Raw genomic sequence first — 144,179 nt, 5'->3', positions numbered from 1 at the left:
CGTGGACCTGCATAGGCAACTTTTGTCATAAGCCATCACAATATTCAAATACGAAACTTGAAAAAAATCCGACGAATAATGTAACTAAATATCATTAAAAATACGGAATATAGGGAGGTACCGTTATATCAGGGCTATACGAAAACCTGGACCTGCATAGACGATTTTCCGTCACATGCTGTAGTACCTATTAGGAACTTCAAATACGAAATTGCAAACAATTTCGGTGAATGTTGTACCTAAAATCGTCAAAATACCCAATATAAAGAGGTAGTGATATATGAGGCCTATAGGAAGACCTGGACCTGCATAGACAATTTTCTGTAATAGACTGTAGTTCATATTACGAACTCTTAATACAAAATTTAAAGCAATACCGTTGAATAATGTCGCTAAAATCATCAAGATATCGAATATTGGGATGTACCGTTATATGGGGGCTATACGATATCGTGGAGCATCAGTGAATGATAAATTATCCACCATACATCCCCAGACCATAACACCACCTCCTCCGTGTTTTACCGTTGACAACATAATTTCCTCCTCCAACCCGATATTTGGTTCCAAAAAGATCTTATTTGTTCTCGTCAGCAAAAATTACATTCATCCAGAACTCTACTGGCTTATTGGGACACATTTTGGCGAATCTTAGTCGCGTATTTCGATTCTTTTTTGAGATCTACGGCTTTTTACCTGACTGATACATGCATATTCCTAGATAGTTTTAGCTAAGTTTGATGCAATAACTCGTAGATTTTTCTGAACTTCGCGAACAATTTGGCGCTGATGTGCATCTGTAAATTTCCGTGGACGTCCACTTATGTGCCCTCTTCTTTAATTGTTTTATCTGCTTTGTTTTTATACCCTACACCACAAGGTGGTCAGGGTATTATGTCTTTGTGCATTTGTTTGTAACAGGCAAAAGGAAACGAGATAGACCCATAGTTCCTTTTTGATGATCAGCATAGAATCACATTCTTTATCGATTTATGAATGTCCGTCCGTCCGTCTGTCCATGTATTTTTGTAAACAAAGTACAGTTCGCATTTATTGCGCTATCCAGATGAAATCTTGCACAAATCATTTGTTTGGCCCAAGGATGAACCCTATTGAAATTTTGAGATAATCCGTCAAAATTTAGATATAGCTCCCATATATATCTTCGTCCGATTTGCCTTTTATTGTGCACCAAACGTGTAATATCAGTCCGAATAATTAGATCAGATTGGACCTGAAAATAAGTATGCCAAATTTGATCGAAATCGGTTCAGATATAGCTATAGCTCCCATATATATTGTTCATCCGATTTGTTATTTTTGTCCTTCGCAGCCGTAATATGCACTCTGTTACAACAATATTTGGGGAAATATATCAAATACAGCCCAGAAATACATGTGCCAAATTTTATCGAGATCGGTTCAGATTTGGATACGTCGCATATATAACTTCGTCCGATTTACCTTATATTGTGCACCAAATATCTAATATTTATCCAAATGGCACTTAAGACCGAATTTATTCTAGAAGCTAGTATGTCAAATTTGGTAAAGATCAGTTCAGATATAGCTATAGCTCCCATATATACTGTTCATCCGATTTGTTATATTTATTACCCACAGCCGTAATATGCTCTCCGTAACAAAGATATTCAGGGAAATATATCAAATGCAGCTCAGAAATATCTTTGCCAAATTTTATCGATATCGGTTCCGATTTGGATATAGCTCCTACATATATTTTTATCCGATTTCAAACTAATTGTGCACCAAATGGGCAATACAAGTCCGAATTTAAAAGATACAAATGCTTCGGCATATTTAGTTCTTTGAACTTTAAATTTAATTATAATCATAGCGTGTATGATTGAATTTTCCCAAAAAAAACTTTTAATTTTTATGCGGAGCTCTACTAAATTAGCAAAGTGGTGTAGGGTATCATAAAGGCGGCCCCGCCCGACTTTAAGACTTTCTTTACTGGTTTTTGTTAAGTTTAATTTTAAGTTACATTCTGCATAAAACACAATCATTGGTTTTTAAAAATTGGACATATTGTCGAATACTTTTTTTGGCCACGGTATGCTCTGTTCCAGATCTGCAAGAATGTACAACATTTTACTACGACAACCGACTTTTCCGTTATGATATCGAATAAAATTGCAAAACTAATTGATCCTTACTATTGAAATAATCAAATCAATTTAAAATTCAAGAATTTTCATCTTGGTCTACCTTTTATATGAGCGGAAAAGAAGTCGAATGTGAGAGAAAACTCTCTTCCACAAATGCTTACATTTTATTCTACTTATCTTTGTCTCTTTTATTGTTTTACCTTTACAAACATACAGTGAACCCAGGGTTGTATTCATTGGCCGCGTAACGTCGTCACTAACCTACATCAACAACTAATATTGGCATCACCTTTTATAAATCATAGGGGGTACTAGCGTCTCTATCCTTCAAAACAATAATAGCGGAATAAAATAGTTTCCACAATGAAAGTCGTTGAAAAAATATTCTTTAAAAAAATCCACGCTTCGACAAGCTCTGAAAAAATGTTCTTTAAAAAAATCCATGCTTCGACAAGCTCTGAAAAAATGCTCTTTAAAAAATTCACGCTTCGACAAGTTCTGAAGAAATGTTTTAAAAAAAATCAAGCTACGACAAGCTCTGAAAAAAATATTCTTTAAAAAATACACGTTTTTAATGTCTTTAAAAATCCACACTTTCATAAGTTCTGAAGAATCTTATTTAAAAAAATCCACGCTTTGATAAGCTCTGAAAAAATGTTCTTTCAAAAATCTACGCTTTGATAAGCTCTGAAAAAAATATTTTTTAAAAAATCGAAGCTTTGATAATCCTTACAACAATATTGTTGGATATTATAAATGAATTGAGCAACACATAAAAATATTATTTTAAAAAATTCATACTTTCTAAGCCTTGCAAAAATATTCTTTAAAAAAATACAGTTCAGCCTAAAACAACAATTCCCAACCTCAATTTGTTTTATTCCCAGAAAAAAATTACCCCCTTTTCCGAAATTAGCATTTCCCATATTTTGCAAAACCCAAAACCAATATCAACCACACCTGACAATGTCCAAATACGAAATCTTAATAACAACAATAATTACTAATACAATCTACACATTAATGAATGTGGAACAGTTGTTACAGCAAATAATCAAATCGTTTTGTCAGTGAATGGGCGAGAGGACGAATGGATGGATATCCGAATAAATAACAACAGATTCAGATTGCTTTCCCATATTCATAACCACATAATTTCAACTGAATGTCGAGATTTCGACTACCACAAAATTACAATGCCACACAACACAGCAGATGGAAGGCTGGTCGGGCAAACAGACAGCAAATAATACAAATATTCGTTGTGATTTCTGTCAGCCAGCCAGCCAGTCATACGGTTGTTGGGGCATTCATTCTTATATTTCACATTGATGATAATGAACAGGGACAATGCTTCCAGGAACTATTCAGAATATTCTCATTTACTGAGTGAGCCATGGAGTTGCCATTTTTTGGGGAGCTTTTGACCAAAATAGAATTCGATACGAAGTTGATGAAGGTTGTATGGGTCCATGCAATAAAACACTAACAGCCTGTTCCACGATATCGAAAGAACACGTTCGCACAACTTTTACACGACAAACAGCTGATTTCCGTTCCACTAAAATCCATCAGAACGAAAATTTGCACGAAAATCAAAGCGAACGAAAACGTAAGCGTTTCAGTGTAATTTTGCGTTCCACTATTTTTTTTCTTTCGTACGCATGCGAACACAAATGTCAAAATCAGTCACTTGTGTGTTTGCTGTCGAATGATAACAATAAGGGAAAATTGTTTTAACATAAACATTGCTTGATTGAAAATGGAAACAAAAATGTAAGTAAAAATAATAAATGCAAGTTAATATGTGAACAACAAATATATTTTTTTTATTTTCTCGATTCCAGCACGAAAAACATTAACTACACATCTGCGGGCACTAGTTGAGTATATGGAGGAGACTCCTGAGTTCGCCATAAAAAATAGGGCTACAGAAATATTAATTTTTTTTATTTTTTAAGAACACAAATAGTTTGAACACAATCACTAGAAATTTTATTTTTGTTTATTTACAATTTGTTTGTTTACAACTGAACTCTCAGTTGAGACAGAGCCACTGCTGCTTTTTCGCGTTTAAATTAGACATTTGGCGCTTTTTTTTCCTTATTTCGCGAGTAATTTTTCCAAAAAATATTTAGCAACACTGAATCACGTAAGGCTATGCGAAAGAAAGAACGAAAGTTAGTGGAACGCATTCTTATACGAAAGTGAGTGAGTAGCCTTCGTTCGCACAAATTTTCTTTCGGGATCGTGGAACAGGCTGTAACTTTGTTTCATTTAAAAATAGACCTATTCTTCATTCGTTGCTATTTCCTACTTATTGTAAATTCCATCAACTTGGTATTCGAAGACCTCTAGAAAATGTTTTTCCATTTTCGATTTGCCATTTATTTATATTATATTGTCAGGTTATACATTATATACTTAAGGGCTACTGTATATAATTCTTTGTACCTACTTCTTTCGAGTGCAGCTGAAGCCCTAGGGAAATCTAACAATTAAAAATAAATGCTTCAAAATTATGCATTTTTTAGCTGGTAAAAAGTACGGCATGTGTACAATTCTCTGATCTTGTGCGCTGTCGCATACTATAATGTGTCAGATAGTAAAGGTCATAATCCACACACAAAGATATAGGTGCGCCAGTAGGAAGCCCAGACCACTTGCATGGAGGGACAAGCAGCCATGTAATGTTCCTTTTAAAAATAATAATAGATAAGAACAATTGTGTACCTGTGATATGTTAAACCAGAAAGGTCGTGTTCCTTTCTCGCCTTTGTGAATTTTGTCCTTCGAGCCGGATAGAGAATTTTGTTGACAACCGAAGATCGTGGTTGGATTCTCTTCTCAACTTGTACAATTGGTCCTTCTAGCTCTTTTCTCACTTTCTAAATTGAACCATCGAGCCGGATAGAGAAATAAATTGACAACCGTAGGGTGAGGTTGGATTTCCTTCTCATTCTACTGTTGATCCTAAGAAGGTTACAATGAAAGATTACGATAGTTAAGATTATATTAGTGCCGGATTTTAATGCTAAACAATCATTAAATAATTTATGGTAGTACATCAAGCGATCATCGTAGAGCTCTCTTTCGTCGCGTAGTTTTAGTTGAGCTGCAGGTGGCAGATGCTTTCTTCTCTATATGTTGGACCTTTCCTCTTGGTATTCCAGGAATTATTCTGCTATCCCATTTTTCCACGTCTTGGCTTCTTTCAAGGAAGCTAAGAGCATTCCTCATCATAAATACGTCTAACAGGCTGAATTTTATGGAGTTATAGATATTCCTGTATGGCAGTCGTCTGTATATTCCATTCTCGTCAATTGTTGGCCTCATTCCTAAACATGATGTCAAGATCCTACTGTCCATTTGAGCCGAAGATATCTCAGCCCAAGCAACAAGGGATTAGGTTATAATGGACCGGATAACTTGCTTGATGCTTTTACGTCTGTCGACAGTCCTCCTCGCATCCGGAATAACCTCTGGTAGGCGAAATTCATCTTTTTGGCCTTTGGAGGCCTATGTGCTGTCAACGGCAGAAGTCGAATTTGTTGTGCAGGATGATTGTCAGTTGGTCAACGACCTTGATCGCAGGGATCTATCTCCGGAAACTCTTTGATATAGACTGTGGCTTGCCTTTGTAAACAACAGATACGCACATTGCATTTGTTGAAGTAGTTTTGGAGCGTATTCATGTACAGATTCAATCTTCTTTTCACCGTTCTCCCGAAGCGCCCTCGTAGCGGCAATAAAATATCATCGGCGTATATTAGCAATGATCCTCTCAAGGCGGTCCAGGGATATCAATAACAAACATGTTATACTAGACCAGACCCAGCAGTGATCCCTGAGAAGCCCCCGCTTTTGGCAGTCGTCTTTCAAACAGTTTTTCACCAAATCTAACCCGAAAAACTCGCTCCTGGAGAAAGCTTGCTACCATGCGACAGGTTCCTTCATGGAATCAAAACGATTGCATTTTGTATTAGATGCTATGTTGTCATACCGTATCAAAAGCTTTGAAGCCATCCGTGACGTATTTTGTGAAAGCTGCTAGGTTGTGGGTTGTAGAGTGTATTGCTCTATATCCGAATTGGCAGTCCATTAGTAAATTCGATGTTCCGTTTTTAATGGCGCAGTAAGAACTGTTCAAGCAGCTTCCCAAAGGTGGATAACAGGTATATCGGTCTATAGCTTCCCTCATGGTTGCATCTGCTCCGGGCTTAGGAATTTGTACCGCTAGTGCCTCTTTCAAGACTATGTGATAATAGCCGATGTTTAGGTAGTGGTTAAACAATATTGTAAGGAAAAGGATGATAGCTTTACCGGCCTTCTTCACAGCAACATCAGGTATCTTATCGATGCCACAAGACTTCTTCGTGTCCTCCTTGCTTTAGTTGATCCGACCATGTCGGAATCAAAAAATCGACGACTTCTTGCAAAATCATCCTCCTTTTAAACCCATTTTTGTGCTTAAATCAACAGTAGCATAAAATGGTAGTATGAATCACAGATGTGAAGCCCTTTGGTACTATTTAAATGGTGACATATTTTAATCTCGTTGAATTCATATATTCAAACAGATTAATGAAAACGTAGACGCAATGTGATTGAAAAATATAAAATGTGTACATACTGGAAGAGTAACCTAAAAATAATTCAATTTGTTCTAGTTGAATCGCTTCATGTTTTAAAATATTATTTTTCAAATATTTTGAAATCTTGGATTCTTTAAAGAATATTATTTTTAGAACTTATCAAAGCGTGGATTTGTTTAAGAATATTTTTTCATAACTTTTTGAAGTGTGGCTTTTTTAAAGAATATTTTTCAGGGCTTATCAAGTGTGGATTTTTAAAGAATATTTTTTTATTTTATTATTATCGATGCATGGATTTCTTAAAGAATTTTTTTTCAGAGCTTCTCGAAACGTGGATTTTTTGAAAAAAATTTTTAGAGCTGGTCAAAGCGTCAATTTTTTTAAAGAAATTTTATTGGGGCTTAGGAATGCGTGGATTTGTTTTTGTTGGATTTATTAAAGATTTTTTTAAGGCTTATCAAATCCCGGATTTTTAAGTAATTTTGTAGGGTTTATCAAAACTGGTATTTTTTCGGATTTGTAAAAAATACTTTCAGAGTTTTTTTGTTAAATTTACAAGAATATTTTTGGTATGAAAGCCAATTCAAAATGGCAACCCTTAACACGATACCAAAACTGTATCACTCAGCATTACAATATTAAGGTCATGTTCCTGTTACAATACGTTGCTGAGGAGAATACTAGTTATTCACACACACCCATAGATACAATCCAATTTATTGAATGATAACACACAATGGTGTTTACGAAAATGAGATAAATTTCGAATGAAGGCCAAACTAATGTCCTCAAAAAAAGCGACCAGGACCTGATGCTATAATGGGAGGTATTTTATGGATAGTTAGTTCACAAGAAATATGTGAGACAAGGCCATAAGAATAGGAGATTTGTTAACAACTTCATTAAATTCGATATCATTTGGACAATACATGGGCAAACGCACGCACATACACAACCTCATATACAACTATACATAATCATATCGAATGACTAGGGATATTGTATAAATCACCAACAGAAGACCATGAATGAATTACGTACAGAGGTACATATTCTGATAAATTCGAGCATGAAAATATTTGTGTTTTTCTGTGGGTCAGTGGAAAGTTGAATTTTCATAACATAATTTTATGATTGCAGCAGAGAGTAGGTCAAATTGGGGTTTATTCAGGATACTAGTCTCAATGCACATATTTGTAATTGATTCGTACTTAAACCTATCATACCAACACCAGTCACTCCAATTGCTACCCAATTTTGACCTAAATTTTAAGATTTCTTTTCAGACATCATCACAATTATAAACCCACTCTCCCACTGTATCTTCATTGCTCGACATTTATATGTCCATCCATCCATTGACCAGATTTAGTTGTATTGAATTGACAAACCAAACCGAAATGAAACATTGCCAAGAATATCTGCCAGAAAAAAAAAACTTGAATGGCCAACCACACACTAGGGCCAGATAGACAGACAGATAACACAATGCCTTCAACAGCTACAAAGAATAACATCAAAATAACAAGTTTCTGTATTGGAAATTTGTCTGAGGATAATCCGAACATTGTCGATTCTTTTCATTGATTCCATTTAACAAGATATTATATGACACATTCATCCGCACACACACACACTTCAATACTTATATTGGACAATTATTGGGAGATAAAAAAAACACACACGATTAGTTTGCAGCCGGAGAGAAAAGAGGTCGGATGTATTTTTAAAGAAGTTTGCAAATAATTGTCGACGATGTGTATAAAGTATATTAAATGTAGAAAAGAATTCTAAGAAAGCCAGGGATAGAGAAAAAGGACATCACAAGTCTAAGAGTTCTTCAAGTCCGACCATCTATCAGTAGATATCATTAATGTCATGAAGTGTTCCGAAGGGCAGTGTCAACTTCAATATAACAAGAATTCGAAGCTATAGATGACAATTACAGGATAGAGCAATCGCTCTGTGGACAGAAATATTACCATTGCCGAGGTGGACGCATGTGAGAATTGGCCTATGCTCCGTATTAAGATCGGCAATAGAAAACCTGCCAACCCAGGAATTCAGTAGTAGATTCCTTAGATAACTTCCACCCAACATCTTACAATTCATCGCCACACTGAAAATGCTATCGGGTGCATATAGGCGCACAGCAGATACTGATCGCCATCCAATCCTCAAGGATGTCATAAGGAACTTAAGCATAATAAGCAAGCAATTAATTATTATTCATGAAAAAGATCGCTTCAAGAGCTACTCGAAAACAGCGAGGTGAACTCGAAGACACGTGGGAAGGTCAAAATCCAATAAAAACAATCATAATCAATGATAGAGTTAATACCTCGGATAACACATAAAAATCTGAGATCTTTGCAGACCATATACAGGATAATCATCTGTCCGAGGAAATAATAGATAATTCCTTCCACAACCTGCTCAACACAGCAGTGCAAGGAATAGGAAATCACGAGCCATCTTTGAATTCGCCAGTTTGTCTACTATCTCTACACATTGCTGGGAGGAAAATGGATTTATTGATCCAAATATGGTCGTATCGACTATAACAAGAAAGCCACCGAAAAAGTCTTGTGGCATCGATAAGGTCACTGATATTGCTGTGAAGAAGACTGGTGAAGCCATCATCATTTTTTACAATATTGTTTAACCACTACCTCAACATGGGTTATTTCCCAATAGCCTGGAGATAGGCACTATTGGTACCAATTCCCAAGCCCGAAGAAGATGCAACGCTGATGGGGAGCTATATACCGATATGGCTGTTATCGCCCTTTGGGAAGCAACATGAACACTTCTTACTGTGCCGAATCAACCGGATCATCAAAGATAGGAGAATGCTAAAGGACTGTCAATTCGGGTATGGAGAAAAACACTCTACAACCCATGCCCTAGCAGTCTTTATAACATACGTCACTGATGGTTTCAAATTGAAATAAGGGGACAATTGCAATTGATCTGAACTTTACCAAAGCCCTTGATACGGTATGGCTGGCAACATGGCATTTTGTACAAAGTGCAATTGTTTGTATTCAATGAAGAATTGTTGGCGCTACGAGATCGCTTCGGAAGCACAGTGGAAAGATTGAATGCATACATTAATACCCTTCCCAACTACTTCAACAAATGGGGACCTAACCTCACCGATGGAAAATGTGTATTTGTGTGTTACTAAGGCAAACCACAGTCTACAGCAGAGAGCTTCCGGATATACATTAATACGATCAAGGTGGTCACCAACCTAATTGGAACTTCCGATAGAATGCAATAAGTGGGACTCATCCTGCACAACCGAATTCATTGGATATACGTCTTCATGATAGAGAAATCGCCATGAAAGAGGACAAGACATGGAAAATATAAAAGAGGGACAATTCCTGGACTACCAAGATGAAACCCCAACATAAAAGCATCTGCCACCTGAAGCTCTACTAAAATTATTTGACGAAGGAGTGTTCTACGATGATGATCGCTTAATGTTTTCAACGTTCCCTTTACTTCTAGGATTATTTTGTGGAAGCATTAGAGTTGAGTGGGGTATATAATGTTCCCTTAACTATGAGTGTGTGTCTCAGGAATGTAAAAAGTTTTACAACGTTTCCTTTACTTCTGAGAGTATTGTGTGACGTTGTTAGAATAGAGTGGGATTTCTAACATTCCCTTGGCACTAACATTACAAAGTGTTCGATTTTTTTGAAAGTAAAGATGGGGTTTCACCTTCCCCTTCACTACAACGTATTAGTGTGTATTTTGGAAGTGTGTATAGGTGGCGACCTTATACCATAAAGGCTGTTTAACAGTTCATATGAGTGTTGAATCATTGCCCTAACCTAATGAATACGCCAGCACCAGTGACTTCATACACTTGGAGCCGTCTGTATAAATTGCCAGACCGTCAAGAGGAGGTTCACCGCCAACACAGGTGTCCCTATCAAGGCATGTAGACCTTTTCAAGTCCATTATTATCAGTGCTCACACAAAAATGTTATGGTTATTCGGAATTTCCCATACTTTAAAATACGTTAACCACTTATCGTATCTTACTTAATCGCTTATCATTAAACACAGACATTTCTCATAAACATACAAGCATGCAGAACATCCTAAATCAATAGCACTCATTACAGAAAGATTGTACATATTTGTATGAACATCGACCGGACCGAACTTTTTATTTACTTATTGTTTGTTCCAGAACTGCAAGAATGTAAAAGTTTTTACTATGATAACCGAATTTCCCTTTATGATATCGAAAAAAATTGCAAAACTAGTAGATTTTTGCAGGTTCTGGAACAACCCTTTAAATTAGTGAAAATTCAGTCGCCTTATAATCAGAGTTGTCAAATATGCTTGAGTGACATAGAAGACAAGAGCTTACTCATTTTAATTTTTCTACTAGCAGGAGTACTGCCGTTCGAATTTGAGTAACGAGTGAAACTCCAAAGAAAACAAGAGCACTCCACATTGAAGAATTTATTGCATAATGTTTCCTGACACTTTTATTGAACACCGCGAGATGGTCTTATTTTATGAAATTTGTATGATTTATGAAGCATTTTTGCGTAGAATATTTCTTACCTATTCAAAGCGTAAAATAACAAATATTTGCCCATCGCCTGAATACATCTCAAACCTCCACATCTTTTTCTTTCTTCCTTTCAAAAATTGTTATTTAGTTTCCGGCAAGGCCAAATAAACTTTGAATTTTCATGCATCCAATCAAACGCCATGTTATTTCGTTATGGGTAGCCAAACATGTGTACAGTCAGTCAGTTACCTCCATTTTCATTGCAGCAAATATTCAGGTGTAACAGAAAAAAAACCCAAATTCAAACTTCGTATGACCAACTTCTTGTGGGTGTTACTATCTGTGGCTTGAATGCGATGCATGTATGAATGTGTATTTGGCCCAAAAAAACTATGTTACAAAAACTGGAACAAGTTTGTCTTGATATATTGTGTTTACCAAATATTTCAACACTTGGGTAAATAATGTACTAGCAATAGTCCGTTCTTTTTTTTTTGTAGGAGGTGTACTCCGAAAATCCAAATGAATGTTAGTTTACAGTTTTTCTTAAAGCCATTCGTTACAGAGTTGTTGATGCCTGTAAATGTAAAAAAAAAATTGAAATTGTTCAGGAGAGAATTTACATTTTTCTGAGGAATTAGAGAAAAAGGAATTAGTTTTTCTAGGAGGAGTTTTAAAGGAGCTGTAACGCAAAAATACGGCTGAGCGTATTTCTTCTGTTATAGTTTAAGCTCCGGCTGACCAAAAAAATGAATGTTTATCAATTTAGGTGGAGGAGAAAGTGTTGCCATTGCTCACCACTCAAGTGTAGGGATCTAAGAACCAAATTCAACCATGGATCAGTGATACTCGATACTTTGTTGAACACTTTGACATTGTAGGTTTTTCACTCAATTAAATATTAATTTTAAATAGTAGCATGTGCTGTAAATTATTTTGTAATATTGTCAATGTAATGAAAATTTATATTCATTCGAAATAAAACTTTCAATTCATAACCATCAAATTAAAATAATAAAATCAAGAGGTTATGGGCCCTGTCTACAATGCCAAAGCCTTCCCTCATCGTTAGAACACAAATATGAACAGTTAATACATTTAAAAAATTTAAGTTCAAAAACATTACCTCTTGGTTCAGCTATGGCTAATTCTTTACCTTTGTTTAAAATTGTTGCAGTATTTTTCTTGAAAACTACCTCTAACCCTGCTTTTGACATCTTGCTAACAGATATCAAATTTTCTCTCAAATTTGGTACATAAAGAAATTACCTATGCAAGGAATTCTGCATGTCAGATATTGGAAATCTGAAATATTTTTTGGGAATTAAAAGAGACTACAATAAAAAGGATGGAGTTATGAAATTATCACAGGAAAGCAATATATCCAGAATCTTAGAAATGTTTCAAATGATTGACTGTAATCCGGTTGCAACACCAATGGAAAAATTAGCAGAGTTATCAAATTCAGAGCCAACAAAACAACCATACAGACAACTTTTGGGAAGCCTTATGTATATTATGTTATGTACAAGACCTGATATTTGCTTCCACATTGGATATATGGCGCGTTTTCAAGAAACTCCAACAGAAACGCATTGGAAAATGTTAAAGAGTTATAAAACGAAATGAAAGTTGTGAATCATTAATCGGATATGCAGATGCTGATTGGGCTTCCGATCTTATTGACAGAAAATCAGTAAGTGGGTTCGTCTTCCAAATTTATGAAAGTACAATTTCATGGTCAAGCAAAAAGCAAGCTACAGTGGCTACTTCTTCTTCCGAAGCAGAGTATATAGCGTTAAGTGCAGCCACATCAGAGGCAATATGGATAAAAGGAGTCCTAGAGGATATGCATATTGTTGAAAATACATATTCTGTACCTCTGTATGAGGACAACCAAGGGTGCATATTTATGGCAAAGAACTCAGAATGTAAAAGATCGAAACATATCGACATCAGGAAACTATTGATGTTAGATATATAAAAACAACTGATCAAATTGCTAACATTTGTACCAAAATATTAGGAAGTATAAATTTTCAAATGTTTGATTTTCAAAATTTGATAGAGTGAGAGAGGGTGTTGAACACTTTGACTTTGTAGGTTTTTTGTAATATTGTCAATGTAATGAAAATTTATATTCATTCCAAATAAAACTTTCAATTCATAACCATCAAATTAAAATAATAAAATCAAAATACTTAAAAGGTTGAACTTTTGGGGGGGGGGGGGGTATGATGTGTAATTTGAAGAGAACCAGATACTTATTTCCGATTTCATGATCTTTTTGGTTATTCAAAACTTTGACCCTTTGTGAAGAAGGAATGGCCCGATCTCTACCATCTTTATAAGAGATCTTGTGTTGGTGGAAATAGTGAGATGTACCAAGACCGAATGGAATCGGATGTTAATTTTATGTTTTATGAGCTTCATGAATATTCAAAATTTTGACACTTTGAGGGGGAAGTATCAGAAGAAATGGATGGAGATTCCATCTTCATGCCAGACCTTGGGTTAATAAAAATATTGTGATGTGTGAAATATGAAGACAATGGGATTGTTATTTCACAATTTACAAGAGGTATAATTATTCAATTTTTTTATTTTTATTCATTTATTTAATTATTTATTTATTTATTATTATTTTTTTTTTTTTTTTTTGAAAATCTCGACCTTTTTGGAGGATGTACAAGAAAGAGCGGACCGTTATTATCATCTGGGAACTCGATCTAAGTTTGATAATAATATTACAATGTACCAAGTTTGGCTCAAATCGTTATCGTGCGTATTAGCCAGACAGACAGACGGAGGACATCGCTAGATCGTCTTCAAACGTCCTGAAACGGATTTGTTAATTAGTGAGAGATATAGGATTTAAATTTGGTAGTTAAGTGTGTATGGAAGGTTGTGCGCCTAAAATTGAAAATATTGGGCTTAAAGTGTCAAGGTTGGGTGGACCAAGTGTGGGTGTGACTTCCACCAAACATCCTTGTCGGCGGTGTATGTAGTGTTTTTTTAACGTTTTTGTATCCTGTTACGTTTTTTAATTGTTATGACTATTGGACCGATGGTGTCAGGGTTGGGACCGTCCCTGAGTTAGCTGGATCCCCACCACAGTCCCACAAAAGACGGTATCATAACAATATGAAGTAATGTTCGATTAAAGAATAATATACAGGGTTAGATGAAAAAACTGCAAACAACTTCAGACTGCTGTCATTTCTAAGCCACTCGTCCGACAGCTGTTAAAATTATTCCAGTGACAGCTCATTATATTGTTTACAAGCGTACAAAAGCATTTCGGTGAGAATTTTCCAGAAAAAAAGTTATTCTTTATGGAATTCAAGCGTGATAGTGTGATTTCTTTACATTTGGCTGGAAAACCACGAGTGTCTATCGTTAGAGCACTCCAGCATTTAAATGTGAATAAATATATTGTGTGTGTACCATCGCTCGATGGCCGTGATATTGGTAGCGTAGCCCGACGTCAAGGAAGTGGACGGAGGAAAACAGCAACATCAGCAGATTTGGTTCGAAAATTAAAGAAGCGACTTGATCGAAACCCGCGTCGCAGCGGCCGAAAAATGGCTCGTGATCTGAACATATCGCAATATTTCATTCGGCAAATATTGAAAAATGAGCTCGGGGCAAAGCCATTGAAATTCCAAAAAGTTTAAGAACTTACACCGCCACAGAAAGAAAATAGACTCAAAAGAGCTAAAGAGTTGCTTCGCTTGGCCGAAAGTGGTGAACTGCCGAATTTGGTTTTCTCTCTTTCCGATGAGAAAACATTCGTTGTCCAGCAGTTGGTAAACAAACAAAATGATCGTGTTTACCTGCCAAAGAGGTCAGCTGAAAATGTGCACCTTCGGTTGGCCAACAGAACTCAAGCGCCGGCCATGGTGATGATGTGGGCCGCCATAACAGCCAATGGTCGATCTCCGCTCGTATTAATCGACCGTGGCATCAGAAAAATGCCGAATATTATCGCGAAAATATTCTTGAGGGTGTATTAAAGCCTTGGGCACGCAAACATTTTGGCCGCAGACCTTGGACATTCCCATAGGACTCAGCACGTGCCACCCAAGGATGGTTATAAAATGAGGTTCCTCGCTTCATTTCCAGCGCACAATGGCCATCAAAATCTCCGGATACCAATCCGTTGGACTATTGTGTCTGGAGTATTTTGGAAGGCAAGGTTGGCACTAAAAAATACCAAAGTGTCGATCGGCTCAAGCAATCACTTCGCCGGGAATGAGCCAAAATACCGCCGAGCAACATTCGGGGAGCGTGTGGCGGTTGCATTGTCCGTTTAAAGGTCATAATTCGTGCCAAAAATGACCAATTCGTGCAAATCTAAACTTATTCTAACATTTGATGCTATTTCCGACATTTTTTGCTTTTATTCAATATAATTTAAAAAAAATGTAAAAATTATGACGTTTGACTTTGTTGCAGTTTTATTATCTCACCCCGTACAATACAAATATAATATATACGGTCTTAAACCAGGTGAAACTAAGCCTTTTATTAATACCTTCCAAAAAGCCACTTTAAATTCCCACAATTCCTGACATTAAAAATATGTATGCATATGGCTAATTGTTAAATTTTCCAAATGCTTATCGTTCCTTCGAACCTCCCAAACAATTCTACGAATTCCCTTCGCACAGCAATTAATATTCTCTAAATTTTATTCAGTTTGGCAAATTATTAAAAATATTTGACCTAGTTTCAATTTTCAACACAAAAACTACAGCAAACCTGCCTATCGAATTTCCAACCTCCTGCTACTACTCCTCCAAAAAAAAACAACAAAATTCCTTTGCATTCAAATGATATGGCAGATATTCGTGGTATGCCACCGCCAAACATCGGCAGTAGCGCTTGGCAAATAGATTGTTAAACGAGTACAAGCAGTAGCGATTAAGGATATCTATCTGCAATGCCAGTTAGTGGCCAACTATGCTGTTGCCGTACTTTGGGGAATATTGACGGAACAATTGCCTAAACTCCCACCACCAACCACCCACCCACCATGGCAGCGCTCAAAAGTATGCAACAAACTAAGTGCCAAAATGTGGTATCAACTTGAAATGGTATTTTAAATATGGATTCTCCGCGCTATTCATGTTCTTGTTTCTTTCTAGTTTTTTTTCCTGCTCGGATCTAAGCCGATTGAGAGCTGCTGTAGCTTGTCAAAGCATAAGAAGGACGTTATGAAGTAGACAAAAAAATGGAAGATAACAGCAATAAAATATACAAAAAAAGAAAGAATTTGGCTGCGTTTGAAAACGAAATGAGCTGCTAACTGTATTTGCTGGATATTTCCCCACGAAGCGGCAAACAATTTGCATGACAACAGGGTTGCCATATTGGCTTAAATGACAAGAGAATGGAAAGAAAGATAAACGGGAAGGAAATGTAAACAAAACGACCAATGAACTTCAAGTGCCTGCTTGCAACTTCTGTATATTACTCTCCCGCCTGAACTGCAGGCCGTCTATGTAGACTACAGGCCTCCTAATAATCTGTCAGTTGCCTCTAGTTTTGATCATGATCATTATTAACTTGTTTCCTGTTCCCAGTGCTTTTTCTGTTACAATTTCAATGTGACGTTTAAAAGTTAATCTGTTATCCAGTACTACTCCTAAATTTTTGAGGCTTTTCTTCCAGAATATATCGTGGCCATCCACTATGAGCTTCGGATTGGTGTCGCTATAAGCTTTCTAGTTACTAAGAACGCTTCGGTTTTGGATGCGGCTAGAGACAAATATTTCCATCTGAGTCACCTGCAGATCGTTGACAGGGCAGTTGGTAGGTCCACAACGATCGGGACAACATCTACATATCCATCTAGCTTCGGACTGCTGTCGCTATAAGCTTTCTGGTTACTAAGAACGTTTCGGTTTTGGATGCGGCTAGAGACAAATATTTCCATCTGAGTCACCTGCAGATCGTTGACAGAGCAGTTGGTAGGTCCACAACGAGCGGGACAACATCTACATATCCTTTGTGCCTTCGGGTACCTACCCAAAGTTGAGAAAATCGTCGTATATCAAATTTCAAAAGAAGTGACCAAGTATCGATCCTTGAGGAACACATGATGTTATTTCATATGTTTCGGTTTACGTATCGGTATCAAACAGCAATGTTCAATCACTCACTAGATAGTTAGGAGTAATTATGTCTGCCTCAGAAAATTCCAATTTGCTGGGATAAATGCATTTATAATATCAGAGTACTAATAGCTTGAAGACGTTTTGATGCAAAGACAAGCTTGCTACAGGGTGAGATAAAAAAACTGCAACAATGTCAAACGCCATCATTTTTTCATATTTTTTTAAATTTTATTGAATGAAAGCAAACAAGTTAAAGAGCAGTAAGTTCGGCTGGACCAAACTTTGAATACTTTCCACCATGTGGAACGAATTTGGAAATAAAATCCTTAAAAATTCGGTTAAAATAGCTGTTATATTGGAGTCTAAACGACGTGGACCTACATAAGTCATTACCATATTCAGATTCGAAACTTGAAATAAATAATCAAAATGTCGTATATAGGGAGGTAGCGTTATATTAGAGCTGTGCGAAGACCTGAACCAGCATAGACAATTTTCTGCCATAGGCTGTAGCATCCATTATGAATTGCAAATACGCGTCTCAAACATTTTGGGTGGGTATTGTACCTAAACTCGTCAAAATACCGAATATAGGAAGGTACTAGTATGTGGGGCCTATACGAAGACCTGGACCTGCATAGACAAATTTCTGTCACAGACTGTAGTTCCCATTACGAACTTCAAATACCAAATTTTGAACAATTCCGATTAATAATGTCGCTAAAATCATCAAAATACCGAATATAGGGAGGTACTGTTATATTGGGGCTATACGAAGTCCTGGACCTGCATAGACAAATTTCTGTCACCGACTGTAGTTCCCATTACGAACTTAAAATTCCAAATTTTAAACAATTCCGGTTAATAATGTCGCTAAAATCATCAAAATACCGAATATAGGGAGGTACTGTTATATTGGGGCTATACGAAGACGTGGACCTGCACAGACAAGTTTCTATCTTAGGCTGTACTATCCATTTCGAACTTCAAATACCAAATTTTAAACAATTCCGGTGAATAATGTCGCTAAAATCATCAAAGTACTGAATATCGGGAGGTACCGTTATATGGGTGCTATATGAAAACGTGGACCTACATGGCCCATTTACGAACTTAACCTACCTACTGGAAAAATAAACATGTGTGCAAAATTTTAGCCTTCTATCTCAATTCGTTCGAAAGATAGCGTGATTACAACAGACACACGGACTTGGCTACATCGACTTAGAATTAGGCACGAATTATGGCCTTCAAACGGTCAAACGGTATTTTGGCCCATTCCCGGTGAAGCGCTTGCTTGAGATGAACGACACTTTGGTATTTTTTATTGCCAACCTTGCTTCCCAAAATACTCCAGACACAATAGTCCAACGGATGGATATTCGGAGATTTTGGTGGCCATTGTGCGCTGGAAATGAAGCGAGGAACCTTATTTTGTAACCATTCTTGGGTGGAGCGTGCTAAGTCCGATGGTGCTGAGTCCCGTTGGAATGTCCAAGGTCTGCGGCCAAAATACACCCTCCAGGATATTTTTGCTATAATATTCGGCATTTTTTGTGATGCCACGGTCGATTAATGGCGGCCCACACCATCACCATCGCCATGACCGGCGCTTAAATTCTGGTGGCCAACCGAAGGTGCACATTTTCAGCTGACCTCCTTGGCAAGTAAACACGATCATTTTGTTTGTTTACAAACTGCTGGACATCGAATGTTTTCTCATTGAAGAAATCCAAATTCGGCAGTTCATCACTTTCGGCAAAGCGAAGCAACACTTTAGGTCTTTTAAGTCTATTTTCTTTTTGTTGCGGTGCTCATTTTTCAATAATTGCCGAATAAAATATTGTGATATGTTCAGCTCACGAGCCATTTTTCGGCCACTGCGACGCGGGTTTCGATCAAGTCGCTTCCTTACTTTTCGAACTACTTCTGCTGATGTTGCTGTTTTCTTCCGTCCATTTCGTTGACGTCGGGCTACGCTACCAATATCACGCAAAAGAATTATTCACATTTAAATGCTGGAGAGCTCTAACGATAGCCACTTGTGGTTCTAAAACCAAACATAAAGAAATCACACTATCACGCTTGAATTCCATCACGAATAATTTTTTTTCTGGAAAATTTTCACCAAAATGCTTTTGTGCGCTTGTAAACAACATAATGAGCTATCACTGAAATAATTTAAAGAGCTGTCGAACGAGTGGCTTAGAAATGACAGCGGTCTGAAGTTGGCTGCAGTTTTTTCATCTCACACTGTAAATCCGGTCAAACAAAAAAAAAATGTCAAAAATTATTGAAGCTATGGGTTGTGGAAAACATTGTAGTGCCGAGGAAAGAGGGTCATTAAAAAAATGATTTTAGAAGGAAAAGCCTATGCCGAAATAAGAAGTGTTTTGGACGGCTCCAACAAAATGATATGCAAAGCCTTTACATTCGTAGAAAATATTAAAAAACATGGACAAAAGGCCCGTAATAACAGTTGTTTGTGAAGAAATTGGTTAGCCAGGGTAGAAAGGAGCCGTTCAAGTCAGCTGCGGTTTTAAAAAAGAACTGCAAATATCGCCATGAGTTGATACAGTTCGAGCTCACTAACGTGAACGTAACATAAATGCCTGTAGTCCAAAAAGGGTTGCGTTTTTATACCCTTCACCATACTATGGAGGGTATATTTATGTTGTCGGTACCTCCCGATATTCGTTATTTTGATGATTTTAGCGACATTATTCATCGGAATTGTTTCAAATTTGGTATTTGAAGTTCGAAATGGATACTACAGGCTAAGACAGAAAATTGTCTGTGCAGGTCCACGTCTTCGTATAGGCCCCATACATCAGTACCTCCCAATATTGGGTATTTTGATGATTTTAGCGACATTATTCACCGATGTAGTTTCAAATTTCGTATTTAGATTTCGTAAAGGGAACTACGGTCTATGACAGAAAATTGTTTATGCAGGTCCAGGTCTTCGTATAGGCCCCATACATCAGTACCTCCCATTAATAGGTTTTTTTATGATTTTAGCGTCTTTATTCACTGGAGAAGTTTCAAATTACGTATTTAGAGTTCGTAATGGGATCTACAGTCTGTGACAGAAAATTGTCTATGCAGGTCCAGGTCTTCGTATAGGCCCCATCAGTATCAGTACCTCCCTATATTCGGTATTTTGACGAGTTTAGGTACAATACCCACCGAAATTGTTTGAGATGTCGTATTTGACGTTCCTAATAGATGCTATAGCCTGTGACAGAAAATTGTCTATGCTGGTCCAGGTCCTCGCACAGCTTCGATATAACGGTACCTCCCTTTATACACGATATTTTTATGATTTTAGCTACATTATTCGCCATTTATTTCAAGTCTCGAATTTGAATATGGTAATGGCTTATGACAAACAACGCCTATGTAAGTCCACGTCGTATAGACCCCAAAATAATGGCAATATTCGGTATTTTTAAAATTTTAACAGAATTTTTAAGGATCTTATTTTTTGAAAATTTCCAAATTCATTGCAAATGGTGGAGGGTATTCAAAGTTAAGGTGGAAATACATAAAGCGCTTATCTGGCTGGCTTAAGTCATCGACTGGCTTCTTCGGAAATGAACAAAGGAGCCTAGGGCCAAAATCGAACTATGTCAAGCCAGCCGATGACTTAAGCCAGCCAAATATGCTCTTTATGTATTTCCAGCCTTAGGCCCAGCCCAACTTACTGCTTTTTAACTTGTTAATTGTAAAGCATGTTACCAAATGAGTACTGCTTGCTAAAGAGCACTTGAAGTGGCCTGTGGAAAAATGGAGGAACATTTTATGGACCGATGAAAAAAAAGACCCACGCAGGATATAACTACCGCTCCATCTGCAAACCCTTTGAACATGTCTCGAGTATAAATGATATTGTTGTAGACCTCCAACAACGATCCAAAACATACGAGCAAGAAAGCCCGGAAGTGGTCTGACGCAAAGCCAAAGAAAAATGAAGAAGTTTGAACTGTAGTTCTTAAAAAAAGGGTGTGATGATTTTTTGAATTCAATGCCGAGACGATGTGCTGACGTTATAAAAAATATAGGTCCTGCAACTAAGTACTAAATAACCTGCTGAATAAAAAATAAATTATTACTAATTTAACCCATAGTGCTATTTTTATTACCGCAACTGTATGTATAAATAGACACCTATGCCGCCCATCTGCAGCTCGTCTATGCACTCATGGTAGGCCGACTTTAGCTCACTATGTTGATGCTACCGCCTGCGGAATAAGAAATGACGTTCTTGTAGGTCTTTCAACAACGATCCAAAACATACGACAAAGAAAGCCCTGAAGTGGGTTGAAGACAATTCTATTAACGTCATGGGGTGGCCCGCGCAGTCTCCAGACCTTCACTCCATTGATAATCTTTAGACTGACGTCAAAAAAGGATGTGTCTGAGGGCAAGCCAAAGAACTCCCTGGAAGCCTTAGGTTGACGTTAACAAAAAAAAAAAAAAAAACAATTTTAAAAACAGTAAGTTCGGCCGGGCCGATAGCACAGTCACAGACTATAGCATCCATTACGAACGTCAAATACGACATCTCAAAAAATTTCGGTGGGTATTTTACCTATCGAATATAGGGAGGTACTGATATATGGGGCCTATACGAAGACCTGTACCTGCATAGACAATTTTCTGTCACAGACTGTAGATTCCATTACGAACTCTAAATACGTAATTTGAAACTTCTCCGGTGAATAAAGACGCTAAAATCATCAAAATACCGAATTTTTGGAGGTACCGTTATATGGGGGCTATACGAAGACGTGGACCTGCACAGACAATTTTCTGTCATAGGCTGTAGTATCCATTACGAACTTCAAGTACCAAATTTGAAACGATTCCGGTAAACAATGTCGCTAAAATCATCAAAATACCAAATATCAGGGGGTACCGTTATATGGGGGCTACACGAAGACGTGGACCTGCACAGAAAATTTTCTGTCTTAGGCTGTAGTATCCATTACAAACTTCAAATACCAAATTTGAAAGAATTCCGGTGAATAATGTCGCTAAAATCATCAAAATACCGAATATCGGGAGGTACCGTTATATGGGGGCTATATGATAACTTAGACCTACATGGCCCATTTACGAACTTAACCTGCCTACTGGCAAAATATACATGTGTGCAAAATTTTAGCCTTCTATCTCAATTCTTTTGAAAGATAGCGTGATTACAACAGACATACGGACAGACAGACGGACAGACGGACATGGTCTTAGAATTTTACGCTGATCAAGAATATATAGACTTTGTTGGGTCTGACATGAGTATTTCGAGGAGTTACAAACGGAATGACAAAATTAATATACCCTCCATAGTATGGTGGAGGGTATAATAAAAGTTCTGCATCTAAGTACTAAATAACCTGCTGAATAAAAAGTAAATTATTACTAATTTAACCCATAGTGCTATTTTTATTACCGCAACTGTATGTATAAATAGACACCGCCTGCGGAATATGATATGACGTTGTTGTGGGTCTTTCAACAACGATCCAAAAAATACGACAAAGAAAGCCCGGAAATGGGTTAAAGACAATTCTATTAACGTCATGGCGTGGCCCGCGCAGTCTCCAGGCCTTAACCCCATTGAGAATCTTTAGGCTGACGTCAAAAAAGGATGTGTCTGAGGCGAAGCCAAATAACTCCCTGGAAGCCTTAGGTTGCCGTTAGAAAAAAAAACTATCTGGCCTCCCGGTTTCTCAAATTTCCTCCAATTCCTTTTGCGTTTGTCTCCCAAACTTTTTTGAAACTCTTGCCGTTATATTATTCTACTTTATTTCGCCTCCGCAACTGACTAACAGATTTCTTTGGCTGATTGCCATTTTTTAATACAACTTTTTCTTTGTTAGCTCATAACAGCCAGCAGCAGCCACCATAGCGAATATGGCATCGAGCGAAGGACTATTCAAATTATAGCTCTTCCGAAATTGTGACAGTGGCTTTGCTTTGGTTAAAAATGCAATCAAAATACTAGTGTCACTTCCGGTTTATGGCCATTTGCATTTCGTTGACACACTCTTGTGTTTGTGGACCTTGTCATGTGGCGACATTGTGTGCTTTGCCTTCTTCTTCTTTAAGATTCTGGTCAAATGGTCATCCGGCCGGTGCTAAGGAACTATCAAATTATTTGTAGTCATTGGAAATTTTTAGACAAAAAAAAAAACGGAACAGCTGAGAGGAAAATCTTTTGATATGTTTTTGATGTATCACAGGGTTATTCATCTATTTACCCGTTCCTCTTCTTTTGTGTTCTCGCCCCAGCTGTCTGTGCTTGGTTACAGTTACGCTGGTGAGCAGATAAAAACAACCTCATTTATAATTCATGGATTTTTTTAAAGTCGTCTCAGCTCCTCTCCTTCATTCTTTTGTGTGCGTTTGGGCGTGCAGACATTTTTTGTTGCCCGGCAATCCTTCGATGAATGTTTGAATAGCTGCTGCTAAAAAAGAAATGAAACGAAGCAGCAGCAGCAGAAAAAACGCAATTTTCCCTAAAGAGGTTGACTTGAAATGGCTTCTAAAGAGGATATAAATTTAAATTTCGAAATATTCGTAACAGTTGAATTTCTAATGAATGATGAATTCCTTTTCATCTCAGCCCCGGCGTTTAGGAATTCCTTCGTATTTTTTTTTTCGTATTTTTTGCACCATTACCAGCTCTTATTCGGGCATTTTGTTTTGCCCCACGGCCTTCTCGTTAAGTTGGAGGAGTTGGCTATGTTGATATTCTATGGGCTTTTTATGCTTTTAATTTGAAGCACTTGAATGCATTTTGTGAATACCGGCAAAATGTCCTCCTGACTGCCTGCCAGCCCTGCCCTGCCCTGCCTTTTGTTGGTGCGGTTGTAATTATAAGGATACTTGAGAAGAGAATTTATTCAGGACATTTTTACGTAAATTTGTGAATTGCTTTTCACTTCTGTTTTGTTACAGCGGCAGCAGCAGCAACAACAACGAAAAACTGTTGGCAATAAAACGTTTTTGGGTTCTGCTTCTATGGTTTGGCTTGTTAAGCCGCAATCTTATTGCCAATCAAATTTGTTTGAAAGCCCAGCAAAAACAACTTGATTTGCATGACAAAAAAAAAGCGAAATCTTATTAAAACTAAACAGGATTTGTTTTACTTGAGCAGAACAGTTGGGTGGTCAGACGGGTGATATATAAAGGTAGGTCTCAAGGCCACAAGTGTTTTGTGAAAAGAATTTGGGGTATGACCATGCCAGCCTATTACCATAGACAAGCTGGATCTTGGCGCCCAAAGAAAATATACGTTGGCAGCGTATAGACTACCTACGCGGACGAATGTCTGCTCTGAATTTTTTTGATCCCTGCCGAGATTGAAAAAAACTCCGGATTATGGTTCTATTCCGTTTGTCAAAACATCATCTATCGCAGATCCGTTTCGGTTGCGAGACTACTACGAGAGGGATTACGTTATATCATTCTGCAAAAACGAAGTTCCCAGCGAGCCGGCGTCTTCGTCTTCAACGAAGTATGGAATGTCAGTGTCCTAACCGCAACACTTGCATGCGCCACATGTTGCTGTTCCAGTCCATAATTTTTGCAATTCGATTCCGAACTTACACCGCAACTGAAAGAAAATAGACTCAAAAGATGTAAAGCGTTGCTTAGCATGACCGAAAGTGGTGAACTGCCGAATTTTGTTTTCTTCGATGAGAAAGCATTCGTTGTCCAGCAATTTGTAAACAAACAAAATGAGGTCAGCTTAAAATGTGCACCTTCAGTTGGCCACCAGAACTCAAGCGCCGGCCATGGTGATGGTGTGGGCCGCCATAACAGCCGATGTTCCCTCTCCGCTCGTATTAATAGACCGTGGCATAAAAATAAATGCTGAATATTATCGCGAAAATATTCTTGAGGGTGTATTAAAGACCTGGGCACGCAAACATTTTGGCCGCAGACCTTGGACATTCCAACAGGACTCAGCACCATCGCACTCAGCACGCGCCACCGAAGAATGGTTACAAAATGGATTTCTTCGCTTCATTTCCAGCGCACAATGGTCACCAAAATCTCCGGATACCAAACCGTTCGACTTAGAAAGCAAGGTTGGCACTAAAAAATACCAAAGTGTCGATCACCTCAAGCAATCGCTTCGCCGGGAATGCACCAAAATACAGCAGAGCAACATTCGGGCAGCGTGTTACGGTTTCATTGGCCGTTTGAAGGCCATAATTCCTAACAAAGCTGACCAATTCGAATCTAAAATCTAAACTTATTCTAAAATTTGATGCTATTTTCGGCAACTTTTGTCAAAAGCCATTACAAAATTCAAATGCGAAACTTGAAAAAAAAACAAGTTAAAAAGTATCAGTCGGTATTGCCGACAGATATATACCCTCAGCCTATGTTCGATTAAATAATCGAAATATATTTGACTAGTGTTACAATTATTCAAACGTTTGACCCTCTATGGAGCCGGTTCCAAAGGAATGGGCCAATCTTTTCCATTTTGTATCAGACATAAAAATATGATATAAATATTCCAACGTTCCTGGTATGGATTATATTGACTCACTCCTTCACTTTTTATGAGATATGTAATAATAATAATAGATAATAGAATCTACCGAAATATTCCATTTTTATACTTCATCTGACACAAATAAAAAATATTGAGCGAAAAATGGTCTAAATTACAAAGGATATTTATGTCCAATTTTATACGATATCATAAATTCCGATAAATGTCATATTCATATCAAGCTTCTTATTGAATTTGAGCATATTTGAGCATAGCAAAAAGTAAATATTGCTAAATTGTTTCGAAAGTTATGACAGATAAAATGATTGAAAATTGTGACCCTTTGTGGGTGAGGTACCAGAAGGGGTTCGCATATATATATCAACTTCATAACAGATCTTGTGTTAGCAAAAATTTTTTTTTTGTGAAATTTGAAGAGATTTGGATGCTTATTTCGCTTTATTTGGGCGTTTTGTTTTTCAAAATCTTGAACCTTTATAACAGATCTCTTGTTGATAGAAATATTGAGATGTGCCAAGTATAAATGGAATTAGATCTTAATGTGGCGTTTTATGAGCTTCATGGGTATTCAAAATTTCGATACTTTGTGGGGGAGGTACCAGAAGGAGTGGACCGATACATTCCATGTTAACAGAAGATCTTGGTTTTTAAAAAATATTGGAATGTGTGAAATTTGAAGACGTTCGGATCCTTACATCACATTTTATAAGAGTTATGATTATTCAAAATGTTGACCCTTTGTGGAGGAGGTACTTGATGGATTGGACCGATATTGTCCATTTTCGCACTTAACCTAGAACTGATGCAAATATAAGGATTTGCAAAGTTTGAGCAAAATCGGATTATTGCTTCTCTTTATGTGCAGAAAAAGAAAATATATATATTTTATTGTTTTTGAAAATTTCGACCTTTTGTGGGGGAGTTACCCGAAGAAGTGGACCGATACATTCCATTTTCACACCAGACCTAGGTCTAATAAATTTATTGGGATGTGTGAAATTTGAAGACAATCGGACTTTTACATCACATTTTATAATAGTTGTAATTATTCAAAATGTTGACCCTTTATGGGGGAGGTACTTGATGGTGTGGACCGATATTGTCCATTTTCGCACCCGACCTGCCACTGATGAAAATATTAGGATTCGCAAAGTTCAAGCAAAATCGGATTATGCTTTCTCTTTCTGTGCAATAAATTATTTTCTTTGAAAATTTTGACATTTTGTGTGGGAGGTACCAGAAGGAGTGGACCGATATTGCCCATCTCCGAACTCGATCTAAGTTTGACAAAAATATTACGATGTACCAAGTTTCTATCAAATCGGATACTCCCTTCGAGCGTTATCGTGCGCACCAGCCAGACAGACAGACAGACAGACAGACGGACGGACGGACATCGGTAGATCGACTCCAAATGTTCTGAAACGGATTTGGTCCAAAGAGACCTAGGGTCTAAAACCATTATTTCGACTAGGCACGTTTTGACCGTATCAAATGATATATACCCTCTGTAGCCATATGGCTGAGGGTATAAAAAGGTGAATAATGTAGCTAAAAACATCAATACAGGGAGGTATGTCAAAATGTGGACCTGCACAGACAATTTTCTGTCTTTGGCTGTAGTATCCATTACGAACTTCAAATACCAAATTTGAAACAATTCCGGTGAATAGTGCCGCTAAAATCATCAAAATACCGAATATCGAGAGGTACCGTCATATGGGGGCTATAAGAATACTTGGACCTGCACAGACAATTTTCTGTAATAGGCTGTAGTATCCATTTCGAACTTCAAATACCAAATTTGAAACAATTCCGGTGAATAGTGCCGCTAAAATCATCAAAATACCGAATATCGGGAGGTACCGTCATATGAGGGGTATACGAAGACGTGGACCTGCACACACATTTTTTTATCTTAGGCTGTAGTATCCATTTCGAACTTTAAATACCAAATTTGAAACAATTCCGGTAAATAATGCCGCTAAAATCATCAAAATACCGAATATCGACAGGTACTGTTATACGGGGGCTATACCAAAACGTGGACCTACATGACCCATTTTCAAAACCAAAAGTATATTATATCTACAGGCATAATATACATTTGAGTAACATTTTATCAATCTAAATTTCACATTATCTAAAATGTATATTTCGAGGTGTTACAAACGGAATGACAAACTTAATATACCCTCCATACTATGGTGGAGGGTATAAAAACCACAAACGAATGACAAATAAAAGTTTGAAAAATCCAAAAATTTGGTTTCAAATTTCTATTCCAGAGACTTTTCCAAACAGTTGCATTTTGCCAAGGCCCATTAAATAGGTTGTCCGATTAGCCCAGATCAAGGTAGATGTACTAGGTAATCGCATCAGCCCAGCTGACGGCACCATTAAATGTCAAAACAAATTATTGTGATGAAGAATTCGCCCTAAATGAATGCAACAACAAAGTTGTTTATGTTGTCTTCCCTAAAATTACCTTTTTATAATATTTCAAATAATTTAAGAGCAAGTTAAGAGTGAAACCAGTAAAAAAAATTAAAAGAAAATGAAGGAAGGAGGTTAGAATGGAGTGCAGCTTTAAGAATTAAGTTAGCCTCAACAACTAAGATTCCCAAAGCACATCACGGGAAGTAGTGAAAGAATTCGACTCTTGTCATTTGCAGTTCCGGAAAACTTTCGGTTTAAATCAGTTAAATATAGTCATTATAAGTTTCTTGGTTTAAAAAATATCGCAAAACTACAATTAATACTTATTTTACTCTTATTTGTTTTACAATAAAAACTTTTATTGCGACGTTCGTTTACGACGAGAGGCACACAAAATAAAATGTAAACAAACACCTCGTTTCTGATTGGTTGAAACAAATTTGCCGCAACTTTTAAATGTCATGGCCAAGGTAGATGTACTAGGTAATCGCATCAGCCCAGCTGACGGCACCATTAAATGTCAAAACAAATTGTTGTAATGAAGAATTCGCCCTAAATGAATGCAACAACAAATTTGTTTATGTTGTCTTCCCTAAAAATATTTTTATAATATTTCAAATAATATAAGAGCAAGTTAAGAGTGAAACCAGTAAAACTAATTAAAAGAAAATGAAGGAAGGAGTATAGAATGGAGTGCAGCTTTAAGAATTAAGTTAGCCTCAACATCTAAGATTCCCAAAGCACATCACGGGAAGTGGTGCAAGAATTCGACTCTTGTCATTTGCAGTTCCGGAAAACTTTCGGCTTAAACCAGTAAAATATAGTCATTATAAGTTTCTTGGTTTAAAAAATATCGCAATACTACAATTAATACTTATTTTACTCTTATTTGTTTTACAATACAAACTTTTACTGCGAAGTTCGTTTACGACGAGAGGCACACAAAATAAAATGTAAACAAACACCTCGTTTCTGATTGGTTGAAACAAATTTGCCGCAACCTTTAAATGTCATGGCGAATCTATGTTTTTCGCCTTAGATGTCAATTGAGGGGACCACAAAAGTTGCTTTGTTGTAGCAATTCGCCGATGCGGTTACCTGTTAGATCTACCTTGGCCCAGATGATTTCAACCATTCTGTCAAAATCGATTTGTTTATATTTGGAATTCGCCGGAAAAAAATGACAAGCTGTCATTATACAATAGTCCTGTCTGGTTATTTTCCTGAAGTAATTGTCTAGTAGTTTCTTTCTGAGTGTTTTATTCTTTTCTATTCTCAGCTGATTTATGAAAAACGAAGGAATAAAAATAAATGAAGTACAAACAAATTATAAATAAGCCGTAAGACTATACAATTCGGCTTTTGATTACTAAAATAAATATGTTTTAAATGTGCTTCGGAAGGAGAAGAATAGCAAATGATTGCAAGAAGAAATTTGTCCAGGAAGAATTTGCAAACACTCAGTGAAAGAATTCCTCTCTCGAGTAACTCTCTTTTACAGAATTTTTGTGTTAAAGTAACAGTTGTTAACAATTTTAGGGTAACCAGACACACCTAATTCTATTCTGGCTGCTTGACTGCAAATGCGATTTTTTCTCCATTCCAAAGTAGGAAGACGCAAGGTCAAAAAGAAGCATAAATTGCCAAAATATGTCCATTAAAACGTCTTGCCATCTGTTTAATTTTAATACTACGCTCGTGTGCTTTGTTTCGTATGCTTTACTTTGTTTTTCTTTTCTCGTAGATGTTTACAAATTCGCCACAAAAAAAGATAAATAAAGGCGAATTATTCGCTTCAGAAGAAATTTTGACAGTTCGAAGAAGTAAAACAGCTGTTTTTACGGCAATTCGCCCTTTACACGACCTAATAAATGGGCCTTGCATTTTGCCTTAGCGCTTTAAATCAGTTATCATTGGTAACTATAGTTGTGTTCCAGAACATACAAATTAGTACTAATTCTGCTACAACGCGTTCCCGTACTCCAAAAACTAGCAAAACTTGCAGCTCTCTCGAGAAGAAAATGGCGCTAAGTGGTGCACATTTCTGCTTGTTTTAGCTACATGAATTTGGCCGAACAGAAATGTGAAAATGGTAAATTCACAACAAATGTAAAGAAAAGAGATAAACTTAAAAACTAAAGAAAAACTAATATTTGTCGTGCAAAAAACAAAAGGAGAAAATATGGAGCAACTGATGTATTCACTTTTGGATGATTCCAGTAGTGAAGAGGATTGCCTGAATGAGGAATCAGACGAAGAAAACGTATTGGAAAACAGTGCAAAAATTAGGTTAATTGAAAAATTAAGCTTAAAATCAAAGATTTTCGCTTATTACTGCGAACATTTTCTTTTTATTTTTTAGGTTGGCTGTCTTCCCAACTTGTGGCATTAAGTCTTCTAGCAGACTTAACATTAACAAACATGTCAGTTTCTCCGGGGTGGGGATTTGAGAAAACTCCTAAAAAAAAACAAATTTCTAAATAAACATCATTCAAAAATAATTATTAATTTTAACTTATTTTCAATACTCATTTTTTTAAACTTTGGCGTCCATTTCAGTAAGGTTTCACCAGTCCGATTTAGACTGTTTTCTTTTGGAATTTTGAATGTTGACATTTTATCGCATTTCTACTAATTTTCCGTTCCCTTATTTTTTGAGCACACCTAAATGAGAATGACATTTCGTACTGTTCTCTCTTCTGCTAGTTTTACTACTAAAAAGTACTGGAACAATACTTATGTTGTTATGATATCATAACAACAGAGGTATTTTCAGAGTGTTACCATATTTTTGCTCTGTCTTGTCCTATTTTTATACTTCTATGGTCGGTTACTACATCTTGTCGGTAGATAAAAAAAGGGATATTGTCGGACGCATAAATCGTTTTTCTTTTTTACAAGTTTCATTTAAGTATGAACCATGGCAGAAGAATACAGATAGATGCATCAACACTTGGGAGCATTGATATGTCAAAAATATTTAAATATTTTTTCAAATATAAGTAGATTTTATATGTTTTCTTATAGGATGTCATTCAGAGGTTATAATTTTTGCGTTTTTCAAGAATTTTTACTAATTTAAATAATTTTTCATTTAACATTTTTAATTCCAAAATTAGTTCATCGTCCCAGCAGCTGTGTCGATGTGTCTACCAGTGATAATTACCCATGTTGTGTTTTTCATATTCCGGTTATTAGATCTTGTCGATAGATAAAAAAAATGATGTTGCCGGACACATAAGTCGTTTTTCTTTTTTACAAGCTTCATTTAACCGACCGGTAAGCAAAAGGTCAAACCATCTTCCCTTTATCTTTTAACGTAAAGTTTACTGAATTCATGTTGCCATATTTTATATTATATATATATGGCAATAACAGCAAAATTTATTTAAATAAAAAAATGGATAACGCAAATCGTTTTTTTTTTTTTTATATTGAAGAACTGAATTATAAATTTACTTCACGAAATTAATTACAAATTCGTATTTTGTTTGTTTTTTTAAACTAAAATGAAGATGCCAGTTACTTTTACAAAAAGCGTTCCATATCTCTGTAAAAAAATGCATATATTTTAAAGGAAAGATTTAATAATGAAAACCCGATAATATGAACTTTATCCTTTACTTTTCCTAAAGTAAGGGATAACAAAAGTTGGCGATAAAGGAAAGATATGTCTTTGATCGTACTCATGATAAAATTATACAGATAGTCGCATCAACACAGCTGCTGGTACAATGAACTGTCAAATCAGTTTTGGAATTGCAATTTTTGAATGAAAAAATATCGACATTTGTGAAAATTGTTGAAAAATGCATGTCATAACAGCCTCCGATTGTCGTCGTATAAGAAAAGTTTGCAAAAATCCATTTATTTTTGGAGATGTTTTCAAAAATTTTGACATATCAATGTTTGCGAGTGTTGACGCATCAACCTATATTCTTTTACCCAAGGTAGATGTACTAGGTAATCGCATCAGCCCAGCTGACGGCACCATTAAATGTCAAAACAAATTGTTGTAATGAAGAATTCGCCCTAAATGAATGCAACAACAAATTTGTTTATGTTGTCTTCCCTAAAAGTACCTTTTTATAATATTTCAAATAATTTAAGAGCAAGTTAAGAGTGAAACCAGTAAAAAAAATTAAAAGAAAGTGAAGGAAGGAGGTTAGAATGGCGTGCAGCTTTAAGAATTAAGTTAGCCTCAACATCTAAGATTCCCAAAGCACATCACGGGAAGTAGTGCAAGAATTCGACTCTTGTCATTTGCAGTTCCGGAAAACTTTCGGTTTAAACCAGTAAAATATAGTCATTATAAGTTTCTTGGTTTAAAAATATCGCAATACTACAATTAATACTTATTTTACTCTTATTTGTTTTACAATAAAAACTTTTATTGCGACGTTCGTTTACGACGAGAGGCACACAAAATAAAATGTAAACAAACACCTCGTTTCTGATTGGTTGAAACAAATTTGCCGCAACCTTTAAATGTCATGGCGAATCTATGTTTTTCGCCTTAGATGCCAATTTTGACATTTGAGGGGACCACAAAAGTTGCTTTGTTGTAGCAATTCGCCGATGCGGTTACCTGTTAGATCTACCTTGCTTTTACCATGATCGTACTTATCATGGTAGAAGAATATAGGTAGACGCGTCGGCACAGCTGCTTGAACAATGAACTGTCAAACCAATTTTGGAATTGAAATTTTTGAATGAAAAACTGTTAAAATTTGTAAAAATTGTTGAAAAACGCGAATTATAATAGCCTTCGAATGACGTAGTATAAGAAAACGTATAAAAATCGACTTATATTTGAAAAAACATTTTTTTTTAAATATCAATCCTCCCAAGCTTTGATGCATCTACCTGTATTCTTCTGCCATGGTACTTATCTTTAAACAAGGTACCACTAAAACATTCATTGAAAAAAACTTGTTTTCAAAAATAGTGTTTAACAAAAAAGATGAAAAAAGATGGACAAGCAAAGAGCGTTAGTGGGAGTAGCACTTGGTATTTCAATCACAAAAATTAAAAAAAATGCTGTATGACCCACTAACGGGAGTTTTTTTTCACTGTTTATCCCTTTTATGTCCCCCTACCAACAGCAACAGCAACAACCGGCAAACAAATAACATCGAAAATCGTCAACACCAAGAACCACATATTGACCTTAATTTTATTATTGTTGGTTGGAGAGGGGTCGTCTGTTGAAACTACAGATACGGAAAACAGTTGAGAGCAAAAAAAAGAAAAGAAATAAAACAAAAGAGTAAAACGAAAACAGAACAGAACAGAAAAAACTGACAAGAAAAATAACCGAAAACAAGCAACTGAATGAACGTAATAAACGAGCCTTGAATCCAAAGAATGTGTTTAAGAGCCTGTGAACGACGAATGGCCGGCGAGGCCAGCAAGAAGTCAGATCATGATTGCACATTCATTTATACGTCGTTTATTTTATTTTCGGTTTGGTTTAATTTGACTGTTCTCCGCTACGCTGTGGGGGATGGGGATATATTCTTTTGCATGTTTATTACTTTCAACACGTTTTCATTAGGTTCGGTTTTTATTAATGGCAGGATGGCATTTCAGGATGATCTCCATGGCAGATAGGGTAAAATACGCTTCTTGCTGATAATCTAAAGAAGGGGAATCTTTATAGATGAGATAAAGAACAGAGATGTAGGATAGGTATTTTCGTAGAAGTTTAATTCAAAAATGGACTCTATTTTTCTAAATTTAAAAAAAAAATATTGTTGTTATTTGGAATAAAAAGTATCAAATCGCGAGAACAATGTGAACCGCAGAATAGAAAAAAATATTCTACGTTTACCGATAAAGTTACCTTATCAAATTTTCCTAGTGAATTTATGACAATAGACAAACTCTTTTATAAAAAAAAAACTACGAGTTGTTCCATTCAGTCAATGCGAAAACGTCAAAATAATTTATTTCTTAGTTTAAAAAAATATATGCCACTGGTCTTGCGTACATAGTTATGGAATTAATTTTAAAAATGATAAATGAGGACCAATATAAAAAAGGGTTGCCATTGATGATTTGGCGAATGTTCTACCGTGAGAAATACGAACGCAACTGATTAATTGTTCTTTGTTAACAATTGACATTTACCGAAAAAAAACCATCTTATGTGTTTAGCTTTTATTTACAGACAGTGAAAATTAATAGAAAAAAGTGATTTTTATTGGAAAAGTGATTGAAATGAAACAAAAGTTACCTATTCTTTGATATTCTGTCCTTAAAACTCACCTTCTCCACAAAGTTTTGACATGTAATTGAGACTGAACAAAAATAACGCTGCAAGTGTGAACACGGTATTCTTTTCACTTAAAATCCATGCATCCCGCAAACTGCACTGGTTGTGGAAAAAATGCCGGTATTACATGGCTTTACCTAAACTAGAAAGCATGTTTATTAAATATTATATTTTAATACTCATAAACTGAATTTTCTCCTGTTTCAAATGAACGTTTTTAATTTAGTTCGCACAGTGTTGCCACTCTCCTACAAACATCGCACTTTTCACAGCACATACCTTTCGCACATGTCAAACGAATGCCAACTGAACACAGCTTTTGACAGAAATGTCAATCTAACGTGCGAAATGTCATCCCTTTTCTCTTTCTCTATATCCGGTCAGCCATAAGACCTGTAAGTGGTTTTCGTAAATTTTTCAATTATTTATCAAATAAATCAAGTGATTTTCGTGAAAATCCATACAAAATGAATGCTAAAGTGAAAATGAAACACTCCAAACTATTAATGTCAACAGATATTTTCCAGTTAACTAAAGTCATTCCCCCAGAAAAATGATCTTTAAAATTGTGTTAACTAGTTGTCGGACAAAACAAAAGATGTTTTGCTGTCAAATGTTATTGAATACGGGGCAATAAAACAAAAATAACCCTGAAGTGTTTAGTGGAAGAATGGCATAGAGATAAATCACTTGATTAATTTGTAAATGAATTGGAAAACTCGATGAATTATTGTTTACAGAACAACATAACTAATGTAATTTTATTTTCTCTTTCATGTCGGGTCATAAACATTGTGTTCTGTATTGTGCTGTGATCCTTCTGCAACCATAACAACATTGCCAACCATCCGACCAACAACAGCCATCAAGATGAGGAAGATTATGAAAGCTAACAAAATCGTAATTGTCCTTAGTGGACGTTACGCCGGCCGCAAGGCCATCATTGTCAAGACTGTTGACGATGGTGGTGCCGATAAACCTTTCGGTCACGCCTTGGTTGCTGGTATCGACAGATACCCCCGCAAGGTTACCAAGAGCATGGGCAAGACCAAGTTGAAGAAGAAGTCCAAGATCAAGCCTTTCTTGAAGGTATTGAACTACAATCACTTGATGCCCACCCGTTATACCGCCAGCGAAATCACTTTCGACAAATTGTCTCCCAAGGACTTGAAAGATCCCGCTAAGCGTAAGGCACACCGTTTCCAAACCCGTGTGAAATTCGAAACATCCTACAAGGAAGGCAAGAACAAGTGGTTCTTCCAGAAGTTGCGTTTCTAAATGCTTGTAGCATGCTTCTAGTTTTTAAATAAAAAACCAACAACAACAACTGTCATCATGTGAACGAAAACATAAATTTTTGTATGTTTTCGTTTAGCTGTGTGGATCTGTATGGAGGAAATTTTGTGACGTCTTTTTTTTAGAAAAAAAAAGTTACAACAATAAAAAAAAAATTATTACAAAAAAATTACAAAACAAAGATGTGTTCTAATTGTCCAGTGGAGTAAATCTTACGGAATTTGTGAAATGGAACGATATAAGCAGCAAACAACTTGTGGGAAACTCGGTGCCGACCATTGTTTTAGGAAGATGTGTTTTTACAGAAAATAGAATGCACCCAAAGAGGATTGTTTACATTTCAGTTTGGGCCTTCCAACAAAAACCATAGGCATTTATTCATACAGAGCAATGATATCGATTCCTTCAGTATGCGGACAAGAATAACTATTAAGCAATTAGAGTAGAAGTATTTTCCTAGAAACTTTAGTTTGTATGACTAAGCAAGATATGGACTTTTGGAATGCAAATAACTGCGACACGGCCGACACACTATACACCAGGCTTGACAGAATTTGTAAATGCACTTTTATACCCTTGGCCATACGGCCAAAACGTGCCTCATCGGAATAAGGGTTTAGACCCTAGGTCTTCGTTTCAGGACATCTGTAATCGATCTAGCGTTGTCCGTCTGTCTGTCTGGTGCGTACGATAGCTCTCGAAGGGAGTATCCGATTTGGTCCAAACTTGGTACATCGTAATATTATTGTCAAACTTAAATCGAGTTCGGAAATGGGCCCACAAAATCTCAACATTTTCAAAGAAAATAATTTACTGCACAAATTGAAAGGATAATTCGATTTTGTTCAAACGTTGCAAATCCTAATAAATGCATCAGTGCTAGGTAGTGTGTGAAAATGGACAATGTATGTCCGCTCCATCAAGTACCTCCCCCACAAAGGGTCAAAATTTTGAATAATTATAACTCATGAAATGTAAGTGGTCCAATTTTCATCACACAATTACAATATTTTTATTAACTTAATGTCTGGTGTGAAAATGGAATATAGCAGATCACTCCTCCCCATAGGGTTCAAGGTGTTTAAAAACAAAACGCTCAAAGAGAGCGAAATAAGCGTCCAACTGTTTTCAAATGTCACACATCCAAATATATTTGCTAACACAATATCTGTTGTGAAGATGATATGTATCTGCGAACCCCGGCTGGTATCTCACCCACAAAGGGTTACAATTTTCAATATTTTTATCTGTCATAACATGCTATATCTAAATATTTCTTTTAACCAGAAATCTGATATGAATATAATTTATAGGAATTTATGATTTCGCATACCAATATTTTTATCTGTATTAAATGAAGTATTAATATGGAATACATCGCATATAAAGTATAGGAAGTAATCGATATAGTTCAAATCCGGCAATAGTCCAAATTTGTATCAGTCTTAGGTCAAATACGAAATGGTCAACTGCTTTAGAACCTCCCCCATAAAGGGTCAACAGTTTGAATAATTAGGCTGGGTGTATACATCTGTCGGCAAAACTATTTTACTTATTATACCCTCCACTTTGGAAAGGAGGGTATATTAACTTTGTCATTCCGTTTGTAACATCCTTAAATATTCGTCTTAGACCCCATAAAGTATGTCTGTCTAGAGCGCCAAAATTTAGCAGAGCTATTTGCATTGTGTCTAGGATGGTTGGTATTGAAAATGAGATATATCGGTCCACGTTCTGGTATAGTTCCCATATAAAGGTACCTCCCGATATTCGGTAATTTGATGATTTTTTCAACCATTTTTCACGGATTTGTCTTAAAATTGGTATTTGTTGGTCATAATGGGTTCCAGCTCCGGTGGCGAAACATTGCATGCATGGGTCCATGATTTGATATAGCCTCCATATAACGGTACATCCCGATATTCGGTATTTTTATGGTTTTTGCCACATTTTTTCACTGATTTGTCTAAAAATTGGTCATAATGGGTCCTAGTTCGTGTAGCGAAACATTGTAATTATAGGTCCACGTTTTGGTATAGCCCCCATATAACGGTACCTCCCGATGTTCGGTAATTTAATGGTTTTTGCCACATTTCTTCTAATGTTTATTTTACCCTAAGGTGGAGGGTATTAAAAGTTTGGCCCGGCCGAACTTAATATTTTTTACTTGTTTTAATTTCAGATTTTAAAAATTTGTTTAAATTTTGAAAATGTTTAAAATTAATAATCTTCAAATACAATTTACCAAGGGGTTTGTCGGCAGCACAGTTACATATTGATAGTATAGGCAAAGCTGCAACCCCGGCATTTTTAAACAAAGGGATCAATTTTCTAATTGTGGTAGCTATTACAGCCTGCCCTGCTGAACTTAACTCATTTTTTTATTCTTTAGTTCTCATGTCGATTTAAAGTGCTGAGAGGTTCACAATTTGAATTTGAGCTTTTGAAGTGTGCTCCACCGATGCAATAAAAATGTAATAGACATTTTTTAATATTGTCAATATTCATTTATTTAATGTTTAATGTCAAATACAATTTTTCAAATAATACAATCTTTTTTCTTAATACAATTTTAAAAAGTTTAACATCGAGATAATTTAAAATAGTTTGAGTAGTTCAGATAAATATTTTGTTAACAAGAGCTTTAAGAAACTTTTCAATTAATCATGAAAATATGGAGAAAAATGGAATGCGTGTGAATAGAATAGGATGTAACGTCTAATAGAGGTATGGTAATAGCTGTAAAATAGACATTTTTAAAGATTCATAAGATTACATTTTTTAACTACAGATTTCGGTATTAAAGCTATAAGTTATATAGAAATGTATTCATTGCCCCAATTGGGAAGTTTCATATGAAAAAAGAGTAAATTTAACTACAACATAAATTTAAACTACAATTTAAATCTACAATAAATTTAACTACAAATTTTCATTCATGAAATTTTTTATATGAATGACATTAGGTGTGTACAATAACTTTTCTAGTAAAAATGACTTCATAGTTGGTCTGTTCCAGAACCTGCAAGAATCTACAAGTATTTGATTTTATAAAGGGAAAATCGGTTATCGTAGTAAAAAGTTCTGGAACAGAGCAAGAATGTATGAGGAGAATTTTCAAATTTCCAGTAGATTATGAGAATATAGGTAAAAATAGGCGAAAAGTTTCCCTCTCGTCCACAATTTTCAAAATTTCGGACTAAGATTTCTTGGTATATAGTATCGTAAACTATTTTGGTAAAAAAAATTATAAGGCACAAGCACCAAAGGGGTCTTTTTAGTTTATTTTCAAAATCTGGTTAAAAACTGCGTTTAAACAATGTTTTGTAATGCTTTGTAGAAATTATTGGGTTATGGTACACATTAAAAGCTGTCTTTTTTTTAATTGAATAAATTTTAATCTCTTTTAAATCTATTAACAAATTTTTTGTTCAAAATTCTACTAATTCATATAAACATGTTTAATACTTACTCAAATGTTTTTGTCAAATGAATTCGTTAGTCGTCTTTGAATCATTTTTTTTTTTGGTGAACAGTGTATAGTGTACGTATGAAATTATGTTGGGTGTGATTGGAAAATGTTTCTTTATGAATTTTAAAAGAATTTAAATTCTAACTTCTCTTTCTTGCATAAAATCATCTTCATGGGGCCTGTGGAAAAAATGAAATTATTATTTTATTAAAATATGATACTTTATATTTTAAATGGCCACATATACAACATATTCACATACTACATTAACGTGCATTTTTACAAAATAAATACATTTCCAAATAAAATACATGCCATAAAAATATATTTTAAAATTTAAATAATAGGAAATTTTGAAATTGATATTCACAGTCTCTCTCTCAAGATAGTGGCGGGAATACATTTTCTTTACATAGAATATAGAGAAACAAACACGATTACATAAAATGGTTGGATATAAATTTAAAATTAGTTATATAACAATTAGTAGACATACAAACAGGAGCACACACAACACTACTCTTTAAACTTAAATTGTTAGTAGATGAAAATAAATATTAGAAAAATATATGTATTATTTACCAGATAACATTCACAAACTTTTTATCTTAAATTGTTAGTAGAAAAAATATGAACAACAAAAATATATATATTTTTTATTAATTACCAGACAACGTTGGCATTCGGTAGATAGTCCATAATGCTATTGATAACATCTGTGCTGGTATTTGAACCACCAACATCTGAAAATTATAAAAATATTAAGCATTGTCATCAAATATCCCAATTAAAGCCAAATCCTCCACCGATTCCCCTTTTCTTCGGTATTTGTAATCTGAAACCAACTCACCTGGTGTCCTAATGCCATTCTCCACAACAGTTTTGTAGCTTGCCTCGTGTATAATACGGGCATGATCCTTATAGCCCAAATGATTTAATAGATCAATGCCAGCATTGATCATGGGCAAGGGATTGGCAATGTTCTTACCAGCAATTGCAGTACCCGTGTTACGTGTTCCCGGTTCAAAAATGGCATACTAAGTAGATAGAAGTGGTATTTAAATAAGAAAAAGTGACGTTTAGTTCGGCCGGGCCGACAGTTTTTTTTTTTTTTTTTGCTAAATAAGGTATTCTCAAAACTAAATATACTATACCTATAGGTATAAGTCTTTGAAAGGATTTAAAAAGCTATTTGGAACGAACTTGGCAATCTTCAAAAAAAAAAAAAAAAAGTAAAAAAGCTGTAAGTTCGGCCGGGCTGAATTTTGAATACCCTACACCATTTAGAACAAATTTGGCAATTGTCAAAAAGAATAAAATCTGTTACAAATTCTGTTAAAATCTTAAAAATACCGAATGTAGCTGTTATATTAGGGTCTATACGACGACATGGACCTGTATAGGTAACATTTGTCATAAGCCATTACAATATTCAAATGCGAAACTTAAAAAAACGGTGAATAATGTAGCTAAAATCATCAAAATACCGAAAATCGGGAGATACCGTTATATGGGGGCTATACGAAGACGCGGACCTGAACAGACAATTTTCTGTCTTAGGCTGTAGTATCCATTACGAACTTTAAATACCAAATTTGAAACAATTCCGGTGAATAATGTCGCTAAAATCATCAAAATACCGAATATCGGGAGGTACCGTTATATGGGGGCTATAACAAAACGTGGACCTACATGGCCCATTTTGAATACCAAAAGTCCTGCAGACATAATATACATTTGAGTCAAATTTTATCAATCTACTTCATTTCGTTCGGAAGCTAGAGTGAACTCCACAGACGGACAGACGGACTTTGTGGGGCCTAAAATGTATATTTCGAGGGGTTACAATGGTAGAGTTCATAAAAAGGGGACCAATATTAAATGCAAAATATCGAAATGAAGGAGGTACCATTATTTGGGGGCTACATTTGAATGTGTTCGGATGTATTCCATTTTAAATACCAAACATCCTTGGAATAAAATCAATGCATTTTTCGATTTCAATTTGATATTAAGAGCTTTATCATGATTTCAATAGACGGACCAACGGAACTAATAAATAATGGATCAATAGTATATACTTTAAGAAGGGATCTCCGACAAATTTCCTGCATTTTGTGGTTGAGGACATAATAATTTTGAATAATAATTTTAAACACATACATAATCACCATAATTGCGACCGGATAGAAGACCAGCACCACCAATAAGGCCACAAATTACATTGGCCACAATTGTACCATATAAATTTGGCAAGTTCATGACATCGAACTGGAAAATTAAATTAATTAAATTAAATTAAAATCTCAATTTTCTAGTACCCACCTGATGAGGATTCGACACCAACTGCATGCACGTATTGTCAATAATCATATTTTCATGTTTCAATTCGGGATAATCCTTATGCACCTTCTTGGCCATTTCCAAAAACAAACCATCCGATAATTTCATAATATTTGCCTTATGTATTGTGGTGACCTTCTTACGGCCATGTTGACGAGCATATTCAAAGGCATAACGTGCCACCCTCTCAGCATTCTCTTCCGTCATAATTTTCAAACTTTCCACATGCCCGCGTACAGCTTCATGTTCCATCATGGCGTATTCACCGTAGGTATTTTGTCGTATCAATACAATATCCACATTTTGATGACGTGCCGGTATCCCCGGCAATGATTTACAATGTAACACATTCACATATAAATCCAATTCATTGCGAATAGCTACATTGCGTGAAATTTCACTTAGATTTTGTGAAGTCGTTTCAATGTTACCCTTGATGGCGGTACCATTTCGTTTTATCGAAACAATGGCATTTTCCAAGTCTTCATTGCCTTCGGTGGAGGGATCAATGTCGATAACTTCGAAGTCAATGGGGGCGCCGCAATGGGAAAATATCTCTCGCACATACGTCATTAGTTCGGGACCAATACCACCGCCGGGAAGCATGGTCACAACACTGCGACCCCCATATTTTGTTCGGGGAAATTCAAGGTCCTGTAAGGCAAGGATATTAATTTACTGAAAGTCCGGACAAATAAAAGAAACTTAATCATACCTTGTACTTCTTTTGCAACGAGGATTTAGTAAAGGCAACATCTTTAGATTTTTCCTTTGTCACTAGAAAGGGATAACCCTGAAACCAGACAAACTCAACCTATGAAAGTTTGTTAGCGAATATAAATCTGGAAAAACTTACCCGACACAGAAATGGAGTATGAATCCCCTTCAATTTTTGTACATAGCGCAAGGCCATTCTGTCTAAAAATCTGAATTTACAAAGGATTTGAAAAAAGAATGTTGATAAAGTTCTGTTAATTAAATATTTTTTCAACAAATAATGTCGGTTGCCAAATTTGGCTTCTGAGTTCCAAAGTTATAGGAAAACATTTGAATCAAAGGAATACGTTTACATTTAATAATTATCAGTAATTTTGAGTTTGCAAGACTATTATGAAATATATTAAATAACAATAAACAAAGATTATCAGGTCGATAATCATGGAATATACTTTTAAGAACTATCAAGCCAATTTTATAATCAAGTATATTTTTTACGAATATTATGTTAATAAATGTGGATTTTCCAGAACTAACAGGAAACAAATTGTTGATTTCTTAAGAATACCTTGTTCAAGCCAATATTTTTTAAAACAATTTTTTAAGAATTATTTCAAAGTGGAAAGAATGTTCTTTCGAGAAATGTCCATGGCCATTAAAAGTGGTTTTTTTAAAATATTTGTTAAAGAATAATTAGTTCCATATACAAAAACTTTTAAAGGATTTTCTTTCAAGATCTATCAAGCCAATAAACGTAGGTTATATTAATTATTTCGCCAATATTCCTTGATTTTAAAATTATTTTCTTTTTAAGAATTTCTCCATCTCCAAAAGTAATTTTTTTAGGAAGATTGTTTCAGGAACATTCAAAGCTTCAGGAAAAAATAATTTTGGAATACAATTTTTTTATGAATTTCAACATCCAAAGCATAATTCTTCCAACGACTTAGTTTGGTTTTATATTTTCAATATCGATTCTTTTTTCAAATCTAATGACCCTACGCAGATCATTTCTGAAAATGTTAGCACAAACAGCCATCCATATATCCGTAAATACCATTGCATGGTTGGGTGTCATTTTCAAGATATTGGAAAACTCTTTTTAAGAATTGAAGGAGTTTAAAAGGAAAAGTTGCCTTGAAAGGGAACTTTTATTTGACTTAAGACAGTATTTAAAAAAAAAAGCTTACTGAACACGATTTGGTATAGAGAACCCCCTCACATTTCACCAATATAGATTCATACACTTGGTGAGAGAAAATGGCAATATGTAATCCATATTTTATGTCATATGGTCTCATCACTTTATCCACTGTATTGGAGGTTATAAGAAATTAATACAGACCCTGATTTGGACATATAACCCACCTTCGTTTTTATTATTAATAATTAAAATTTCCGATAAAAATTACTTTGTCGCTTTAATGCTGCCTTTTTTTATCAAAAGTAATAGTCAATTTTTATTATTTCTTTAAAAATCTAAAAATATTTTTTTGTCTTATTAAATTATAAACGTTTGACTTTGACTTTCCACCAACTAAGTTCCGGCGTGTGTTTGTAAATATGTTAGAAGGTTGCTTGTACTAAAATGTTAACGGTCCTCTATTGTCGTTTCTTCATTTTCTCGCATAATTGTCAACATTTGGCGCTATTGGCAAAATATGAATGTCAAGGTGTATGGTGGCGATAACGAGGGTTGATGCAGAAATTTTGGGTGTTTTTGGAAATCCAAACTTACATTGCGCCAATTTTTTCAATTATTACGGAAAAAATCCAGCAGATTATGAAAGTAGAGCTAAAAATAGAAGATATTTGCATTGGCATTTTTGAAGGGTTTCTTCGTATCGAAGTAATCGAAAGTTCTCTATTTTCAAAGCTCTATATTCAATGTTGCGAATATATCTCAAAATATGGAGGTCCCTTCGTATATCATTAAGTCTACATAAATGACTTAAAAAAGTTAGATCTAGAACCCGAAATTCTTTTGCAGTTTTGATGTACAAACAAAGCACTACCAAATCCGCTTGGCATTTTCTCACATAATTTCTAATAATTTCTTGGTCTTTGGTTCTTAAGAAATGTGACTCAATAATCCGCGTTCTTTATCTTTGGTCCTTGAAAATTCTTCTATAAAAAATCAACATCATTTGATCCTTAAAAATATTTTTTAAAAAGCCCACTTTTTAAAAAAAAAATCCACTTTTTTGGTCGTTAAAAAATATATTTTTTTAAAAAATACTCGCTCATTGGTCCTTAAAAAAATATATATTTTTTTAAAAAATCCACGTTTTAGTCGTTAAAAAATATACATTTTTAAAAATTCTCCCTTATTGGTCCTTAAAAAAATATATATTTTTTAAAAAATCCACGTTATTGGTCCTTAAAAAAATATATTTTTTAAAAAATCCACGTTTATAGGTCCTTACAAAAAATATATATTTTTTTAAAAAATCCACGTTTTCGTCGTTAAAAATATATATTTTAAAAAATACTCCCTTATTGGTCCTTAAAAAATATATTTTTAAAAAAATCCACGTTATTGGTCCTTAAAAAATATATTTTTTTTTTAAATTATCGCTTATTGTTCCTTAAAAAATATATACTTAAAAATCCACGTTTCTTTGTCCTTAATAATAAGAAATATTTCTTTTAAAAATCCGCGTTTCTTTAATAAAAAAATATTCTTTTAAAATCCGCGATTTTTTATTTCTTGGTCATTAAAAAAGTATTCTTTAAAAATCCACGTTTCTTTGTCCTTAAGAACAAGAAACATTCATTTGGTAATCCCCGTTTTCATAGTCCTCAAGGACAATAAGCAATCCTTTAAAACCCGACGTTGCTTTTTATCTTGGTCCTTGACAAAATATTCTTAAAAATCTACCTTTCCTGGTCCTTGGAAAAATATTCTTAAAAAATCTACGTTTCGTGGTCCTTGGAAAAATATTCTTAAAAAATCTACGTTTCCTGGTCCTTGGAAAAATATTCTTAAAAAATCCACGTTCCTTGGTGCTTGAAAAAATATTCTCTAAAAAATTCACGTTTCTTGGTCATTAAAAAATATTCTTAAAAAATCCACGTTTCTTGGTCTTAAAAAATCCACGTCTCTTGGTCCTTGATAAAATATGCTTTAAAAAAATCCAATTTCTTGCTCGTTTGGTTCTTGAAAAAATAGTCTTTAAATACTCTTAGCCATTTGGTCCTTGGTAAAATAATCTTTAAAAAATCAAAGCCTTTTGTTCTGTTGATACTTGAAAAAAATCGTTTAAATAAATACACGTCTCTTGGCCTTTTGTTCCTTGATAAAATATTCTTTAAAAAATCAAAGCCTCTTTTTCTTAAATCCACTTTTACTTAAAAAATCCACTTTTCTAAATCCGTTAAAATAAAACCATTTTTAATTTATTTTTTCAAATAATTTACTTTATTTACTTGACTATCTAACAAATATTCGAAAAAATAATACATGATTTTGTGTTATTGTTTATACTTGTGACTGACTGACTGATCGATCATTTCTAAATAAACAAAATTAAAATAATAATATAGATATTTTTTTAAAAAGGATAAGAAAACAAATAAGTAATAAAATAATAGGAGGGAAAAGAGATAATCAATTTAATACATATACGGTTGTTGTGGTCAGGTTTGAAAAAAAAATAAATAAAAAATAAACTAAAGATTCATAAAATCATAGGAAACTAAGCACAACAAGGACGTTTTGAGTAGTTTAGAATAAAACAAATACACAGGAGTCAAGTAAATTTGAAACAATATCTTTTTGTAGTTTTGTATTGTTTTGCTTTCGACTCTTTGCTTATCGTTAAAGAGTATCCAATTGTCTTCTTGGTAATAGCTAAATATTTATAGTCCAGTCCTCAAATTGAACCATTTGGTTGAACCTGGTTGTTTGTGTATATCAAGTGTTGAAAACGATATTAATCTGGAATTTCATTGCTATTAAAAGTATGAATAAAAAAACTATTGGAAAATCATATGTATTTCCATGTGAAAGACGTTGAGCATTCTTATTGGCAAAAAACATCTAAGAACTGGTATTGTGTGTAGGTGTTAAAAGAAACTCTGTAAAGACATGAAATAGAGAAAAGAAAAGAGAGAAAGGAAGGGCAAGAAAAATACATTAGTTTGAGATATAATAGAGGTAATAAAAAATATAGTATAAAATAAATAAACGAAAAAGTGACAAGAGAACAAAGAGACAAAAGTTGGTGTGCTTTTATATTTTACACCATTTCGAGAAAGATTTTATTATTTTTTTTTTGGTTTTTAAACAAAAAAGTTATAACCAAATTTTTTTAATCAAATCCTGAAAAATTAAAAAACTACTATCAAAAAAAAAAATCCGGTCTTAAAAGTCTAATAACTTGTTTAAACACTAAGAAATGATAATAAATAAAAATAAAAATTTAAAATTCTTGAAAAAATTCACAATTTCAAATACAGGGTGAGATGAAAAAACTGCAACCAACTTCAGACTGCTGTCTTTTCTTAGCCATTCGTCCAACAGCTGTTAAAATTATTCCATTCATGTTGGCAGGAATTTTCCAGAAAAAAAGTTATTCGTGATGTAATTCAAGCGTGATTTCTTTATGTTTGGCTCGCACGTTACCGTGACACTGGTAGCGTAGCCCGACGTCAAGGAAGAGAACGGAAGAAAACAGCAACATCAGCAGAAATGGTTCGAAAAATAAAAAAGCGACTTGATCGAAACCCGCGTCGCAGTGATCGAAAAATGGCTTGTGAGCTGAACATATCGCAATATACCATTCGGCAAATATTGAAAAGTGAGCTCGGAGTAAAGCAAATGAAATTTCAAAAAGCATAAGAACTTAGCATAAGAACTGGTGAACTGCCGAATTTGGTTTTGTCCGATAAGAAAACATTCGTTGTCCAATAGTTTGTAAACAAACAAAATGATCGTGTTTACTTGCCAAAGAGGTCAGCTGAAAATGTGCACGTTGGCCACCAGAACTCAAGCGCCGGCCAGGTGATGGTGTTGGCCGCCATAGCAGCCGTGACGGTTTCATTGGCCGTTTGAAGGCCATAATTCGTACCAAAGGTGACCAATTCGAACAAATCTAAACTTATTCTAAAATTTCCGACATTTTTTGCTTTCATTCAATAAACTTTGTTACAGTTTTTTTATCTCATCCGGTATATTTTTTCGACATTTTTGATTTTTTTGAATATAAATAGATCTTTATAACGAGTTAAATTGCTCATAACGATGTAAAATATAAAAAAAATTATTTCATAAGCATTTACCTTTTATGTATAGGCAGTTTCATTGCTTGGTCTTAAAAACACTGGAGTAGTCTTGGGGGGAAAATTGTTAAAATTCTCGAATTGGTTTGGCAAGAGTTTCAAATTTTGTATTACTGGTTAGAATGCCAATTGAGCGGCGGCGGGTGACATTTAGCACAGGAACGAGGGGGGCAACAATTAAAAAACACATCTTTCACATTCACGTCCTTGGGATACATGGCCATCAGCGGGATGCATTTCGGGATAATGTCTTGTCTAGTTCACAACTTACAGTTTTTGTTTTGCAATTAGTGGTTAACTAGGTTGTTAAGCATGTTAATGGGAACTTGTTTTTTTTTTTAACTTAACTTAAAGCTATTTTTAAAAAAAATCTTGGGATTTTTTTCCATTATTTTTTGGTGGTTAAATATTAAGTTTGTTGTTTCTTTTTTTGTGTTTGACTATTTCTTAGAACATTAGTTTTGCATGAAATAGTTTCCATGAGGCCTGTAACCACAATTAAACAAAACACATACACAATAATCCACACGTGGTCGCATCGCATTTACCAAACACCATGTAACAATTTTGTTTTGGATTGTGTTTTTTTTTTTTTGGTTTCGAATGGGTGGTGGATGGATAGCATGTAAACACAATTAAGCCGTGTTTTGTTGTTGGGAGGAGGGGGAATAAATACGAGAAAGAATTTGGAAAAAATAAACATTATTAATATCAATTATTTTTGTTGTTGTAAAAATTTTGTAAAAAAAAGAAAATAATTTGGAAAAAATTGGTAAAATAATTTAAAAAGCCAAATACAGATGTTAACAATTACTATTTGTGTTCTACTGTGTTTTTGTTTTTTCTACATACGTGTGTGTTTGTGTGTGTATATTATAAAAAAAAGTAATATTGTGTTGGTGTATAGTGTGTGTAGGGTGCAGGCTGTGATACAAGTGTGCAGAATATAGAGTATATAAAGAGTTCATTTCAACCAATTAGGATAGGAGGGTGTTGTTGTAGCAGTGTAGTGTGTAAAAGGTTCATTTACTCTACACGAATGATCTTAAGGACCATGTTCGGTACAGCAGATGCCCAATAAAAGCATATACTTTGCAGTACGTGTTCCAAAGAGGCATCTTCTGTATATCAGATGGACCTACTGGTGTGTGTACTAAGGGATTATTTACTGTAGAGTAGAAGAAATAAATGATGCAAATCAAATCTACTCCACAGCAAATGATCTCTGGAGCAGCCTGCTAATACTTTGCAGCAGTTTACCAATAGGACAATCTACTCGTTAGTATACGACATTTGTGTAAGGGATACAAATGATGTTAGTAGCGTTAGATTATACAAAATAATTACAAGTTTTGTTTTAAATGTTAGTAAAGAAGCTTGTGTTAAGGATCACAAAAAAAAAGGAGAAGAACATTAAGAATAGAAAGCTACCATCACTTTTTAGAAACGAACATAAAATGTGATGACAGGCTGGCTGAGAGAAAATCAACAGGAAATAATACAGTAAATAATCTTTGGGATTTAAAAAAATACATTTTTACATAAATCAAAAATAATAAATTAAAAACTATACAACTCAAAAGATAATACTAGACTACATATTATATAGAAACATTCAAGAAAATGAAATAGATATAACAGGCGAGGAAATAAAGAGGGAAATAATAAATGCAACTAAGTTTACGAATAACATTCATAATACATACGAATCTAAATAGAAAATAAAATTAAACAAAACCAACTACTACATTTTTGTTTTAAGATAGTGTAAACAAAACAGCAGGATGGATGTTTAAAATAGTTTTTGGTAGAAAACAAAACATTACCAGTGGACACGTTTGTTGGAGAGAATATCCAAAATACTCTTGATAACATCTGTGCTGTTGTTGGTGCCGCCAATATCTGTTTACAAAACAGGGTTTAATTAGAATTGCAATCTAGAAGCCCATAAATGTTATAATTTACCTGGAGTCCTAATGCCCCTTTCGACAACAGTTTCATAAGCAGCCTCAGAAATAACACGGGCATGATCCTTGTAGCCCAAATGATTTAACATATCAACACTGGCATTGATCATGGCCAAGGGATTGGCAATATTTTTGCCGGCAATAGCAGTACCAGTATTACGAGTACCAGGTTCAAAGATGGCATACTAGAAAAACAAAATAAATCATTAAAATATGTAAATCAATTTCAAAACAAATCTTTTGGAAATACAAACATGATCACCATAATTACGGCCAGACAAGATACCAGCACCACCAATTAAACCGCAGATAACGTTGGAGACAATGGTGCCGTACAAGTTGGTCATGTTCATGACATCGAACTGGAATGAGAAAGGAATAATTATTCATGCAATATAACCTCCTTTCAAAAGTTCATAATGAATAGAAGATTTGAAAACGTATTCTATATTTAAGTCTGTGACAGAAAAACGACGTCTTCTAACTTATACACGTGTTCGTTCTATCCACACAAGACGGGTAAAACGTGTTCCATCTATACTTGTTCTATCTTTTATAGTTTTATAAATTATGTAAATTCCTTCTATTCGTAGAGTAGTTGTAAAACGTCTATCACAACTTATTTAGTCAATCACCATCCTTCTACACACTCACCTGATGAGGATTAGATACCAACTGCATGCAAGTGTTATCGATAATCATATTGTTGTGTTCCAATTCAGGATAATCCTTGTGCACCTTCTTGGCGACTTCCAAGAACAAACCATCGGACATTTTCATGATGTTAGCCTTGTGAATGGTGGTGACCTTTTTGCGACCATTTTCACGAGCATATTGGAAGGCATAGCGTGCAACACGTTCAGCATTTTCCACGGTAACAACCTTCATACTCTCAACGACACCCTTAACAGATTCATGTTCCAACATAGCATATTCACCATCGGTATTTTGACGAATCAAAACAATATCAACATCCTTGTGATGGGCTGGGATGCCGGGCAATGATTTGCAGTGAACAACATTGACAAACAAATCAAGTTCATTACGAATGGCAACGTTACGGGAGATTTCGGTCAATGACTGGGACTTGGTTTCAATGTTACCCTTAATGGCAACACCGTTACGTTTGATTGAAGTAATGGCATATTCCAAATCTTCGTTGCCCTCGGTGGAGGGATCAATGTCGATGACTTCGAAATCGATGGGAGCACCACAGTAGGCGAAAATCTCACGTACATAGCTCATGAGTTCGGGACCAATACCACCACCGGGTAACATGGTGACAGCATGACGACCACCATACTGGGCTTGAGGAATCTCAGGGACCTACAAGAAACAATTCCGCACAAGATATATCACATCAAAACAAACTCCGTCTATAACCTCAAAACTGTTAAGGACCTACCGTCAATCTCTTTTGCAACGATGACTTGGTGTGGGCCACATCTTCAGTCTTTTCCTTGGTTACCAACATAGGGTAGCTCTGTGTGGAGAAATAAAGAAAACATCGTTCGTTGATTACCCTGTTGCTGAGTGAGATCAGTTTTCAGACTATATAGAATCTTCCATTATGTAATTTTTGGATATCCCAAGAATCGCAATTCTTTGCATTCACTTCTTACCCTGCATAGGAAGGGAGTTTGTGTTTTCATCAATCTCTGTGCCAAGCGTACTGCCATTTTGTTCTATTTATTGTCCTTAACGAAAATCCTGGAACTTTAATAATATTCTTCAAAAATATCCGTGTAGAAACCTGCTGTTTGCGGTGGTCGTCCCTCTGTACCGAAAATTAGAGATGACCGATGGCATTTCCATACAATCGATATGTGATTCGATAAGTCGTTATCGATATATATAAAGAATGTAAATAGACCTGGGCACCCACCAAGTTCATGGCGTAACAGTCAATGGCACTTTAATATGAAGAAAATGAAAAAACAACAATTAAAAGGCAATTATTGACTTAATGAGAATCCAATCAGACTTTACTACTATTTTGTAACTAGTTAATGACAAAATTAGGAATAATATAAAATCTAATTTTATTTTGCTTATAAAAGAGAAAAAAAAAAAGAAAAAAGAGAAAAAAATTATGTGTTTGAAAGCGAAATAAAAAATCGCTCTTAGAGAATTACTTTTCCAGAAAGTAAAGGAATGGAAGGCAAGAGAAATTGTCAGGATAATATGGAAATCTTTCAGCAATCAAAAACTATTATTTTTACTCGGCCTACATGTGATCTGTTCCAGTACCTGCAAAAATCTATAATTTTTTGCTATATCATAAAGGGGAAATCGGTTATCGTTGCAAAAACTTTTACATTCTTGCAGTTCTGGAACAGAGCAATGTATAGTAAATGTAGTAAAAGCGAATCCATATTTGATTTTGTTTCCCTAAAGTTGAATGCAATTAAAAAGTTGCAAAACACAATTTGAAACAACAATCACATGGACATTTTTTTGTTAGAATGTAAAAAAAAAATATAAAAAGTTACTTCCATTTCCACTGTGACTTTTCAGTCTTGTTTCCAATAACTACAATCATAAAAATATATTACTTTAGTTTACAAACACATTCTATTAAAAAATCCTTGTTTCTTTGTTTTCCGAAAAATGCTGGAAGTCTTTATTTTAATTGTTAGTACGGTTCATGTAAGCTCTGTTCCAGAAATGCAAGAATGTTCAAATTTTTACATTAATAACCGATTTTTCATGGAAACATTGATATGTCAAAACATTTTAAATGTTATTTCAAATATAAGTAGATTCATATATGTTTTCTTATATGACGTCATTCGGAGGTTATTATAATTCGCATTTTTTCAACAATTTTTGCAAGTTAAAATAATTTTTCATTTAACATTTTCAATTCCAAAATTGGTTTGACAGTTCATTGCTCCAGCAGCTGTGTCGATGCGTTTACCTATGTTCTTCTACCATGCGATTTTTCCATGGTAGAAGAATATAGGTAGACGCAAGGTAGATCTAACAGGTAACCGCATCGGCGAATTGCTACAACAAAGTAACTTTTGTGGTCCCCTCAAATGTCAAAATTGGCATCTAAGGCGAAAAACATAGATTCGCCATGACATTTAAAGGTTGCGGCAAATTTGTTTCAACCAATCAGAAACAAGTGTTTGTTTACATTTTATTTTGTGTGCCTCTCGTCGTAAACGAACGTCGCAATTTATATTCAATAAAAAATATAGAAAAAATGGTTTTAAAGAAAAAAAAAAAAAAAAAAAAAAACATAGCACCAATATCGTTCTATGCAAAATCAGGGTACCAAACTACAAAGCATATGACCATACATTCACCACATATTCAATAGCAGCAACAGCAGGATATGAATATCAAAATCTCAATAACTTGGCCAATAGCCAACAACATAATATCCAGGAACAGAATCGCAAAAAATTGGATAGAATTCATTGGAGTCGAATTCTTGCACTACTTCCCGTGATGTGCTTTGGATTAAAATGGTCCATACAAATCTTAGATGTTGGGACTAACTTAATACCTCAAGCTGCACTCCATTCGAACCTCCTTCCTTCATCTTTAGGAACACTAAATAGTGTTAAATTTCCATCACAATATTTCTTATTGCAAATCGAGCACTTTTTCATTTTCTTTTATTTTTTTTTTACTGGTTTCACTCTAAACTTGCTCTTTAATTAATTATTAAATTATTTATGGAAGAAAACATAAACAAATTTGTTGTTGCATTCATTTAGGGCGAATTCATCATTACAACAATTTGTTTTGACATTTAATGGTGCCGTCAGCTGGGCTGATGCGATTACCTAGTACATCTACCTTGGGTAGACGCATTGACACAGCTGCTGGGACAATGAACTGTCAAACCAATTTTGGAATTGAAAATGTTGAATGAAAAATTATTTAAATTTATAAATTCTTCTACCATGTTCTGTTCACTAATAATAGTTCACAATAGATTACAGCTGTTTATTTTCATTGTGATCATCATCGATCTTCTTTTTGCCACTCTGTTTCGTTTATCGACGGCGTTGGTTTTGTATGTGGGCACTGTATTTTAATCGCTCTTGTGTGTGGAAAGTCGTCCGGTACGTGTTTTTTGAGAAAATAAACTAAAGTAAATTAAGAAAAAGTAATTTATTTAACACAAACCACACGAATTCCATAATGTATTTATTTTCTTAACAAATACAAAGTAAAATCAAGATTTGGTTGTACTTGCCAATTGGGATGCGAGGAGCTTTCTCAAAGTTTAGAGCCAACATTTGCTTGTTGGCATATCAAATTTCTAATAACGTAGTGAAAAGATTGTTATATCCCAGCAAAAAATACCGAAAATTTTTAACAATTATCATTACGATTCAACTTAATATTATAACACGAAGAAACGATGTTTGTATCATCTGCCATGTGAAAACATGATATTTTCAAATACTATTGTCCTTAAAGATCCGAAACTCAGGAGGTACTGTTATATGAGCCCAATACCTAAACGTGGAACCAAATATATTCATTCCAATATTTCGATATTTCAAAGCAAAGTGTCCTTGGTTTCTGTTCCCGTTTAAAATTTCAAGCCTCTATACTGAATAGTGTGGGTTCTGCCGTTAAACGTTCATTCCCAATTAGAATTTAATAAGTAAACGATATTTTTTATATGGTGTACAATGTTACTGCCCACCCAACTAATAATCCAATAGCATCGTAAATGGGCCGAACTAACGAAACCAAAATATTGTTCTGCCGCAACAACAAAAGTTATAGAAATATTGTCCAAGACTAATAGTCATGCCAATATATCGAATATGATTGGTATGCAAACTATATCTTTATTCCTAATATCTAATATATCCCATATAGTGGTGTAGGGCACCGCTTTTGCGCTTTTGATTTTCTGCGCTTATTTTTTATTAATACACGTAACCAGAAATTAATCACCATTTTATTTCTTTACTTTTTTGTAGACGTTGCATTTTCATGGAGCAAGCAAATGTTATAAAATGTAATTATCAATCCTTTATAAAAATTTCTTTATCCAAGAATAATAAAATATTTTTATTCTAGAAAACAATGGATCTTGATACTCCAACCACAGATCCATTATCACTGCTCAAGGAGCGCTGTGAATCTCTTGAATATGCTTCCACCATGATAATGGGGGTGCATAACAAATGTACGTTCCAGGTTACACTTAAAGTGAATAAGGAAAAAACATACATTACTTCGGCGCCCACTACACCAATAGCTATAAGGAAGGCAGCATTGGCTGCCTTGAAAGATGTGAGAAAGCAAAACAATACATCAACTGCGGAGGAAATTCCTTTGCAGAGCAAAAACAAAGAATCTCTAAATTTATCCAAAGTTCCTGCCAATGCCACGGAATGTGATGAAGATTTATCCAATATGCCCCCACCGTTGGTTGTAAAAAATCCATTGCAAACATTGAAAAAGAAACGGTCCAAATGTAATTTAATGTCTCCAATAAAAATACCAAAAATCGAAACAGCTGTTAGCCCGGAAAATAAAAACAAAGAAAATGAAATTGCAAACTACAATGAGGCTCCCAACCAAATAAAAGAAGTATCAGATACTTCACAAAAGCATATTCCGTCGTTAGATGATAAGTTACAACAAGAAGAAGGGGAAATCAACGTCGCTCCCGTTGCATTTCCAGCTAATGTTGCAAGTCCTACAAATATTGATGCTGCAGAAAACAGCGATGAAAATGATATCATTCTGGTAATAAATGCGCCTAACCCCCCATCAATTAATCTCATATCTAGCGGTTATGATAACAATACCCCTTTGAATGATACAAACAACGAGAGTAGTTCTGTAGCTAATAGCAATATAGATAATGATGATGCTGTTATAGCCATAATCGAGGTACCACCAACAATTGATCTTGCTTCCGATGAAAATCAAGATGTTGAGTCAAATGAAAATTTTTCGTCTGAAGTTGCCAGTTCAAATTATGTTTCCCCAATATCAATGACAGAAGAAACCGCAACAATTGATCTCGATTGCGATGATAATCAGGAAAAGGAAGAAATAATAAATGAATGTGTATCGCAATTGTTGACGAACGATGATGAAATTTCTTCGGAAGTCATGGAAAGGAATGAGGAAGATAAAGGTATGATTTAATATAATTGTTTCTAGTCCGTCAATACAATTCTATTAAGGCAAAACTAAAGTACACCTGCGACCGATAATATTCCAAAATTGTCCAAATCGAAATAATGAAGTTCCTGATGCCAACGATCACTTTATTCATAAGAATTATGTTAAGAAAGCTGTCTTGGCCATAATATAATTCTGAGTGGCCATAACCAAGAAATGAGAATAAATAATAAAATTATGGGATGGTCTCCTTAAAAATCTTCTATATGTAGAACACTTTCAGATGTTTGTTTTTCTATATACTATCTATAGTTTCAATAGAAGACCTTCAGAAATATCATCTGCCTATAGAAGACCTCCTATATAAATTTTTTTTAGAGAAGTTCTTCAGATGTTATCCCATTTTCTGAAGGACGTCTATCTATTGAAAGCCTATTAGAAACATGTTCGACTTAAGAAGGCTGATAGTTGTCCTTTAAATCTGTAAATATTTTTGTCTATAGAAGGCGTTTCGTAGCTCTTCCATCTGAAGAATACATTCAAAGATTAGTCTATATATGAAGGCGTTTAGAAGGTTTTCCCTCTATGGGCATCGCAATATTTTTATTAACCCAAGGACTGGTATTAAGATGGAATATATTGGTCCACTCCTTCTGGTACCTACCCCAAAAAAGGTCGAAATTTTCAAAAAATATATTTTCTGCACAGAAAGAGAAACCATAATCCGAATTTGGTTCAACTTTGTAAATTCTAATATTTGCGTCAGTGCTAGGTCAGGTGCAATAATGGACTATATCGGTCCAGTCCATCAAGTACCTCCCCCACAAAGGGTCAACATTTTGAATAATTACAACTCTTATAAAATATGATGTAAGAATTTGATTGTCTTGAAATTTCACACATCCCAAAAACTTTATTAACCCGAGATCTGGCATTAAGGCGGAATATATCGGTCCACTTCTTCTGATACCTCCCCCACGATAGGTCGAAATTTTGAATATCCATTCCATTCAGACCTAGAATTTTTGAAAAAAAAAAAAAAAAAACGGTAGAGATCGGACTATTCCTTCCGGTACCTCCCCCACAAAGGATGTTTTAAATAACAAAAAAGTTAACAAAATCCGAAATAAACATCAGGTTCTCTTTATATTGCACACATCCCATTATTTCTACTAAAACAAGATCTGTTGTGAAGATGGGATATATCGGTCCACTCCTTCTGATACCTCCCCCACAAAGTCTCAAAATTTTGAGTATCCATTAAGCTCATAAAAAGTGAAATTAACATTCGATTCCATTCCAGACTTGGTAATCTCTATATTTCCATCAACACAAGAACTGTTATAAAGATGGTAGAGATCGAACAATTTCTTTTGCTACCTCCTCCACATAGGGTTCAAGATTTCGAAGAACAAAACGCTCAAAGACAGCGAAATAAGTTTTGCAAGGTCTTCGCACTTTGGTAATTTTAAATGTTGAATTTGTTTTAAATACCTCAAGGGTCTCTTTTGAATAGGTTTAAACCGTTAATAAACCTTGAAAGTTGTCCTATCAATAAACACGTTAATAAGGTGCCTTCTTTAGAAACCCTTTTGAAACCTGAGAAGGTCCTCTATGTAAAAAGGACTTTTCAATCTTTATAAGACTAGTCTTCAAAACCTTGCAAATGTTCTTCTCTCTTAAGAAGAAAATTTTTCTCGACTTAAAAGCCTTAAGATGTCTACTTTTATTTCCCTTAAGAAGTCCTTTAGAGGATATTTTAAATATTGAAGAGTTTGAAAAGTGTTTTTGCAGGACTACTCTCTTTTATTGTCTAATTTCTATAAAATTTTCAGATCTTGATGATGAAACTCGCAGAGACAATACTGAACTGAAAGACCCCGCAACCGCTATCAAAGAAAATCGAACAATAACTTGCAGATCAACAAATCGAAATAATGAAGCTCCTGGAATGGTGGATAGACATATCCAAGAACATTCCAAAAATCGGCGATTACGTAATGTTACAATGCAAGGAAGAAATGTTAACATAACTCTGAGCAATCCACAAGAACCCCAACAACAATTTAGAAATAATTCACGCAATTGGAGGCTTGGTATTTACAATTTAGATCTGTTGATAACAATTATTTTTCAAAAATATTTTTTTATGTTTCAGATCTGTCTCGAAGACGTAATTTTCGTAGGAATCCTTCAATACATTTTCAAAATAAACAACGATTTAAAGGACAAATACGGAAACATCAACAACCGTACAATGTCAGAAATGCACGCAACAGCGCAACCGCCCATTGCAATGATCATCCATCAAATTCCTCTAATGATAATAATCCACATTCACGAGATTTCAATGGACCAAGTACAAGTAGGCAACAAATGAATGTATGGGACCAAAACAACAGTAACACGGCTTATTTCAATTCTCCAGCGAGTTTATGCAACAGCCGTAGCCAGTATTCTGGCACAGACAACTGTAGCCAAGAAATTAATGTAGCCAACAACAATTTTGCAAACTGTGATTACAACAGTCCTTGGAATCCTTTCAACGACAATAGTCAGTATCCTCGACATTGTAATGAACCAGATCGGCAAGAAATTAATTTCTTCAATCCACCATCGAATCCATTCAATGACATTAATCAGTCATCTAGACCTTGCAATAAACCAGATCAGCAAGATATGAATCCATTCAATGCATCATCGAAGCCATTCAACAACAATAATCAATATTCTCGACATTCCCCAGAGGCAGACAAAAGTAGTCAACCCAGAAATAAATTTCCTGCCACAACTGATATTTTACAAAATATAAATGAACTATGCCCCGGTATTCGTTACAATCTAGAAGCCGAAATGGGTACATCAACAAACGATACTTTCTACATGATGTCTGCAATATTTAATAAATGTAAATATTATGGTGATGGTAAAACCAAAGAATTGGCTTGCATAGAGGTAGCCAAAAAAATCTTAGAGGCTCTTAACAAGATAATACCGCAAAGTTCCAGAAACTCTCAACAGCAGTCGGTGATCTCAACAAATCTAAATTTTAATATTATACCACAAATATATCCAGAAGATGGAGGAGAAGATCCATCCCAGCCATATGCCAATATGTGTACATTGTCACTGCCCCAATACGTTGCAGATATTATAGAAAATTTAGTTCTAAATCGCTTCTCACAATTAACTCAAGAAAATCCTGAGCTAAGGCAATGTAAAGCCTTATCTGCTGTGGTGATGACACGTAATTTTGATTTTAAAAATGCTCAAGTTGTGGCTCTAGCTACCGGAACAAAATGTATACATGGCAGTAAAATAGATTGCAACGGCTGTGTACTTAATGATTCACATTCTGAGGTAATAGCCCGACGTTGTCTAATGAAATTTTTGTATACTCAAATAAAATGGCATTCAAGTCCAGGGCTGAAAGAGAATTCCATATTCGTGAGAAATCCAAGTGGTTTACAGTATTCATTTGCGCTCAAGGCAGAGATTAATTTTCATCTTTACATGAGTAATGTACCCTGTGGCGATGCCAGTTTATCTACAGATAATAATAACTATGGAGAATATGGCCAATTACGTACAAAATTACATGGTGGTCTAATAACCGAACCCATAGGCAATCGGTTTCATCATCAATCTTGGAACAACATTAAAACGGCCAAGGAACCACTACTCATAATGTCATGCTCTGATAAAATTGCCCGTTGGAATGTTTTGGGGGTACAAGGCTCTCTACTCTCCACCCTCAGCGAACCCATTTACCTGTATTCCATTGTTTTGGGTTGTGCGTTTGATACCAAGCATGTATATCGTGCTGTGTGTGGACGTTTGGAACAAAAATTGAATTTTCTTCCAAAACCCTATCATCTGAATCGACCTCTTTTGGGTTGCACCAGAAATTCCCGTTTTTGTCCCAGCAATCATATACCAAGTATTGGTATTAATTGGACATACGGTGATAGATCCATAGATATTATATCCTTACATACTGGACGCTTGATAAACAACGCCATTTCATATCTCAGCAAACAAATGTTATTTTCAAAATACATTTATCTATTGCAAAATGTGCCAAATCTTAACCTGTATCAAGCCTCCAATAATTATGCTCAAAACAAAGACAATGCCAAAGATTATAGTATAGCCAAACAAGAGCTATTTGATGCTTTTCAACATGCCGGCCTAGGTTGTTGGATAAGGAAACCCTATGAACAAAATAATTTTACTATATAAATATTGTACAAATAATTTTCGTTTAGTTTTAGGTCATTATTAAAATGTGAATGAATATTTAGGTTTCGTATTGAATATATCTTTTTTGTTTATTTTTTATGTTTGAAAATTTGAATGAATATGCAAATAATAATTTATTTTTCATTTTGAAAAACCAAGCAATATGCTTGTTTCAATGGCAAACCACGAGGATATGGAGAATACTTATCAACAATCTACAAAAATAATCAATTTTTGTTCTCAATAAAAACTTACGTTATGGTGTTTGCAAAAAGTAACTTTGGAGGAGCATAATAATCTAAAGGAGAATGATAAGCACAATCCAAAAATAATGAAAAATACACATGTAAGTAAATTGTTTTTCTATAAATTAAATTTAATATTCATACTTATTTAAAACCGCACAATGTAAAAATACTTAATCAGTGTAATATTCGATGTTGATTTAACCATTTCCGCCGGTTGTAATCAGATACAAGGGTAATTTTGGAAACATATGCATTTTGGTCCATAGGCAAGCCAAGTTATATGATGCGTTATATTGGTCCACGCTTTGACATAGCTCCCATATAACGGTACAACTCGATCTGAATTATTTTGATTTTTTTTTCAAAATAAAAAGTTTCGATTTAGTTTTCAAAAGTATCAACAAGTCGTGTAGAGGTAGCGTGTAAATATCGACATTAAAAAAATGTTGAGCTACTTTCAAGTGACATAGATACCATTTAACGGAAGTTGGAAGACTACACATAACAATAAGAACAATTATATAATTTAAAGATTATACACAACTAAATATTTTGATGTGAGATTTTGAGGGTGAGATGAAAAAACTGCAACCAAATTCAAACTCCTGTCATTTCTACCACTCGTCGGACAGCTGGTTAAATTATTCCAGTGACAGTTCATTATATTGTTTAGAAGCATACAAAAGCATTTTCGTGATGGAATTCAAGCGTGATAGTGTGTTTTCTTTATATTTGGCTGGAAAACCACAAGTGGGCATCGTTAGAGCACTCCAGCATTTAAATATGTATAAATCTTTTGTGTCTCGTACCATCACTCGTTACCGTGACACTGGTACCGTAGCCCGAGGTCAAGGAAGTGGACAGAAAAAAAGAGCAACATCAGCAGAAATGGTTCGAATAGTAAAGAAGCGACTTGATCGAAACCCGCGTCACAGTGGCCGAAAAATTGCTCGTGAGCTGAACATATCGCAATATTCCATTCGGCAAATATTGAAAAATGAGCTCGGGGTAAAGCCATTGAAATTCCAAAAAGTGGAAAAACTTACACCGCAACAGAAAGAAAATAGACTCAAAAGAGCTAAAGAGTTGCTTTGCTTGGGCGATAGTGCCGAATTTAGTTTTCTCCGATGAGAAAACATTCGTTGTCCAGCAGTTTGTAAACAAACAAAATGATCGTGTTTACTTGCCAAAGAGGTCAGCTGAAAATGTGCAACTTCGGTTGGCCACCAGAACTCGAGCGCCGGCCATGCTTATGGAGTGGGCCGCCATAACAGTCGCTGGTCGCCCTCCGCTCGTATTAAACGACCGTCACATCAGAATAAATGCCGAATATTATCGCGAAAATATTCTGGAAGGTGTATTAAAGCCTTGGGCACGCAAACATTTTGGCCGCAGACCTTGGACATTCCAACAGGACTCAAGACCATCGGACTTAGCACGCGCCACCCAATAATGTTTACAAAATGAGGTTCCTCGCTTCATTTCCAGCGCACAATGGCCACCAAAATCTCCGGATACCAATACGTTGGACTATTGTGTCTGGAGTATTTTGGAAGGCAAGGTTGGCACTAAAAAATACCAAAGTGTCGATCATCTCAAGCAAGCGCTTCGCAGGGAATGGGCCAAAATACCGCAGAGCAACATTCGGGCAGCGTGTGATGGTTTCGTTGGCCGTTTGAAGGCCATAATTTGTGCCAAAGGTGACCAATTCGAACAAATCTAAACTTATTCTATAATTTGATGTTATTTCTAACTTTTTTTGCTTTCATTCAATAAAATTTAAAAAAAATTAAATTTATGGCGTTTGACTTTGTTGCCGTTTTTTTGTCTCACCCTCTATTTATTGTAACGTAGTTATAGTTCAGTAGAAAAATCTATTTTGTTATGTTTTTATATCTATTTTATTTTTTTATTTAATGTTATTATTTTATTTTTATTTTGCGGAACCGATTTCTTTTTTCATATTTTATTGAAGCGCATAGTTATGCATATTCATTTTCTGTTCTTTAGATAATATAAACAATTCCGTTTTGCTATAAAGCAAAAAATATTTGTGTTTTTTTTTAAATAATTTACAAGCTACAGATTTTTTGTCGATTTTTAAAATTGCGAACGCCTTGTGACCGTCGACTATCCTGGAAAGATAGTAAGACGTGGCGGAGGGACCAATTGAGGCGCAATAGCGGTTAACATTTGCATGAAATAATCTTCAAACATTAAAGTATACGGATCGTACTATTATTTTAAGGAAGATTTCACTTTTTTTTTAATTTTTTGTTATTTTATTTAATTATTTATATGAATTTTTAATTGTTACCACTGTTTCAAATCCACTATTTCATCTCTCATGTTTCTCTCTTTATTTTTTTAATAAGTTAAATATTTCTCTTTATTCTTTATGTGAGAGCATAAGAGAAAAAACCCAACAAAAACGCAATGTAAATATGGCAACACCATTCTCTTTGTATCTGTTACCTTTCAAAGAAAGTGTATCAACCAGCAGCAGTTGATAGGGAAAACTTGTCGTGCTGAGTTGTGTCGGTGGTGTGTTGAAATAACACATAATTAATTATATTTCTTGGTGTTGTTTTTCGTTCAATACCATCTATGCATGGTTGAGGAATTGGCAAATGCGAAAAAGAATACAAAAAAAAAAGAGTATCGTTTGAAAAACGAGTATTTTTGTGTTGATAACAAAATAAATTACAAGAATATCTAACGTGTTGGTTTAATAATGGAAGTTGCAAGTTTCTGATTTCAATTTTTTGAGTTTCATAACAAAGTTTGCCATATGTTCAAGGACTCTGAAAGTTGATGGAAATTGAAGTGTCTGTGATTGATGTGGTGATAAAAAAATAATTTCCATTGCAATGGGTGTGTAAATGTTCAATAAAAAATGTGTCTTATCAAGGCCAAAGAGTTTTGAAATTATGAAAAAAATGTATTTTATCGAGCCCCGTTGTGATTTTGTGAAAATTATTCATTCTAATTTTAGAAAGCGAAAATGTAAACATCGACAACAACAAAGAAGATGACACTTCAAAATTTCGTGAGGTTGGCGAAGGTGGTGGCGATGGGGATAAAAGTCCCCTAACAAAACAAACACATGTGGATGGTAATGAGAGTGAAGATGCTGATACAGAAGATGCTGAGACAGCGGAAACAATAACAACAATTGGCAATGTCAACAACCAAAAAACAGCTGTTATTGGTGAGGAACAACGACACGACAAAACGGAAGAAGAAAACGAACCAGGTGATGATAAACAACGACAACAACAAATAAAAATAGACAAAGTAGATGTCGATGATGACGATTTGCACGAAACACTTTCATTATTAAAACCGCCGGCCGGTATTACCAATATTGACGAACCACAACCGATACCCGAAACCACAGAAGATGACGACGAAGAATCGACTCTAATCGCGACCAGTTTTGAACGTCCATTCAGTACCCCCTTAGCCCCATTCGATATGGAATTAATGGATAGACTTAAAAAAGAACAAGAAGCAAAACGTCAATCGCTCTCTTCCGAATACAAACGACAGAGATCGAATACATCGCAACGTAAGAGTATAAATGCTGTAGTGGCCACTAACATGTTTTTGGAACATGAAAATCAGTGTTCAGATGGTCGGGGTATTATTGACAGTCAGGCGGCTAAACGAAAAGAAACAAGTGGCGGCAGCGGTTGTGAGCATCATCGTGTTACACCAGCTGATTTAGCGTACACTAACATTGGTGGTGATTCAGAATATCCAGCAACGACAATGGCACATCTGGGCGAGAGGTGAGTTTTGAAGGGGATTTTTTTCTGTTTTTCTTTGTGTTACAATGCGAGACCATTTTTGGGAGATTTATAAACCGTTCATTGCCAAACATCTACAGGTGATTATAAATGAACACATAAAACATGTCTTTGCTTTTGTTATACAAATTTCACTTGAAGTCGTTGTAAATTTTTTTGAAGATGAAGCCAATTATTACCCATTCATTGCTCAAGGCAACAATTGTGGAACTGTAGACAGCGGATAACTGAAATATGCAACAGATTAGCTGACGCGAATCTGACAGCCGTTTGAAATGATTGAATTATCAAACCAAAGGTTATGAGGTTTAGACAAGGTTGCCATGTAACTATTTATTGATCGGATATTGTAACGGATTGGCTCTTTTTAGTGGTTTCCAAAAACAACCATTGAAATTCAGTCACTTTGATCAAAAATAAATAGGGCTTTGATTGGAAAATGTGAACTGAAATATAACCAGGAATACTGGAAACAAAAACCAGTAAGGAAAGGTCTAAAGTCGGGCAGGGCCGACTATATGGTACCCTACACCATTATGCGTATTTTGTACAGCTCCCGTAACAAAGAAAGTTTATGTTGGGAATTTATGTGAAGTAGATCATACCAACTATGAACCTTATTTGAATGCGTATCATGGTTTTAAAGTAGTCAAAACTTGGGAACTATATCCAAATCGGATGAAACATATATATGAGAGCTAAAGCCATATATGAACCGATTTTCACCAAATTTGATGTACATGTTTCTCAAGTTGAATTCGGTCGGATATGTGCCAAAATTTAGGTAATTCGGATTGACATTGGCAATTTAGAGCACAACTAACCCGAAATCGGTAGAAGACATATATGTGAGCTATATCTAAATTTGAACCGATTCTCACCAATTTCAATAGGGTTTGTCCTTGGGGCAAACAAATATTGTTTGGAAAATTTCATCTCAATCAGATAATAAATGCGACCTGCATTTTGTTCACAAGAATACATGGACGGACGGACTGGAAAGCATAAATCAACTCAGAAAGTGATTCTATGAAGATCCTGAAGTAACTATGGATCTATTTCGCTTCATTTTCGATGTTAGGTTAAAGGATGCGCGGTATAAACAACCACTCCAGTCGGAGACCTATTGGCCCATTTTGTTCATCCTAATTTAAGAAAATAGGACAATAGAATAGACAGAAGAGAAGGAAATGAATAACGGACAGTGAATAAGCGAGAATCTGAATAAAGAGTAGAGAAGTTAGTAGGTTTGCATCCACGGTGTATCAGCGTGTCGTCCTTAGCCATTTTAGCCTTCTGGCTAACTTAGGAATGACTGCAGGCTCGATGTCGGAGAGGGAGGATACGTTTGGCAGAATTTGCTTATCCAGTAGCCTCTGTCTCACTCCTATAAGAGCTGGACAGTGGCAGAGTAAGAGCTCCACCGTCTCAGTTTCTTCCTCGTCCTGACAAAGCCTGCAGTATTCAGTGTCGTCAACCCCCATTTGGATGTCATGAATATGAGTGACCTTGATCTCCTTTCGGAGTTGTAAATCATTTCTGGAGACATTACATCCCCTTCCAGTTAGCCAGTGCTAATGCTTATGCAGTACTTGGAAGAAGTGACATAAGGGTGGCTTCACTGAACTCTTAATCTCTAGATCTACTGATTTAGATCCGCGTCTGGCCAATTCATCGGCCGATTCATTGCCAAAAATTTTGCAGTGCCCAGGGACTCAACAGAGTTTGACAAACGATTAAACCTTTTCCAGAGCATTCCTGCATTGCAGATGTGCCATAGATTTAATTGTAAATGAATTTAGAGCCTTCAGGGCCGCTTGACTACCGACATATATAGACACCAGTCCGTCCAGTTCAGTTAGACTTTCACAGTAGACTCCAGCTCCCATTCCAATTTCCATCTTTGACCCATAAGTATAGACAGCTTTACCGTTAAAAGGTGGAGTGTCGCGGGTGCAGATGTCTCTGTTAGGTATATGGATTCCAAGTAGTTCAAGGCTGTGCCAAGGTGATATATAATCGCTAGCTATAGCCTGATTTCCTATGCTTTCCACATACTTGAGAATGTCGGAGTGTCCAAAGGGATGACTCCGCTATTGTCCAAGTTCATTGAATCGCAGGGTACACCAAACAGCTTGTTCCTCTACAAATAAACCTAACGGTTTTAAATTGAGTGTCTAGTGCGAATTAGGGTGTGCCCCTATACCGTTCCTGTTGCAAACAAATGCATAAAGGCATAATACCCTTACCACTATGTGGTTACATTTTACAAGGCTCAATGATTGATTTGCGACATCCATACATTTTGTTTTTCTTTATTTAATTGAACTCTTTCCAATCGTTCAATCAGGTTCTTGATAACCAAAAGGACTCGAAAAAGTCTCAGCAACGCGATTTTCTCAAAAACAATTTTCCAAATGCTAGCTGGGTAACTATGTATTTAAACAAGTAAAGTTACCCGCAAGATCTATTAAACCCTGTGGTTAATCATCAGTAGTAAAAGCGTGCTATAACCTTATAAATATGTCCTGTGTAAACGCACTATTATTTTTGGTTTCCAAGGATCCTCAGGTGAAAAATTATCGAAAAAAAATTCACTGACGTTTTGAATTTAGTGCACATTTTGCAAATTATGGCCTAGTTTTCATTTGGCATTTGTTTACTTTTGCTTCATTCTTATTTACTTGTTGCTTTCTTCAGTTAATTTTATTTATGTACCGATGGTGAAATATATACTGATCTTTCCACTAACAAAATACGAAACAAATTAAATTGTTAGAAATGGTCCAGACGTCCGATAAAGTATTCCATTATGAACCTCTCTTTCTCTGTCCCTTATTCTGTTTTACACAACTGTTGCTCAGTATAATTTGTTTATACGTTTTTGTGGTTATGACGTTTTCTCAGCACTCTCATTTTCACTCTCCCTCTTTTGTAAAACAATACGAGTAAATTGCACTCTGTGTGTGTGCAGGCCCACTGCCTGTTGTTTCAATGGGGCCACATGATGTTTTGTTTATGGTCCTCTTTTTCTCTTGGCTCTCCGCCTCAAGGTAAAACATGTCTTTTGTCAGCGGTGCTCAAGAAGAAATATCTCTTTTCAGTCAAATTTCTCTTTGCTTATTTAAATCAAGAACAAAACAGTGTTAAGTCATTATTTATACAAATATTTGTTATCCATTTGCTTTATAAATTATTTTGGCAAACATTCGTGTTTAAAAACAATTAAATAGAACCGTAAAATATAAAGAAAAACAGAATTTTAATTTTCTCTTAAATTATCTCTTTTTTCTCTTCATGTTCTAGAACACGGTTTTGAGCACCGCTGCTTTTGTTCTCCTTATGCTATTGCGTTTCCCTCTCCCAATTTTATTTGACGTGCGGCTATTGCCGCCTGTGTGAATTTTAGACAAATTTGTGCTGACTTGGCGGAAATACATTCGAAAGAAATACTCATCGGTTTAGTATTATAAAAGACCCCGTTGGGCAAGAGTATTTAAAAACGGCAATGTCGAGACGTGCGTGTTCGACGGGTCGGCGTTAATTTAATAATAAACAAAATAAAAGTGAATTAAATATCAATCAAGTGAAGAAGTGCGACCAAAAATCAAGGTTGCTTCTAATTTTGTCGCCTTTATGTTGTTATATATATGTTGCAATAAAAAGTGTAAATCATTTAGAAAATTTGTAAAAAAAATTAAAAATTTATTAACCACAAAAATTGCAAAAAAAAAAAAAAAAACGAATACAAAAAAATCTCATTTAATACTCCCACCAAAGTTTTATTTTTTTGTTTTTAATTTTTAAGAAAGTGCAAATACTCAATACCACCACTAGTCAGCCATCCACGCATGTGAGTTGGGGTTTTTTATGAACAAAAAAAAAAAATATTTTGTTTTTATGAATCATTTTCTTGGTATATTCAACAAATCACATATTTTTCATTCATTCACATAAGTACATGTATGTGCATAATTGTTATTATTTAATCACATTGTTTGAAATTTGATTTGAATTTATAATTTCATGTTATCTAGGATGTCTTTCTAATTGTTGTGACAAAATTAAACATTTGCTTAAGAAAAATATCTGAAAGAACAAACAAATCGAAGCGCAAAAAAAAAAAAAAAAAAAAACGAGACGGAATAATTAAATATTTGTCTGTGTGAGGTGTTATTATTTATGTTTGTACAACGTTTTGAATTGGATTATAAAACAAGACATGTATACTACACTGAAAGAGAAACGTTTTCGATATGGATAAAAAGTGTTCTCAGCGGTTTTAAGCTGTCCTTCAGAAAAAAATGGTGCTCGACGCTGCCTAATTTTGGTGATTGGATGAGAAAACATGTTTTAAGTCATCTACCAAATCTTCTTAAATACCAAATTAGAAATAATTTCGTGGGTAAATGTTATCAAAATACCGAACATCGGTGGCTAAATATTCAATGTTCTGCTACCGGAGCTAGAACCCATTATGAACTGTAAATACCAATTTTTAGACAAATCTGTAGGAAAATGTGGCAAAAATTATGAAAACACCAAATATAATTATATGGGGGAACTAGAACCGGAACTAGAACCCATTACAAACTACAAATACTAATTTTTAGACAAATCCGTGAAAACATGTGGCAAAAATCATCAAATACCGAATATCGGGAGGTACCCGTTATGACCTATAAATACCAATTTGTGGACAAATTCGTGAAAAAATGTGGCAAAAATAATCAAAATGCCGAATATAGGGAGGTACCGTTATATAGGAGCTATACCAAAACGTGCACCGATACATCTTATTCTCAATACCAATCATCCTAGACACAATACAAATTGTTCTGTCAAATTTTGAAGCTATATCGCGATTGCGACAGACAGACGGACTACGTAAAATCGACGTAGAATTTAATGCTGATCACGACGAATATTTAGGGATGTTACAAGTGGAATGACAAAGGCTGAACTTCATGCCACAAGACATCCGGATAAGAGGAATCTGGCACATAACAACATACCTCTAAACGGTATAGGTGTCTATACCGATGGTTCAAAAATGCGAAAGCCTGAACGTCAGATACTCCTTAACAACAAGTGCGGCGTACAGGCAGAGATCTCTGCTATCATTTTTTACAGCCGATGACCTTCACTTCTTTTGTTCAGGGTGGCACTGTGGAAATAAGGCCTTTTAGAATCCCCCCTCCCCTCTCCCCAAGAAAGACTATCTCCCTGAGACGATTTTCGATTAGAAGTCGTCTTGAGGATTGTGGTTTCCTTGTGGCCCATTTAATGTCTAAATCTTGTAAAATGTAAAGGTTCGGCTGCTATACTCGTAAGTTCTTGGGACATAATTCCCTAAATCATTTTTGTCGCCATTCTAAAATCAGGGAAGAGAATTATACAAACCCGGCATATCAAGTAGCGTTATGGTTAAGTGAATGTCAATAAGGCATTTCGAAAATATTTTAACTAACAATGAAATGCCTTTCATGAAATAAATGTTTCGGATTGTTTAAGATTTTTCTCGATAAAAATACACATTCGTGCAGTAAAAACCCCTCTCAGTAGCCATGTGAAAATCCTCATTGGCGTTGTGACTAATAGAAACGACACTTATATTATAATTAACTATTGTAATTAGACATTTCCGATATTTCCCTTTGTTGACTAAAGTTCAGCTGCTCGGCTACTTTTATTTCATAACATAGTATGTAGCCTAAAGAATAGAATAATCCGCTGCTCATAAGTAACTAAAATTCAAATATAATAAAGCTTTTAGACTAAGAAACCGCGAGCAAAGTTATGTTTTTGTTTTGTTATGTATATTCGACTGTCCATTGTCTGATTTACAGACTGTCTGCCGGTCACAGAAGAAGAAGACGACGAGGAAATACATAATAATTGTTTACAGACAATAAAACAAAGAATCAACACAAAAGCTAATCTTGGATAGATACACTCAAGGAAAAATATGGTATCTAAACCACAACAATCTGCATAGAAGATTAAGCTTCTGTAAATATAACAATGTAGGAATCTAACCTAACAAGCATTGGGAAAGTGAATTGAAATAAAAAGAAAAAACCTTTTACTGTCGCCAAATCAAAATTTATTTAGAGTTTCTAATGGGTTCTACCTCCGGCGGAAGAACATTGTCTTCAGAGCTCATCGTTTTCCTACAGGACATATAACAATTCCTCCCGATATTCGGGAATTAAAAAAATTTAGTGTAATACGGGACTCTACTACATTATCTACCAAAGAAATCTAACCTGCAGGGTGAGATGAAAAAACTGCAACCAACTTCAGACTGCTGTCATTTCTAAGCCACTCGTCCGACATATGTTAGAATTATTCCAGTGACAGCTCATTATATTTTTTACAAGCGTACAAAAGCCTTTTGGTGAGAATTTTCCAGAAAAAGAGTTATTCGTGATGGAATTCAAGCGTGATAGTGTGATTTTTTATCTTTGGCTGGAAAAACCACAAGAGGCTATCGTTAGAGCACTCCAGCATTTAAATGTGAATAAATCTTTTGTGTCTCTTAGCATCGCTCGTTACCGATTTGAAAAGTAAAGAAGCGACTTGATAGAAACCCGCGTCGCAGTGGCCGAAAAATGGCTCATGAGCTGAACATATCGCAATATTCCATTCTTCAAATTTTGAAATATGAGCTCGGGGTAAAGCCATAGGAATTCCAAAAAAGCAGGAACTTACACCGCAACTGAAAGAAAATAGACTCAAAAGAATTTGGTTTTCTCCGATGAGAAAACATTCGTTGTCCAGCAGTTTGTAAACAAACAAAATTATCGTATTTACTTGCCAAGGAGGTCAGATGAAAATGTGCACCTTCGGTTGGCCATCCGAACTCAAGCGCCGGTCATGGTAATGGTGTGGGCCGCCATTACAGCCGATGACCGCTCTCCGCTCGTATTAATCGACCGTGGCACCAGAATAAATGCCGAATATTATCGCGAAAATATTCTGGAGGGTGTATTTATGCATTGGACACGCAAACATTTTGGCCGCAGACCTTGGACATTCCAACAGGACTTAGCACCATCGTACTCAGCACGTGCGAGGTTCCTCGCTTCATTTCCAGCCCACAATGGTCACCAAAATCTTCGGATACGAATCCGTTGTACTATTGTGTCTGGAGTATTTTGGAAAGCAAGTTTGGAACTAAAAAATACCAAAGTGTCGATAACCTCAAGCAAGCGCTCCGCCGGGAATGTGCCAAAATACCGCAGGGTAACATTCGAGCCGCTTGTGACGGTTTCATTGGCCGTTTGAAGGCCATAACTCGTGCCAAAGGTGACCAATTCGAACAAATCTAAACTTATTCTAAAATTTGATGCTAAAAAAAATGTAAAAATTATGGCGTTTTACTTTGTTTCAGTTTTTTTTTATCTCACCCTGTATTGTCCATTATGACGTTATCCCTGACAAAAACTTTGCAACATGTCTGCCATTGACGCAATCTATGTTTACCCCCTTCTCCATTTATAAACATAAATCACTTTGAATCCTTAGAGACGGCTGACAGCATAGGAAAATAGGTCACCAACATTATTGTTTTCATGGTTATGGCTATTGCTATGGAGGGTGGAGTTTTGTTGTTATAAATGTTGAAATTTTCTTCCTTGCTGTTATTATGTTTGCGCCACACGCCAGGCTATTCCAGATTAGCAAAGGCGCCAATGTCGTGTTTATGGAGTCGCATGTATCAGACATTGACATATTTCCATTGATGACTTTTTAACTATAAAATAATGATGACTTGTTGAGGGTTGTGATGTCACAAAATGGGAATTTTAATGGGACTAGATGTCCTTAAAGATTATCGTTTGATATTGCCAACAATATGGAACATAAAGATAAAATATGTGAAAATATTAAAACAAATGCAGGAAAAGAACGCAGAGGAGGCTATATATATTAGAAAGTTGTGACAGAATTAAATAAAAACAAGAAAGCAAAGGCTACAGTCGAGCGGGGCCGACCGTTGAATACCCTACAACACTATAATAAACCATACAGTTTATATAGGCGAGATACTCGAAAGAACTCCACAAGATATTGCGGCAAATAATAAAAGAAAACCATCAGGTTCCGTTCTCTAATTTTCGAATAATAGCAACTTAAACTAATTTTCTCATTTCCAATTTATTGGTAGATTTCAACCCCTAAATATATTGCGATCATCTCCAAAAAGAGTAGGCTTCTATTCTGACCCTCATCGTATACCCATGGATCGGGCCATAAATGCGATATGTATATGAAATCCTGATATCCTAACTACTTAGTTTTGTTAGCTGTAGAAATATTACCAAATGTTTAATTCAAAAAAAAAATGATAATATGCCAAAAATATGACAAAATTGAAAAAATATGAGAAAAATTTACAAAATCAATATTTTCACCTTTAGAGAGATATTTTTATGCGATTTTTTAGACGTTTTTTTTTCCTGCCAAGATGCCATTCTCAATAAATGAGAACTATCGAAATCAGTTCAGCCGTTCTCGACATATAAGAGATTTTTCAAGCATATCTTCTTTGATAAACATATATATCGCACATATTTTGCTATATATCTGATTTCTTGGACGTTAACATCAATGAAAAGATCAGAAGTAACCTAGTCATGGCTTTGTGATTTCGCCTGGATTTAAAATATTCGCGGTTTAATGAAAAATTTTGAATTTTTTCAACACAAAAGATATGGTCTATTTTACCCGCTAAATATTATCCGATGACCACCCAAATTGGTAGGCTTCTTCCCCGCCCTAAACTCTAGCTACATGCGAAATTCCGCGTCGATTGGTCTTTAATTGTATAGCTACTGCAAAATCCGACATTTTTTCAGTATTTGATCCATTTTAACCCCTAAACATTTGGCGATCATCTCCAAAAGAAATAGGCTTCTATTCTGACCCTAACCCCAACTTCGTGCAAAATTTCGTAAGGATCGGGCCATAATTGCGACCTGTAGCGTGATTACAAATTAACATGGACAGACGGACGGACGGACATACATAGCTAGATCGACTCAGCTCGGCGAGCTAGGAAGATCCATATATACTTTCCTATGTGGGAAATCAATATTTCGAGGTGTTACATAATTTTTGGCCCAATCAAACGTATAATACCCCCAACACATAGTGTTGTAGGGTATAACAATTTAAAAAGCATCAGTCGGTTTTGCCAACAGATGCATACCCTTAGCCAATGTACGATTATTTAAAAATATTTTGACTTCTGTTATGATTATTCAAATGTTTAACCACTTATGGAGTAGGTTCCGAAGGAATGGTCTAACATTGGGCATTTCGTATCAGACCTAAATAAATATGATATAAATATTGCGACGTGTCAGATTTGGACTATATTGGTAGCTTCCTTCACTTTACATGACATATATGATAATTTTTAGAAAATGTTAACATTTGCATGAGGTACCAGGTATAGTCGAACGAAGTATTTCATTTTCATGATTCATCTAATTCATATAAATATATTGGTATGGGCAATATTACAAGGAAATCGAACATTTATATCCAATTTATGGAAAATCATAAATTCCATATTCATCTCAGGTTTCTGGCAAATAGAGATATATTTATATATAGCAAGTTGTAAAGAATTGCTGACTTGTTTCGCAAGTTATGACAGATAAAAGTATTAGAAATTGTGACCTTTTGTGAGTGAGGTACCGAAGAGGTTCATAGATATATACCATCGGCACAACAGATATTGTGTTACCAAAAATGTTTGTATGGGTGAAATTTGAAAAAATCTTGAACCCTATGTGGGGCAGATCTTGTGTTGATGGACGTATTGAGATGTACCAAGTTTTGAATGTAATCGAATGTTAATTTCGCTTTTAATGGGCTTCATGGATATTCATAATTTTGAGCCTTTGTGGGGGAGGTACCAGAAGGAGTGGACCGATTCGACAGATCTTTTGTTAGTAGAAATAATGGAGTGTATGAAATATAAAGAGAACCCGATAATTATTTCGGCTGTTATAAACGTTTGATTTTTTCAAAACTTTGACCCATTGTGGTGCAGGTATTAGAAGGAATGGTCCGATCTCTATCGTTTTTATAACTTATCCTGTGTTGATAGAAATAGTAGGATGTGCCAAGTCTGAATGTTTAAATGAAATGAAATGTTTTTGAGTTTTATGAGCTTAATGGATATTCAACATTTCGACCTTTTGTGGGGGAGGTACTAGAAGGAGTGGACCGATAACAACAATCTTAACAACAGATCTTGGGTTTATAAAAATATTGGAATGTGTGCAAATTTAAGACAATCGGATTCTTACATCACATTTTATAAGAGTTGTAATTATTCAAAATGTTGACCCTTTCTTGGAGAGGCACTTAATAGAGTGGACTATATTATCCATTTTTAAAACTGACCTAGAACTAACGCAAATATTAGAATTTGCAAAGTTGAAGCAAAATCGGATTATTGCTACTCTTTCTGTGCAGAAAATATATTTTTTTGTTATTGAAAATCCGACATTTTGTGGGGGAGGTACCAAAAGGAATGGACCGATGTGTTCTATATTAACACCAGACCTTGGGTTAATAAAATTATTAGGATGTGTTAAATTTGAGGATAATCGGGCTGTTACATCACATTTTATGAGAGTTGTATTTATTCAAAATTTTGACCCTTTCTGGGGGAGTTACTTGGTAGAATGGACCGATATTGTTCAATCTTGCACCTGACCAAAATCGGATTATCGTTTCTCTTTCTGTGCAAAAAATATTTTTTGAAAATTTAGACCTTTTGTAGGGGAGGTACCAGAAGGAGCGGACCGATATATTCCATCTTATCAGCAGACCTTGGGTTGATAAAAATATTGGAATGTGTGAAATTTGTGAAGACAATCGGACTCTTACATCATATTTTACAAATGTTGTAATTATTCAAAATTATTGACCCTTTGTGGGGGAGGTACTTGATGGAGTAGACCGATATTGTCCATTTTAGCGCCTGACGTAGCACTGGTGCAAGTACTAGGATTTGAAAAGTTGGACCAAAATCGGATTATGGTTTCTCTTTCTGTGTTTGACAAAAATATTACGATGTACCAAGTTTGTACCAAATGGGATACTCCCTTCAAGAAATTTTGAAATTTTCAAAAAGTAAAGTCCTTAAAAAATTCTGTTAAAATTTTAAAAATACCGAATATAGCCGTTATATTGGGGTCTATACGACGTGGACCTACATAGGCCTTGTTTGTCATAAGCCATTACCATATTCAAATTCGAAACTTGAAATAAACGGTGAATAATGTAGCTAAAATCATCAAAATATCGTATATAGAAGGTACCGTTATATCGGAGCTGTGCGAAGACCTAGACCAGCATGGACAATTTTCTGTCACAGGCTATAGCATCCATTACGAACGACAAATACGACATCTCAAAAAATTTCGGTGGGTATTATACCTACCGAATATAGGGAGGTACTAATATATGGGACCTATACGAAGACCTGTACCTGCATATACAATTTTCTGTCACAGACTGTAGTTTCCATTACGAACTCTGAATACGTAATTTGAAACAATTCCGTTAAATAATGACGCTAGAATCATGAAAATACCGAATTTTGGGAGGTACCGTTTTATGGGGGCTATACGAAGACGTGGACCTGCACAGACAATTTTCTGTCATAGGCGGTAGTATCCATTACGAATCTCAAATACCAAATTTGAAAAAATTCCGGTAAATAATGTCGCTAAAATCATCAAAATACCGAATATCGGACGGTGCCGTTATATGGGGGCTATACGAAGACGTGGACCTGCAATTTTCTGTCGTAGGCTGCAGTATCCATTTCGAACTTCAGATACCAAATTTGAAACAATTCCGATGAATAATGTCGCTAAAATCATGAAAATGCCAAATATCGGGAGGTACCGTTGTATGGGGGCTATACGAAGGCGTGGACCTGCACAGATAATTTTCTGTCATATGCTGTAGTATCCATTTCGAACTTCAAATACCAAAGTTGAAACAATGCCGATGAATAATGTCGCTAAAATCAGCAAAATACCGAATATCGGGAGGTACTTATATATGGGAGCTAAACCTAAATGGCCCATTTGCGAACTTAACCTGCCTACTGGAAAAATATACACGTGTGCAAAATTTTAGCCTTCTATCTCAATTCCTTAGAAAGATAGCGTGATTACAACAGACAGACTGACAGACGGACATGGCTAAATCGTACTAGAATTTTACGCTGATCAAGAGTATATATACTTTGTTGGGTCTGACATGAGTATTTCGAAGAGTTACAAGCGGAATGACAAAATTAATATACCCTCCATAGTAGGGTGCAGGGTATAAAAACCGTTCTCGTTAAAATAGTTTGACTAATAGTCACGTTTTGGCATAGGAGCCACTTAACAGTCTCTCTTAAGGGAGTTGGTAGCATTTTGATTTTTTTGTTCATAATTCGCAGAAAATCTTTTCCCACAGATGACAGCTTCATTTTTGGGGAATTTTAAAGGTCTTGGTCGAATGTGATTTCCCCAAAAATATACTCTAAGGAACCAATTGTCTTATAAATGTACACAATTCTCCATAAATTTAATACCACTGATCATCAAACATTTAAATTTTTCACAAAAGATTGCAACAGTTTACATTCTGAAATTTCACACAATTCCGCTAATGAATTAGCACACCATCTATTTACCATTTTTGTAGCAATTTTTGTTTAAACTAAAACAATTTGTTTTCGATTCTATTTCAGTTTTCACCGAGACAGCACAACATCGACACTGTTGCTACAAGACGAAGAATCTCGACAATCTGGCCGTATTGTTAGTGCTACCAGCAACAACAGCAACAACAACAATCATACAAATCATCAAAACTACCTCAGCAACAATCATCATCGCCATCATCAGTATCCTCGCAAATCTCCTGCCACTGAAGAGTTGCCAATGACTCCCTTAGCTCCATTTCAAGAACCAACCGATGACGATATAAATCCTCCAAATGATTTCTACATGAAATGTGAAAAGAATCCATCGTTATTTTTCGACGATGGTGTGCGTTCGATTGATTTTGTACTGGTCTATAAAATTAATCCACAGCCAAATGTGGAGGATCAACATGAAGAGAAACGGCACATATTCGAAATGAATCTCCTGTCCGAGGGTCTGGAAATTGAAAGGGCCTGTAAGGAGAAGGAACAGATCTATTTTGTTAAGGTAGGTGGAAATTGTATTTATAGCTGGAAAAGAAATATATAAATTTGTATGGTTTTTGTTTCCAGGTCCATGCCCCATTGGAGGTGTTACGTCGTTATGCGGAAATTCTTAAGTTACGCATGCCCATGAAAGAGGTAAGCGAACTGGAGTGTGAAATTGCAAAAGAAAGCGTCTGGGTTTGTGTGTCAAATATTAATATATGTGTCAAAATTGTTTGCTTTTTTCTTTCGAAATCTGTGTTTCCTGAATTTCCATACTCTCCTGAAGAAATAACGAAATTAATGGTTTTAAAGAGGATAAATCAATGTGTTGAAAAATGAAATATGAAATATGCAATTTAAGACATCTGGATATAAGTTTTGGATTCATTTTCTGTAGTTCCTCTACATAGAATGGACTTTGTACGTCTTTCCCGTAAAAAGGAGATCTACGGGGAGAGATAAAAAACTGCAACAAAGTCAAAAGCCATAACTTTTACATTTTTTTTTTAAATTTTATTGAATGAAAGAAAAATATTCGAAAATAGTATCAAACTTTGGAATATGTATGGATTTGTTCGAATTGGTCACCTTTTGGCCTTCAAACGCCAACGAAATCGCCACACGCTGCCCGAATGCTGTTCTGCGGTATTTTGGCCCATTCCCGGCGAAGCGCTTGCTTGAGGTGATCGACTTTTTGGTATTTTTTAGTGCCAACCTTGCTTTCCAAAATACTCCAGAGACAATAGTCCAACGGATTGGTATCCGGAGATTTTGGTGGCCATTGTTCGCTGGAAATGAAGCGAGGAACCTAATTTTGTACCCATTCTTGGGTGGCGCGTGCTGAGTGCGATGGTGCTGAGCCCTGTTGGAATGCCCAAGGTCTGCGGCCAAAATATTTGGGTGCCCAAGGCTTTAATACACCCTCCAGAATATTTTCGCGATAATATTCTGATGCCACGGCTAATACGAGCGGATAGCGACCATCGGCTGTTATGGCGGACCATGGCCGGCGCTTGAGTTCTGGTGGCCAACCGAAGGTACCAATTTTCAGCCGACCTCTTTGGCAAGTAAACACGATCATTTTGTTTGTTTACAAATTGCTGGACAACGAGTGTTTTCTCATCGGAGAAAAGCAAATTCTGAAGTTCACCACTTTCGGCTAAGCGAGATTTGCTTCGCTCATTGCTTAGCTCGTTTCAGTCTATTTTCTTTCTGTTGCGTTGTAAGTTTAATGGCTTTACCCCGAGCTCATTTTTCAATATTTGCCGAATGGATTATTGCGATATGTTCAGCTCACGAGCCATTTTTCGGCCACTGCGACGCGGGTTTCGATCAAGTCGCTTGTTTACTTTTCGAACCATTTCTGCTGATGTTGCTGTTTTCTTCCGTCCACTTCCTTGACGTCGGGCTACGCTACCAGTCTCACGGTAACGAGTGATGTTACGAGACACAAAAGATTTATTCACATTTAAATGCTGGAGTGCTCTAGGGATAGCCACATGTGGTTTCCAGCCAAACATAAAGATATCACGCTTGAGTTTCATCACGAATAACTTTTTTTCTGGAAAATTTTCACCAAAATGCTTTTGTACGCTTGTAAACAATATAATGAGCTGTCACTGAAATAATTTTAACAGCTGTCGGACGAGTGGCTTAGCAATGACAGCAGTCTGAAGTTGGTTGCAGTTTTTTTCATCTCATTCTGTACATCATTCTTCTTATGCATTGATATATCCTCTTCCCAAATTTAACTTTGAACTTTATTATTTAACAGGAAACGAACTTTGTATAACAGTTTAGTAACTATATCTGTTATATCCCCTTGTGTCGTTCTGTTTCTCTTTTAGTGTTTTATTTTAATTTTTAATATTTTTATTTTTATTCGATCTCTATCTCCTTCCATCTCCTATCCGAGCATTTTTTTATTTTATAATTATTTATTATTATGATTATTTCTTTATTTTATTTATAGTTAACATGCAACGTGAAATTATTATCGAAATACAGTCGGCTGCGTTACGCAGCCCAATACATTTCAAAAAAGGTTTGAAATGTTTTTCCATTTGCATCAGATCTCCACGGTGTACATTGTCCTCTTTGAATTGTTTCTTTTTGTATTCTTCGCTCACCTGCAAATCATTTGTGTTTCATTCGAATCAGGCGGAATAGTTTCAAAATTATATTAACAAAAAAACATGTTTGGTCCCCATCGCGTTCATAACTTTGTTTTCATATGCAATAGCTTCAATTATGTTCTTTTGTTGAGAGCTTTGGTTCAAATCACTGTTTTCATCTCTCCAAAATTCTGTGATGCAATTTTGAATTACAAATTGCATTCGAGTTGAAAATAAATATTAAGTAGAGTATATCGCTTCCCTGTGAATCATTATCATCGATATGGGAATAATAATGAAAGCAAACCCTACTGATGATACTGACTCTAACAACAGCGAGTCGATGTATTCCACTCCTGACCTGAACTCAAAAACGTATTTGTTTATTTATTTTGTTTGAATTAGTTCTTGGGCATGTTAGTTCTGGTTGACAATTTCATGCTTTTCAGTCGGAGGCAGACAAGTCAGAGAGAGAAAATTGAATGAGAAAAATCCACTCTCTCTCTCTTTCGTCCTGTCACACACAATCATGACAGGGACTTGCGGTGTCTGACTCCCCGACTGCAACAATTTCTTCTTCGCTTTTACTAACTCCATTTAATTTTCCATTTAGATTCCTGGTATGTCGGTGGTGAATCGCTCAACTAGCAGTGTATTTTCTAGTCTAAAAGGTTTAATCAAGTTCTTCATGAGGCATATCTATGTCGACGAACGGAATTTTCCTCGACGCGCACAACGTTTTACTGCCATCTACAGTCGGGATAAAGAATATCTGTGAGTATTATATTTGTGAGAGATTTTTTTTAATACAAACCTTTTTATAGAGAAGAGAAGATAAACTCTGCAGGAGATCTATGAAAAGAATTGCTGACCGTCTATGGGACTAAACTCTATTAGAAATCCTATAGGCTCAAAAACTGGCCCCATTTTAAGAAGACCTACTGAAGACCTAGTAACTTTTAATGAGAAGACCAGCTGGCTTTCTGGGTTGCGGTTAAAAGGCTTTCTATGAGAATTCGAAACGACATTCTATGAGAAGACCAAACTGGTCTTCTAAGAGAAGACTATGTGGCATTTAAGAGAAGATTATGTAGTCTTCAAATCAGACCAACTGGTTTTTTCAAAGAAGACCTACTGGTTGTCTATGTTAAGACCAATTGGTCTTTTAAGAGAAGACCAATTGGTCTTTTAAGAGAAGACCAACTGGTATTCTATGAAAAGGCTAACTGGCCTTCTATGAAAACGCTAACTGGTCTTCTATGAGAAGACCAACTGGCCTTCCATGAGAAGACCAACTGGCCTTCTATGAGAAGACCAACTGGCCTTCTATGAGAAGACCAACTGGTCTTCTATGAGAAGACCAACTGGTCTTCTATGAGAAGACCAACTGGCCTTCTATGAGAAGACCAACTGGCCTTCTATGAGAAGACCAACTGGCCTTCTGTGAGAAGACCAACTGGCCTTCTATGAGAAGACCAACTGGCCTTCTATGAGAAGACTAACTGGTCTTCTATGAGAAGACCAACTGGTCTTCTATGAGAAGACCAACTGGCCTTCTATGAGAAGACCAACTGGCCTTCTATGAGAAGACCAACTGGCCTTCTATGAGAAGACCAACTGGTCTTCTTTTAGAAGAGGAATTGGTCTTCTATGAAAATACTAACAGGTCTTCTATGAGAAGATTTACTAATCTTCTATGAGAAGACCTACTGATTTTCTAAACTGACCTTCTAAGAAAAGACTAACTGCCCTTCTATGGGAAGACCAATGGACCTTCTATGAGAAGAATAACTGGTATTCTATGAGAAGACGAACTGGTGTTCTTAGGGAAGATGAACTGGTCTTCTAAGAAAAAAACAAACTGGTCTTCAATGAGAGGACCAACTGACCTCTAGAAGAAGATTAACTGTTCTTTTGAAAAAGACCTTTTTGTATTCTACGAGAAAAGCATCTGGGCTTTTAAGATAAGATGTTCGGGTCTTCAAAAAGAAGATCTACTGGTCTTCTATGAGAAGACCGATAGACCATCAATAAGAAGATCAACTAGCCTTCTATGAGAAGATCAAGCGGACTTCAATAAGAAGATTTTCTTCGGAAAGTCCAAATAGACTCTAGAACGGCTTCAGATCGTCTATATCTAATATCCCAGCATGGTTTCAGATCGTCTATGTCTAGACTCCCTGGCCTCTCGACTTCAACTCGTGTTTATTTAGACTCCCTGGCCTCTCGACTTCAGCTCGTCTTTATTTAGACTCCCTGGCCTCTCGGCTTTAGCTCGTCTTTATTTAGACTCCCTGGCCTCTCGGTTTCAGCTCGTCTAAATTTAGACTCCCTGGCCTCTCGGCTTCAGCTCGTCTATATTTAGACTTCCTGGCCTCTCGGCTTCAGCTCGTCTATATTTAGACTTCCTGGCCTCTCGGCTTCAGCTCGTCTATATTTAGACTCCCTGGCCTCTCGGCTTCATCTTGTCTATATTTAGACTCCCTGGCCTCTCGGCTTCAGCTCGTCTATATTTAGACTCCCTGGCCTCTCGGCTTCAGCTTGTCTATATTTAGACTCCCTGGCCTCTCGGCTTCAGCTCGTCTATATTTAGACTCCCTGGCCTCTCGGCTTTAGCTCGTCTTTATTTAGACTCCCTGGCCTCTCGGTTTCAGCTCGTCTATATTTAGACTCGCTGGCCTCTCGGCTTCAGCTTGTCTATATTTAGACTCCCTGGCCTCTCGGCTTCAGCTCGTCTATATTTAGACTCCCTGGCCTCTCGGCTTCAGCTTGTCTATATTTAGACTCCCTACCCTCTCGGCTTCAGCTCGTCTATATTTAGACTCCCTGGCCGCCCTGGCCGCCGTCATGTCTAGACACCCTGGCCTCTCGGCTTCATCTCGGGCCATCTGACACTTCTCTGCTCACACTTTCTGATTTTTTTCTATGTCAAGACTCCTTTGTCTGTCTTCAGCTTTTCTGTACCTAGACTCCCTGGCCTAGCTTCAGCTGATACATCTAGGCATTTTGGCCCGTAGCCTGCCTTTAACTGGTCCAAATGTAGTCTCGTTATCCTGATATCTACTTTTCTTTGTGAAGACTCTGCGGCTAAGATTTAACTCACCTGTATGTAGACTCTCTGGGCCGTTTCAGATCACCAATAAATACATCGTCCATTCAGATCATCGCTGAAGACTCTCTGATGCGTAGTATCCATTGTTTCTCATAGTTTTACTTTACTTCTAATATTTTTCAGATTCGATATACGACAGGATAATTTCTTTACACCCGCCGTCCGTTCACGCATTGTACAGTTCATATTGGATCGCCAGCGTTTCACGCCAAAGAGTAAAGATGAAATGGCCTTTGGCATTGAGAGAATGGTGGCCTCAAATATCTATTGTGCTGGATATCCATTACATGATGTAAGTTGTGGACACATTTTTGAGAATTTCAAAATAATATTTGATTTGTTTTTTATCTCCTTTTCAGGGTGAAGTTACTGAAAAGAATACAATGCGCCATACCCTCTACACCCATTGGGCTTCCGTACGAAAATGGTATCGTTATCAACCCCTGGACTATATCAAAGAATATTTTGGTGTAAAAATTGGATTATATTTTGCCTGGTTGGGATTTTACACATATATGTTGTTGCTGGCATCGGTGGTGGGGGTGTTTTGTTTTATCTATTCCTGGTCAACGCTCAAAGATTTTGAACCTGTGTAAGAAGTGGAAGATATACTGAGTGGGAATTAGTTATTAATATTAGTTTTGTTTTACAGAAAAGAAATATGCGGTGGCAAAAAGAACATCACTATGTGTCCGCTGTGTGAATGGTGTGATTTTTGGGACCTGAAAGAAACCTGTTTTTATGCCAAAATCTCCTATTTAATCGATAATCCAAGTACGGTATTCTTTGCCGTATTTATGTCCTTTTGGGCCACGCTATTTTTGGAGCTGTGGAAACGTTATTCTGCTGAAATAACACATCGTTGGGATTTGACGGGTTTCGATGTCCATGAGGAACATCCGCGTCCCCAGTATTTAGCCAAATTACAACATTTACCCCATACTCGAACCGATTATGTTACAAACATGCGGGAACCAACAGTGCCATTCTGGCGCATGAAATTGCCAGCAGCTGTTTTTAGTTTTTCCATGGTTTTACTTTTGGTAGCACTGACATTGGTTGCGGTATTGGCGGTAGTTGTTTATCGCATGGCAACGATGGCTTCATTGATGTTGCGCAAAACGAATCCAATGAATACATCAAGTGCCATTGTGTTGGCTACCTCATCGGCGGCGTTTTTGAATTTATGTATGCTCTATGTACTTAATTATGTAAGTAGAAGGGAGAGTAGATGAGTTCCCCTTGGTCCTAACTAACATTTTTCCTCGAATGATATTTCTACCCCAAAAAGAATTTGATTTAATTACTTCTCCGTTTTATTTCTAGGTTTATAATCGTCTAGCTGAGTATCTCACCGAATTGGAAATGTGGCGCACCCAAACCCAGTTTGATGATTCCTTAACCCTGAAAATGTACCTGTTGCAGTTTGTAAATTACTATGCTTCCATATTTTATGTAGCCTTCTATAAGGGGAAGTTTGTTGGACGTCCTGGTGCCTATACACTACTGTTTGATTTTAGACAAGAAGAGGTTTGTAGGGCACAAGAGATCTATGAAGTTGATAATTGTTATTTGGATGCTAAAAATTAAAGTTTCACAAAAGAAAATCTGAGTTTTTTAGAGGATAAAAAAGGTCGTATTTTCAGAACCCCAGCTCTTTTTTCATACAATATTCGGCATCTTCTTAACATAAAATAGGAAGCCTAATTCTTTGTCACCTTCAGTGAACTCTTAGTTTTATATTTTTATAATTCTATTTTTATATTTATTTAGTTGATAATTTTTTTGCATTTTGTCTTTTTTGCAGTGCTCCTCTGGTGGCTGTCTCACAGAACTATGCATACAACTAGCGATCATTATGATAGGAAAACAAGCTTTCAATTCCATTTTGGAAGTTATAATGCCAATGATTTGGCGCAAAATTGGTGCCATACGTGTGGGACTCTCAAAGCTCTTTACCCCCAAAGAACATGACAAACACAAAGATACCGAAAGATGGGTTCGTGATTTAAAACTATTGGATTGGGGAACTAGAAGTCTGTTTCCAGAATATTTAGAAATGGGTAAGTTGAAACGAGAACGAGTTTTTATAGACGGGCTGAAGAGAGTCTTTATATACGAGGGGATAGAGTCTGTCGTCTGGAGGACGTTTTTTATATATGCGAGCTCGGGGACTTCTATTATAGACGAGCTCGAGGACGTCTATTTCATAGACAAGTACGAGGACGCCTTGTTCATAGAAGATCTAAAGGACGCCTCTATAGACGAGCGGAAGAAGGACGTCTCTATAGACGAGCGGAAGAAGGACGTTTCTTACAGGCGAGCTAAAGAAGGCCGTCTCTATAGAAGAGTTGTGCGCCTGTCTCTATAGACAATTTGAAGGCCTATCTCTGTAGGCGAGGTGAAGGCCTGGACTGAATGCAAATGACATCAGATAAAGAGAGTATTCAGAGACGATCTCAAAGGAGTCTTAGTAGATAGTCAGGGTATCGGCAACCGTATAGATCACGGACAAATTTTAGATCAACTGGAAGACCAGGAAGTCTATATGGGCGAACTCTGAGCTATAGATTTTATATTCAAATTGAATACTCCCTTGTTTTTAAATCATTTGAAGGACTAGAGGGGCTTTGTGGGATAAATGGGGTTCAAGGAGCCTTTATTGATGAGTTGACGGATAGGATTCCATATAGAGAATATGGATACCAGGTAATTTTAATAAGGAGTTAAAGATTGAGTTTTCGGGCGTAAATTGATGTCCAGGAGCCTTCGTAGATTTTGGAAAACTTTTTAAGGCCTGTCCGAGCTATATAACTTGAATTTCCAATAATAACATTTTCAAGAGAAAAACTGACTTAAAACGTTACATTTTTTTGGAATAAGTTAACGCAAAAACGTTGATTTTTTACGAATATTTTGAAGTGCCAGTTGATGAATAAACACTTATTTTTGCAAGTATTTTTTCAGGGGTCATCTGAACATATAATTTTTAGAAATATTTTTTCTAGGACGATTTGATGAATAAACGTGCATTCTTAAACATTTTTCAGGATCACTAGATCGGAAACCTTCGAATTTTTAGCAATAATAAAGATCAAAGCTGTAGTCCGATTGTATAACAATTTCTTATTTCAATATTTTTTTGAAGGACTGTCACCCACATATGATCCTTACGTTACCGTATACAGAATGCCTTTGTAGAATCTCTTACCTTGATCACAAATAAATATATCTCCTTTTTGTCTTTCTTTTATTTCAGTTTTACAATATGGCTTTGTAACAATATTTGTGGCCGCCTTCCCATTGGCCCCGCTGTTCGCCCTTTTGAATAACATTTTGGAAATGCGCTTGGATGCCAAGAAACTGCTGACACATCATCGCCGTCCCGTCTCGCAAAGAGTACGTGATATTGGTGTGTGGTATCGCATATTGGATTGTATTGGCAAATTAAGTGTTATAACAAATGTAAGTTAAAGAAAAAATTTCGAAATTTGTTTACATATTTTAATTTTCTAAATTCTTTTTTTGTAGGGCTTTATTATTGCCTTTACATCAGAGTTAATACCGCAATGGGTATATCGCCACTATTCACCAAATAGTTCCTTAGAAGGTTACTTAGACTTTTCGCTATCTAAATTTAATACCAGTGACTCGAATCAGACACGAAGTCTATCGGCCAAATATGATAATTTGACGACATGTCTGTAAGTAGAAGTGTTTAATGGTAACTATAGGTGGAAGCAAAACAAGTATGTTAAGATTTTGAAATGGCGTTAGGGAAAGATTTAATATACGAAATCAAATTTTTACATTCTTGTTCTATTTCCACTTAGAATTTTTATAATAACATTTTTTATTAATTTATTTATTTTTCTCATTTCTTTTTATTTATTTATTTTTGGAAAAAACAGATATGCAGATTTTCGTGAACCACCTACCTCAGAGAAAAGATATCATTTCAGTAATATATTCTATTTAGTATTAGCCTGTCGTTTGTGTTTTGTTGTTGTTTTTGAGGTAAGTAGACCATGTGAAAAAAATAATTATTACAGCGGACTAACATTTAAATCTTAAATTTAACAGTTGTTTTGAATTTATATGCGAAATTTCTCTGCAAAAAAATTATTATCAATTTTCTATTTTAAACTTTGACATGTTGAAACATTCCAGTGGCATCCACAATACTTTCTTGCAAAACTTGATTCTCTTGTTGTTGAATTTTGAGGAATTTACACAGCCAATAAATGGCAAACGTAAACAGGACATTGAACACTGAAAAGAAAAGTATTATACGAAATTCGGAATGGATTTAATTTTTTTTTTCCAATACTCACTTATAAATATGCCAAATATTATGCTACGCACAATACGTTTATCTGTGGCCGCATCAACTTCATTGAATTTGATTTCCATTAATATGTAAGTGGTGATTTCGACCACTATCGATATAACGGTATTTATGAGCCAGGGTGCAATGCAAATGGTACGCTTCTGCAAAGAAAAAATTAAATGGGAGACTTAAAATGTTAACAAATCTGAGGTTTGATAAATAATTTCCGTACAGTTAACAATATTTTTTTAAAGGCTTCCAGAGCTATTATTGAGGATTTCAAAGAATATTTTTCAAGGACTATCAGAGTTATTATCGGAGATTTTTTGAAGAATATATTTCAAGGACTTTCTGTGATATTGCCGTGAAACTTTTAAGGATATCTTTTCAAGAATTAACAGAGTAATTATCGAGGATGTTTTTTCAAAGACTTTCTTAGCTATTATGGTGGAATTGCTGACAAAGATCTACAAGAGCTATTGTCGAGGCTAAAAGGTCTCTTCTCATTGAAGAAGGTCTGGAGATCAGCTCATAGAAGATCTGGAGATCAGCTCATAGAAGATCTGTAGATCAGCTCATTGAAGGTCTGTAGATTTTCTCACAGAAGATTTCTAGATCTCCTCATAGAAGATCTGTAGATATTCTCACAGAAGATCTGTAGATCCTTCTAATCGCATAGAAGACCTCTAGGTCTTCCATATCGCATAGAAGACCTCTAAGTCTTCCATATCTCATAGAAGACCTCCAGGCTTAAAAAAATATTAAATATTAAAATATTAAAAATAGCTTTTAAATAATGTTTTTTCAAGGACTTGCAGAGCTATTATCGATAATTTTGAAAAATATTCTTCAAGGACTATCACAGCTGATTTTAAGAACTATAAGAGAATATTAAATTTAGGACAAACTCAGCTATTATCATGGAAACTTTAAAGTAACAATGCCGTAAAAGTAGTATTTTCAAGAACTGCCAGAGGAAAGGAGTACCTATGCTACGGAATTAAACACTTAAAGTATTTTTCAATTATAAATTTTTATGGAGGAACTGGCGGCTTAGAATCCTTTTTTATAGATCCTTAGCGAGTCAGGACTACTTTATAGATAATGTGGCAGTTCAGATGAGTTTCAGGGAGCATTGATGGACCTGTAAGTCTTTAAAGAGACTTTTAAGGACATGGAAGTGTTAAAACTTCTCTTTAGGAACCGAGCATGGATTTTTCTTCAGAACAATGTGACATCAGGAACTGAGGATGGATTTTCCTTTGGACAATTTTTTCCTCAGCAGCTGAGGATGGATTTTTCTTTAGACAATTTTTTTCTCAGAGGCTGAGGATGCATTTTTCTATAGTCATTTTTTTCCTCAGAAACTGAGAATGAATTTTTCAGTTGACAATTTTCTATTCAGCAGCTGATGATGTACTTTTCTTTACACAATTGGATGGATTTTTTTTTTAGAAAAATTTCTCCTCAGGAACTGAAGATGGATTTTTGTTCAGAAAAATTTCTCCTCAGGAACTGAGGATTGATTTTTGTTCGGAAAAATTTCTCCTGAGGAACTGAGGATGGATTTTTCTTCAAAAACATTCCTTCTCAGGAACTGAAGATGGATTTTTCTAAATCATTTCTCCCCAGGAACTGAGGATGAATTGAATCTTCAGAAAAAAGTCCCGTTCTACAGAAAAAATTATCCTCAGCAGTTGTGGATGGATTTCTCTTAAGAAAAATTTCTCCTCAGAAACTGAGGACCTGTGGTTTATATATTTATATATTATATAATATTAAAATTTTGTATAGATATTTTGTGTTTCAGGACTTCTTTATAGATACTGTGGCAGTTCAGATGATTTTAAAGGAGCATTGATGGACCTGAGAGTCTTTATAGAGACTCTTGAGAACATGGTAGTGTTATAAAACTTCTCCTTAGTAACCGAGGAAGGATTTTTCTTCACATCTTCAGATGTTGAGGATTTTTCTGAGGAACTGAGGTTGGGAAAAATTGCTCCTCAGCAGACGAGGATAGATTTTTCTTCAGAAAAATTTCTCCTTGGAAACTGAGGTTGAGATTTTTTTTTGAGCAAAATTTCTCCTCAGCAGCTGAGAATGGATTTTTCGTTAGAAAAATTTCTCCTCAGGATGGATTATTCTATAGAAAAATGTCAGCCTCAGGAACTGTGGTTGGGATTTTTCTTCAGAAAAATTTCTTCTCAGGAACCGAAAATGGATTTTTCTTCAGAAAAATTACTTTCCAACCTCAGAAAAATTTCTCCTCAGAAACTGAGGTTTTTGTTTTTTCTTTAGAAAAAATTCTGTTCAGGAGCTTGGAATAAAGATTTTTTTTTTGAAAAATGTCAGCGAAAATTCGACCTAGGAACTGGTGTTAGAATTTTTCTGTAGCAAAATTTCGCCTCAGGAACTGAGGATGGATTTTTCCGTAGAAACATTTCTTCTCAGTAACTGAGGATGAATTTTTCCTTAGAAAAGTTTCTCCCCAATAATTTCCACAGGAGTGAGGGAGGATTTCTCAGGAAGTGGGGAAGTATTTCTGGTATATTTGTTGGATTTTCGGTATTTTGTTTAGTTTTGAAGACCCCCTTATAAATATCCACCTACCTTTCTAATACCATCGATTAACAAAATCGCCAATATAAAGTTAATCAAGGATTTTATCCACAAAACAATGGCCATAACCACATAGAAGGCATCCGGAAAATTATGCAGCAGGACATAATTGACTGAAAAGCAAAATAAACAATAACTAAATAAAGAAGTCCTTAGGACCCAAGTCAGTTTCCTTCTTACCAACAGATGACAACATATTACTCAGCGGATCCACAATTCGGACATTATCGTGTGAGGAAATGCCCCAGTTGGTCAAATTGAAATAGTCTGTGTAGAGATAATAACTGCATAGGCCCAATATGGTCAGTGAGACGAGTATGTCTAAGGAGGCTATACTAAAACCGATCGTGCGAAGACTAAAACAACAAGAAAAACGTTTCATTTTCTTGGCGTTGTTTGTAATGACTTGTCAATAAATTAACACAATTAAGAAATCTGTTTTTGTTTTGGAGAATTTCACAAAAGAAAGGAAGTTATTATTTTTTTTTTTGTATTTTTTTCCTGCCCGTCGTATTTCTGTTGAGGATGTTTTTCCGATGACGTTCTTAGAGCTACTAAAATCATATTCATTGATTGGTATGCTCTTGTCTGTGCTGTGCTGCGCTGGGCTATTCTAAAACTTTGGCCAAATGACATTTTCCCCCCTTTTCTGGGCAGGCACTGCTGAAGTGTGGAATGGTGGTCTGGCGTTTAGTGTATCGTAAATATTTAGACCTTCGTGTGTATGAATGTTGTTGTTGCCGTTGTTACATCTAAAAACAGCAGCATTGCAGCAATTGCAATAAGACCTTTTGTTGTTCTATGCTATAGTCTTGGATGGGCCAACTAAACGGATGGCCGGCCGGTGGACATTCAATGTTTGGTTCATTGATCTCTGACATAAAATGAGAGAATGAAAGTGTTCGACTTGTTGCCTTCAGTTGGATTTACATTTCACTTTTCTTGGCTACTCATATCGCCCATTAGCGTATGGCTTGTCTTCACACTTTAATTGACCGCATTTTGTTGGGCTTTCGATGTGACCTTAATCCTCCAGAGGCCGCTAAAGATTGAGGTCTGTGGAAAAAAATTGAATAAAAAAAATGAAAACTGAAGACATGGACAAGATGGAATCGAATTGTGGCACATCTGTGTGGCATATTGTGAGAATATAGATTAGGATTTTTTTTTATGGAATGACATTGATTTGATCATATGGCTTCTGAGAGCTATCAATAATTTTTATTTTTTTTTTAATTTTTTAAACCTGTAATTTATTGTGATTTTAGTTTGTTTAAAAAAAAAATATTTCTAAGTGGTTTATAGGACTTTATATATATTTTTTAAAATATTTTTTATAATATATTTTCAAGTCGTTATTAATTCCTAAAAATATATATTTTCTATTTTTTAAGAACACTCGGAAATATATTTCTTAATTTTTAAAAATATTTTATTTTTAAATTATTTTTATACCAACCGCACTCCGTTTGTAACACCGAAATATACGAAATATACATTTTAGACCCCACAAAATATCCGTGGAATTTAAATGATGTTTTTCAATGACTATCAGAGCTATTTTTAAGGACAATATTAAATTAAGGACAAACTTTAAAGTTCCAATGCTGTGAAAGTAGTCGTTTCAAGAACAGCCAAAGCATTTTTAAAGGAGTACCTACGCTACTGATTTAAATTATTTTTCAATTATAATCGGAGCTATAGTGACATTTTTATGGAGGGTCTCGCGGTTTAGATTTTTTTACAGATCCTTGGCGAGTCCGGACTCCGTCCTAGATACTGTGGCAATTAAGATAATTTTAAAGGAAGGACCTGTGAGTCTTTATAGAGACTCTTGAGGACATGGAAGCGTTAAATAACTTATCCTCAGGAAATAAAGGATGGATTTTTCTTCAGAAAAAATTCTCCGGAAATTAGGATGGATTTACCTTCAGAAAAATTTCTCCTTAGGAACTGGGGATGAGATTTTTCTTCACGAGTTGAGGTTGGGATTTTTCTTTAGAAAAATTTCTTCTCAGACACTGAAGTTCAGCATAAAAATTCTATGTCGGCATATAATTCTATGTCGATTAAGCGATGTCCGTCCGTCTGTGGAAATCACTCTAGCTTCCGAACGAAATGAAGTAGGTTGAAAAAATTTTCCTCAAATGTATACTATGTCTGCAGGACTTTTGGCATTGAAAATGGGCCATGTAGGTACACGTTTTGGTATAGCCCCCATATAATGGTACCTCCCTATTTTCGGTATTTTGGTGATTTCAGCGACATTATTCACCGGAATTGTTTCAAATTTGGTATTCGAAGTTCGTTATAGGTATTACAGCCTATGATAGAAAATTGTCTTTGTAGGTCTACGTCTTCGTATAGCCCCCATATAACGGCACCTCCCTATATTCGGTATTATTCACTGGATTTGTTTCAAATTTGGTATTTCGAGTTCGTAATGGATACTACAGCCTAAGACAGGAAATTGTCTGCGCAGGTCCACGTCTTCATATAGCCCCCATATAACGACACCTCCCGATATTCGGCATTTTGATGATTTTAGCGACATTATTCACCGGAATTGTTCCAAGCTTGGTATTTTAAGTTCGTAATGGATACTACAACCTATGACAGAAAATTGTCCGTGCGGGTCCATGTCTTCGTATAGCCCCCATATAACGGCAACTCCCGATATTCGGTATTTTGATGATTTTAGCGACATTATTCACTGGAATCGTTTCAAATTTGCTATTTGAAGTTCGTAATGGATATTACAGCTTATGACAGAAAATTGTCTTTGCAGGTATACGTCTTCGTATAGCCCCTATATAATAGTACATCCATATATTCGGTATTTTGATGATTTTAGCGACATTATTCACCGGAATTGTTTCAAATTTGGTATTTGGAGTTCGAAATGGATACTACAACCTAAGACAGAAAAATGTCTTTGCAGGTCTACGTCTTCGTATAGCACCCATATAATGGTATCTCCCTAAATTCGGTATTTTTATCATTTTAGCTACATTATTCACTGGAATCGTTTCAAATGCTATTTGAAGTTCGGATATGGATATTACAGCTTAAGACAGAAAATTGTCTTTGCAGGTCTATGTCTTCGTATAGCCCCATATAATAGTACCTCAATATATTCGGTATTTTTATGATTTTAGCGACAATATTCATTGGAAATCTTTCAAATTTGCTATTTGAAGTTCGTAATGGATTCTACAGCCTATGACAAAAAATGGCCGTGCGTGTCCACGCCTTCGTATAGAAGGAGTAGATTGATATTGTCTATTTTCACACCTGACTTAGCACTGATGCAAATATTAGGATTAGGATTTGCAAAGTTGCAGCAAAATCTATTAACCTTTATCTTTCTGTGTATTGTATTTTGAAAATGTCAAGCTTTTGTGGGGAGGTACCAGAAGGAGTGGATCGATATTGCCCTTCTCCGAACTCGATCTAAGTTTGACAATAAAATTACGATGTACCAAGTTTGGACCAAATCGGATATTCCCTTCGAGAGTTATCTGCCAGTCAGGCAGATACGTCGGACGGACTTGGCTAGATCGACTCCAAATGTCCTGAAACGGATTTGGTCCAAAGAGACCTATGGCCTAAAACTGCTACTTCGATGAGACAACTTTTAACCATATCAAATGATATATACCCTCTCTAGCCATATGGCTGAGGGTATAATAAACATAATAGTGTGCTCCATGGCATACCTTCCCCTTTAATGGGAACTTCTAAGGCTTCCTGTTTCATGTTCTGTGAAAAGGTGAAGTAGGTTGTCGATGCTGACAAATATCTCAAGAAATATGAAATAACATTGAAATTATTGCTGCTGACAAATATCTTAACCCCAATAACTCCATTGTTATAAAATTCAATTTAACAACAATTCACCCTTCTTCTTCTTCTTCTTTTAATTCATTTCAGAATTTCGTTGCCTTGGTTATGATTATTGTACGTTGGTGCATACCAGACATGAGCGTTGGATTGCGGGATCAAATACGACGTGAGGCCTATATAACCAATGAAATAATTATTGAACAGGAGACCCGTAGAGCCAGAACCGGTGAGCTAAAAAATGGCCAATGTCATTTCATTTGATTTAATAATTTCTGCTAAATTGTATTTTGCTAATCATATTTTCCATATTTTCATTTCATTTAGAACGTGCCAAAGGTAGTCAATCGATACGCTTGCCCGATTCCGAATCGAATACTCCCGATCCCAATGATCGTTTCATACGCATTGAACAACTGCTGTGCAGTGATTTATCCCAGTCACAAATGGATTTGATAATACATGGTAGTAGCACCGAAACGGGTATTAGGGGTAATGAAGTTTAGAGATGCGGAATGCCGTTTAGGAATAGAATTAAGAAATTCACAAACAACTGAAAAGACTTGACCTGAAATGAAATCAACTATTTATTTCGCCACAAAAAAAAAATTAGATTAAGTTAAAAAGTTTTCAAGCCCTAAGCTTGGAGAAATTGAAAGTCCTTTCAAAAAAAAAAAAAACTATTTTCTTCTAGCTTTCCAAATTTTGTGTGAAGATTAGGGCTCTTGTAAACACTGTTCTTCCATGTTATTCATGGAGTAGTCTTTAGTTAGGTTTTTATTGCAAAGTGCTTTTGTTCTTTTTTTTGTTTATGTGTAGGGAAAATTATTGTATTTAATGTTGAATTTGAAAATAAATCGGACCAATTAAAACAATTCGGACCAATAAATCTGTATTTCCCAAATGAGCCATGACAAAAGGAGAGATTTTTAAAAGGAGATAACGTTAACAAATTAAGAAACCCAGAGGATCCAATTCAAAGATGGATTTTTTTTTTAACAAATTAATGTTTGTTTTAAATATTTAAAAGATTACTTCTAGGTATATTTAATTCTTTTTTTTTTAATTTTTAAATTTGACCCCGTCGAGAGTGTGCATAAAAAAAATTGTTGGTGGATTTTTTAAATATTATTTGAGAATTCAAACCAATGTGAATATCTTTAAAATATTTAATAGATTTTTGAACAAATTCCTCCAACGTAGAGTTTTTAAAATAAGGGTGATTTTTAAGATCTATAGGGGTTTTTCAAAAAAGAAAACAAATACACTCATAACATTCAAAAATTTTTGAAATCTTTATTTGAACTGAAAGTATGGTCTAAATATGGTATGGTCCGATTAATATTTGAAGATTATTTCATGCAAGTGGTGGTCGCGACTGCGCTTCTAATGGTCCATTCGCTGAGTCCAATTTTGGCATACTCTTTTGAACATTTCGGCCGGTATCTCTCGATAAATGCTTTAAAGGTTTCTTCCAAGGCTTCAATTGAAGTGGGCATTAAATTTAACATTGCCCTATAGAAATAGACAATTGGCCTTAAATCGCACGTTCTAGGCTGCCAATTGACTGGTATAGAAATTGAAACCTTTTCACCGAACTCTCCTCTCAATAAGTCTATAGACTATGTGGGACTGTCATGTTGAATCCATATGTCATGCCAGTCAACCCCTTGCATTTTGATTAAAAAAAAAGGAAAAATTGGAAATCATCTTCCGGTAGTGCTCACCATTTGCAGTTATGCTAAGTTGCATCTTTTCAATGTGTATGGTTCAATGTAAACCGCACCAAACTGACCTTTTCTGGATGCATTCGAGGCTCTTGAAATACTTCTGGCTGATATTCATTGCAAAATCGACAATTTGTACCCATTGGTCCAAAAATGAACTTCGCCGCTCAACGCAATGAGCGTGTAATGAACGTTCTAATATTATTCAATGATTTGTTCCTTTGTAAGACGATTCATGGTTTTCTTTTGTTTAGAGACTCACAATGAAATTTGATCTAGAATAATTCTTACTCGGACACTTTCCCCAAAAAATAAACTGTAAAGGAAGATTTTGACTTGGATTTGTTACGCGTTAAAAAAAAAGAAAACACAAAATTGTCACTTTTAGAACATCAATTTTGAATGTAACTTCCATAAAAACTATTGTATTTAGACATATGATTTATTTTGAGATTAATTGTGGAATTTTATGTAGAAGATTTTTTCTTCTGATACCTTTAGCCTAAAATGAAATTTTATGTTACTTTCTGGCGTGAACTCGAAAAAAGTCGGAGGAAAAATTGATAAAAAAAAAAATTAGGGAATATTTTCGTATTTCTTTTGGGAACATTGCGAATGTAATTTTCATAGAAACTATTGTACCTAGATATACGATTAATTCTGAGATTCATAGTGCAATTTTGTGTAGAATATTCCTTCCTTTGACACCTTTAGCCTTAAACGAAATTTTATGTTACTTCCAGGCGTCAACTAGAAAAAAGTCCCATCAAAAAATTAGGGAATATTTTCAGAATTTTGTATAGGAACAATGATGCAAATATTTTTTTTGATATACAATGGAAATATAGATCTCTTTTCTTCGGTGACTTATAACAATATTTGATGAAGAATATTTTTGTCTCTGACGTCATTCTTCTAAATTGATATTTTGTTAGAGATTTTTACACAAACTCGCACAAAGTACGGTTTTAAGATATGTTTTTTTTTTCATATATATGTGAATTTAAAAATTTAGACACTTGATGTCTTTCAGGACCCTTAGTAGAATTTTATGACGAATAACATTGTATAATATTTTGATTTCCTACTGTCCCGTTAAAATGGAATTTTCAGCCACATTTTGAAAAAATTACACCTTTGCTGGCTCTAATGAGGGTTACAATTTTTAACCAAAATATTCCTCGTATTTTTATCTGCAATATTACCGAAGACCCCATGTACCTAACATATAAGGATTCCAAGGAATCTTAGTCCAAAAATTTAAAAAAATGTAGAAGAGGGGGAACTTGCTCCTTCTATTTATGTTACTTTGCGATGAAAACTCTGTTGACTTTTTTGATCGATTTCCCCCGTAATTATGTTTTGTGTTGTACAGTGTTACAGAAGATGTTTCACAGCAAAACAAAACACAAAACGGGCGATTTTTCAATTGCCCGGGAAACCTACCTCACACTCACTCCAGAAAACCTCTGGTTACAGTCGATTTGAGCCTGAAGTTAGAACCAGATTAGCAGAACCCAAACACAACTTGTATAACTGTTACAACAACCAGTGTTGCCAATAAAAGATATTGGCTAAAAAATCACCCTTTATCTAAAAAAAAGCGTTGCGATGCAATTGCAAAAGACATATTCAAAAAAAAAATTTATAAATTTAAATTTTAAAAAAATATTGAAGAGATTCGCATTTTGTTAAATATTAAAAAATAAACAAAAATTCATTTTAAATTCAGTTTTTACAAAAAATTTAGAAAACTCGATGGATTAAATTTTTAATTTAAATTTTTCAACAAATTTTAGAAAATTTACGTTGAGTTAAATTAAAAAAAGCAGCTTTACACAACATTTTTGAGATATATTTTACAAACATCTACGTTGGGTTAGATTTGAAAAAAATATTGTTTACAAAATTCACATTTGATTGAAAAATTTTAAAATCTTGAATATGTAAAGAATCAACATTATTGTAAACATTAAATTTTCATTGGCCTCGATTATTGCAATCTATTAAAAAAAGGATTTAATTTTCAAAATAATATTTAAAAAGAAATCCAAGTTGGTGTAAATAAAGTCTTGCCTCTGACCTTAATCATTGCAATATATTAAAAAATGGATTGAAGTTTCAAAACAACATTTTTAAAAGAAATCCACGTTTGTCCAAACCTTGAAGAAAATTAAAAATTTAAACTGAAATATACACTAAAACCTAAACCACTATAATATGAGTAGTTTAGATTTATATCAAATTCTATTATTTTGAGCTGTAACAAAAAATAATGACCCAGTGAATCTTCCTTAATCTCTGCCCTGTGAAATATCCATTTATACATACATGAATATTTATTTTAGTTACAAGGCACATATATGTGTATTTTAAATGGCAATTGCTCGCTATCTGTAGAATTATCGACAAAAATATGTAAACGACAAATAAGTCCACCTTAATATTTAATTTAACATAATACATAAACTGGTGTTTTTTAAATATGTGATATGTATTAGAATATGATTATTTTATTTAACATGTAAAATTGTATAGCGTTACTTTATTATAAATATCAGTTCCAAATATGGTTATAACGGAAACATTAATGGCTAAGTTTATGAATGTAAACTTATAATATTTTCGTTCTGTGCTTCAGATTATTCAGTTTGCTGTGTATTGGGGTATAGGGATAAATTTTCAAATTTAATATTGAGGTCTCTGTTGGTAACTGGGATTGACATATGGAGGTAGTTTCGAAAATGTCTACTAAAATTGTTCGAAATTTGTTATTGAAGTCCCTGTTAGTATCTGGAATTGAATGTGTCCTATAATTGTTCGAAAAGTACTAAGTGGTGCAAAATTGGCTATTCGGTGCAGGGATAGAGCTGGAATCCCAAATGTGAACTTTAATTGTACTAAAATTACTTAATAGTACCAAATTTAGTAATGGTGAAGGAAAAGAGCTGAGGTCATTTTTGGCTTCTAGGGTTTACATATGGAGACGTTGAAATTGTTTTGGACAGAAAAATTGGATGTGAGTTCATTGTACAATGGCTTCACTAAAATCCCTTGTGAAAAACTTGAAAATTAAAGATTTTGAAGATTGTTTGTTGCAAATGGTAAACATATTTCTATTATGCTCTTCGAAAAATACTTAAATAAAAAATATAAAACCTCTAAATTTAAAAATTTAGTACAACGTTTTAAAGTTTTGATTAAAAATTTTGTCAAACTGAACAAATTATCAATTTTGAGTACTAACAAGTAAAAAACAGCTAAGTTCGTCCGGGCTGAACTTTTAGCACCATTTTGAAGTCACTCGAAAATTTTGCAAAAAATTCCTTCGGAAAATACCGCTCAAAGGGAAACCGTTATATGTGGGCGATACACAGGCGTGGTCCTGCATATACATTGCCTTAGGAACTTCAAATACGAAATTTGAAACAATTCCAGCAAAAAAATCCGGCCATTAAAATTGTGTATTAAATCATCAAAATACTGAATATCGGGGGTACCGTTACATGGAGGATGTAGGATATCATAACCCTATATAGACAATTCTCTTCCAGGGGTTGAAATACCATAAGTTGAAATTTTCATATTTCATAACAACGAAATATTATATTGTTTCTCTGGCTTACTGTTCACTGCAAGTTTCAGATCCTTAAGCTCGTCTCAAAAGAGAAATAAGGCAAAATTCAAAAACTAGCAAAGTGTCTTCGTTATAACCGAATTCTGGAAAGTTATAAATATATTAATTTGTGTACCCCAAGAAACATCTCATAGTAATGTTAAAAACGTATTCGTATGTTTTAGAAATGGTTTTGAAACATCTTTCCAAATTTCATTTATTCAAATTTGCAAAAATACATTTGTGCAATACTTTTAAACAAATAAAACATGTAAAGAACTAAGTAAATGTTATTGAAATATTGACCACCAGTGTAAGATCTTTAGTTTACCCAAAAAAAATCTCATTGTATAAACGCTAGTTAATTTTTTTTTTTTACAATTAAGGATATGCTAATGTGTTGTAGAAATATTATTTGTTTTTATTGTTTGTTTGGTTCCTAAATTTTTAAAATATTTATGTCCAGTGTCTTTTGTAATAAATTGTTTTATAACAGAAAAACCAGTTGGCTATGTTTATTCTAAATTTTACAGACTGAATGCCTGGAACCAGTGCGAGACTCAGATGTGGAAATCGAGGTGAGGTTATGGATGAAGAGGTGTCTACTTATAAAATAAATCCGTGTCATACAGATCAAGTTTACATATTTAAATATGAAGACGTTATTTTCCGATACACATTTGGAGATCTAATGGTCTTTGAATAAAAAATGGGCAAATTATCATCTACACAAAAATGAAACCCCATGTCTTCCGTACATAGGAAGACCTTAGGGTTTTTATATGTATGAAATTCACATGGGTAGTGTTTTCATTATATACAGGGTGAGATGAAAAACTTCAAGCAACTTCAGGCTGATGTCATTTCTAAGACACTCGGCACTAAAAAATACCAAAATATCGATCACCTCAAGCAAGCGCTTCGCCGGGAATGGGTCAAAATACCGCAGAGCAACATTCGAGCAGCGTGTGACGGTTTCATTGGCCGGTGGAAGGTCATACTTCGTGCCAAAGGTGACCAATTCGAACAAATCTAAACATATTCTAAAATTTGATGCTATTTCCGACATTTTTATACCCTCCACCAAAAAAAGTATTTTAGACCCAACAAAGTATATATATTCTTGATCAGCGTAAAATTCTAAGACGATTTAGCCATGTCCGTCCGTCTGTCAGTCTGTTGTAATCACGCTACAGTCTAAACGAATTAAGATAGGAAGCTAAAATTTTGCACAGATCCCTCTTTTGTCTGCAGGCAGGTCAAGTTCGAAGATGGGCTATATCGGTCCACGTTATTGTATAGCCCCCATATAACGGTACCCCCCGATATTCGGTATTTTGATGATTTTAGCCACATTTTCTAATGGAATGGTCTGAAAATCCACACTAGAAGTTCCTTATGAATACTTTATCCCTTGAAAGAGAATTGTTTATATAGGTCCACGATATCGTATAGCCCCCATATAACGGTACCCCCCGATATTTGGTATTTTGATGATTTTAGACATATTTTTCAACGGAATTGTCTGATAATCCACACAAAGAGTTCCTTATGAGTACTTTATCCCTTGAAAGAGAATTGTCTATATAGGTCCACGATATCGTATAGCCCCCATATAATGGTACCCTCCGATATTCGGTATTTTGATGATCTTAGCCACATTTTTCAACGGAATTGTCTGATAATCCACACAAAGAGTTCCTTGTGGGTACTTTATCCCTTGAAAGAGAATTGTCTATATAGGTCCACGATATCGTATAGCCTCCATATAACGGTACCCCCCGATATTCGGTATTTTAATGATTTTACCCACATTTTTCAACGGAATTGTCTGAAAATCCACACAAGGAATACCTTGTGGGTACTTTATACCTCGGAAGAGAATTATCTATACAGGTCCACGATATCGTATAGCCCCCATATAATGGTACCCCCCGATATTCGTTATATTGATGATCTTAGCCACATTTTTCAATGGAATCGCCTGAAATTCTACACGAGGAGTTCATTGTGAGTACTTTATCCCTTGGAAGAGAATTATCTATATACACGATATCGTTAGCCCCCCATATAACGGTACCCCCGATATTCGGTATTTTTATGATTTTAGTTACATTTTCAACGGAATTGTCTGAAATTGTACCCAAGAGGTTCTTTGTGAGCAGTTTACCCCCTGACAGAGAATTCTCTATATAGGTTAACGATATCGCATATCCCCCATATAACGGCACCCCCGATATTCGGTATTTTGATGATTTTAGCCATATTTTCCTATGGTATTATCTGAAAATCCACACAAGGAGTTCTTTGTGAGCACTTTAACCCCTGAAAAGTAATTGTGTATATAGGTTCCCATATGTCGGCACCTTCCCACATTTTCAAGATTTTAACACAATTTTTAACGGATTTTATTTTTTGAAAATTTTCTAATTTGTTCCAAATGGTGGAGGGTATTCAAAGTTCGGCCCGGCCGAACTTACTGCTTTTTTACTTGTTTGTTTTCATTCAATAAAATTTAAAAAAAAATGTAAAAATTATGCGGTTTGACTTTGTTGCACTTTTTTATCTCACCCTGTAAAAATAACTTGAAGATGATCCTTTGGCCTTCTCATAACGCCACATAGTTGGTTTTGATCTCTAACTGAGAAATTTACAATTATTAAAAGCAATTCTTCTTAATTTCTAGGGATTGTATTAGCTACATCGAGGCATGACTGTACGAGTAAATACAATAATAAACTATCACCACCTCAAAATTGAAGACTGAATGATTTCAACGGAAATTGTGGTTTTTGGTAATGTTTAGTACAAAAAAAAAAAAAAAAAAATTGTCAATGGTATAATGTTAAGTTTTAACGTTTTCTTTTCTTAAATAAAAATTGAAACTTTTCAGAAACTAAAAATGGCTTTTTTGGATATTGCTTAGAGAGAACTTTGGGTTTTTGTAGAGAAGAGTCATTAACGATCATGCTAATAGTTAGAGCAATGGAATGACAAGACCTATTGATTTTTTGGGGGTTTTGGTTTTAAGTCTTTCATACGGCACCCTTCTAATCTTCTACGAAGGGACCTTCTAGTCTACTTTAGTGAGATGTTTGGGCTTTTCAAGAAGACCCCCTATAGCAATTTTAAACAGAATAATTTTTCAATGAAAAGAGGATTGTTTTCTATAATACTTATACTTATATTCTATAAGACTTTTATTTAAGAATAAATATTAGTATCCAATGAAAAGTCTAATCGTTCTTCTAGGAATATACTTTTATGACAGAGACAACTGGTATATAATGTGAAGAACGGTGGGTTAATTTGAAAATTTGAATTTGAAAGGTAAGTGTTTATTAAGCAGTTACTTCATTTGAGCTAGTTTATAACAGAATTATCTACATTCCATCAGTTATTAGGACTGCCTGGTTATCCTTGGTTTTAAGTATCCGGTGTTTGTTTTTACATTTATATATTCTTGACCAGTATAAAATTGTATGTCGATTTAGGGATGTCCTCCATCCATCTGAAAATCCCTTCAACTTCCAAAAAAAAAAAAAAATAATAAATAAATAAATAAATAAATTAGACGACTTTTGGTATTGAAAATGTGCTATATAGGTCCACGCTTTGGTATCGGCAACAAATAATTGTACCGCAATTTAAGGTTTTTGGGTGTTTAGAAAATTGAGAATATGTATTCCCAGTATGTAGGGAATATCAGGAAACTGCACATATATAGGTCTAAGCTTCGGCATGGACCCCATATAACTGTACCTATAGATATTCGGTAATTTTATGATATGTGTCGCATTTTTCACCGGAATTATTTTAAATTTGGTATTTGGAGTTCGCAATGGATACTACATCCTATGACAGGAAATTTTCTGAACAGATCCACGCCTTCGTATAGCCCCATATAACGGAACCTCGCAATATTCGGTATTTGTTAGGTAAATATTTTAAGAGAAATATCAGAAACTTGGTTTTTGAGTTTGTAATAGCCACCATCTTCTCTGTATGGCTGCAGAGCCCAAAGCTTTCGTAAGGGCCCCATATAACTGTACTTACAGATATTCGGTATTTGGATTATTTGTGTCATACTTCTCACCGGAATAGTTTCAAATTTGATATTTAGAGTTTGACAGAAAATTGCCTATACAGGTCCACAACTTCGTATATTTTCCATTTAACTGAACCTCCCTATATTCGGTATTTTGACGATTTTAGGCATACTTTTTACGAGAGTTATTTTAAATTTGAAAGTGGAGTTCGCAGAGGGTATAATCTGCCATGACGAAAAAAATTCGCTTTGGTATTTTGACGATTTTAGCTTTATTTTTCAGCAGAATTATCTTAAACATGGTGTTTGTAGTTCGTAAACGGCGCCACCTTCTCTGGCAGATGATTGGATGTTAAAGTCCCCGTATAGCATAACCGTAACACCTGATACTCGAAATTTTGAAAATTATCGATATATGTCGACCTAATTTTGTACATTTTGTAACTTCCTTTCAAATGGTGGAGGGTATTAAAATTTCGCACCGACAAAACTCCACTTATTTTTTACTGTATTTATTGCCTAAACCACACTGTGGTCAGGTTTTTATGTATTTATTCATTTGTTTGTAACAAAGAGAAGCAAGCGAGTTAGACCCATAGTTCCTTTTGATGATTTGCATAGAATCACATTCTGAGTCGATTTATGCATGTCCGTCCCTCCGTCTGTCCATGTATTTTTTTAAACAAAGTACAGGTCGCACTTATTGCCCGATCGAGATTAAACTTTGCACAAAACATTTGTTTGATCGGTAATCGGTCAAAAATTAGATATAGCTCCCATACATATCTTCGCCCGAAGATGGAATTTGGTACATATAACCAAATTGAGACTAGAAACAATTATGTCAAATTTTGTGGAAATCGGTTCAAATATAGCTATAGCTCTCATATATATTCTTCATCCGATTTCTTAAATTTATACTCCGCAGCCTTAATATGCACTCCGAAACAACGATATTCGGAGAAATATATCAAATACAGCTTAGAAATACCTTTTCCAAATTTGATCGATATCGGTTCAGATTTGGATATAGCTCCCATATATTTCTCCATTCGATTTCAAGTTTATTGTGTACCAAATGGTTAATATAAGCCCGAATTTAATGGATTTTGTCACATTCGAACGAATTTAGTCTGGCAGAAAGTGTATCCAATTTGGTGAAAATCGGTTAAGATATATGGGTATGGGTCCCATATATATGTTTCATCCGATTTTGTATTTTATTCCCTCACACCCGTAAAAAACTCTTCACAGCAAAGATATTTCGTGCCAACTATCAGATACAGCCTAGAAATACCTCAGCTAAATTTTATAAAGGTCGGTGCAGATTTGGATATAGCTCCCATATAAGTCTTCATCGATTTTACGTTTATTGTGCCTAAAAAGTGTAATATCAGCCCAAATAGAATGGATGTTGATGAATATGTTGCGAATATTAACGAGCGATTTTTTTATGAGCCAAGGCTTTTAGATCATTTTTTGAGGGACTATGTTAATGCTCAATTCTATACAGACGAGCCTGCTTCAATTGGAGCATTTGAAGAAAGCATTGAAACATTTGTTGAGATACTGGTCGAAATGTTGGAAATAGTATGCCACAACTGGACTAAGCGAATGGACAATTTGCGGCGTGTTCTCGGTCAATTTTGGCAAATTGTATGGATCGTACTATCAATTCAGATAAAGATAAAGCTGATTATCTATTGGAAGGGTAATTATATTATAATTCCCATTTCTTATATAATCTTGTTTTATTCTCTTGAAGTTTCCACTTAAAATAAGCATGTCTCGGCCATAGAAACTTTCCTCCCAATGAATTACGCAAGTGCAAATTTAATTTAGATTTTTGCTAATTGAAAAATTATTAATGAATCAGATGTATATTTCCTCCAATTTGTCCTTGTCTGGTTGATTTAATTATTTTTTTATTGGAACCAAAGAGATATTGTTGTTAATGTTGAAACAAATTTTAGAAAGTGAATAACAACGGCTAATTGAAGGTGTTAATTTTAATAACGGAGTGAATAATGGTCTAAATGATAATATCTAATTTTTATATGATGGAGCGGGTGATCACTTTTGTAGCCAACTGTACTAAAATGGATGATAGATATTGTTATACCCACCACCATGAATATATATTAACTTTGTCATTTTGTGGTAACATCCCTAAATATTCGTCGAAGACGCCATAAAGTATATATATTCATGATCAGCATAAAATTCTATGTCGATTTTACAATGTCCGTCTGTCTGTCTGATGAAATCACGATACAGCCCACATTATTTGGCGTAGGGCTTTAAAACTGGGCAGAACAATTAGTATTGTGTCTAGGATGGTTGGTATTGAAAATGAGGTATATCGTTTCACGTTTTGGTATAGCCGCCCTAAAACGGTACCTCCCGATATTCGGTATTTTGACGATTTTCGCCATATTTTTCACGGACATGTCGAAAAATTGGTATTTGTAGGTCATAATGGGTTCTAGCTCCGATGGCGAGACATTGTATGTATAGGTCCACGATTTTGTATAACCACCATTTAACGGTCACTCCCGATATTCGGTATTTTGATGATTTTTGCCACGTTTTTTCACGGATTTGTCTAAAAATTGGTATTTGTAGTTCGTAATTGGTTCTAGCTCCGTTGGCGAAACATTGTATGTATAGGTCCACGTTTTTGTATAACCACCATTTAACGGTCACTCCCGATATTCGGTATTTTTATGATTTTTGCCACACTTTTTCACGGATTTGTCTAAAAACTTGTATTTGTAGTTCGTAATGGGTTCTAACTTCGGTGGCGGAATATAGTATATATGGGTCCAAGTTTTGGTATAGTCCCCATATAAAGATACCTCCCGATATTAGGTGTTTTGATGATTTTTGCCACATTTTTTAATGGATATGTCAAAAAATTGGTATTTGTAGTTCATAATAGGTTCTACCTCCGGTGGCAGAGCATTGAATGTTTAGGTTCACGTTTTTCTATAGCGCATAAAACGGGCTCACCCACTTTGTGTTTTTTTGTACCCTCCACCATAGTATGGAGGGTATATTAAGTTTGTCATTCCGTTTGTAACACCTCGAAATATACATTTTAGACCTCACAAAGTATATATATTCTTGATCTGGGTAAAATTCTATGTCGATCTAGCAATGTCCGTCCGACTGTCCGTCTGTGAAAATCACTCTAGCTTCCGAACGAAATGAAGTAAGTTCATAAAAATTTATTCAAATGTGTATTACGTCTGCAGCACTTTTGGTATTAAAAATGGCCCATGTAGGTCCACATCTTCGTATAGCCCCCATATAACGGTACCTCCCGATATTGGGTATTTTGATGATTTAGCAACATTAATTACCGGAAGTATTTGAAATTTGGTATTTGAAGTTCGTAATGAATACTACAGCCTTCGTATAGCCCCCATATATCGGTACCCCCGATATTCGGAATTTTGATGATTTTAGCGACGTTATATACCGGAACTATTTCAAACTTGGTATTTGAAGTTCGTAATAAATACTACAGCCTATGACAGAAAATTGTCTGTGCAGTTCCACGTCTTCGTATTATCCCCATATAACGGTACCCCCATATTCGGTATTTTGATGATTTTAGCGAAATTGTCTACCGGAAGTATTTGAAATTTGGTATTTGAAGTTCGTAATGAATATTACAGCCTATGCCAGAAAATTGTATGTGCAGGTCCACGTTTTATAACCCTCATGGTACCTCCCTATATTCGGTATTGTGAGGATTATAAACAGATTTTTTTTCAAGTTTCGCATTTAAATATTGTATTATCTTATGACAATAGTTGCCTATACAGGTCCACGTCGCCGTATAGACCCTAATATACAGCTACATTCGTTATTTGTAAGATTTTAACAGAATTTTTAACGGATTTTTTTGAAAATTGTCAAATTGTACCAAATTGTGGAGGGTATTCAAATCACGGTCCAGCCAAACTTACACCTTTTTTACTTGTTATACCCTACACCACAAGGTGGTCAGGGTATTATGTCTTTGTGCATTTGTTTGTAACAGGCAAAAGGAAACCAGATAGACCCATAGTTCCTTTTGATGATGTGCATAGAATCACCTTCTGAGTCGATTTATGCATGTCCGTCCGTCTGTCCGTCTGTCCATGTATTTTTGTAAACAAAGTACAGTTCGCATTTATTGCCTTATCCAGATTTTGCACAAATCGTTTGTTTGCCCCAAGGACGAACCCTATTGAAATTTGAGATAATCGGTCAAAATTTAGATATAGCTCCCATATATATCTTCGTCCGATTTGCCTTTTATTGTGCACCAAACGTGTAATATCAGTCCGAATAGTATGAAATTTTGCACGTACGATCAGATTGGACCTGAAAATAAGTATGTCAAATTTTTGTCCTCCGCAGCCGTAATATGCACTCTGTAACAACAATGTTTGGGGAAATATATCAAATACAGCTCAGAAATACATTTGCTAAATTTTATTGAGATCGGTTCAGATTTGGATATAGCTCCCATATATAACTTCGTCCGATTTACCTTGGATTGTGCACCAAACGTCTAATATTTGCCCAAATGAGATGGAATTTGGCACATACGACCGAATTAAGTCTATAAGGTAGTATTCCAAATTTGGTGAAGATCGGTTCAGATATAGCTATAGCTCCCATATAAATTGTTCATCCGATTTGTTTTTTTTTCCTCCGCAGCCGCAATATGCACTCTGTAACTACAATATTTGGGGAAATATATCAAATACAGCTCAGAAATACCTTCGCTAAATTTTATCGAGATCGGTTCATATTTGCATATATCTCCCATATATAACTTCGTCCGATTTACCTTTTATTGTGCATCCCAAATGGGATGGGATTTGGCACATACGACCGAACTGAGTCTATGAGGTAGAAGATCGGTTCAGATATAGCTATAGCTCCCATATAGACTGTTCATCCGATCTTTTAAGTTTGTCCTCCACAACCGTAATATGCACTCCGTAACAACGATATTCAGGGAAATATATCAAATACAGCTCAGAAATATCTTTGCCAAATTTATAGAGATCGGCTCAGATTTGGATATAGCTCCCATATATATCTTTATCTGATTTCAAATTAATTTCGCACCAAATGAGCAATACAAGTCCGAATTTAAAAGATACAAATGCTTTGGCATATTTAGTCCTTTGAACTTTAAATTATAATTATAATCATAGCGTGTATGATTGAATTCTCCCATAAAAACTTTTAATTGTTATGTGGAGCTCTACTAAATTTGCAAAGTGGTGTAGGGTATCATAAAGTCGGCCCCGCCCGACTTTAAGACTTTCTTTACTGGTTTTTTTGAAAAGTTAAACAGCATTATCCAAACGGTCTTACTGGTATTTGTAGTTTAAAGTGGAACACGTTTGAATTCATATACTATTATGTAAAAATGTTTTTCTATACCCAATGGTAGAGGTTGTTAAAAGTTCGGCGCGTAACATAATGTTTTTTTATTTGTTGTGGATCACATTGGTAAAAATTCTATCAAGAAAATATTTTTCATTTCAAAATTTTCATAAAACACATATACAGCCCCAGCAGTGGAGTAGATTACCAATGTGACAGTTAACTGAACAATGTATGACCACTATGTTCGTATACTGTACGGTAAATATCTAATGTGGTCATCGTTTGTACAGTATATGTTCAACAATTTTTTCAGCTGTACAGTAGAAAGTGTTTAGAAAACATGTCCATTTTCATACACCTCATATAAATTCGGGTGATTTGATCTACACACTTTCTCCATGGAATTGCTCATATAATCACACACTAACACTCTTAAAGAAAACACCACATTCAACAATCAACCGCTTTGCGTTTTGTGAGTAATTTCTACATTCACATTGTTTATGCTAGCTGACGGCCTGCCAGCCTGCCTGCACATGAGTAAAGAGAGACAGCTGCCTCTGCAAATGAATGGCACTGTGTTGTCGCCATTATGTATAGATTTGGCTAAATTTTTTTGTATGTAAATATGTCATCACGAATTTGGCTTTCCACCCCATGCAGTCGACGTAATCAAAGGAGACTGTTTTGATAATGACGTCAGAGTTTTTTCTTTGACAACATATCTTTTTGAATGATGGCCAAATGTATAACAATTTATTTCGAAGAAATGAGAGAAAATCAACCAAAATAAAGAAGAAAGCCCTCCATCTCCCATCATCCCATAAATATTGAAAATTGTTCTATTTCAAGTGTAGGTTTTTAAAAACCAATGTGGTTTCCATACACTGTGCCTGATTTTTTTGGCAGGAAATTTTGAAGAGAATTTTCCAGAGAGCGTGAAAATTTCAAATCAGCTGTTTATGCTGATGATGTTAACTACGGTATTTTGTTTTCATTTTACAGGGTTGCCGAGTCGACAAAATATTTGAAAAGTCGATGAATTGTATAGATTAAGCGATTTTTATAGAATACCGAAATAGTGTTATAGAAGACCAAGAGGTCTGCTTATAGAAGTCCAAGGGGTCATCTTAGAGAAGAGCAAAAGGTCTTACAGAAGACCAAAATGTCTTCTTATATAAGACCAAAAGTTCTTCTAACAGAAAAGGTTTTACAGAAGACCAATGGGTCTTCTCATAGAAGATCAAGAGGTCCTCTAATAGAAGACCAAGAGGTCCTCTTATAAAAGGCCAACAGGTCTTCTGAAGGAAGACCAATAAGTCTTTGTATAGAAGACCAGGAGGACTTCTTATAGAAGACTACGAGGTCTTCCTATTGAAGCCAAAGAGGTCCTTTTATCGAAGCCCAAGAAGTCTTCTTATAGAAGACCAAGAGGCCTTCTTATAGAAGAACGGAAGGTCTTCGTATAGAAGACCAAAATGTCTTCTTATAGAAGACCAGTAGGTCTTCGTGTAGAAAACAAGAAGGTCTTCATATAGAAGACCATGAAGTCTAGAAGACCAGAAGGTCTTCGTATAGAAGACAAGTAGGTCTTCGTATAGAAAACCAGAAGGTCTTCATATAGAAGACCAGAAGGTCTTCGTATAGAAGACCAGGAAGTCTTCGTATAGAAGACCAGAAGGTCTTCGTATAGAAGATTAGGAAGTCTTCGTATAGAAGACCAGAAGAAGGTCTTCGTATAGAAGACCAGAAGAAGGTCTTCGTATAGAAGACCAGAAGAAGGTCTTCGTATAGAAGACCAGAAGAAGGTCTTCGTATAGAAGACCAGAAGAAGGTCTTCGTATAGAAGACCAGAAGAAGGTCTTCGTATAGAAGACCAGAAGAAGGTCTTCGTATAGAAGACCAGAAGGTCTTTGTATAATAGACCAGAAGGTCTTCGAACAGAAGACCAGAATGTCTTCGTATAAAAGACCAGAAGGTCTTCGTATAGAAGACCAGAATGTCTTCGTATAGAAGACCAAGAGGTCTTCTTATAGAAGACCAGAATGTGTTTGTATAAAAGACCAGAAGGTCTTCGTATAGAAGACCAGAAGAAGGTCTTCGTATAAAAGACCAGAAGAAGGTCTTCGTATAGAAGACCAGAAGAAGGTCTTCGTATAGAAGACCAGAAGAAGGTCTTCGTATAGAAGACCAGAAGGTCTTTGTATAGAAGACCAGAATGTCTTCGTATAAAAGACCAGAAGGTCTTCGTATAGAAGACCAGAAGGTCTTCGTATAGAAGACCAAGAGGTCTTCTTATAGAAGACCAGAATGTGTTTGTATAAAAGACCAGAAGGTCTTCGTATAGAAGACCAGAAGGTCTTTGTATAAAAGACCAGAAGAAGGTCTTCGTATAGAAGACCAGAAGAAGGTCTTCGTATAAAAGACCAGAAGAAGGTCTTCGTATAGAAGACCAGAAGAAGGTCTTCGTATAGAAGACCAGAAGGTCTTTGTATAAGAGACCAGAAGGTCTTCGAACAGAAGACCAGAATGTCTTCGTATAAAAGACCAGAAGGTCTTCGTATAGAAGACCAGTAGGTCTTCATATAGAAGACCAGTAGGTCTTCATATAGAAGACCAGAAGAAGGTCTTCGTATAGAAGACCAGAAGAAGGTCTTCGTATAGAAGACCAGAAGAAGGTCTTCGTATAAAAGACCAGAAGAAGGTCTTCGTATAGAAGACCAGAAGAAGGTCTTCGTATAGAAGACCAGAAGAAGGTCTTCGTATAAAAGACCAGAAGAAGGTCTTCGTATAGAAGACCAGAAGAAGGTCTTTGTATAGAAGACCAGAAGAAGGTCTTCGTATAGAAGACCAGAAGAAGGTCTTCGTATAGAAGACCAGAAGAAGGTCTTCGTATAGAAGACCAGAAGAAGGTCTTCGTATAGAAGACCAGAAGGTCTTTGTATAAGAGACCAGAAGGTCTTCGAACAGAAGACCAGAATGTCTTCGTATAAAAGACCAGAAGGTCTTCGTATAGAAGACCAGAATGTCTTCGTATAGAAGACCAAGAGGTCTTCTTATAGAAGACCAGAATGTGTTTGTATAAAAGACCAGAAGGTCTTCGTATAGAAGACCAGAAGAAGGTCTTCGTATAGAAGACCAGAAGAAGGTCTTCGTATAGAAGACCAGAAGAAGGTCTTCGTATAGAAGAGCAGAAGAAGGTCTTCGTATAGAAGACCAGAAGGTCTTCGTATAGAAGACCAAGAGGTCTTCGTATAGAAGACCAAGAGGTCTTCTTATGGAAGACCAAGAGGTCTTTTTATAGAATAGCAAGAGGTCTTCGTATAGAAGACCAAGAGGTCTTCTTATGGAAGACCAAGAGGTCTTTTTATAGAATAGCAAGAGGCATTTTTATAGAATAGCAAGAGGTCTTCTTATAGAAGACGAAGAGGACTTCTCATAGAAAATCGAGAAGTCATAAAAGACCAAGAAGTCTTCTCATAGAAGACTAATTGGCCTTCTTATAAAGACGAATAGGTCCTCTTGTAGAAAACCCATAGGTCTTCTATTAATATTCGAAACGGTCGTCTCATAAAAATTACTCACAATTTTTTTTTCCTCAATTTGGCAACCCTTTTGCGAGCCGCTATGTTGCCTAGGAAAATTTCCTCTTCTAGGGTTTTCTCTCGCATTTCCATTTCTTCTACATGTGGTAGCATGCGGCTAAGTAATTGCGTTAATCATGAGTGTGTGTTTTGGCAGTGGCAAGTGTATTGGACGCGTGTAAACACTAAGGAACGTGAAATCTATTTTCTCGATAAAATGCCGACAACCAATCAAAAGATGCTGTGAAGAAAATTAATAAAATAAAGAACAACAAATAATTTAAATTGTTTTCAACAAAAGTGATTTTAGCCAGGAATAATCAAAAAACCCGAAAATTGTTAAAGAAATAAAAAAAAAACAAAATTCGTGCCAGGGGAGCACTTCAAGTGAAACTCTTCCGTAGAGGTTCAGCAAGGCGTATGAGTGTTAATATTTTTTTTTATTAATAAAGAGACAAAGTAGCGGGCGAAAAAATATAATTGTTGATTCAATACAAGTGTGTGTGTGTGTGTGTTTCGGTCTTTAATATTACCATGGTTTTGTAATCAATTCAAGGAAGACCTTCATCATCATCCTCATTGGGGGGTAAGTATAATTTTATTTTCAAATGCTATAAGAGCCGTAATATGAAAAGAGAGATAAATTATGTCTTTAGAAACTTGTAAACATGTTGGGAATAACGTTTATAGTACATGCTTACATACATACTCTTTTTATTTACATGCATATTTAATGAGGAACACAACCCAACTGGCAGCATAACGACAAATTGGCGCCTGAGTTATGGTAGGATATTTTATTGTGTCATTGAACTGAAGGAGGGGAAAAACAAATAATGTGCGGATATGATATTTGGAAAAACAAAGTGACCGGTCATAAATGAAGTTTTGTTATTCCTTTGACCGAGGTCATGGTTGGAGACTAAACAAAAAAAATTAATAAATAAATAAAAAAGATAATAAAATAAAATACAGTTTGTTCAGTTGAAACAGGTATTTTAAGGTTTAATTAGCATTACATTGCTGGGTAATTTTTGATTAAGGGGCGAACTTTAAAAAGGCCGTAATATTATTTTTTAGAGGTGTCTCATAGACAAGAGAAATCTTAACGTGAAAAAAATGTTATAAATTTATATTCAAAATGTAAAATTCAACAGAATATCGGAAAAATCGGAAAAAAAAAGTGGCGTAGATTGGAGCGATTGATAACTTCAAGGAGAGGATCTGTCAAACCTGTACCAATACTACTTAAGACCTTAGAAGTATATGAGAAGAGATAGGAAAGATTATAAATATTATACCGACATCCAATATAGCTCAGGTGGTGATCCTTAAAAAATCATCAAGGAGAGGATCTGCCAAACCCGTACCAACAATATTTAAGGCCTTAGCAATATATGAAAAGATATAGGAAAGATAATAAAGGGCCTGATTAGATCTCATAAGGTCTGAAATGAGGGCACCGACACCCAATATAGCTCAGGTGGTGATCCTTTAAAAAATTGATGAACATAGCTCTTTACGAAACAAAATTAAAAATTCTGTTCACAAATCCACGATTACACAAACCAAAAGGGACCTCAATATCAAATTCTAACTCAATACCGTATTTATTAACATTTTGTACTTTTATCAAAAACAACCTACACCTCTTCATTTAGAACCTTTCGAACGATTATGGTATGCATTTGCAAAACCACCACCAGATACCAACAGAGACCTCAATATCAAATTTCAGGATTAAAGCTCTATTCCTGCACCCACAACCAAATTTAGTACCATTTAGTACTTTTTGTACAACTATAGTACTCATTTCCAATGCTACCTCCATTTCACAATTCCAAATGCCAAGAGATATCAATATCAAATTTGAGGATTCCAGCCATATCCTTTTACCCAATACGAAATTTAGTACCATTGAATATTTTTCGTATAATTATAGTACACATTTCAGAAACCATCTCCATTTCTTAATCACAGAACCAACTGTGACATCTATATCAAATTACAGCTCTATTTCATCACCCAATATCCAATTTAATACTATTTAGTACTTTTCGTACAATAATAGTACACATTTCCAAAACCACCCCCCATATCTCAATCCAACACACACACCAACATTTACCGCAATATAAAATTTCAAAGTTTCAGCTCTATTCCTTCACCCAATACCAAATATAGTACTATTTAGTATTTTTTGTACAATTATAGTACATATGTCCGAAACCACCTCCAGATGTCCAGTCTACATATGAGCAGCGACCCTAACACCAAATTTCAGATACCGAATTTCACTACTTTTGGTACACCCTTTAGTTTTTCTATCCCACACAACATCAAAGACTTTCACTCGAAATGTCAGATCTCCAGTTCTATTCGTTTTCATACTTCAAATACAAAGTTATTACTATTAAGTACTTTTCGTACTTTTTTGGTACGCATTTTTAAATCCACCGCCATACATCAACCAAAGTACACAAAATGTTATCATAATGCGAAATTTTAGACTTCTAACTCAATTCCTTACCCAAATACCAAATTTGGTATAATTTAGTACGTTTTAGTACATATTTCCGAAAGTATAACCTACACTATGACATTGATCCTAATGCCAAACTTCAGATTTCCAGCAGTAATAGTTTAGGCAAAATGAACGAATTACCAAACCCAACCCTATATCTTAACTCTCTTCACCAGCAGTGACCCCAATACCCACATTTTAAATTTCTAGGTCAATCCGTTCGTCCAAAGCAATTTTTACACACACATTTCCAAAAACTCCCACTTTTATCAACGCTAGGTCTCTTTGGACCAAATCCGTTTCAGGACAATTGGAGTCGATCTAGCGATATCCATCTGTCTGCCTGTCTGGCTGATTTGATCCGATTTGATCCAAACTTAGTGCATCGTAATATTATTATCAAACTTAGATCGAGTTCGAAGATGGACAATATCGGTCAAATCCTTATGGTACATTCCCCACAAAAGGTCGAAATTTTCAAAGAAAATATTTGACTGCACAGACTGCACAAAGGGTCCAAATTTTGAATAATTATAACTCTTATAAAACGTGATGTTTGTACAAGATCAGTTATAAAGATGGTAGAGATCGGATCATTTTTTCTGGTATCTCTCCCACAAAGGATCAAAGTTTTGAATGATCAAAACAATTACAAATTCCAAAAAAAGCATCCGATTCGCTTCATATTTCACACATCCCATTATTTCTATTAACACAAGATCTGATGTGAAGATGAGATATATCGGTCAACTCCGTCTGGCACCTCCCCCACAAAGAGTCAACATTTTGAATATCCATGAAGCTCATTAAACGCGAAATGAACATTCGATTCCATTCAGACTTGACATTTTCCTTTTCTTTCTGGCTGTAAAAAATTACAGGCCAACATTTTTCTAGACTTGTGATAACTTTTCCCTCGTATTTTTTTCCTTTTAGGCCATATAAATCTTGCATATGACAGACAGGATTTATGGCATTTTATTTTTCGAAATAGTTCAAAAACAAAATCTCAAATGGAAATTATCATTTCCTGAAACCTGAAACACAAGGACCTTCTAAATATTTGATATTAATTTTAACTAAACAATGACACAAGGAAAAGGAAAAGGATGGGACCCATGAACAATTGTCATTCAACTTAAATGTCACGTGTAAAGTTTTATAAACAAACATTTCTCACTCTCTCTCTCTCTTTCACAAAAAAAAAAAAAAAAAAAAAATAAACAAATAAATAAATGAAATTGCACGATTCAGGTGATAATTGGTAATTATTTTGAAAAATCATCAACCAATAAAAAAATAAATTTTCAAAATTTTGCAAAACGAGAAATCACTTTTTATTTAACACCAACTCATAACATTACTCCCAAGAGTGTAATCCCCTCTCTAGGGTCATTAAAACAAACGGTTATTTCATACCAAAGCACTGTGTTTGACACGTGACATTTGCCGCCCAAGGTGAATGATAATTGTTGTCGTGTCCTTTGTCACATGTTTTCGTCATTTCTTGTATTATTCTTGTTGTTCTTTGTTAAGTCAACGTATTGCGTGTTATATCCTCCCAAAGTCCTTGTGCTCAAAATGTTTGCGGAAATAAAGCTTTCTTCATGTTTTCTATTGAATTTTTAAAAATAGAATGCCATAAATCCTGGCTGTCTGTCATCGGCATCGGGAAGGTTCGGTGTATTGTAAGTTTTATCTATTCCGTATTTAATTGCAACAATGTTGGCAATTTGTTATTAGTTCGTTCTTTTTCAGTTTTTAATTACCAAACATAGACAGCTCAAAGTTGGATGGTGCGAGATTGCAACACGCAACATGAATGATGGCGGATAAAAGGAGATTGTGACTAGGGAAATGTGAGATTGAAAGGGAATTTGAGGTGTAGGGCAAACAATAGTAGATTTTTTATATTTAAAATTATCTAAAGGCCTTTTTTTATCCTTCAATATTCTTAGTTATGTATTTTAGGGTTATGGATATTCAAAAAAAAAAAAAAAAAAAAAAAAAAAAAAAAAAAAAAACTGGCTCAAATGGCAAAAAATCCCAACTACGTCAATAAAGCGGGTGTATTTCATTAACTTTTTTCAAAATTCCAAAATTATTCTCCATTATTGACCAAATGCTAATTAAGACTTCGTTTATATTGAATAGCTCTAATTAGAACTTGACTTAATTAAGCAGACCAAATGATTCATATTCTGTTCCAAAATTCAAATTCAATTTTCACATTTTCTTATAGACCCCGGCTAGGTTATTGGGAAATACATATATACAAAAAATGTTTGATTAGTTCCCATCAATAAATTACATATTTATATTTTGTTTATTAATAACATGTGATTTTTTATATGGGTGTCTGTCTGTCAGTTCCTGTTGTTGTTATAGTTGTTTTGTTTCGGTTTATTTGTTTAATTTACGCCATTTATAGCCAGCCACATTTTATGGCACTTTTGGCAAATTTTCATGTTAATAATTAATACCGATTTTTTGTTTGGGAATTTTTTGTTGGCTAATGGCGTAGTTGTGTCGTACCTGGCTGCTGTGGCTTTCAAGGCATCCGTTGTAATTACAGAAAATATTTAACATAATTATATTTATTAAAGAATCAAAAAAAAAAAAAAAAATTATATCTAAGATCGATGATCAAAGGTCATTGGTATATATTTTTTGAGGATATTTTTAAAAAAACATTGTTTAAAAGGTTAACACAAACGTGGATTTTTTAAAAAAAATATGTTTTAAAAAACCATTAAAAACGAGGATTTTTTAAAAATATTTTTTGAAGGGCCTTTACAAACGAGGATTTAAAAAAAAAAATTTGAAGGGCCATTAAAAACGAGGATTTTTTAAAAAAAATTTGAAGGGCCATTACAAACGAGGATTTTTAAAAAAGTATTTTTTGAAGGGCCATTAAAAACGAGGATTTTTAAAAATATTTTTTGAAGGACAATTAAAAATGAGGATTTTTAAAAAGTATTTTTTGAAGGGCTTATACAAACGTGTATTTTTCAAAAAATAATTCTCTGAAAAGCCATTACAAGCGTAGATTTTTTTCAATTTTTTTTTTATTAAAAACATTTGAAATCGTGGATTTTTTAAAAAATATTTTACGGAGGACCATTACAAACGTTATTTTTTAAATATATATTTTTTAAAGATTATTACAAAAGTGGATTTTTTAAAAAAATATTTTTTGAAAGGTCAATACAAACGTGAATTTTTTAAAAAATATTTTTTGAAAGGTCAATACAGACGTGGATTTTTAAAAAAAAAAAATATTTATTAAGGGCCACGGCAAACGTGGATTTTTAAGGGTCGCGGCAAACTTGGAATTTTTAAAAAATATTTTTTAAGGGCCACGGCAAACGTAGATTTTTTAAAAAATATTTTTAAGGGCCACGGCAAACGTGGATTTTTTAATTTTTTTAAGGGGCACGGCAAACGTGGATTTTTTAATTTTTTTAAGGCCATGGCAAACGTGGATTTTTTATTTTTTTTAAGGGCCACGGCAAACGTGGATTTTTTAATTTTTTTTAAGGGCCACGGCAAACGTGGATTTTTTTAATTTTTTTAAGGGCCACGGCAAACGTAGATTTTTTAATTTTTTTTAAGGGCCACGGCAAACGTGGATTTTTTTTAATTATTTTTTTAAGGGCCACGGCAAACGTGGATTTTTTTAATTATTTTTTTAAGGGCCACGGCAAACGTGGATTTTTTAAAAAAATATTTTTTTAAGGTCCACGGCAAACGGGGATTTTTTATAAAAATATTTTTTTAAGGGCCACGGCAAACGTGGATTTTTTAAAAAAATATTTTTTTAAGGGCCACGACAAACGTGGATTTTTTAAAAAAATATTTTTTTAAGGGCCACGGCAAACGTGGATTTTTTAAAAAAATATTTTTTAAAGGCCACGGCAAACGTGGATTTTTTAAAAAAATATTTTTTTAAGGGCACGGCAAACGTGGATTTTCTAAAAAAATATTTTTTTAAGGGCCACGGCAAACGTGGATTTTCTAAAAAAATATTTTTTTAAGGGCCACGGCAAACGTGGATTTTTTAAAAAAATATTTTTTTAAGGGCCACGGCAAACGTGGATTTTTTAAAAAAATATTTTTTTAAGGGCCACGGCAAACGTGGATTTTTTAATTTTTTTTAAGGGCCACGGCAAACGTGGATTTTTTTAATTTTTTTAAGGGCCACGGCAAACGTAGATTTTTTAATTTTTTTTAAGGGCCACGGCAAACGTGGATTTTTTTTAATTATTTTTTTAAGAGCCACGGCAAACGTGGATTTTTTTTAATTATTTTTTTAAGGGCCACGGCAAACGTGGATTTTTAAAAAAAATATTTTTTTAAGGGCCACGACAAACGTGGATTTTTTAAAAAAATATTTTTTTAAGGGCCACGGCAAACGTGGATTTTTTAAAAAAATATTTTTTAAAGGCCACGGCAAACGTGGATTTTTTAAAAACATATTTTTTTAAGGGCCACGGCAAACGTGGATTTTCTAAAAAAATATTTTTTTAAGGGCACGGCAAACGTGGATTTTCTAAAAAAATATTTTTTTAAGGGCACGGCAAACGTGGATTTTCTAAAAAAATATTTTTTTAAGGGCCACGGCAAACGTGGATTTTTTAAAAAAAATATTTTTTTAAGGGCCACGGCAAACGTGGATTTTTTAAAAAAATATTTTTTTAAGGGCCACGGCAAACGTGGATTTTTTAAAAAAATATTTTTTTAAGGGCCACGGCAAACCTAGATTTTTTAAAAAAATATTTTTTAAGGGCCACGGCAAACGTGGATTTTTTAAAAAATATATTTTTAAGGGCACGGCAAACGTGGATTTTTTAAAAAATATTTTCTACAGTTTTGTTCTATCATTATGGTTGATTTTATTAGTTATTTTCTTTATAATTTTATTTCATAATATTAGCAGGCATTTTCCTAGCATCATTGTGTGTATTCATATATTTTTTGCCCATAAATTTCAATCAATTAGGTTTTTTCTCAATAGTTTCTTAAATGTCAATTTAATTGCCAAAAATGTCAATTTTGAATTTTATAAATAGATAAGTCGCCAAATAGACAAAAAAAATCTATATGTATGAATGCATCACTACACAAATAAAGAGGGGTGTAATAGAGAGGGTCGAAGATTAGAAAATATTAATATATTTTATGTGTTAAATGCGAATTCAATAAGAATCAATATGTGAGTCTCATACACAAAATGAATATCAATCTCCAATATGAACACTTTTTCCTCCATAAAATCAATCGAAAAAATAAATTTCGACCCATTTCAATGTACTTTCACGCGTGCTGCACTCTATACCGTTGTCGCCTGCAAGGTGAATGTGTTTCGTTCGAAACAACCTTCACATTGCTATGTTCCGGTGTGCCAAAGTACACCACATAATTCTATTCTTTTTTTTGCGAATTCTCTGCGTAGAATACCACCCGGCAGCTATATGCCAGCCGAAATACAAACAAAAATCAGCTGTGTTAAAAATTCGTTCATCGTTTTATTTTTGCGTTAAAGAAAATGTGTCGCCGCATTCGCACCACTTTCTTTGGCCGATTTGCCGGCTGTGTGTAATTAAAAGGCAAAACACATATCGTTGATGTTTTGACAATTCATTCTCCCAGCGTTTTGTAAAGATGTTCACGTTTCGCAATTTGCTATAATTTTAGAATGCGGGTGGGATATTTTTAGCTATTTTGTTTTGAAAAAAAAAAAAAAATAGTAACAATAAAAGTAAATAGGTTAAGTAGAAACTGTTGTACAAAAACAAAAATAATCGTAAATAAAAAAATATATAAAGATTTTAAATACATTAGGTAAAATGTTTTAAAAATCCGAAATTCGAAATCCGAAAATGTAACAAAAAATATCTTGAAAAGATCCACGGTTATATTAAATATCAAAAATATTATAAAATATATCAACTATTATATCAAATCATAAAAGCACGTCCCAGTTTTTAAATATACTTTAAAACCACGTTTTTGAATGGTCCTTCACAAAATATTTTAAAACCTTTTTTAAAATTCTCATTTGTAATTAAAATAATTTTTATAAGAATTTACGTTTATAATCGCTTTTCACAAAAATATATTCAAAAATAACAAAATACGATATAATAATAATAATAATAATAATAATAATAATAATAATAATAATAATAATAATAATATAATAATAATAATAATAATAATAATAATAATATATAATAATAATATAATAATAATAATAATAATAATAATAATAATAATAATAATAATAATAATAATAATATAATAATAATATAATAATAATAATAATATAATAATAATAATAATAATAATAATATAATAATAATAATAATAATAATAATAATAATAATAATAATATAATAATAATAATAATAATAATAATAATAATAATAATAATATAATAATAATAATAATAATAATAATAATAATAATAATAATAATAATATATATATTATAATAATAATAATTATAATAATATAATAATATAATAATAATAATAATATAATAATAATAATAATAATAATAATAATAATAATAATAATAATAATAATAATAATAATAATAATAATAATAATAATAATAATAATAATAATAATAATAATAATAATAATAATAATAATAATAATAATAATATAATAATAATAATAATATAATAATAATAATAAATAATAATAATAATAATAATAATAATAATAATAATAATAATAATAATAATAATAATATAATAATATAATATAATAATAATAATAATAATAATAATAATAATATAATAATAATAATAATATAATAATAATAATAATAATAATATAATAATAATAATAATAATAATAATATAATAATAATAATATAATAATAATAATAATAATAATAATAATAATAATAATAATAATAATAATAATATAATAATAATAATAATAATAATAATAATAATAATAATAATAATAATAATAATAATAATAATAATAATAATAATAATAATAATAATAATAATAATATAATAATAATATAATAATAATAATAATAATAATAATAATAATAATAATAATAATAATAATAATAATAAGAATAATAATAATAATAATAATAATAATAATAATAATAATAGATAATAATAATATAATAATAATAATAATAATATAATAATAATAATAATAATAATAATAATATAATAATAATAATAATAATAATAATATAATATAATAATAATATAATAATAATAATAATAATAATAATAATAATAATAATAATAATAATAATAATAATAATAATAATAATAATAATATATAATAATAATAATAATAATAATAATAATAATAATAATAATAATAATAATAATAATAATAATAATAATAATAATAATAATATAATAATAATAATAATAATAATAATAATAATAATAATAATAATAATATAATAATAATAATAATAATAATAATAATAATAATAATAATAATAATAATAATAATAATAATAATAATAATAATAATAATAATAATAATAATAATAATAATATAATAATAATAATAATAATAATAATAATAATAATAATAATAATAATAATAATAATAATAATAATAATAATAATAATAATAATAATAATATAATAATAATAATAATAATAATAATAATAATAATAATAATAATAATAATAATACTAATAATAATAATAATAATAATAATAATAATAATAATAATAATAATAATAATAATAATAATAATAATAATAATAATAATAATAATAATAATAATAATAATAATAATAATAATAATAATAATAATAATAATAATAATAATAATAATAATAATAATAATAATATAATAATAATAATAATAATAATAATAATAATAATAATAATAATAATAATAATAATAATAATAATAATAATAATACCGGTACCGTTATATGGGGGCTATACGAAGACGTGGACCTACATGACCTATTTTGTGTCTTAAGCCGTAGTATCTATTACGAAATTTAAATATTAATTTTGAAACAATTCCGATAAATAATGTCGCTAAAATACCGAATATCGGGAGGTACCGTTATATGGGGGCTATACGAAGACGTGGACCTACATGGCCCATTTTCAACACCAAGTCCTGAAGACATAATACACATTCGAGTAAAATTTTATCAACCTACTTCATTCCGTTCGGAAGCTAGAGCGATTTCCATAGACGGACAGACTAAATTGGGAGAAGGGCTAGAGTTGCAATCTCAAAATTTGTTATGAATGTCACTGTTGGTGTCTGTGCTTGAGAGTAGGAGCTAATTTCGAATATTTATGCTATAATTGTTCTAAATGGCACTAAATTTGGTAATAGGGGAAATTACAGAGCTGAAATCCTAAAATTTGATATTAAAGTCACTGTTTGTATCTGAGGTTGAGATATGGAGATTGTGTTTTCGACTTTACAAATGGAGACGTTGAAATAGTTTTGAACTTCGAAATTAAAGATTTTGAAGACTTTTTGGAGTGAAAGGTAAATATTTTCCTATTATTCTTTCGCAAAAACTTGAATAATATAAAAAAAAACTTGGATGTGAGAAAATTTAGTACCATGTATGAAGTTCTGATAAAAAAATGTTCAAGCTGAAAAAATTGTGCACTTTGAGTACTAAAAAGGCCTAACACGAACTGCTGAAAGGAATCTAAAAATTTAAAGTGGACTTTTGCTGACAAAGTAGCGGACACTTGCTAGTTACACATATGACGCCCAATTAAATTGAAATGCACTAAGACATATTATAATAATTGCTACAACGATTGTCTATAAATAAAATAATTTTATTAAAGAAAGTCATTGATACATTTTGCAATTATCAATGATTGACCTCTAAAAATAGTTTTACAAATCCAAGATTTTACTTTTGTCAATTCTTGAAAATAGTCTGTAGATTGTCTTTATATTCTTTCTTGAAAAACAATTTAATTTTTAAGACATTTTCAAACATGGAATCGATTAGAATAAATTTCTTCCAAACTTGTTTGGAAAACTAATTAGAATATTGGAGTCCAATTAGAAAAACATGTTTTCTTTGCGTTTTTAGGGTAGTTTTTTTAGAAGAGTGCGTTTTAATTGGTACTTTTATTTATTTTATTTGAGACGCAGTTCTTTCTTTGTTCCTTCTTTCGTACAAAATTAAAAAGGGATGGTTTGTGGTGTGGTGCACAATAATCCATTTGAGATAGGAGGAGATTAAAGAAAGAAAAAAAAACATATTTCTTGACAGGTAAGATTTATGATGTGCATCAGTGTTGCATTGATTTAAGGGAGATCAGATAATGCGTTTTAGGATTGAAAACTGGCTTCATAATTACGCAGTAATGAATATCTTAAATATTTTCACAGAAAAAAAAAAAAAAAACATTAGATTGAGCCGAACATGTTATGCCATATACTACAACATTTCGATTTTGTGGGAACAAAAAAAAAAAAAAAAAAAAAAAAAAAAATTGAAAATGTCGGAGTACACTTGAAAACAAACATTTTTGTGATTGATTTTAAACAACTCAAAAAGTATTAGTCGGTTTGCCGACAGAAGCAGACCCCCAGCCAATTTTCGATTATTTAAATATATTTTGACTTCAGTTATAATTATTCAAATTGTTGACCCCATATGGAGTAGCTTGGCCAATGTAGTCGGACGTAAATAAATATGATATAAATATTGCGACTTGACGAGTTTTGCATTATGTGATAAATTTCACAAAATGTAAAAATGTGCGTGAGATACCAGATAAAGTCGAGCTAAGTATTCCATTTTCATACTTCAACTAATACAGATAAAAATATTGGCATAGGCAAAATTACAAGAACATCGAACACTTATATCCAATTTTATGCGATATCATAAATTCCATATTCATCTCAGGTTTCTGCTTGAGAGAAATATTTAGATAGAGCAAGATTTAAAGAATCGCTGACTTCGGAAGCTATGACAGATAAAAGTATTGAAAATTGTGACCCTTTGTGGTGAGGTGCCAGAAGGTGTTCTAAGATATATACCATATTCACAACAGATCTTGTGCTAGCAAAAATGTTCGTATGTCTGAAATTTGAAGAGAGTTTGATGCTTATTTCACCTTCTTTGAGCGTTTGGTTTTTAAAAAAACTTGAATCCTATGTGGAGGAGGTAAGAAATGGTCCGATCTCTACCATCTTTAGAACTGATCTTGTGTTGAAGGAAATATTGAGTTGGACCAAGTCTGGAATGGAATCCGATATTAATGTTGCGTTTTATGAGCTTCATGGATATTTTCAAAATTTTTACCCTTTGTGGAGGAGGTACCAGATGGGATTCGCAGATATATATCATCTTCACAGCAGATCTTGTTTTAGTAGAAATAATGAGATATGTGAAATGTGAAGATTACCGGATGCTTACTTCGGATTTTATGATCGTTTTGGTTATTCCAAAATTTTACCCTTTGTGGGGAAGGTACCAGAAGAAATGGTCAGATCTCTACCATCTTTCTAACATATTTTGTGTTGTTGGATATATACCAAGATGTACCAAGTCTTAATAGAATCGGATGGCAATTTCGCGTTTTATGAGCTCCATGGTTATTCAAAATTGAAACCCTTTGTGGGAAAGGTACCAGAAGGAGTGAACCGATATATCCCATCTTCACAGCATATATTATGTTAGTAGAAATAATGAGATGTGTGAAATATGATGAGTGTTGGATGCTTATTTCACATTCTTTTTGCGTTAGGGTTTTCAAAATCTTAAACCCTATGTGAGGAAGGTACCAGAAGAAATGGTCCGATCTCTACCACCTTTAGATCAGATCTTGTGTTGATGGAAATATTGAGGTGCACCAAGCCTGGACTGGAATCGGATATTAATTTCGCGCTTTTTAGCTTAACAGATATTCAAAATTTTGACCCTTTGCTGGGGAGGTACCAGAAGGAGTGGATCAATATATGCCATCTTCACAGCAGGTCTTGCGTTATTAGAAATAATGAGATGTGAGAAATATGAAGAGAACCGTACGCTTATTTCGGATTTTATGATCGTTTTGGTTATTCAAAATTTTGACCCTTTCTGGGGGAGGTACCAGAAGGAATCGTCTGATCTCTACTATCTTTATAACAGATTTTGTGTTGTTGGATATATTGAGATGTACCAAGTCTTAATAGAATCGGATGGTAATTTCGCGTTTTATGAGCTTCATGGATATCGGAATTTAAACGCTTTGTGGAGGTACCAGAAGTAGTGGACCGATATATCCCATCTTCACAGCAAATCTTATGATAGTGGAAATAATGAGATATGTGAAATATGAAGAGAACCGGATGCTTGTTTCGGGTTTTATGATCCTTTTGGTTATTCAAAACTTTGACGCTTTGTGGGGAAGTTACAAGAAGGAGTGGACCGATATTTTCCAGCTTCACACCAGATCTTGGGTTTATGCAAATATTGTGATGTGAGTAATTTGAAGACAATGATACTCTTATAACACATTTTATAAGATTTATAATTATTCAAAAATTTGACACTTTGTGGAGGATGTACTTGACGGAGTGGACCGATGTTGTCTGACCTAGCATTGACGCAAATATTAGGATTTGCAAAGTTGGAGAAAAATCGAATTATCCTTTCTCTTTCTGTGTAGTAAATTGTTTTTTTGTTTTAATGTCGACTTTTTGTGGGAGAGATACCAGAAGGAGTGGACCTATATTGCACATCTCCGAACTCGATTTAAGCTTGGTAATAATATTACGATTTGCCAAGTTTGGACCAAATCGGATACTCTAGGCAGGCAGACAGACGGTCGGATATCGCTCGATCGACTCCAAATATTTTAAAACGGATATGGTCCTAGGTCTCTTTGGACCATATCCGTTTCAAAATATTTGGAGTCGATTGAGCGATATCCGACCGTCTGTCTTCCTGCCTTGAGTATCCGATTTGGTCCAAACTTGTCAAATCGTCTGCCGTATGACTGAGGGTATAAATTTTTTGTAAATTTTTGAAGAATAGAAATAGTCTGTTGGATATTTTTGATGTGCTATTATATGTTTATTCAGTTACAATTTTAAATGGGACCTGAATGTCCAAAGGCCAAATTAGAACAAGAAGATATTTCTTAGGCAGATAGATAGCCGAGATCAATTTTTATAAGGTTTTTATAAATTGAAATTCAGCCATTCCGTTTGCCCCATCTCAAATAATTCCCCTTTTATGGATTATCTCTTTATGGAACTATAACTGCCAGGACCCATTCAAAGTTCGAATATCACGCAACATAAATCTCTTCACACAAAACATTTTAAGTGTTTTTTTGTCTTCTTTGAGTACTGAGAAATTTTCATACGAAACATAAGTATCCACCCTTTGTTTTATTTAATTACCTGAACCTGATTTGATTTAATTTCAGGGATAAAGAAATTGTAGCACGATTTCTTTTCTTAAGAATAAAAATTCCAATACTTATATTCAATTAAAATAAAAAAACCTTTTCCCTTCAAACAACCCCTCTTTTTAGACAAAGAAAACATCCAAACTTCATCGTTTAATCCAACAACAAGAAAGCGTATGAAAGCAATTTGATTGTAAACAAAGAATGGCAAACGAAATGCATTCAAATGTAACAGTAACAACAACTATAACACATAAATGCAACTTCTGTGAGAGAGGGGACAGATTTACTGCACCAAATGGAGAAAAAACGCAACAGCTATGTTTGGGAGCAAAAAGAGAAAATAGGAGAATAGTGGTGTGAACAATGAAAACTGTTTATGTGAAAATGCCATGGGAGAATAAACAACGTTTTTGTTGAAGGTAGAGAAGTGAGTAGGGAGCTTAATGAGGAAATGAAGTACAGATGAACCTCGAATAATGAAAATTTATGAAAATGCCAAAATTTTTAATTATGCTATAAATCAAAGCCGCCAATCTATATATGTAAAGAGTAGAGAATGACTGACTGACTGAGAGAGAATCAACGCCCAGACTAAACGGCTGAAGCTAGAATCTTGGAATTTTGTAGGAGGGCAAGTCTTGCTACGTAGGCGTTTTATAAGGCGGATCACTGATGGAGTGCAGGAGTTTTTCTAAATTCGAACGAAAAGTTCTAAAGTTGTACTAAACTTTTATAATGGTACCATTTGGTAATATGTGAACGGATAGAGCTTAAAACTTGAAATTTGGTATGAGGATCAAGCCTGATTTTGGAAACGTGTACTAAGAGTGTGAATTGTGCTACATTGGAATTTTTAATTGTTACATTGGGGTCCCGATTGGTAGCTGGTTTGTGATAAAGATATGGTTTTGGAAGTGCACGAAAAGTGCTAAAAATTTGATATTATGATGCTTGGAATCTGAAATTTGGTATTAGGGTCGACTCTTGGACATATGGAGGTGGTTTGGGAAATATATAATTGTATAAAAAGTACTATATGATACTATATTTGCTTAGGGGTGAAGGGAGAGATATAAAACTCTGACATTTGATATTTGGATTAAAAATGGTATCTGTGTTTGTGATTTTGCGGTGGTATGGAAATGCGTCCTATACTGGTATGAAAAATACTAAATGGTACTAAATTTGGTATTGGATGGAGGAATAGAGCTTAAATCCTAAAATTTTATATAGATTTAACTGTTGGCGTTTGTGGTTAAAATATGGAGGAGGTTTTGGATGCAAAGGCGAAAAATTACAGAGCTGAAATCATGAAATTTGATATCAAGTCACTGTCTAGCCTCCAGCTCGTTTATATAGACGTCTCTATAGCTGGAGGACCAGTTCGTCTATAAAGACTCTTGGGCCCACCAGTTCGTATATAAAGACTCCCGGGCCCACCAGCTCGTCTATAGAGACTCCAGGGCCCACCAGCTCGTCTATAGAGACTCCAGGGCCCACCAGCTCTTCTATAGACACTCCCGGGCCCACCAACACGTCTATATCGACCCACTGGCCCACAAGCACGTCTATATCGACGCACTGGCCCGCCAGCTCGTCTATAAAGACCCACTGGCCCACCAGCTCGTCTATAAAGACTCTCCTGCTCCTCAGCTCGCCTATAATGACTTTGGGGCCTCCAGCTACTAAATAATCCTCTGGCACCCAGCTCGTCTATAAAGACTTTCTGACATCCAGCTCCTCTATATGGATCGTCTGGCATCGAGCTCGTCAATATTGACTCTCTGGCATCCAGTTCGCCTGATATAGACTCTCTGGCCTCCAGCTCGCCTATATAAACTCTTTAACCTCCACCTTGTTAATATAGACTCTCTGATACTCAGCTCGCCTAATATTGACTCTCTGGCATCCAGTTCACCTATTATAGACCCTCTGATCTGTTGTTAATATAGACTCTCTGATACTCAGCTCGCCTAATATTGACCCTCTGGCATCCAGTTCACCTATTATAGACCCTCTGCCCTGCAGCTCGCCTATATAGACTTTCTGCCCTCCAGCTTGCCTATATAGACTCTCTGGCCTCCAGCTTGCCTATATAGACTCTCTGGCCTCCAGCTTGCCTATATAGATTCTCTGGCCTCCAGCTTGTCTATATGGACTCTCTGGCCTGCAGCTCGTTTATATATAGACTTTCTGTCCTCTAGCTCACCTATATAGACTCTCTGCCATCCAGCTCATCTACATAGCTCTGCCATCCAGTCTCTGCCATCCAGTTCGTCTACATAGATTTTCTAGCATCCAGCTCGTCTATTAAGACTCTCTGGTCTCCAGCTCGTCTATATAGCCTGTTTTCATTGTTCGAGACTTACCTGTTCTTTTGTCTTTGCATACTGCTGCATTATGCATTTTTTTTGGTATATTAAGAGAGTTTCAAGAGAGCATGGATACCATCAACGAGAGAGGGAAAGAGGGGTTACTTACAAAACATGTGAGCTTGCTTTGTTTATTGCCTTCATCACAAGCTGTACTATCATCGTCGTCGTCCTCGTCGTCATCATCATGATGGCTTGAATGGATTGTTGGCCGGTTCATGTTGTTGCTTTTGTTAATGGCAGTGTGCTGCACATTATTTTCTTCTTCTTCTCGTTTTTCTTCAATAGCCCTCTTGATGGCAAAAAAAGAAACAGAAGAGAAACAATTTTCATATTTTCTTCTTCACAAAAGCAAATGTTCTTTAGTCTTTCGTTAACTGTCGTTGCACTCAAACGGACGAATAGAATATTGGCGGAAGCTGTACCAAAAGAGGAAAATAAGAAAAACACAAAAAAGAAAACAAATTACTGAACACAGAAAATATAAATTGAAAATTCGGCAGTCGAAACAAATAACAATTTGCTAGTGGGCGAACGTCAAAAAAAAAAAACCAAAGAAAAAATTGGAAAAAAAAAATTCAGACAAAAAAAAATTTCCGCATATTTGGCGGAGCATCAAATCCCTTGGATTTAGATTTGAGTTTTCAAAATTTTCCTGAAAAAAGGAAAACAACAAATCATTTTAGAAATGTCTTAAAGAAAACAAAGGAGTGGTAAATAAAACGCGAGTGGTGGAAGAAGACCAGTGATGTGATAAAAAACCCGAAAATTGTAATCATTTCTTCTTCAACATCTCTTCTCCCTCTTCTTCTGTTTCCCTCTTTCTTTCTGTAATTTATATAATTTCTTTAACAAAAAATTACAATTTCGCACGTGTATTTGTGTTGTTGTTGTTGTCAATACTTTACAAAGAATTAAAATTAATTTGTTGAAACATCAGTGGGCCATTTGCCAAAGAGGAAGAAATCGAGCAGCTAGCCAGCCACCAAGTGATTGCATCAAATGTAAGTACCTTGAATTTCGCTGTTGGTCGCCAGCGTTATTTATGACGTCGTTGTTTTTCAGCAGAAGGGGACGAGGTGGGGGTGCCAAATATTCATTGCTAATTATTTTATTTTTGTCTGTCAACGTAATTAATTATTTGTGACAATAGGAATTTTTCCTCTTGTTGTTGTTGGTATCATACAATGTTTGTCGGTCTGATTGGGATATTCCACAAGCTGTGTGGTGTACATTAATCGTCGGCCAGCCGTTTGTTTTGACAGTAGCAATAATTGATTCAAGGAATAACAATAACAAGAAGAATACAATAACTTTACCATAGCAACAGTGTCTATAGGTTTATTGAAATATGCGTAAAAACAAACATATGTATGAATGTATGTTCGGACATACAAGCATATGCAAATGCACAAACAAGTACGGCTTTATGGGCCAAACATGTGAGCGGAGTAGAAGATACCCTACAATAGAAAAAGTGGTAGTTTTTGGCAAACTAATGCATCACAACCAAGTAATTATCAATATTTATGGATATTAAATTTAAATATTTTATCTTCAGGTTGAAAGATTTGAATTTCAACTCAAGAAAAAAAGGGGTTTCAAATGGAGTTACAGCATAAATCTAATAGAACAAGCTAGGAAACTAGTTTTCGTTTATTAAAATACATTTTGACTTACGTTATGATTATTAAAGCCGTCGACCCTTTATAGGGAAGGTTCCGAAGAAATTGGGCTAATATTATGCATTTCTTATCTGACATAGATAGATCTGATATAAATATTACAACGTACCAAATATGGATTATACCTACTACTTTCCTCCCTTTGCATGGGAAAGAGAAATTGTTTTTTTTTTTAATAGAAGGACAATTGGTCTCTTCTCTTCCTCTCACAGAAGAACAATTGATCTTCTCATAGAAGAGCAATTGGTCTTCTCATAAAAGAGTAATTTCTCTTCTAACAAAAGACCAATTGGGCTTTCCAAAGAAGAGCTATAGGTTTTCTTATAGAAGACCTATAGGTCGTCTCACAGAAGAGTTATAGATCTTCTCACAGAAGAGCTTTTGGTCTTCTCATTGAATAGATATTGGTCTTCTCAGATTATTGCTTTAGGTCTTCTCATAGAAGAGCTATAGGTCTTCTCACAGAACAGCTATAGGTCTTCGTAGGAAATAGCTACAGGTCTTCTCTCATAGAAGTGCAATTTGTCATTTCTCTCAGAAGAGCTATAGGAAAATATTGAAATGTGCGTGAGATACTGGTAGTGGACCGGAGTATTCCACTTCGTCTAATACTGATAAAAATATTGAGATGTTCAAAATTTATGGTAAATCGAACATTTAACCTTCTATGGGGGCCGATTATGTCCGTATTCACATCAGATCTCAGGCTGAGAATAATATTTAGATATATTAACTTTGAAAAGAACGGCTGACAAGTTATGATAGGTATACCTATCGAAAATTGTGACCCTTTGTGGGGGATACACCAGAAGGGGTGGTCTGACCTTCCTTATTTTCCCATCGGATTGTGTTGGAAAAAATATTGAAATGTGTGAAATTTAAAGGGAATCAGATGCTTATTTCGATTTTTTTAGGGTAATATAGTCATTGAGATAAAATTTTGCAAACAACATTTGCTTGGCCCAAGGACGAACCCTATAGAAATTGGAGATAATCGGTAAAAATTTAGATATAGCTCCCATATATATCTTCGTCCGATTTGCCTTTTATTGTGCACCAAACGTGTAATATCAGCCCGAATTGTATGGAATTTTGCATATACAACCAAATTAGGCCTGAAAATATGTATGCCAAATTTGATTGAAATCAGTTCAGATATAGCTATAGCTCCCATATATATTGTTCATCCGATTTGTTACTTTTGTCCTCCGCAGACGTAATATTCACTCTGTAACAACAATATTTGGGGAAATATATCAAATGCAGCTCAGAAATACATTTGCTAAATGTTATCGAGATCGGTTCAGATTTGGATATAGCTCCCATATATAACTTCGTCCGATTTACATTTGATTGTGCACCAAACGTCTAATATTTTCCCAAATTGGATGAAATTTGGAACTTACGACCGAACTGAGTCTAGAAGCTAGTATGTCAAATTTGGTGAAGATCGGTTCAGATATAGCTATAGCTCCCATATATACTGTTCCTCCGATTTGTTATATTTGTTACCCACAGCCGTAATATGCACTCCGTAACAACGATATTCAGGGAAATATATCAAATACAGCTCAGAAATATCTTTGCCAAATTTTATCGAGATCGGTTCAGATTTGGATATAGCTCCCATATATATCTTTATCCGATTTCAAATTAATTATGCACCAAATGGGCAATACAATTCCGCATTTAAAAGATACAAATGCTTCGGCATATTTAGTCCTTTGAACTTTAAATTATAGTTATAATCGTAGCGTGTATGATTGAATTCTCCCATAAAAACTTTTAATTGTTATGTGGAGCTCTACTTAATTAGCAAAGTGGTGTAGGGTATCATAAAGTCGGCCCCGCCCGCCCAAAAATATATTTTTTATTATCTTTTATAAAGTTTATGTCCTTGACAATTCTTTTCCAAGGAAAAATCCACAGGCCTCAGAAAATTAATTATAGGAAAGTCGGTTATAATTTAATTAAGAACAAAAGAAAAAAAAAATGATTTCAAAATTGTCATTACCATAAATGATTACCAGTTACAAATTTGGATCTGTGATGAAGATTTAAGTCAGTCCGTCGATCAAAATTTTCGACATAATTGCTATTCATGTGAAATCTTTTTTTTCCAAAATAATCAATTAAATTATTGTATTTATAAAATATCCCCCTTGTGCATCTGTAGGGTATCAATTATATTGCCGTCCTCCGCTGGCAATAATCAAATATATTGTTTTTTCTTCATCATATTAACATTCTGAGAACAGAACAGGTGCAATAATTACTTGAACCGTATCCGACATAAGTTTCTTTGCAAATATTTTCTATTGAACTACAACAAGTATTTCAATGGTCTTTTTAACTACATCGTGTTCATTGTTCAGCATCAACATCAGCAATTGCAACGGCTGCCAGACAATTGAATATTAATAACACGTTAAAGTGATTACAATTGAAAGCCAGCATTAACCCCTAAAAGGCACAAGACAACATTTTTCGTGGAGAGACTTCCAAGAGCTCGTACATACAGGGTGAGATAAAAAAATGCAAAAAATGTCGGAAATAGAATCAAATTTTAAAATAAGTTTAGATTTGTTCGAATTGGTCATCTTTGGCACGAATTATGACCTTCAAATGGTATTTATTTTGGCCCATTCCCGGCGAAGCGTTTGCTTGAGATGATCGACACTTTGGTAATTATAACTCTTACAAAATGTGTTGTAAGTGTCCGATAGTATTCAAGTTACACACATCACAATATTTTAATTAACCCAGGGTCTGGTATAAAGATGAAATATACCGGTTCACTCCCTCTGGTACCTCCCCAACAAAGGGTCAACATTTTGAATATCCACGAAGCTTATAAAACGCGAAATTAACATCCGATTCCATTCAGACTTGGTACATTTCAATATTTCCATCAACGCAAGATCTGTTAGAAAGATGATAGAGATCGCACTATTTTTTCTGGTACCTCCCCCATAAAGGGTAAAATTTTGAATTACCAAAAACGAGCAGAAAATCCAAAATAAGCATCCGGTTATTTTCAAATTTCACACAATCTATTATTTCCACTAACACAAGATCTGCTGCAAAGATGGTATATATCGATTAATTCCTTCTGGTATCTCCCACACAAAGGGTCAACATTTTAAAATGTCGGAAATAGCATCAAATTTTAGAATAAGTTTAGATTTGTTCGAAATGGTCATCTTTGGCACGAATTATGACCTTCAAACGGCCAATAAAACCGTCACACGCTGTCCGAATGATGCTCTGCGGTATTTTGGCCCATTCCCGGCGAAGCGTTTGCTTGAGGTGATCGATACTTTGGTATTTTTTAGTGCCAAACTTGCTTTCCAAAATACTCCAAACACAATAGTCCAATGGAGTGGAATCCGGAGATTTTGGTGGCCATTGTGAGCTGGAAATGAAACGAGGAACCTCATTTTGTAACCATTCTTAGGTGGCGCGTGCTGAGTGTTGGAATGTCCAAGGTATGTGGCCATAATGTTTGCGTGCCCAAGGCTTAAATACACCCTCCAGAATATTTTTGCGATAATATTCGGCATTTATTCTGATGTCGATTAATTCGAGTGGAGAGCGACCATCGGCAGTTATGGCGGCCCACACCATCACCATGGCTGTAGCCGGTGTTTGAGTTCTGGTGGCCAAACGAAGGGGCACAAGTAAACACAATAATTTTGTTTGTTTACAAACTTCTGGACAACGAATGTTTTCTCATCGCAGAGAGAGAAAACCAAATTCGGAAGTTCACCACTTTCGGCGAAGCAAAGCAACTCTTTAGCTCTTTTGAGTCTATTTTCCTTCTGTTGCGGAAGTTCTTGCACTTTTTGGAATTTCAATGGCTTTACCCCGAGCTCATTTTTCAATATTTGCCGACCTCCAGCTCGTCTATAAAGACGACCTACAACAGCTCGTCTATAGACACGACCTACAACAGCTCGTCTATAGACACGACCTACAACAGCTCGTCTATAGACACGACCTACATTAGATCGTCTGTAGAGACGACCTCCAGCTCGTCTAAAAAGACGACCTCCACAGCTCGTCTATAAAGACGACCTCCAGCTCGCTATAAAGACGACCTCCACAGCTCGTCTATAAAGACGACCTCCACAGCTCGTCTATTAAGACGACCTCCAGCTCGCTATAAAGACGACCTCCACAGCTCGTCTATAAAGACGACCTCCACAGCTCGTCTATAAAGACGACCTCCACAGCTCGTCTATAAAGACGACCTCCAGCTCGCTATAAAGACGACCTCCACAGCTCGTCTATAAAGACGACCTCCACAGCTCGTCTATAAATACGACCTCCACAGCTCGTCTATAAAGACGACCTCCACAGCTCGTCTATAAAGACTCCCTGCCCAACTCGTCTATAAAGACTCCCTGCCCAACTCGTCTATAAAGACTCCCTGCCCAACTCGTCTATAAAGACTCCCTGCCCAACTCGTCTATAAAGACTCCCTGCCCAACTCGTCTATAAAGACTCCCTGCCCAACTCGTCTATAAAGACTCCCTGCCCAACTCGTCTATAAAGACTCCCTGCCCAACTCGTTTATAAAGACTCGCTCCAGCTCGTCTATAAAGACTCCCTGCCCAGCTCGTCTATAAAGACTCCCTGCCCAGCTCGTCTATAAAGACTCCCTGCCCAGCTCGTCTATAAAGACTCCCTGCCCAGCTCGTCTATAAAGACTCCCTGCCCAGTTCGTCTATAAAGACTCGTTCCAACTCGTCTATAAAGACTCGCACCAACTCGTCTATAAAGACTCGCACCAACTCGTCTATAAAGACTCGCTCCAACTCGTCTATAAAGACTCGCTCCAACTCGTCTATAAAGACTCGCTCCAACTCGTCTATAAAGACTCGCTCCAACTCGTCTATAAAGACTCGCTCCAACTCGTCTATAAAGACCCGCTCCAACTCGTCTATAAAGACTCGCTCCAACTTGTCTATAAAGACTCGCTCCAACTCGTCTATAAAGACTCGCTCCAACTCGTCTATAAAGACTCGCTCCAACTCGTCTATAAAGACTCCCTCCGACTCGTCGATAAAGACTCCCTCCAACTTGTCGATAAAGACTCCCTCCAACTCGTCTATAAAGACTCGCTCCAACTCGTCTATAAAGACTCGATCCAACTCGTCTATAAAGACTCGCTCCAACTCGTCTATAAAGACTCGCTCCAACTCGTCTATAAAGACTCGCTCCAACTCGTCTATAAAGACTCGCTCCAACTCGTCTATAAAGACTCGCTCCAACTCGTCTATAAAGACTCGCTCCAAGTCGTCTATAAAGACTCGCTCCAAGTCGTCTATAAAGACTCGCTCCAAGTCGTCTATAAAGACTCGCTCCAAGTCGTCTATAAAGACTCGCTCCAGCTCGTCTATAAAGACTCCCTCCAACTCGTCTATAAAGACGACCTCCACAGATCGTCTATAAAGACTCCCTCCAGCTTGTCTATAAAGACCCCTTCCAGCACGTCTATAAAGACTCCCTCCAGCTCGTCTATAAAGACTCCCTCCAGCTCGTCTATAAAGACTCCCTCCAGCTCGCCTATAAAGACTCGCTCCAGCTCGCCTATAAAGACTCGCTCCAGCTCGCCTATAAAGACTCGCTCCAGCTCGCCTATAAAGACTCGCTCCAGCTCGCCTATAAAGACTCGCTCCAGCTCGCCTATAAAGACTCGCTCCAGCTCGCCTATAAAGACTCCCTCCAGCTCGTCTATAAAGACTCCCGCCAACTCGTCTATAAAGACTCGCTCCAACTCGTCTATAAAGACTCGCTCCAACTCGTATATAAAGACTCGCTCCAACTCGTCTATAAAGACTCGCTCCAACTTGTCGATAAAGACTCGCTCCAACTTGTCGATAAAGACTCGCTCCAACTTGTCGATAAAGAATTCCTCATACTCGTCTGGGAGCAAGGAAATTTGCCATTTGAGGGTTAAACACAACCAATGATTGCACAAAAATTAAAAAAAAAAAACGAAACTAGTTGCACTTCAATTAAAAGCTCAGTGTTTGTGTAAACACAGAAATTATAAAACAAAGCTGGTTAAAAGTGGTATTCGACGGATTTCATAAATTACACACGAAAACAAAACATAAACAGTTACTCTCTGTTTTGTCGGACTGTAAACACATGGACATACATATGTATGTCCATATGGTTTTTTATTTTTGGTTTGGTGTTCAATTGAATTGGCAATATTGTTTTCTCAAATAAACAGAATGTTGGTGGTATTGCTGACTCCATTTGAATGTTTGTCGCAAATGTTTTGCCTTAGTAACCCCTTGAATTTGCGGAGCGTTTTTGAGCTTTGCAAAGTTTACACTTGGAATCAGTAGATACCGCGTTTTTTGTTTTCAAGGAAATAACATCAATAACAACGGCAACAAGTTCTTGACTCACTTCGGTTTGAACTGGTTAAAACTTGACTTGGTTCACAGAAAGGAATCATCATCCAACGGAGCAGCCAACCAGCCACCCATTCGTTGGATCATTATCCATTCATCAGACGTGTGCAACAGCTTTGTTGGCTGTCTTGTTAGCTATTAGCCAGCCGGGCAGACATTCTGATACTCAGCGACTGATGCATGACAAGTTTTCGTCTTCGAGGTCGTGATAAGAGGCAATATATGTTTTTTTTTTTTTTTTTTTTTTTTTTTTTTTGACAACAACTATCTTTGCTGTGAATTACTAATACAAAACAAATTACACTTTTTGTTGTAGTTATGCTAGAGGGTGGTATGATTAAATAAACAACAACAAAAAAATTTGGTTGTGAATAATAAGTTGATAAGAATTAAATAAAGAAATTAATTCGGAACTAAAATTTTAGTCGTGCTGCCTAAAAAAAAAAATATATATAAAAATATGGTGAAATATCAACGGTATAAGACATCTATTTTAAAGGGGGTCATCATAGAGAAGTTTAAAGGCAGGCAGTCCTTATGGTTTAAAATCAAGGACTCCACATACACAAGTTTTAGGTCCATTGAGTCCTTATAGATGAGTAGGCTCAGCCATGATTTTTAATAGGCATTCTAGCTGGGTCTTCATATAAAAGCAGGCTGGCCCAAATAGTCTTTATAGATGAACTAGTCGGACCTGGAACCTACTGTGGACTAGGGAGTCAGACGGTTTTTACAGAACTACGATTTTTTCAAAATTGGATAGATAGTCCAGGCAGGCTTCAAAGGCGAGCTCATTTATTAGTAAGCCAGCTGGTTTATCAAATCTTCAGTTCACTTCAGTGAATGGGATCCCAACCCTATCTCTTCACCCAATACCATTTTTGGTACTTTTCATACAATTATCGTACACATTTCCAAAACCACTTCCATATCTCTATTCCAGACACCAACAGAGACCCCAATATCAAATTTCAGGATTCCAGCTCTATCCCTTGACCCAATACCAAATTTAGTACCATTTAGTGCTTTTCGTACAAATATAGAACGGGTTCCCAAAACCACCTGGACACCAACAGAGACCCCCATATCAAATTTCAGGATTCCAGCTCTATCCCTTGACCCAATACCAAATTTAGTACCATTTAGTACTTTTTGTACAAATATAGAACAGGTTCCCAAAACCACCTGGATATCTTAACCATGGACACCAACAGTGACATCAATATCAAATTTCAGCTCTATCCATTCATCCAATACCAAATTTAGTACCATTTAGTACTTTGAGAACAATTATAGTCACATCTCCAAACCACCGCCAAATGTCGAACACAGATATCACCAGTAATCTAAATAAATAATTTCCTCCCTCAAAAATCTAGTACCGTTTAGTACAGTTATGGTACACATGTCTACAACCAGCTCCTTCTCTCAATCACAGACACCAACAGTATTATCCATATTAAAAATTTCAGCTTTCCAGCTTAATCATTTCAACCAAAACCAAATAGTACCTAATATTTAGTACTTGCCGTAAAAATGTGTATTATCATTCTCAAAAAAAAAAAAAAAAAAAAAAAAAAAAATTCGAAACCAACTTCATATCTCAATTATCGTTACTCACAGAGACCTCAATATAAAATTTTAGGATTCCAGACCTATTCCTTCACCCAATGCCAATTATAGTACCATTCAGTACATTTCGTACAATTATGGTACACCTTTCCGAAACCACCACCATATGTCCAGCCTACACATGAACAGCGACCCTAATACCAAATTTCAGATTTCAAACACAGCCTATTCACCCAATACCAAATTGTACCAAATATAATACTACATGGTAAGATGAAAAAACTGCAACCAACTTCAGACTGCTGTCATTTCTAAGCCACTCATCTGACAGCTGTTAAAATTATTCCAATGACAGCTCATTATATTGTTTACAAGCGCACAAAAGCATTTTGATGAGAATTTTCCAGAAAAAAAAAAATTATTCGTAGTGGAATTCAAGCGTGATAGTGTGATTTCTTTATATTTGGCAGGAAAACCGCGAGTTGCTATCGTTAGAGCACTTCAGCATTTAAATGTGAATAAATCTTTCGTATCTCGTACCATTGCTCGTTACCCTGATAGTGTAGCCTGACGTCAAGGAAGTGGACGGAAGAAAACAGCAACATCATCAGAAATGGTTCGAAAAGTAAAGAAGCGACGTGAATGAAACCCGCCTCGCAGTCGCCGAAAAATGGCTCGTGAGCTGAACATATCGCAATATTCCATTCGGTAAATATTGAAAAATAAACTCGGGGTAAAGCCATTGAAATTCCAAAAAGTGCAAGAACTTACACCAAAAGAGAAAGAAAATAGACTCAAAGAAGCTAAAGAGTTGTTTCGCTTGGCCGAAAGTGGAGTACTGTGGAATTTGGTTTTCTCCGATGAGAAAAAATTCGTTGTCCAGCAGTTTGCAAACAAACAACAACTTGCCAAAGAGGTCAGCTGAAAATGTGCACCTTCGGTTGGCCACCAGAACTTAAGCGCCGGCCATGGTGATGGTGTGGGCCGGCATAACAGCCGATGGTCGCTCTCCGCTCGTTTTAATCAGAATAAATGCCGAATATTATCGCGAACATATTATGGAGGGTGTATTAAAGCCTTGGGCAAGCAAACATTTTGGCGGCAGACCTTAGACATTCCAACAGGACTCAGCACCATCACACTCAGCACGTGTCCCAAGAATGGTTACAAAATGAGGTTCCTTGCTTCATTTCCAGCGCACAATGGCCACCAAAATCTCCGAATACCAATCCGTTGGACTTTTGTGTCTGGAGTATTTTGGAAAGCAAGGTTGGCACTAAAAAATACCAAAGTGTCGATCACCTCAAGCAAGCGCTTCGACGGGAATGGGCCAAAATAGCGTAGAGCAACATTTGGGTAGCGTATGACGGTTTCATTGGCCATTTAAAGGCCATAATTCGTGACAAAGGTAACTAATTCGAGCAAATCTAAACTTATTCTAAAATTTGATGCTATTTCCGACATTTTTTGCTTTCATTCAATGAAATTAAAAAAAAAATGAAGAAATTATGCTGTTTGACTTTGTTACAGTTTTTTATCTCACCCTGTAATATCCTACACTCCTCAATGCAATATTTGCAATTTCCTCTCAGTTTTGTTCAAAAATGGACTCTTTTTACAAAATAACAAAGCCTCTCTTCTTGTCATTTATATGATCCCCTTTCGATTTCGAAATTTCTCTCGAATCGCCAAAAAAGTGTAACGTCAAAACCTACAAAAATAAACATTGATTTGAGCCTAACAAAAAAAACAAAACAAATTAATAAAAATGAAAGTCTTTGTATTTCGAGTTTCTTTCCATTGTTAAATAATAATAATAATATGCAATGTTGTCATATAATCAATTAAAACCCCATACTCAAATTCAAAACCCGCTTGGTAACATCGCCACATATGTCAATGGCATATCGAATGCGGGTAATAGGAGACTACCCCCATAATAATCCCTGCAGCTGATCGCCGATTAATAAATTAGTTTTTTTAATTGTTTCAAATGGTTTGTTTGATCACAAATAAATAGTTTTTATTTCTGCTATCAATTAATAAAAAATTAAACATAATTTCTGAATTGGATATTTATGGTGATGATGGTTTTTGAAGGGTTAGACATTTGTTTACTCTCCTTAATTGAGATGAGAGAAAGGGGAGGAATTTGTTGTGACATAGTAACACAATAACTCAATATCATATTCCATTTGATTCTAGAAGAGCTAAGAGTCTTGAAATGCTAGACATAATGTCTGGGAATTAAAATTTAAGAGCAAAAAAGAGTGTCAACGTCTGAGGAGTGGAAAATTCCTTTTTGGGAATGAAAGTCCCAAACTACTACGAATTTTCGATTCAATGAATTTGTTGCTTATGATCCGGAAATGCATCATGAAATCTATATACAGGGTGAGATAAAAAAATGCAACAAAGTCAAACACCATAATTTTTACTTTTTTTTAAATTTCATTGAATGAGAGCAAAAAATGTCAGAAGAAGCATCAAATTTAAGAAGAGGTTTAGATTTGTTCGAATTCGTCACCTTTGGCACGAATTATGGCCTTCAAACGGCCATTGAAACTGTCACAGACTGCCAGAATGTTGCTCTGCCGTATTTTGGCCCATTCCCGGCGAAGGACTTGCTTGAGGTGATCGACTCTTTGGTATTTTTTTAATAACAACCTTGCTTTCCCAATACTCCAGACACAATAATCCAACGAATTTGTATCCGGAGATTTTGGTAGCCATTGTGCGCTGGAAATGAAGCGAGGAACCTCATTTTGTAACCATTCTTGGGTGGCGCGTGCTGAGTGTGATGGTGCTGAGTGCTGTTGGAATGTTCAGGGTCTGCGGCCACAATGTTTACGTGCCCAAGGCTTTAATATTTTCGCGATAATATTTGGCATTTATTCTGATGCCACGGTCGAGCGACCATCGGATGTTATGGCGGTCCACACTATCACTGAGGCCGGCGCTTCAGTTCTGGTGGCCAACCGAAGGTGTACATTTTCAGCTGACCTCTTTGGCAAGTAGACACGATCATTTTGTTTGTTTACAAACTGCTGGAATGTTTCTCATTGGAAAAAACCAAATTCGACAGTTCACCACTTTCGGCCAAACGAAGCAACTCTTTAGACCCTCTTTGAGTCTATTTTCTTTCAGTTGCGGTGTAAGTTCTTGCATTTTTTGAAATTTCAATGGCTTTACCCCGAGCTTATTTTTCAATATTTGCCGAATGGAATATTGCGATATGTTCAGCTCACGACACGGATTTCGATCAAGTCGCTTCTATAATTTTCGAACCATTTCTGCTGGTGTTGCTGTTTTCTTCCGTGCACTCCCTTGACGTCGGGCTACGCTACCAGTATCACTGTAACGAGCGATGGCACGAGACACAAAACATTTATTCACATTTAAATGCTGGAGTGCTCTAACGATAGCCACTTGCGGTTTTCCAGCCAAATATAAAGAAATCACACTATCACGCATAAATTCCATCACGAATAACTATTTTTCTGGAAAATCCTCACCAAAATGCTTTTGTGCGCAATATAATGAGCTGTCACTGGAATAATTTTAACAGCTGTCGGACGAGTGGCTTAGGAATGACAGAAGTCTGAATTTGATTGCAGATTTGTTTGGAGGTTTTTATGAAAAAACTCCCAATATTTGCGAGGACGTTTCTAATACATAATTTAAAATTTTCTTTCAAAATACTATTTTTTTTTAAAAAAAAACTATTTTTAATTCTCATAAAGTAGGTGTAAATCCCAGCTATGTTTACACATAGTTATTTATGCCATGCCTCACTGCTGACACACCTTTTCAGTATTTTTGCCACATTTCCAATATCTTCACACATTACCGCAAGGTGTTGATGGTATTCTTTACCCCCCCTCCAAAAAATAAAAAAGAAATTTATTTTCTTAAAAAATTATCAAGTCTCCCACTTGAACGCCGCTGAATAGGCCAACATTAAAAGTGGACTTAAATTTAGACCAAAATCAAATTTACTTTTCACCACCTTTCAGTTAATTCGAACATTTAACGCAATTTCGAAAGAAGGTTATGTTTGTTGAACAGGTTTCGCATTTATTCCGTTTCAATTTTTTTTTTGGGCAAATGTTACGCTGCCATGACTCAGCTACTGGGGGGTGACTGATACGAAAAATTTCGTAAAATCACAACTTAATCGAAAATGCGAAAGTGCTAAATGATATTTGATAATCATGGATGTTCTAATTACCCCCTCCTCCTCGCGGTGTTCATGAGGGTAAATTCCCGTTTTTTTTCGATGAGCACGAGATTTAAATTAAGAGGGAGTTGCGGTTTTATGTTTTACAGGTCAAAACTTTATTGAGCATATATTTTTGCAAAGGTTTGGTTAAGAACGAAGACATAATGGGGAGAGGAGGTGGGACTTACCCTCATAACTGAGAAAATGTTTTAAATTATTATAAATTTTTAATAAAAAAACTGGAAATGGAGTCCAGAAGTCTTTATAGTCGAACTGGAGGCAGTCACTATAGGCGATCTGGGGGGAGTCTATACAGACGAACGGAAAAAAGTCTTTATAGACGAGCTGGAGGTTGTCTTGATAGACGAGCTGCAGGCCGTCTTCACAGACGAGCTGTAGGCCGTCTTCACAGACGAGCTGTAGGCCGTCTTCACAGACGAGCTGTAGGCCGTCTTCACAGACGAGCTGTAGGCCGTCTTCACAGACGAGCTGTAGGCCGTCTTCATAGACGAGCTGTAGGCCGTCTTCATAGACGAGCTGCAGGCCGTATTTAATAAGGGCGCAGTCTCTCTCATATATAAACGCTGGACGGAGTCTCTCTTTCTCTTTTGATAGACAGCTGATTCTGAAGTCTCCCTCACTCTCTGGCCTCGAGAGAGTCTATAAATACTATCTAACCACCTAAGAGTCTAAATAGACTATCTGGACATCAGAAAGTCTACTTAGACTATCTGGCCTCTAGAGAGTCTATACAGACTAGACTGTTTAGCCTTGTGAGAGTCTACTAAGACTATCTGGCCATCAGAGAGTCTATTTAATCTATCTGGCAATCAGAGAGTCTACTTAGACTATCTGGCCACCAGACAGTCTCCTTAGACTACCTGGCCACCAGAGAGTCTCCTTAAACTATCAGGCCACCTGAGAGTGTCCTTGGACTATCTGGCCTCCTCTATACAGACTACCTATCCTTATGAGTGTCTATAAAGACTAGCTGGCCTCCACAAAGTTTATAAAGACCATTTGGTCTCCAGAGATTTTAGAAAGACTATCTGGCCTCTTCAGAGTCTATAAATACTGTCTGGCCTCCTCAGAGTCTATAAAGACTGTCTGGCCTCCAGAGAGTCTATAAAGACTATCTGGCCTCCAAAGAGTCTATTTAGGCTATCTACCTTCCAGAGTGTCTACTTAGGCTATC

General features: G+C 35.0%; 7 protein-coding genes across 14 annotated transcripts in view; 4 read left to right on the top strand and 3 right to left on the bottom strand.

Annotated features, from left to right (window-relative positions):
* The first annotated feature begins 34,930 nt into the window (after positions 1–34,930).
* LOC101895486 (large ribosomal subunit protein eL27) lies at positions 34,931–36,112 on the top strand. The gene is made up of 2 exons (XM_005184694.4): positions 34,931–35,042; positions 35,510–36,112. Exon 2 carries the CDS (start codon positions 35,518–35,520, stop codon positions 35,923–35,925), a length of 408 nt encoding a protein of 135 aa, XP_005184751.1. The 5' UTR covers positions 34,931–35,042; positions 35,510–35,517; the 3' UTR covers positions 35,926–36,112.
* Positions 36,113–38,427: 2,315 nt separating this feature from the next.
* Positions 38,428–44,036, bottom strand: LOC101895317 (isocitrate dehydrogenase [NAD] subunit gamma, mitochondrial). Of its 2 annotated transcripts, XM_011294722.3 has the most exons (9): positions 43,844–44,035; positions 42,615–42,684; positions 42,474–42,551; positions 41,741–42,412; positions 41,579–41,686; positions 40,266–40,452; positions 40,083–40,158; positions 39,416–39,594; positions 38,428–38,682 (listed from the first exon to the last, which is right to left on the bottom strand). In XM_011294722.3, the coding sequence occupies exons 2-8, from the start codon at positions 42,669–42,671 to the stop codon at positions 39,549–39,551; spliced, it is 1,224 nt and encodes a 407-aa protein (XP_011293024.1). In that variant the 5' UTR covers positions 42,672–42,684; positions 43,844–44,035; the 3' UTR covers positions 38,428–38,682; positions 39,416–39,548. The 2 variants fall into 2 exon arrangements, with proteins under 2 accessions (XP_011293024.1, XP_019892720.1); XM_020037161.2 differs by lacking the exons at positions 38,428–38,682; positions 39,416–39,594 and adding an exon at positions 39,647–39,821 and having other exon boundaries at positions 43,844–44,036.
* Positions 44,037–45,866: 1,830 nt separating this feature from the next.
* Positions 45,867–51,526, bottom strand: LOC101894983 (isocitrate dehydrogenase [NAD] subunit gamma, mitochondrial). 2 transcript variants are annotated; one of them, XM_005184692.4, is made up of 7 exons: positions 51,348–51,525; positions 51,131–51,208; positions 50,380–51,051; positions 49,980–50,087; positions 49,724–49,910; positions 49,585–49,660; positions 45,867–46,555 (listed from the first exon to the last, which is right to left on the bottom strand). In XM_005184692.4, coding segments are annotated over exons 1-7 (1,179 nt in total). In that variant the 5' UTR covers positions 51,405–51,525; the 3' UTR covers positions 45,867–46,554. The 2 variants fall into 2 exon arrangements, with proteins under 2 accessions (XP_005184749.1, XP_058979274.1); XM_059123291.1 differs by lacking the exon at positions 45,867–46,555 and adding an exon at positions 48,173–48,244 and having other exon boundaries at positions 51,348–51,526.
* A 2,227-nt stretch (positions 51,527–53,753) lies between these two features.
* On the top strand, positions 53,754–60,311 carry LOC101895668 (GATA zinc finger domain-containing protein 14). Of its 2 annotated transcripts, none has more exons than XM_005184695.4 (5): positions 53,754–53,807; positions 54,684–54,721; positions 54,784–55,855; positions 57,678–57,938; positions 58,001–60,311. In XM_005184695.4, the coding sequence occupies exons 3-5, from the start codon at positions 54,790–54,792 to the stop codon at positions 60,082–60,084; spliced, it is 3,411 nt and encodes a 1,136-aa protein (XP_005184752.1). In that variant the 5' UTR covers positions 53,754–53,807; positions 54,684–54,721; positions 54,784–54,789; the 3' UTR covers positions 60,085–60,311. The 2 variants fall into 2 exon arrangements, with proteins under 2 accessions (XP_005184752.1, XP_011293022.1); XM_011294720.3 differs by lacking the exon at positions 53,754–53,807 and adding an exon at positions 54,454–54,531.
* A 2,520-nt stretch (positions 60,312–62,831) lies between these two features.
* LOC101894711 (anoctamin-2) lies at positions 62,832–101,546 on the top strand. Of its 5 annotated transcripts, XM_020037157.2 has the most exons (17): positions 62,832–63,206; positions 63,328–64,126; positions 76,926–77,388; positions 77,454–77,522; positions 79,342–79,413; positions 80,097–80,257; positions 82,719–82,887; positions 82,955–83,187; positions 83,248–83,806; positions 83,922–84,125; positions 84,403–84,658; positions 85,855–86,060; positions 86,127–86,299; positions 86,507–86,612; positions 93,478–93,616; positions 99,236–99,308; positions 101,417–101,546. In XM_020037157.2, exons 1-17 carry the CDS (start codon positions 63,203–63,205, stop codon positions 101,442–101,444), a joined length of 3,714 nt encoding a protein of 1,237 aa, XP_019892716.1. In that variant the 5' UTR covers positions 62,832–63,202; the 3' UTR covers positions 101,445–101,546. The 5 variants fall into 5 exon arrangements, with proteins under 5 accessions (XP_019892716.1, XP_005184746.1, XP_005184747.1 ...); XM_005184689.4 differs by lacking the exons at positions 99,236–99,308; positions 101,417–101,546 and adding an exon at positions 93,715–94,610 and having other exon boundaries at positions 62,833–63,206; XM_020037158.2 differs by lacking the exons at positions 62,832–63,206; positions 63,328–64,126; positions 99,236–99,308; positions 101,417–101,546 and adding exons at positions 67,516–67,756; positions 67,953–67,997; positions 93,715–94,610.
* Positions 86,606–90,010, bottom strand: LOC101894552 (uncharacterized). The gene is made up of 4 exons (XM_005184688.4): positions 89,725–90,010; positions 89,536–89,657; positions 86,930–87,086; positions 86,606–86,867 (listed from the first exon to the last, which is right to left on the bottom strand). Exons 1-4 carry the CDS (start codon positions 89,924–89,926, stop codon positions 86,737–86,739), a joined length of 612 nt encoding a protein of 203 aa, XP_005184745.1. The 5' UTR covers positions 89,927–90,010; the 3' UTR covers positions 86,606–86,736.
* Positions 101,547–129,408: 27,862 nt separating the features above from the next.
* LOC101894166 (organic cation transporter protein) overlaps positions 129,409–144,179 on the top strand; it is a 32,660-nt gene continuing 17,889 nt past the window's right edge. Inside the window, exon 1 of the mRNA XM_005184685.4 lies at positions 129,409–130,075. The gene's annotated coding sequence lies outside the window, so the exon portion shown is untranslated. The remainder of the gene's footprint in view (positions 130,076–144,179) is intronic.

Source organism: Musca domestica, unplaced genomic scaffold, assembly GCF_030504385.1.
Source record: "Musca domestica strain aabys unplaced genomic scaffold, Musca_domestica.polishedcontigs.V.1.1 24, whole genome shotgun sequence".
Lineage (NCBI taxonomy): Eukaryota > Metazoa > Arthropoda > Insecta > Diptera > Muscidae > Musca > Musca domestica.
Note: the sequence above shows the minus strand (reverse complement) of the source record. Positions and strands in the feature narration are given on the sequence as shown.

Excerpts from the sequence above, each read along its gene's own strand:
- LOC101895486 (XM_005184694.4), top strand. The coding sequence starts at position 35,518 with ATGAGGAAGATTATGAAAGCTAACAAAATCGTAATTGTCCTTAGTGGA.
- LOC101895317 (XM_011294722.3), bottom strand. The coding sequence starts at position 42,671 with ATGGCCTTGCGCTATGTACAAAAATTGAAGGGGATTCATACTCCATTT. Across the intron at positions 40,159-40,265 it reads GAATGGCATTAGGACACCAG|ATGTTGGTGGTTCAAATACC; the intron begins GTGAGTTGGTTT and ends TATAATTTTCAG. Across the intron at positions 39,595-40,082 it reads CCGAATGCCAACGTTGTCTG|GCCCCATGAAGATGATTTTA; the intron begins GTAATTAATAAA and ends TTTTTTCCACAG.
- LOC101894983 (XM_059123291.1), bottom strand. The coding sequence starts at position 51,404 with ATGGCAGTACGCTTGGCACAGAGATTGATGAAAACACAAACTCCCTTC. Across the intron at positions 51,209-51,347 it reads AAACTCCCTTCCTATGCAGG|AGCTACCCTATGTTGGTAAC; the intron begins GTAAGAAGTGAA and ends TTCTCCACACAG. Across the intron at positions 48,245-49,584 it reads TCCAACAAACGTGTCCACTG|GCCTCATGGAAACTATTTCA; the intron begins GTAATGTTTTGT and ends TTGTGGTTACAG.
- LOC101895668 (XM_005184695.4), top strand. The coding sequence starts at position 54,790 with ATGGATCTTGATACTCCAACCACAGATCCATTATCACTGCTCAAGGAG. Across the intron at positions 55,856-57,677 it reads AAGGAATGAGGAAGATAAAG|ATCTTGATGATGAAACTCGC; the intron begins GTATGATTTAAT and ends TAAAATTTTCAG. Across the intron at positions 57,939-58,000 it reads TTCACGCAATTGGAGGCTTG|ATCTGTCTCGAAGACGTAAT; the intron begins GTATTTACAATT and ends TTTATGTTTCAG.
- LOC101894711 (XM_005184689.4), top strand. Across the intron at positions 79,414-80,096 it reads CCCAATACATTTCAAAAAAG|ATTCCTGGTATGTCGGTGGT; the intron begins GTTTGAAATGTT and ends TTTTCCATTTAG. Across the intron at positions 84,126-84,402 it reads TTGATTTTAGACAAGAAGAG|TGCTCCTCTGGTGGCTGTCT; the intron begins GTTTGTAGGGCA and ends TCTTTTTTGCAG.
- LOC101894552 (XM_005184688.4), bottom strand. The coding sequence starts at position 89,926 with ATGAAACGTTTTTCTTGTTGTTTTAGTCTTCGCACGATCGGTTTTAGT. Across the intron at positions 87,087-89,535 it reads TAATCGATGGTATTAGAAAG|AAGCGTACCATTTGCATTGC; the intron begins GTAGGTGGATAT and ends TTTTCTTTGCAG. Across the intron at positions 86,868-86,929 it reads AATATTTGGCATATTTATAA|TGTTCAATGTCCTGTTTACG; the intron begins GTGAGTATTGGA and ends TTTTCTTTTCAG.